This window comes from Cydia strobilella, chromosome 7 (assembly GCF_947568885.1).
Source record: "Cydia strobilella chromosome 7, ilCydStro3.1, whole genome shotgun sequence".
Taxonomy (NCBI): Eukaryota; Metazoa; Arthropoda; class Insecta; order Lepidoptera; family Tortricidae; genus Cydia; species Cydia strobilella.
The window spans coordinates 13004672-13128456 of record NC_086047.1 but is presented as its reverse complement, the minus strand read 5'-3'; the positions used below and the strand labels follow the sequence as shown (position 1 = coordinate 13128456).

General features: G+C 37.5%; 3 protein-coding genes across 5 annotated transcripts; 1 reads left to right on the top strand and 2 right to left on the bottom strand.

Moving 5' to 3' along the window:
- Nucleotides 1-2202: 2202 nt before the first annotated feature.
- Nucleotides 2203-6431, bottom strand: LOC134743245 (holocytochrome c-type synthase). Its single transcript, XM_063676653.1, has 5 exons — nucleotides 6308-6431; nucleotides 5985-6228; nucleotides 5563-5799; nucleotides 4296-4420; nucleotides 2203-3098 (listed from the first exon to the last, which is right to left on the bottom strand). The coding sequence occupies exons 2-5, from the start codon at nucleotides 6153-6155 to the stop codon at nucleotides 2858-2860; spliced, it is 774 nt and encodes a 257-aa protein (XP_063532723.1). The 5' UTR covers nucleotides 6156-6228; nucleotides 6308-6431; the 3' UTR covers nucleotides 2203-2857.
- Nucleotides 6432-6866: 435 nt separating this feature from the next.
- LOC134743246 (mitotic spindle assembly checkpoint protein MAD2A) lies at nucleotides 6867-9853 on the top strand. The gene is made up of 3 exons (XM_063676654.1): nucleotides 6867-7089; nucleotides 7225-7371; nucleotides 8459-9853. The coding sequence occupies exons 1-3, from the start codon at nucleotides 7020-7022 to the stop codon at nucleotides 8863-8865; spliced, it is 624 nt and encodes a 207-aa protein (XP_063532724.1). The 5' UTR covers nucleotides 6867-7019; the 3' UTR covers nucleotides 8866-9853.
- Nucleotides 9854-10483: 630 nt separating this feature from the next.
- On the bottom strand, nucleotides 10484-121780 carry LOC134743242 (protein vein). 3 transcript variants are annotated; one of them, XR_010127999.1, is made up of 6 exons: nucleotides 121292-121779; nucleotides 30009-30177; nucleotides 23977-24122; nucleotides 20122-20221; nucleotides 19704-19890; nucleotides 10484-12507 (listed from the first exon to the last, which is right to left on the bottom strand). XR_010127999.1 is itself a non-coding variant. In XM_063676650.1 (6 exons), the coding sequence occupies exons 1-6, from the start codon at nucleotides 121704-121706 to the stop codon at nucleotides 12482-12484; spliced, it is 915 nt and encodes a 304-aa protein (XP_063532720.1). In that variant the 5' UTR covers nucleotides 121707-121780; the 3' UTR covers nucleotides 10484-12481. The 3 variants fall into 3 exon arrangements, 2 of the variants coding, with proteins under 2 accessions (XP_063532720.1, XP_063532718.1); XM_063676650.1 differs by having other exon boundaries at nucleotides 19832-19890; nucleotides 121292-121780; XM_063676648.1 differs by lacking the exon at nucleotides 10484-12507 and having other exon boundaries at nucleotides 16521-19890.
- Between the last annotated feature and the right edge of the window lie 2005 nt (nucleotides 121781-123785).

Below are 123785 nucleotides of genomic sequence, written 5' to 3'. Positions count from 1 at the left end.
CTGGTGCTGGGGGGAAGAGGGGGGTTTGAAGGTTCCTTTTTTTCGGTTTTTCGATTGTATCTCGGAAACTATGCGTCTGAGCGACTTGGCCACTTATACAAAATGAAAAGAGATTTAATTTTATAAAAGTTTTTATTAAGTCAAGTTTTTCGATATCTTGTATAGTTCTTGAGATATCCGCTCTTGAAGGTTTAATTAGGGCTGTCATTTTTATCTTGATTATCTACATCAGTGAAGCTGCTAGGCCGGGTTTGGTATCGTTTTCGTATAAATCTGGGGTGCTCAATTCATTTACGGGTGTCAATGTTGATACCATAAATGAATTTAGCACCCCCGATTTATACGAAAACGATACCAAACCCGGCCTAGCAGCTTCAAATCAAGATAAAAATGAGAGCCCTAAATAAACCTTCAAGAGCGGATATCTCAAAAACTATACAAAATATCGAAAAAGTTGACTTAATAAAACTTGTAACAAATTAAATCTCTTTTCATATTGTATAAGTGACCAAGTCGCTCAGACGCATACTTTCCGATATATAATCGAAAAAACCGGAAAATGGAACCTTCAAACCCCCCTCTCCCCCCCAGCACCAGGGTTACGGCCGGGGACTTTTGATATGTTCACCTCCTAACTAGCCCAAAGTCCAACAAAGCTACGAAGTCAAAAATTGTGTTCCAAGCATTTCCCTCTATAACTTTTTTTGGGCATTCATTTCCTGGCCTATTTGACACTTCGGTGACGTGGCGTCTGGATGACTGCTTTTGTGTTTGACACGGCGTGGAAAAGGTTAAATTTTAGGACTTTGGCTCTTTTCAACTGTCTGCGGCTAAAAAATTTAGCTTTACGCGACGGTTGGTATTTTTTTTGTTTATGCAATTAAAGATGGAATTGTGACTTTCAACCAAAAAGTACCACATTGTCGCTTGCCGATAAGGTTGATTGAAGCTATATGGAAATAGCGCCTTATTGACAACCGACAATAAGTACCTTTTTGGACGAAAATGGCACAATTATTTGAGTAGGAACATAACTTACCAAAAACTGATTTGATCTTCTAGTCTAGCGCATATACAGTAAGGTATAAGATGAAGGGGAGGGGGCGAAGTGCGCCACCCCTAGGTATATATCTATATATGTATTAAAGGTAGGTGCACTTACACGGTAGGTGCACTTCGGCCCCCTTCACCTGCGTAGTGCGCCTGCTTGGCGTAGCTTGTAGGCGCACTTACACCGTTACACGGCAGGCTCACTTCGCCCCCTTCACCTTAAACATGACATAGCTAAAGGATCTACCTTGTACATATAACCAACGCTGTAACGTGATTTCATAAGAAAAACAACAAGAATAACCAATAAAAATGAAGAATGTGGGTTCAGAATTTTATTTCACAAGTTTCAAGTTTAACAACTTATGTTACTTATGCACTAAAATTTAAAGCGTTACAAGTAAATAACTAATAAATAAAGGACATTTCTACTGCTATCAGCTAAAGCAGCTTTGAATCTTAAGTACTAACCTATCATTTGTCTCAATTATCAGTTGCTTTGGAGTTTGTTGGTGGGAACAATCATACTTTTTCTTTAAATCTCCAATTATTTATTGCTAAAAACAGAAATCTGATGATATCGTGTCCTTGTGAAATGCCATTCAATAAATGTGACCAGAACTGTAGTACTCTTATCAGAAGACTTACAATCTGCTTACAATAAGTTTGATGCTGAATTTCAAAAGTAACCATGTTCATATATGTTTAAGTTTAAAATAATGTTTTTGTTGCCAGTTGTTCTAGAAATTATGGTCACTTTTATAAGACTATTTTATTGCAACTCGACATTTTGCGCGAGGTCTATTTAAGGGTGGTATTCCACCTAACCTGTCCAATTTCTCTGTCCAATGTCATTGCGTCTCACTCTCTCATTAAGAAAAATGTGAGACGCAATACACATTGGACAAAGAAATTGGACAGGTCAGGTTGAATTCCACCCTTAAATAGACCTCGCGCAAAATTTCGAGTTGCAATAAAATTGTCTTATAAAAGTGACAAAAATTTCCAGAACAACTGTCAACAAAAAGATAATTGATTATTTTAAACTTAGAGTAAATTCAATTACCCCAATGAGGGCGCCACTGGACGGACGAATCCCTCTTAAGGCATGTCAGCAAATTCGTAACTTTACAACTCTCATTGTATTGCATCGGGGTTAAAAAATATATAATAGTACAGATCAAATTTAACAATAAAATAAATAAAGAAAACAATTAATCACAAAGAGCTTTAGCAGTGACAACACTTGTCGACAGAAAGACTCCACAACTTTAATCAACTCTAATTTTAATCTAATTATTTTTGCAATCCTTACCTGTTATGATTACAGTGACATAAAGTATAATTTAACATGTTAGAACTCATGTCCGGCACAAAGGCAAGCACTATTTCTACCAATAAATTTATTTTTGAATAAATTTAATTATTCCATTGAACAGTTATTCAGTACTTTAGTTTACTTAAGGATTTGCCACACTGGATGCGTTCTGCGGTCAGGTCAAACCCGCATTATGTATGAACAACATTGACAGCACCTTTGAAGTTGAAGTTTGGCCTGACCGCTGCCCGCAGAACGCATCCAGTGTGGCAAATCCAAATTTAGTTGATCAAAATTAAGGACCTTATAACACACATTAAAGTTAGTTGTAATACTCTTAAATTTTGGCTTTCTAATTTATTAATTTATTATTCACAACGACGGGACTTAATCGCGTAAAATTAAGTTTTAAATTTACCTCCGACGTTTCGAGGACGGCGTTGTCCCCGTGGTTGTTGTGAATAATAATGAGTAAAAATCAGTGTCTTTCTAATTTGTTAGTTTTGTTGAAGAGTCTTTGTCACCAATGAGTTCATAACGATATCTCATGTACATAACTTTCATTCTGTCCCAAGCATTTTCAAAGGAGTCTAAGGCGGGCCTGACATCAAGGAGGGCGAACTGGTATTTTTTGTCGAGTTCTCCTCCGTCGTAATAGTCGATGACGTAGCGGACTTCCTTGCCGCACCGGTCTACGATCCAGTCGTGACGGTCAAATGGCAGTTCGTACCTGTAATTTGAGAAGCAAAATTATTTATTTTTGTCATCATATCAGCCGAAAGACGTCCACTGCTGGACATAGGCCTCCCCAGGAATCTCCACAACAACCGTTCTTGCGCCGCTCTCATCCATCGGCTCCCCGCGACTTTAACCAGATTGTTGGACTATCTTGTTTCTTGTTTTATTTTTGTATTGACATAATATTCTCAACATCTTAAGAGGAAAGGAAACGACCGCTTCTCCATACAAACAGTCCAGTCCTCATTTTCCTCTCTGGATATAAGAAATAATGTTATAAAAACATATTTACACAATATATGTGCCCTTGGTTTGATATTTTCGTTTATTTGTTTGTTATAAAAGTTAGGAGCGAAAAACAATTACCGTACAAATTTGTAAAATTTTAATAATTAAAATTCGAAAAAAATCAAACAAATGGGCATAGCTTTGGTATTTTCATTAATGTTAAAATCCAGAGAGGAAAATGGGGACTTGGTATGTTTGTATGGAAATGTGATGTGTAGGTAATGTAAACAACAATGTTTCAGAATAAGTTAAATGGCAATTTATGCCTTATAACATTAAGTCTGCCGTTTTGTACGATTATATAAACTTTTGTGCAATAAAGGTTAAATAAATAAATACATTTCCTGGACAATCCTTAATTTATTAATTTCATTGACATAGTTTACTGTACTTTGGAATGGACTATTTAATTAGGTGCTCATGTGTTTTGCAAATGACAAAAACTTGGAAGGAAAAACCTAGTATCACACTTAAACTGTCAGTTTTTGAGGAATATGCTGGTACAACTGCCTCATTTAGGTAGGAGCCTATGCCTCGTTTTTTTTAGCATTAGAAAAATGGTAAAAAATCTTGACGTCTTTTTATTTTATTTAAAAATAGGAACTGCTAATGAAATCAAAATAATGTGAATGATCACATATGCTAAGTATATAATTGTTACATAATATTTGCTGTGACTTATTTTTCAAAAGTGTTTATCAATAAACGCTAAAAAACGAGGTATAATAAGAGGTGGTAATATGATCAGCGCATGGCATTGCTTGTTCTGGGCAGAGAGTTCCAAACATATTATTTTAGTAATTTGTATTTTTGTCCTATTTCTTGACACCAACATTGATTACATAATTATAATAAAATAACATCCAGACAATTAATTAAAAATTAATGAATTGGTACCCACCCAAGCCATGAGCGAATTTGAGCCCTAGGACTGTACTGAGTGGCCTTTCCTCCAAAACTCTTTAGCCTTGGATGACCACACTCTTTAGCATGAAGTGCTTCCCATTTCAGCACTTCTAGCCAAGCCTGAAAATGAATAATTCTGATTTACAAACATACCAAATATACACGCATTTACATGCACCAAGGGTTGTGACACTACGCTACGTCTTACGTAGGCGAACACTCGCAAACGCGAAGCGAAGCGGCGCGGCGGGCCCAAGGCGTTCACATTCGCAACGAGATCGCCCACGTAGGACATTTCTACAGGTATCAAAGGCTTGATTCACCACGCTCCGCGCCGCGCTGCTCCTCGCACGCGTGTTGTTCGCCTACGTACTACGCTGCGTGACCATCACATATGCAATTTTTTTATACAAACATAAAAAGTAACTAATAATGTAAGTAGCAGTAGCAAGATATCAGGATCAAAGGTGGACAAATCTTGTAACAAAATGGCCAGGCCCAGCTGGAAAGAGAAGAGCGGGAAGGCAAAGAAAAAGATGGGCAGATGACATTGTACAGGCTGCGGGAAAAAAATGGATGGATGTTGCCACCGACAAAGAGAGGTGGAGACAGATGGAGGAGGCTTATACCCTTGGGGACCACTAATGTGGGATAAAGCTAAATAATAATAAAAAAAAATGTAAGTAGCATTTGAAGTTTTTATGATTTAACAGAAAATCAACCAAAATATATGTTTCAAAAGAAGTAGTAGGCTTGAGTCGGTCATGAACTAAGAACTGTTAAGAATGAAATCCCGTAAAGGACCAAAAGGAACTAAAACTTTTTGCACACTCTTAATCGGTCATTAGGTCCTTTAGTTCAGTGGGATTGGAGAGTGCTTGACTGAGTAAAACAGAAAACGGATGGTACGAACAGTTCACAATGTCGCTGGCACAAGTGTGAACAAGATGAAAGAACAATGTGACACCCCTAAAGCCCGAAAAGTCATATAGTATCATATTGTATCGTACACCTTGAATTATATTCAGATACCAAACATTGGAATAAAAACGTGTAAAACCGATTCCTATTCATTCCTGGCTCTCAACAAATCGAACTGAACCAAAGGAACTAAAAGACTGAACTAGTTCATTTGACCGAGAGTGGAGTGCTCTCTGTAGTGAACGAGCAGGCACAAGTCTAAGAAGCAGCCTCTCAATATTAATGCTAAAAATTTATTTGTAATCCTTTCAAAAATAATATTCAGAATATACATTAGGTACCTGTTCATTATTAGCATTATGAATTTTAATAATATCCTCCATGTCCTTTGGTTTTATGTCTTCATTCTTCCAACGCCATCCCTTACGTAACATAGCATTCCAGAACATCTGCTGGCTTGGGTACACCCAGAACTCTGTGGAACCATCAGGCATGGCTCGGGGAATAGATGACACTTGGCGTTGGACAGGCAAGGGGAAAGGCTGGTCAGGAGCTGGCTGTTGATTTGCTGGTGGCATCTGTGTTTGAAATCAATAGAATTGTAATGTACAAACAGCAACACTTAATTGTACATTGGTGGGCCTTTTGGTGGGTGATGGTAATCTGATGCAAAATCACAGTATGAATCATATAAAAATTGTCAGAGAAAACGTATTTAATATTTAAGTGCCACATAATATATATGAATATAGTAAGTTTTTACCATGTTATACGGGTTTATGTCATTGGTTGCATTCCCATGCTGCACTGGGCAGTCGGAAACTTTGGGCGCGCTTTCTTCTTTTTTGTGCATAGGACATTCTGGTGGCGGATTGGCGTTGTTTACTGGAGCCTTTAGGTTAACGCCGGTATCAGCAGATACTTGATTGCCCATAGTTTTAAAGTTAACTGAGCCAATCTTACGTAAGGTGACCTTAGGTTAGGCGTGAACGGAGTACATTATTTTCCTAAAAATAGACACATATATTATTAACACAGCAATAAGTACATGCGTATAAGAATATTATAAATTAAAAAAATATTAACCTTAAAACACGGGAATAATAAATTTGCTTTTTAATTTTGGGTTTTTTTGCTTGCAAAGAGCATATAATCAAAGAGCATATAATCACTACGTTTGACTGTTGAACTGGCGTGTGTTGCTAGAAATAAAACGTGATGTGCTAAGCCGCTCCTTGCTACGCGACGCGAAGCCGCGAGCGCGAGTGTGTAGTCGATTTAGCTGATTAGCGAACTAGACTCCACACTCGCGTTCACGGCTTCGCGCCGTGATTCGCGCACGGGTGTGAAGGGGCCTTTATGCTATGATCATACTATACTTTTTTTTATTCAAAAAGAATAAGAAGCTTAAACAGTAGTAAAGAGTAGAAATTAAAAAATGGCAACACTAAGTGTCGTCCCGTTTTTCTTAGATTGATTTGAAAGGGACGACACTACCACTGCTGCCACTTTTTAACCCTTTACCTACGGGGACTTTGAACACCCAGTGTATAGTAAATTGATTCCATTGGCCAGTAAGGAAGTCCCGTCTCTTAAAACGTAGTGGTTATATACTCTTTGGCGCTTACCATAGTTTGTGAAAACTTGACAGGCCTTTGACAGGTCTCAGTTGGCTTATTCAATGGCTTCAAAACTCCAACGGTCTTTCATGAATTAAATTTTTTGTATTGTGTTATTATCGTGTTATTATTTTGTTATTATTCTTTGTTTGACTGTCTTGATAAATTTTACAAATAACATGTCACAACAGCAGACTAAGAACAGCATAACACTTCGGGGTTCTGCGCAAATTATTTGCGAGTATTTAAGTAAGTACTATAGAATAGATTACATTTTATTTGTACAGTATTCATCAGTGTAATAGTTAACTATTATTATTTAAGATATTATCGTTAGTTTTACGCGTGTGCAAAGCTCGTTTTATAACAGTTATGTACTTTCAGAGTATGCTATCAACTCTGTTCTATTTCAAAGAGGACTGTATCCTCCGGAAACGTTTAAAGCGGAACAACAGTATGGAATCACGCTACTCATGTCAGATGATGCACAAATTAAGAGTTTTCTCACCAATCTTCTTACTCAAAGTGAAGGTAAGTCATTTAATATATTAATTACATATTATGGTCAATGAACCAAATCATGCACGGACTTAAGGTGTCAAGAACAAAACTTGTCAATCTATAGCCTCGTGCCACCCAATGTACATTACGATGTAAGTACACTCGGTTTCAATGGAATTTCAACTTTCATGAAAACAAAGTTGTAGTTTTTTATCTCATGAAATTTTGAACAAATGAAATTCAACTCATATTTAAAAATATTTAGATCACAACGGTTACACTCACAAGTATTTTTAGTCGCTGTTGGCGACATGTTTCGGACTCGTCGGGAGTCCTTCCTCAGGCTCGAGTGCCTGCGGCGGCTGTATTCTGTGCACTAAAAATACTAGTGAGTGTAACAATTAAAAATACTACTAGATTCAAACTTCCCTAGCCGTAATTTTGTCTGGTGGGCGGCACGAGGATAATAACTCCATGTCTTTACTGCCACATTAATAGGCAGTAGAAATGATAAGGAGATGATGCGTAGGTATTATGCAAAATTTATTTGGACCCATAACTTTACCATTTTTTTATATTCTAGATGATGTTCTATAAAAACTTGCCATTAACATTCAGTACTATTTAGTCGGCTGTCTCATCTTATTTACCAACCTTTCATAGGCCAGAATCAAAATCTGCGTTAGTTTGTATTGATCTCTAAATTAATTAGAATGTAATGCATTCAGCATAAACTACACAACATAAACTTGAACAAAAAAACTATTTCAAAACAAATGAAGAACCTGTACGCAGAAAAACACTACAAAATGACATGAAACTGCAGGGAAAGAAAAATGGAGAGAATTGGAGGAGGCCTCCACTCAAAGAGGGGTCCAAATTAAATTAAATTAGTAAATAACATACACAAACTTAACACTAACTATTAGCTATAAGAAAATTACTAACACAACACGCAAAAACTTTTAATGTAAAATTGGAAATTTGGAAATAAAGGCTTTTTTATTTATTTTATTTACATACAGCATTGATCCATCTTCAGGAATATGAAAGGTTAATGAGCATTTATTATAACTGTGCATTTATATTAACTAAATTTTATTTTCTAAATTTCCAGAGTGGATAATCAAGAAAAAGGTCAGCAAAATATCACTTGTAATACTAAATGTAGCTAATAAAGAGGTGCTTGAATGCTGGGACTTCAATGTGCAGTATGAAGATGGTGATGCTGCTCTATCCAAGGAAAAAAATGAAACTGTAAGCAGTAAAGATCTAAAAAAGATACAGCAAGAAATTAGAGATGTAATGTTGCAAGTAGCGGCCACTATTTCATACTTACCATTCTTAGACTGTAGATGTTCGTTTGATGTCCTAGTTCATGCTAAGACAGACTGTGATGTTCCTGAGAAATGGGCGGAGGCAGAGCCTGTGGCAATTCAGAACGCACAGAATGTTCAGTTCAAAGCATTTTCAACTGGACTCAATAAAGTAGAAACTGTAGTTAGCTATAAGTTAGTTGATTAGTGTAGTTCTTAGTTGGCAGCTTTCTTATTGTGTTGTTTATTTAATAGAATATGTTAATAGGTTCACCAGAGATAAACCCTGATGGAGGTTTTTGGGTATAATGATGAATGTTTTTTAGTATGTTATGCTCAAGGCCAGTATTTTTAGAATCCTTTATTTTTTAGTACAGTATTTACTTGGTAGTACCTATACATATATTTTATTATTGAATCTGCATAAAGTATATGTAATTATTATTTTACCACACACAATGCTCTTAGACACTTATGAGGGGGACGGCACAACTAGGCATTACTGAGTATACAATCATAATAACTAAAACTCTAGTAACATTATAGTCTCATCTTTTATTGCCGTTTGTAATATTCATACTAAATTCTTTTTTAGTTTTGCCATATTTGAGAAAAAATGGCATATAGCAATATACCAGTTATAACAGAGTACCTAAATATGAAGTTTACTTGACAGAGTTGACAGTGTGCACTAACTTTCTGGGCTTTATATACCTACCTTCATACCAACTACCTTAAACTTTAAACAGTCTTAGCCGTGAAAGGATCAAATGCCATCTTACAATTATAAATAACAATCTAACTAAACTAATTTGTATTTTGAGCAGATTTTAACAACATTCTGTGATATAATATAATGAGTTCAGTTGCCTGTAAGTCTTAATTGTTTTGATGCATGACAGCATTTTATTTAGTTTTTATTATTCATCATTAAGTTATATGCCTCAATAAGGATTATTTAGAAATAATACTATTTTAAACTAAACCCTAGCAGATTTTTGCTCACTGTGAAAACTATTAAAAGAACATTTAAAAATAAAAATGTGTATTTAACTTGCTTTAGTTGGTCCATTTTTGCTCTGTAAATGATTAGTAGTATTTAGTAGTTCTAAGATTACACTTTTTAGTTTAGGTAGTCCTTGTATTTTTTGATGAAACCATTTGACAACAATATTGAAATAAAATGCTGTCTACTATTCTTTTTTTACTTTTTAAACTTTTATCATGTAGACTGTGTAGCAAATTTTGCTTATATATGACTATTGCACCATAGAGTAGCAGGGTCAAAACTTTTTGACCCAAGGGCCACACGATACTGTACCTTAGTTAAATACGTGAGGGTCAAAACTTTTAATGGTATGGGCCAAACAATCGACGACGAAGACATCATTTCAGCCTCGGACTATTGGCGCTCTCAGTGTGTTCGAGCGCCAAACTACCTCGGCAGAGATGGGTGCCTTTCATCTCTTGGTTAACAATCTACTATTGCTCGAAATTGTATACATAGTGTCGTCCATTTGTAAGTTGTACTTTATTCCTTGCTTGTGCCTCTATATGTTGCAACGCAAATATGCTAGGTTTGGCTTATTATGTCAACACAAGCGATTTTAAGCTTACGAGTAGGTAAAGCTTATAATTTATAATATTTTAGAGGATACCTAAAGTAAATAATAGTGGAAGGGTAAAACTGATGCCAGCAACGCACAAGGTCGTGTGGTCCAGTCACTTATACCCTAATATTCATATTGCATCCCTCTCCTGGCTAACGCATCTCGTCATATAAGGGGATAAACACCCAAGAAGAGAAATAAATTAATCATCACCCGGATGTTTATAATTCATTTATTAAGTAACAAACTAAGCTCTTAAAAAATAGCAATTAAAAGTTACAATAAATAACATCTATTTAGCAAATAATACTGTACAAAATTGTTAATATAACTTAACATTTTATCGGGCAGTACACAGAAATACCAGGCGTCGACAATGCAAGCAGCGGAATTTTTAATAATTTTTCATTTATCGGCTTTTACTACAATTACTGCTATCGCACACTGCACCGTGTTGACAAACTATTTAAGTACTAGTCGACATATTAGCTAGGAAAATGGCATAGTTTTCAGCATCGTTGGTGAATGCTGAAACTATGCCCTCAAATATGTATCTCTTTGCTAGGTGCCATCTCAGACTATGTTTTAATTTTTATTAAGTTTTTAGTCACAGTCACGGACTAAAGGTTGTTAAGCCATTTGGAGTTTTCTTTCTATTCGACATCATAGCGAAAGTGTTGGACAACAAAATTAACCTTAAATGGCTCAACAATTTGATTGCCAGTTAAATATGTAGTTACTAGTTACATTTCAAAGTTGTTTTATACTTTGATCTCATAGGAAAACAATATTGCCGATTGTAATTTTATAAAGTACCTATAGGCGGAAATCGGAATAAACAAAACAAATATTATAATCTACTATCGGTTTTGGGACAAAGTAACTGCATACATATTGGCATTCGTTATCGCATTACTGTTAGAAGGTAGCGTCGGAGTAATAAATTGGACTCATTATTCAATGCTACCAGTGAAGTGGTATAGGTACCTTACAATATTCTTAGTGCTGGCCTGATGTGCCTGCCCCTGTCTCTAGCCCAGAGCACCTTTTGTATCAGCTGTAGAGATGCCACGAATATTCGGCAACTATTCGGCCACTGCCGAATATTCGGTATTCGGCCGAATGTTGCCCACTGTTCGGCCAAATACCGAATATCTGTTGGACCTACCTAAAAAGAAAAAATTACACAATAAAAATAACTAGACTAGTTATAGGTACCTACCTATTACATTAACAGTATTCATGGAAAGTTGTTAAAATGCGAAGACCCTTTTTTGAGCATTTGTTGATTACAAAATATTTTATTTTTATCATGGGTCTGATTTGATTGACATTCATTAATTCTGTTGAACAAAAAATGTATCTTAGCAAACGTTGTGCTTTGTTGGCGAACAGTTTTCATAATAATTGTGACTCTAAATGTTCGCTTGTCATGCCGAATATTCGGCGCTTAAGCCGAGAGGGGCCGAATATTCGGTATTTATCCAAACCACTATTCGGGACATCTCTAATCAGCTGTTCCAAAACTTTTTTTTCACGCCCATTTCCACGTTTGCAACATTTTTTACACGTGTACCTATTTCTCGCCAAATCTTACGATAAACCTTGTCTGAAGGTAGATGAGACTTGGGAGGGCTCTCGCGTCCCTCGTGGCAGTCGTTATCGCGGCCTCCATTTTAAAAACTTATGTATTGGACTGATTTAAAGCTGAACGTCTCGATTAGGCATTATCATCAATAACATCTGCATAATAAATGTATACACTAAACACTAAGCCGCATGGCTACTGCGATTTCTTTCGAAGCATCTTTAATAGATTCGCAATAAATAGTAGGAATGATTTACAATCGTCTCGATATCTAATCGGTTTCGTGTCGTGTCGGTTACTGATGCTAAGGTACATATACTATACTGGAGATATTTTGACCATGACCGATGATCTTAAAGTTTGATGTACAAAGGCAATATATCAGTAGCAATATTCCTTAAAAAGTTTGCAAATACACGTGATCGTATTTATAATTATTTATAACTGCTTTTAATATGTTTTCGTCTGTATTAATTACATACCTAGTAGATAACTCTACATAAAATTATTTTATTATGCTTAGTTATATTACATTATACAACGCATCGGGATTTTTTACTTTGCAACATTTATACGTTTCCAGTATAGTATTATATCAGTCGTAGTCTCAGTCGTCTCGTGGCCGTTCACCTCCACACAGGCTCGTTCATATCTATAAGGAAATAAAATAAAGGTTTTATTTTCTATTTATAGACACTAAAAATAATTTAGCAATCGTTAAAAGTTGACATGTGCCAGTTGCACCATCCGCACTTGACAGACTGATCAGCGTTTACTATGCGGCGGTTTACTATGAAATTTACCATACAAAAAAAATTAGCGAACTCTTTAACGATCACAAAAAGTTTGGTGCAACCGACCCTATCATAATCTACATTAGGGCCCGGCCCCATTAGTGCGTTGCGTTGCAATTTTACATATATTATACATTTTATATATATTTTTTATGATACGCAACGCACCAGTGGGGCACATCTCTAAAACGCTTCTGCGCGTTATGTCTCGACACTCGACGTAACTTGATATAGGTACTGTAATATACATGTAACAATAAAATAAAATAAAGTACTCTTCTAGAAACAACCAGTTTCAGGCTAGTCAAATCCAGTAGATACATTTGAGTGTCGGGCAATCAATTTTATTTGAAATTAATTTAAATTCAATCTTATTATCAGTACGCTGTATGATATGATAATGCAAGAGCTCTTCCTCTACGGCTCTTCTAACACAAGCGCGAGCAACTAAAGTTATATTATACTTAATGCATTTAAAAATACTGTCGTTCTGGTAGAAATAGTTCTACCATAATACTCGTTATGGTATATATTATCTTTGTTTAAAAAATGTATTTTGTTGCCTTGCTGGAGCAAATGTAGTTAAATTTAATTCTTTTTAACCTCGTTTTGTAAGTAAGAAGGGTAAGATCTACGTCACAAGAACATGCGCAAGAGCCTTAACAGTTGTACCTTGATATCTCACAACAAATAAAAAGTTTTTTATTGAGACGTTTGTCACGTTACTCCCTCCTCCACGTATATTGGAGGAGTGAGTAACGGAGCTGGGAGTGAGGAGGTAGAAAGGAAAGATAGATATAACAGGGGTAGGTTCTTTATTTAACGGCTATTGTCTAAATATGACACGCTACAGATGGTTTAAATTACAAAAAGAATAAAATAAAGTTTATAGTCGCGCTAATAGCACGTGCAAGGCAGGAGCACGCACACGGATAGGCGCGCTGATAGCACGCGCAAGGTGAGGCGCGCTGGTAGCACGCGCACAGTAAGGCGCGCAGATAGCACGCGCAAAGGTAAGGCGCGCAGATAGCACGCGCAAGGTGAGGCGCGCTGGTAGCACGCGCACAGTAAGGCGCGCAGATAGCACGCGCAAGAGTAAGGCACGCAGATAGCACGCGCAAAGGTAAGGCGCGCAGATAGCACGCGCAAAGGTGAGGCGTGCTGGCAGCACGCGCACAGTAAGGCGCGCTGGTAGCACGCGCACGGTAAGGCTCGCTGGGTAAGGCGCGCTGATAGCGCGCGCACGGTAAGGCGCGCTGGGTAAGGCGCGCTGATAAGCACGCTCTTCAAAGAGGCGAGGCGCAGTGACAACACGCGCCTGTTGAGGCGAGGCGCGCCGATAGCGGGCGAGGCGCGGTGACAGCACGCGCCTGTTGAGGCGAGGCGCGCCGTGCGCGTGCTACCAGCGCGCCTTACTGTGCGCGTGCTGCCAGCACGCCTCACCTTTGCGCGTGCTATCTGCGCGCCTTACCTTTGCGCGTGCTATCTGCGTGCCTTACTCTTGCGCGTGCTATCTGCGCGCCTTACTGTGCGCGTGCTACCAGCGCGCCTCACCTTGCGCGTGCTATCTGCGCGCCTTACCTTTGCGCGTGCTATCTGCGCGCCTTACTGTGCGCGTGCTACCAGCGCGCCTCACCTTGCGCGTGCTATCAGCGCGCCTATCCGTGTGCGTGCTCCTGCCTTGCACGTGCTATTAGCGCGACTATAAACTTTATTTTATTCTTTTTGTAATTTAAACCATCTGTAGCGTGTCATATTTAGACAATAGCCGTTAAATAAAGAACCTACCCCTGTTATATCTATCTTTCCTTTCTACCTCCTCACTCCCAGCTCCGTTACTCACTCCTCCAATATACGTGGAGGAGGGAGTAACGTGACAGTTTTGGCGCCCCACGTTGGGCGCCAAAACTGTCACGTTACTCCCTCCTCCACGTATATTGGAGGAGTGAGTAACGGAGCTAGGAGTGAGGAGGTAGAAAGGAAAAGATAGATATAACAGGGGTAGGTTCTTTATTTAACGGCTATTGTCTAAATATGACACGCTACAGATGGTTTAAATTACAAAAAGAATAAAATAAAGTTTATAGTCGCGCTAATAGCACGTGCAAGGCAGGAGCACGCACACGGATAGGCGCGCTGATAGCACGCGCAAGGTGAGGCGCGCTGGTAGCACGCGCACAGTAAGGCGCGCAGATAGCACGCGCAAAGGTAAGGCGCGCAGATAGCACGCGCAAGGTGAGGCGCGCTGGTAGCACGCGCACAGTAAGGCGCGCAGATAGCACGCGCAAGAGTAAGGCACGCAGATAGCACGCGCAAAGGTAAGGCGCGCAGATAGCACGCGCAAAGGTGAGGCGTGCTGGCAGCACGCGCACAGTAAGGCGCGCTGGTAGCACGCGCACGGTAAGGCTCGCTGGGTAAGGCGCGCTGATAGCGCGCGCACGGTAAGGCGCGCTGGGTAAGGCGCGCTGATAAGCACGCTCTTCAAAGAGGCGAGGCGCAGTGACAACACGCGCCTGTTGAGGCGAGGCGCGCCGATAGCGGGCGAGGCGCGGTGACAGCACGCGCCTGTTGAGGCGAGGCGCGCCGATAGCGCGCGCCTAGGAGACGAGGCGCTCCGCTAGAGCAACTGCAAAGCACCACCGGACTTGGGTGCGTGCAGAGAGCGCCAGACTTCGCCAGGAACACAGGTAACCTTTTAAGGAGCGCGATCGAGGGTTTCTTGATGGTGCGGGGCCTGGCTTGGCCCCGCACGGACCCTTACAACTGATGTTCCTTTGTTGGGAACTAGAAGCAAACTGAATTCAGATGTCCGCTGGGCCGCTTATATAGCTAGCAATAACATTTTCTAGAATTCTTCTTTACTTCGTTATTAATTTTGAAAATATTTGAAAATATTTGTTCACCAGTAACAATTTTTAGGTAAAATTTAGAACAAACTACTTGAAAACTATACGACCTAAACTTCATGCTAAAGAATTTAGAGTAAATTATTAGTTTGACGGATTATGTCAAAACAAAGAAACAAATATGTCAAGGAAAATTTATAGTGAATTTTAGGTCGATTAGCTTTGAAATCATTATAAAAACATGAAGTGATTAGAAAAACAGCAAGGTAAGTAACCGGACGGGTCAGGGCCGTATTAGGGTAGAAGGAGTTTAGGGAGAATTGGAAATGGTAGCCAGAAAGTAAAACATTTTAAATCAAAAGTTTCAGAGAGTAATTTGGAAGACGAGAATCAGACAGGAAGACAAGGCAAAAGCGTTAAGGAATTATAGCCGATTGGAGAATCCAGAGCATCAGCCCGTGGGAGTAAGGACTGGGAGTTAGGACCCAGGTATGAGATGCTACACGTTTTAGATGCAGCCCCAGTAATGCATGCTTCATTAGTACTACATTAAAGCTTTGATTAGTAATTAAACTTGAATAGGTACTAATACTAGATTAATATAATTTCAATAAATGTAACTTGTTCTTTTTTTGTTAAGTTAAAGGTATGCCTTTACCATAGAAAATTAAAACTACGGATACTTTAAATAGTTACAAGTTTTTCAAAACGAATATTATAAATAATATTGTCATCAATTCGGAACAACTAATAAAGAAAACAAGTTACATTTTCATAGCTTTACAAAAATGAGTGCGGAGTGTTATAATTAGTGCAAAATAAAATAAAGCTTAAATTTAGAATACATACCGTTTATTTTCGAATTGTGTTCTGAGTCTATCCAAGGAAAGAAATGTAACAAAATTATTTTTATCCACTGAGCACTTTTATTCACAATCTTTGTTTCGTCGTAAAACAAACTAGTACTCGCAAATAAAAATAAAATTAAGTAGGTAAAGGAAAACTTAAAAGAAAAACAAAATATCGATTCTCTGTTAATTCCAACACTCATTCTTTTATTGTGATTTTGGTTTGCTCATTACATAAACTTAACGGTATAACGCGTCTTAATATTTGTTGTGAGACAATACTTGGGTTAAAGGGGATGTGAAGTCACGAATAATATCTACACTACCTACCAAACACCGTGCTATTACTTTTTTTACGTGTCTTCACTTTACCCTCGATCTAATGCCCAAAAATCCTCAATCGCATAAAAATAAATAGTACCTTTTCTACTTTAATTAATTACATATAAATAATGAACTTAAAATTTAATAGAAGTACTTTATACAAAATGAAATATCAAACAATAACAAAACTATGTAAGTTCGGTCCCATATTATAGCGTTGAAATAAATCGTTGAGTAGAAAAAATCGCTATAACCTCAACCATTCTATTCGTCATATTAGCCACACTCATAAAATCATACATTATAATTAAATTAAGTTATATCTACCTAGCTAGTATTAAAACTGCGCTTTGACTAGGTGGATTATATAGGACCAATAAATTGTTACAGGAATAGTTTCAGATATAATTATTTTAGCTTTATGTTGGCTTATTTGCTATGCGACTTTTGACAACATCAAGGGTTAATTTTTCCTTTTGAGGTATGAAACCGAAACACGAATATAACAGACATATATGCTAAACTACCCTTTTAACTTACCCTTTAAAGTACAGTCATTGGCCCCTATTTTTGTAGGAAAAAGATTAAGCACTGATTTAAACTTTCACGATTTTTACTTATTATTATTCACAACGACGGGACTTAATGGCGTAATAGTATTTTATACAATCGTGATATAATAGAGAGCTTTTCAGTCGAGTACCGTGTTTAAGCAACGAAGCTTGCTGAGTTGCTTAAGTAAGGCACAAGATTGAAAAGCTTGATTATATCACTATTGTATAAAATACTTTTTCTACGAGACAAAAAAATAATACTTTCAACTAGTAGAATCATATAGGGGTAACCAAACCAAAAATATACAGCTAAGATACGCGAGCTGCCGTCGCCCGCGATACTTTCATACTCGTACGCCGGGGCCCGGCGCCCCCGGCGGGTTATTCCTCCTCGTAACTCATGAGACCCTGGTACCTGCTCCTTGATAAATTCAATTTTAAGACAGTTTTTTTTTCTCGATTTTGGCCACCGTAGCCTATGGAGACTAGCAAGCAACGCTAAGCGGTTTTCGTAGGGTATGGATGTTGCTATATGAAGGGTGTCACATGTGCGTTTCTGACTTATGAAGCAATTGTTTCGACTACAACATAAAATAAAATGTTTTTGTTGGCCAACCAATCACAAAGCAGATGCGACGCAGCAGCGTGTTTAAGTAGGCTAATTTGAATTGAATCGAGTCTCCTTAAACAAGAAATATTTTATCGAAATGTATGAAGTTCTATTTTCAAAATTTTTATAATTGACTAAACCGTATCGATTAAATTCTTATGCTTGAGTCGGAAGTGCAATAGATTATCCAACGTTGAAAAGAGTAAGGTTGTAGTGTTGCATATGAAGTTGTAATAAACATATTATAGTCGACGAGTAGAAAAAATAAGTTTTAAAACAACGTTCAAGTTAATAAACAAGACCAAGTGCGGGTAGTTCGAAAAACTCGCGCGCCTAGAAGATGTTGATGTCAACTTTAGCCAGTCTTCTCCGAGACCACGGGGACAACGCCGTCCTCGAAACGTCGGAGGTACATTTAAAACTTATACAACGCGATTAAGTCCCGTCGTTGTGAATAATAAAAAGATGCATGCCTATTGTGGCGTAATATGCACTCATGAATTTGTACCACACTGACATGACCAATATTGTATCTGTGTATATTAGCAAAATAAATAAATTGAAATTGAATTGAAATTAAGTTTGAACGGGATATGATAATTGGAGAGGGACCGACTGTAATTTTAAAATTCATTTAATAACGCTTATTAATAAGGAGCTGCCGTTGTCTTCTATGTAGGTATATATTTATGTATTTTTATGAACCAATAATATTTATGATACCGGGAACATTTAAAAGGATTAAATATTCGCATAGCAAATAAGTTAGTATTATTAACTGTTCATGAGTTTTATTCATGTAATAAACCCTTAACCTATTAGATATGTATGTACATAATTTGAAAGTCTCTGACAGTTACGGACTACCAAACCTTAATCGTAAATAATAAATTCCAAAAAATACAAATAGGAATAATAATACATGTAAAATATTTACAACTTCATGAATAAAGATTTTTTTTCCAGATTATCGGTTCCTTGTATGTATAGAAAACAAATAAAACCGAATACCTATATTCATTTCAAATAAATTTGCATAGCTTAATCAAAACATTAAATATCTGAGTAATGTGTTTGTAAAATCTTAAGTTAACAATCTCACTGGGCCAGCCATGTACCTACGTATTATATTTAAAAAATCTAGCTACTTGTAAACGACAAAAAACACAGCTAAATGCAAAAATTGGGCAATCATCGCCCTGTTGTTGGTACATCATGTTTTCTCCTCAATAATGTGAGAAACAAGAGTTTGCCGAGTAATTTCAGCAGGTAGAAGCTAAAAATAGATGTTTACGATAAAAATAGCCTCGCTAACAGCTGGCCCCATATACTTACACCAACGTATGTATTATTTTATATTTTTAGCTATTCGTTTTGATTTTGCTACTTTAAAAATTCACAAATGAATCACTTCAGTCATCATAATAAATCGCAAACAGACTCTGATAATCATCTGTTTTTTATTTCGAAATTTAGAAATTTATCTACAAAAAGTGGATTTTTGAAATTGAGTGACAAAATACCAGCGCCTATTCTATAAAAAAAACTTACTATAGTCAAGATAACTAATTTACAGTCCAACATTCGAATGCGGTGTATGTAACATCGCGAGCAAATATTATATAAAACCAGGTGGGTTATGCCACAAAATAAATAAGTACAAAAGGTCCGCTCATGCTACAACATGTTTATATTATAAGTTAACATTAACTGTACGCGAAAGCAGTCTCCAAAAATCTTAGTTTTGTTCTCACGCGCACACACACTTAACTCAACCGACCTCAAGCTTTTCAAACCATTTTCAGTAGAATCACAATCGCATGTAAGACCATGAAGCGGAAAGTTTTATACTTATGGATACTTTAAACTCACGGATTTTAGCTTTCCTATGTAAGCTAGCTAAATTCCGCAGGTCAAAGTCATTGCGGAGTTGTGTAGTAACAGCTAACAGTAGTAGGACGTGGAGAGGCCCAGTTTGCACGTATAGGAATGATACATACTACTGCTATTTGTTATATCCTTGTTTTCGCAGCGCTGGCCGTTAAAACCTTCAGGGCATCTGGAATGAGGAGAACATAATTCATTATCCAACTGTGTCGTCAGTTTCACTAGACTTATATCGACCGAGATACCTTTTGTAACTGCTTCGAAATATCGGGAGCGCGAAAACAATACAAAAGATCCATATCCCGGTCGATATAAGTCTAGTGAATTTGATAGTTACTTTAAAATTATAAAGATGTTAGCCGGATCCCTTTTAGTATCACAATGAAAATGCTTGTATACTCACTTGCAAGCTTGTTCTTGTACAAGCTGAAAGTATAGGCAAGTGCCTCCATTGAGGCAGTAGGAAGACGGGTCAGGCATTGGACATGGGGCTCCCAATGTCGCTGTTGACAGAATAAATTTTGGTTTGTAAAATAGGTTGATCCATGGTTTGCTAAAGTGTCATATTCAGCTTCAGTGAATACCACAGCACAGTACCTACAGTGTTTTTTTAATGTCGAAGTTACATGATTTGACTTGTAATAATTTTTAACGAAAAAAAACCGACTTTAATGGGGGATGCCGCTGAAAGTTCAGTTATTGTTGATGGTGCACTCTTAGATTCCAGACAATGAAATGAAAAAGACAGCATCTTTAGCCTTATTATGTAGAAAAGGAGGTAAAACGACCCACTTTTCTAGTAGCATTTCGTTTTTGTAAGGGTCGCAGTTCTAACCTAACCTAACCTACTTTTCTGATAACATTTCGTTCCTGTAAGGGTCACAGCTCTAACCTAACCTAACCTACTTTTCTGATAGCAGTTCTGTTCTGTGAGAATCGCAGTTCAAAATCCACCCACCCACCTAACCCACTTTTCTAGTAGCATTTCCGGGTCCGGATCCGAGTCCGGGTCCGTGTCCGGCTGTCCGGGTCCAAGTTTGGGTCAGAGCTCGGTCCGGGTCCGGGTCCGAGTTAAGGTCCATGTTCAGACCCGGGTCCGGGTCCGAGTCCGGGTCCAAGTTTAGGTCTGGGTCCATAAGGAAGAAAACAAATCGCCAAACGTGAACTATGTGTCATTGAAGAGTTCCATTCTGATCATCATCAGCAGTTCCACTTCATCAAATGTCACTTTTTTAAATGTAAATGCTGGATTTGTTGATGAAAATACAAAAATCACTATATGTATGCCTTTCACATTTGAGGAGTTCCCTCGGTTCCTCGTGGGTCTCATCATCAGAACTCGAACTTGACAAAAAAATGTCTTAAAAACTTAAGTTGCTTAACAAACATAAAGAGGACAAATCGCCAAACGTAAACTATGCGTCATTAAAGAGTTCCATTCTGATCATCATCAGCAGTTCCACTTCATAAAATGTCACTTTTTAAAATGGAAATGCTGGATTTGTTGCTAAAAATACTAAAATCACTATATGTAAACTATGCGTCATTAAAAAGTTCCATTCTGATCATCATCAGCAGTTCCACTTCATCAAATGTCACTTTTTAAAATGGAAATGCTGGATTTGTTGATAAAAATACTAAAATCACTATATGTATGCCTTTCACATTTGAGGAGTTCCCTCGATTCCTCATGGATCCCATCATCAGAACTCGAACTTGACAAAAATGTTTCTTGAAAACCTAACTTGCTTAACAAACATAACGAAGAGGACAAATCGCCAAACGTGAACTATGCGTCATTAAAGAGTTCTGTTCAGATCATCATCAGCAGTGCCACTTCATCAAATGTCACTTTTTAAATGTAAGTGCTTGATTTGTTGATGAAAATACTAAAATCACTATATGTATGCCTTTAATATTTTAGGAGTTCCCTCGATTCCTTATGGATCCCATCATCAGAACTGCTTTTTGACAAAAACGGGACCAATCTGTATGTATATACTTATAATCAATAAAAATAATTTTCAAAATCGGTCCAGAAATGACGGAGTTATGGAGTAACAAACATTAAATAAAAATAAAAAACAACCGAATTGAGAACCTCCTCCTTTGAAATCTTGAAGTCGGTTAATAAAACTAATAAACAAATAGAGTTGTTGTAATATCTACGACGATAATGACTTAATTCTATGACACAACTAAACTAAATCTCCATAAACATTGAAAATAGTTGAAGTCGATTTCCATTTTTGTTTATTCTCTCGAGTTAAAACAGAAGCTTTCCAAAAGTATAAGTTGGCTTCACTAACGAAAAAAAACGTACAATGTGGACAATTTCTATTGCGCCCCGATTGCTTGCCCTAAAAACTCGTGTTCAGCATTTGGCGCAAGGATTATGAAAACTAGGTGAATTCGATACATCGAACATCTGTTTCATGACTAATTGAAATACGAAGTATCTTTTATAACTTGAGGACTTTCAGAGTACTGGTGCGTTTCTATATCCAGTGCAAGCATCAACTCCAAAGTGGTAATATTTTTACGATATTCTCATTTCCATCGAAGCTCATTATTCAATAACTGATCATTCTATTGGCCTTCATAATAGCATTGTATTCATGTACACATTCGCGGAAAGCGAGCTCCGCGGTAGCACGGGGTAAACAATAACAATGTGGGGACCTAGATAGCTTCTCTTTAAAAGGTATAAACGGTATAATGATGCTTCCTTAAATAAACGCTACTGTGGCATCATTGAATAATACAAGTAATCGATGAGCGGCCAAAGGACTTATAAACGTTTCCTGTTCCATACGCTCTCTTGCCTTTTTGAGGTTAGCAGTGTAATGTTGCAGATAATTGTAGCTATAATTATAATAACATGTCGTAAACTAATTTGGTGTGTTGATGTGGTTTCGCGTAGGAGTTAGAATATCATGATATATGTATAGGTAATAGTACATTGTGCAACATGGGACGTAAGTTAAATATTGCAAACGAGAGTATAGTTAAATCGCGACGGCTTACACACAATGTTTTTCATCACACTTGCGATACAAAAATGAAGTATAAAGACAAAAACTGTTAATTATAATACTAGAAACTTCATAACTCCCTAGGGAAAACGCTTTTTCTATAGTTCCCGCTAAGCCTGCGTGCAATTCCACTCTTACTAAGCGAGTGTGATGAAAAGTAAGTATTTACCCTACTTTCTTTAAATAGTAACGTAAGCGGAGTGAAATCTGGACAGTTTTGAACATGTAAAAAGTAAACAAATAATTAAAGTAAAATTATATCTAACTGCCAATTTAAAGTCTATATATCTGAAAATTGTCCGGTAAGTTTCATAAGCATTGGATTCTTTCTCTTGAAATTGTGGTCAATCTAGAAGAACACCATCGCGAAACTGTATGTAGTTTCTCTAGTACTATTTCCCTATGGCCGAAAGCGAAGATAGTGGAACATAATGTGGAAGCGGGTTAGAGGTGAAGGTATGTTCATAATGTTTTTACATCCTTTTTCTATATTAAAAAAACTACCGCTAGAAAGTCTGGTTCAGGTAAACATTCCAGCATTAGCCAGTTTTCTGGGAGAGATCGATTGAAGAAAATGACAATTTTGTCCAGATTTCACTCCGCATACGTTATTTGTAATGAATACTTAATTACCTATTATTTCATTAGATTGTAAAAACATATGTTATAGTCTTATTGAGTAATAAATAAACAACACTTCGTCATAAACAAGACTTAAAAAACTCTGATAATAATAAATAACTTTCCTTAATTAATAACACTAAACACCTACCTATTTTTGACTTTGATTTAACCGCTTAATTAAAATTGAAAAAAAAAAAAATTTATATATTAAAAACTAAAGCAAATGATGCGACTGATCATTCAATGACAGTGTCATGTGTCCTCGACCACATCGTAATTTTTAAACAGTAGCTGGATGTACAAATGTGTAATAGATCGAGACAAATCTAATTAATCAATTACTGGTATCTTGTGGAATATGGAAAAGCTTCACTTGTAGTAAAGACGGTGTATTTCCATTTTTGGCACAGATTGAAACACGATTAAAATTAGTGCATTCATATTAATCATTCCCATCTGTCCCCGCCTCATGTATGGCGGCGGTCACGAGGGGCGGACAAATGGGAATACACCGTAAAGACGGGCATACAGACCGTTAACAGATGAAGGCTTAGTAATAGGGTCACACTTCGGGTAAGGAACCCAATAAAGCTACTCACTCGTGTCTGGCGTCGCCGTGACAGGCAGCATGACGCTGACGTTAGCCGCGGCCACGGCCGGCGGCCCCACGGCACCCTGAGCTCTGCACTCGTAGGTGGCCGTGTCCTCGCGCCGAGCGTGCCTTATTACTAGCACTGAGCGCCTCCTGAAATATACAGCACATTGTTAATACGCAAGACTATCTAACAGCAAGGCTAGCTCACCGACTCATCTGATAGAAGTCATCTAACGTTCGGAATTAAATAAAAAACGTTTTTTGTGACATGAGCCAATATGCGTAGCTTGTAAACGGCTGTACACTAACTCGTCGAATCTACACGCCCTAACTCTATAAGCCCTAACTTCACAAACTATTGTCAAATGAGCGTAAGGTATAAAATTTATTCACAGTTCATTACTTTTCCGTTATACAATATGTAGTTATTGAAGTAACGAAACGGCCAAGCCACATTTTGACTAAGGTGTAGTTTGAAACTCCGGGCGTGTAGAGTTAGAATCATCATCCGAGCATTTTGTTTATCTGTACGGCTATCATCAGTTTGGCACTGACATAAACGCCATCGAGAACGTAATTTACTTTCTATATGCATCTCGCTCGTACTAATATGCGAGTACGTACTGGTACCTCATCCAACCAAACCCTAGTTTTGAGGGTTCAAAAAACGACGTAGCGCATCGAGAAAAAGTACGTAGTGCCCTTGCGCTTTTCTAGGCTCATCTTCAGTAGTTCGTCAGATCAGTAGTTAAGAGCCCGGTGTCGATTTTGGAGCAAAAATGTAAAATTGATAGATTTAGTCGTTGAAATTGTACACATTTTGTGCCACCGACCTTCATGTCGTACGACCTAGGAAATAAGTATTTTTATGTTTTTATGTAATAGGTAGTTTACTAATGTAGTTTTATTAGTGTCTTGTAACTGACAATTTATGGATCTCAGCTATCTGAAAATATATATTTTTTTTTTGTTGCGTAATATCTAAATAACATGTATTGGTTTCTATTAGCACGTCTTCTCATCTTGCCTTTTAATAATGTGGTCGCGAGCGTGCGTCACCGGTAATATATGAAGAGAAGGGGCAGTTTTTAAAAAATCATAAAAAAACTATGGTGGTAAATTATACAAATTGATGTATAAGAATAGTTTCAGCAAATGTTGTAGATTGTTTAAATATCAAAATTCCTTTAAAATAAGTCGATTTTCAGAGGAATTGTCACTTGTTTTGAAGTAATTTCTGGAGAAAATTTAATTCGTTTAACTTCCATTTCCTCGAACTCTAAGTCATATAACAAAAATGTAATCTGATAAAGGTCAAGTACAGAATATGTGTACTACAAATTTACCATTTTTAGCAGTCCAAACTTTACGAAATTTACAAATAAGAGCGACAAAATCAGTGCTTTACGCGCGTTTACCTGAACGTCCATCAGAAAAAAAATCATTACTAATTTAATGAGTCTGTTTTCAAAAAAATTATCTGATAAAAGCATAGACATAGTATATACAAGTAGTTATAGACGCGCCACCGAGCGACCGGGGGTAAGAGAAAGGATATTCATATATAATTTGGGCAGCATAGGATTTTTTCTCTTTCACTCTTATAAATTTCGGTATTTCGCCATCGCCTCCTACCTGATGATGATGCCACCCGGTCGGTGATAAGGACAAAGCATGGCACTATTTTCTCTTTCTATCTCTCTATCAAAGAGTGTCAGGCCCTTGGATAAAAGGCAAGATAAGAAGACGTGCTAATAGAAAAGGTGTACAATTTCACCGACGAAATCTATAAATTTTACATTTTTGCGATTAAATCGACACCGGCCTCTTAAAAGTTCAGTCAGCTCATTGGTCAGCTTCCATACCTAAAAAACTGCGCATGCTACAACGTAAGCAAACACTCGAGTGTTATTACATACTTCGAGTCCGCGCACGAGATGACGAGACAGATTCATAGGCAGTAACAAAGTAACAACTAGGCGTCGGACTAAACAGTGTTAACTGCAGCTAAACGGGTCAGGCACTAATTTCGTAAACTTTACTGCTGGTCCGTTATACATGAGCTCAAAATTCAAGACATTTAGGTTTCGTAATTACTGTGTTTTAATTACCCACCGTTTATTTAAATATAAACAAAAAGGAACATATATAAAACTCCTTGCCAAAATTTCCCGCAGCAATTTTTGGGTTATTCCCACTTGTGGTCACCAAGTTGTTACCAGTTGCTGGACTTGGTGGTAACTACTGGGAAACACTAATCGACTTATTATAATTACTGATTAAAGCACTATATTTATACTGTTTTTATTAGTATTGAACGCTAACCAAATATTTGTGGTAACTACTGGGAAGAAGAAGTCCCACCTTTTACCAGTAGTTACCACCGAACCAATTAAGTTGGTAGTAACTAATGGGATTTTTTCCCAGTAGTTAAAGGTGGTAAAAGGTGGGAAAAAAATCCCAGTAGTTACCACTGGTAACAACTTTTTGGTAACTACTGGGAATAACCCCAATTTTACAAAGATCAGTAATCGAGCACTGAGCCGTACCCCTAGTGTACATTTCATTCGATAGCGTTTGCGTTAAGTCCCATTTTGTATGGGATTTTGAAGATTCAAAACGTTCCGCTTGGCGCGCTGTTCAAAGTCTCATACAAAATAAGACTTAACGCAAACGCGTACGTCCGTCACGCCATCGAATGTTTACACTAGGGGTTCTGATTTCTGATCTATAAAGACCATATGACAGCTTTGGACTTGCATACGACCATAGGTCACTGCTTAGTGCTTACTAACTGTTGGGTTGTTAGTTTGTTTGCAACATCTTGCATTAAAACTACGATCTTTGTAATAAATACTTTTTTTTTTTTTTATGAAATAGGAGGCAAACGAGCAGACGGATCACCTGATGGTAAGCGATTATCGCCGCCCATGGACACCCGCAACACCAGAGGGGTTGTAAGTGCGTTGCCGGCCTTTAAGATGGGAGTACGCTCTTTTCTTGAAGGTTTGAAGGTCATATCGGTCCGGAAATACCGCAGGCGACAGTTCATTCCACAGTTTAGCTGTGCGAGGCAGGAAGTTTCTAGAGAAACGCACAGTTGAGGACTGCCAACCATCTAAGTGGTAAGGATGGTAATGTTGTCGCGTAGGGCGATACTACTTTAGATGCAAAAGGACTAGGACTAGGGGTGGCTTTAGGATTGATGGAGGACGAATTACTTGATTACAGTGTATACTTAGTTATATTAATAATAATAAAAATACACACTACGATCGTTAGCGCAAACTGCACAAATACAAACACGATTAAACGACCCGTGAAATTGCTTCTCGTGTCACTAATAATTGCTTGTTATAACCATATCTTACCAGTATAACGAGTCACCTTTAATAATTCTATTCTTTAAACGTTAAGGGTTATTTTCGCGTAATTGTCCGATGGATGCACTTTAGGTCGTTGACAGCCTGCAGTTGTGATTAGCGAGATCTTTGCAGTCGCAATAAGCATGCCTGATGAGTGCTCCATATGATTGCAAGAGTCATTCACAACAACGTGTCTTTGTTTGTGATTGTTCGGGCGTTGTCGTAGATCAAGATCAACATTCTTGAAGTCTAACTAGTAGAATTTTAGGGATTTTACAAATCATTTATGAATACATTACTTACTTTGATTTTGATTACTTAAGCAAGTAACTTTAGTGAAAAGCGCCGTAAATGTGTCGTACATAAATGTTACTTATGTACCAACATTTACAATCTAATTCAACACGGAGTTATCTAGTGATATGAGGAAATTGAGGACATGACATCAGTATATCACATACGAGCTCCGATGCATATGTTCGCGTCTGCGTCTGGTCAGAGCATTTTCTGAAGTTCTCCCATTTGTACCAAATAAGGTTTTAGATGAAAATCTGCAATGTTTAAGACTAATATTGATTTAGCTTTATTGTATATTAACATTAAATACAAGAAATAGCAATTGACAAAAAGAAAAAAAAAAATTATTTAATTTTTTCGGTTAGGCATTTAACAGATGACAAGGGGCTATTATTATATTCGTTTTTATCACAAGAACACTTAGCGACTAGGTAAATATGATAATAGTTACGCAGGTCTAGGTCATTAAGGTACCTGTGGATAGATTGTAACTAAAAACTTCGTAGCTCAACGTTCTAAGCTGAACGTTGTTCAGTGATACTTGTGTTATTGTAATTTTTAGGGTTCCGTACCCAAAGGGTAAAAACGGGACCCTATTACTAAGACTTCATTGTCCGTCTGTTTGTTTGTCACCAGCCTGTATCTCATAATCCGTGATAGCTAGACAGTTGAAATTTTTACAGATGATGTATTTCTGTTACCGCTATATCAGCAAATACTAAAAAGTACGGAACCCTCGGTGGGCGAGTCCGACTCATACTTGTCCGGTTTTTTTTGTCTTAAAAAACCCTAGTAACAACCATCTAGGTTAGGTATACCATCATGGCGTAGGTAATTATTTACATGAAGGCCAGTGAATTGGCACCGTCCCTAATGATTCGGGTGAGCTGGTGATAACTTACAATTAGTTTGTCGCTTTGCACCAAAAGACGTTTGCGGTCAATTGAGTGAAAACAATTTAATTGCTGCACTCGTCTGGCGTGACAGATTGCCAGTCAGCTAAATGATGATACCTACAGCCTTATTTAAAAGTACCTATCGAACAATCTTGTTTTACAAAATGTACGATGCCCTTAAATTTTATAAGGTAGGTACCAATACTTATTTATATATCTTTCACTGGTTGCAGTTAACTTTGCTATTCTTGTTTGCTTTAAAATATTTGCATTACATATTTGTAAAATAGAATAGGTACCTTACTACCTACATATTTGGTGCAAAGTGTGATAAATTCGCTTAATATATTTGGCTTTATTTGGTGTCTTTTAAAGCGCTGGTGGCCTAGCGGTAAGAGCGACTTTCAATCCGGAGGTCGCGGGTTCAAACCCCGGCTCGTACCAATGAGTTTTTCGTAACTTATGTACGAAATATTAATTTAAATTTACCAGTCGCTTTTCGGTGAAGGAAAACATCGTGAGAAAACCGGACTAATCTTAACAAGGCCTAGTTGCCCCTCTAGGTTAGAAGGTCAGATGGCAGTCGCTTTCGTAAAAACTAGTGCCTAAGTCAATTCTTAGGATTAGTTGTCAAGCGGACCCCAGGCTCCCATGAGCCGTGGCAAAATGCCGGGATAACGCGATGAAGATGATGGTGTCTTTTAATGTGCATTACCTAAGCCTTTGACCGCCTGGTCGCTGACACGCGCGGCTACCGCCCAATATCAATCTTCCTGCATTGCAACAAGATTCACGACGACGTGCCGCACACGATAGGCGAGGCCTTCAATGGGTTAAGAAACCGACAGGCTATAGATCAAAAAACGTTTACAAATTTAGGCTATTTGTTTATTAACAAACGCCACTTTGTTTTTCCCAGTTGTACCGCGTTCGTCGCTGTCAGAGTGAAATCGGAGAGCTTTCATGGCCAATGCATAAGAGTTGATACTTTTTCTACTCCCATATTTGTCATATAAAGGGTCGTCACACATCTTTAAAACCCTACCTTATAGTTGTCAAGACAAGTCTTTAGTCTATTCCCAAAAAACGCATTTGTGCATAGATGCAGTATCTTTTTGGCACTTTTCGATATTTCGCGTAATGACCACTTAAAAAAATATTGTATGAAATACATTGTTGCCAACCTAGTTTTAAATGTCATCTTTGACAAATAAGTGAACCATACCATAGACATGTTTTTTTAATTTTATTTTTAATCCTTTAACAGAAGTGTCTCAGACTATACTATATATTTAAAATAGGTAGATACCGTAGGTAGAAGTCCACTAGATGACATGGAATATATTTATTAAATTTTCAATTTTATTTCAAAGTAAGTGCTTGGTCGTAGAAAAAGTATTGTATACAACGTTGTTTAACTGAGTCAAAAAATACTGACCTCTCTTAAGCAACGGTTGCATAAATAACTATTAACTTACCTAAAGTTCTGCACCCGGAATCTCCTGAGCGCGATATCGGCGACGGGCCGGCCGTCTTTATACCATGTGATGCGAGGCGGCGGGCGCGCGCTCGCCCTGCACTCCAGCCGGACACGGCTCCCGCGAGTCGTTCGCACCGATTGCATTGGTTCCACTCTTGCTGGACTACCTGCCGAATTAAAGTACATTGAGACGTTTGCGACTATTAGCTATGAGTGAAGGACGTGAAAGCATGTGATTACAGCTTAACCGCTTTCTTCATGTCATAAAAAATATTCGTTTAAAATTGAACTAATAGCTATATATGTATATAGTTGAATATTATACAACAAGATGGTCCGACGATCTGGTTAAGGTCGCGGGGAGCCGATGGATGAGAGCGGCGCAAGACCGGTCGTGGTGGAGATCCCTGGGGGAGGCCTATGTCCAGCAGTGGACGTCTTTCGGCTGATATGATGATGATATATGGCTGCATATGCGGTAAAGGGAATTGATGAGAAAACTTTCATCAATTTTAATGACATTTGATATAAACTGACATGGCTGTCGAAATTTTGGAAACCACTGGTTTTGGTTTTCTTGCTTTCCACCTACATAACGCACGTAGCACGCACGTACTTCCCTTCAAATATTACTCGTCTTTACAATTTCATATAAACTAAAACCATGTAGGACAACAAAAACGCTGAAATTAAATTCAGATCTAGTCTAAAAACTAAATTCCGGTACTTTAAATACCATACAAACTTTAAACCTCCCTAAAACCTGTTAAGGGTTGAATTTTGTAAAATCACATTTTGTTGTTTATTTTTTAACCTGTGCAAATCTTAACTTTCTATATACTTTCTATAATAGCTTTAGTAGTTACGGTTGTGTGTTTTTATGAGTGTGTCAGTCAAAGATCAAACTTATTACCAAAATAAGAGTATTTTCATGTGTCGTAAGCATTTAGGTCTGTGGCATAATTCGCTTGAAATAAGCTTATTACCAGAATCACGCGTTTCACCTCAAGCACTCAGTTCTCTCAAAAACTCGTCGCCTCCAAAATGTCCGTGTTAAATATAGACCGCTGTCATTAGGCCGATGGCCTTATTATTTCGTCTGACGAGTTACATATGTAACATCGGAAATAACCTGTATTATCTAAGGGAGTCGTAGCATGATGATTTGCCGCGGGTTTCAGAACACCCGTCCCTATCACAACAAGCCTGAACGAAAAGGAAGAAAAATCTTAAACTAGTAAAATAAAATCGTGCTATGGCGCCAAATGCCGTATGGATGAAAAAAAATTGGCTTGCTTTCAGGAAAAATGAATGCAGATCATTTACTATCTCTTTAGGATATGTTAGACTAATGTCTGGGAAATGGATTGGGTGTGGCTTTTTGAAATTCTTGTTTTGAGATTCTGGCCAAATTGAATACGATTAGGTACTATGAAAAAACTTGACTTTTAGGATGTTAGCAATGAGCAGATTGAGAGTTTGGTATATTGAATGCAATATTAGTTGTTTATGTGTAAATTATCTAATTAAAATACAGTTTTTGTGTTTAATTCATTATTAAGTACCTATCAAGGGAGTAATTTCATTAGGTAAATATGCACATACCCAAACAGTCTTTAAAAGTAGCTTAAGATGCTCAGATCTCAGGGAGATTGGGTTTAGCTATTGAACGTGAAAGATGCATTGGAAAACAAGCCCATTGTAATTTCAGTTTTTGTGACGACCGGCAACTAAAGAACGATTGTTTGTTTGATTCTTTCAAAAGCCGGAGAATTCTACGGATACGAGTGTTAAGTCGGCCAAGGCAAATAGTGAAAAATATATTTTGAACAGAATTGTGGTCACTCGGTTATAATAATCATATCGGTTATGATTCATAATGTGAGATTTATTAGGTTATTTTATAGAATCTTATCTAGAGATATGACAGATATAAGGTGTGTTAGGGTTATTCCGAAAGCTCTTTGGATGAGATAAGAGTAAAATAAGTCTTGAAAGTCACAAATTGTGATCTATTTCTTCATATAATTATAATAAATGCCGTTATTGTTTAATTGGATATTTAGTATTGGTCAACGTTTTATGAAAGTATCTAAGTACTTTTTATAAAACTATTTTACTTTCATGTCCTCTTGCCCTTTTTAAAATAGTCCCCATTAAATGTCATACACCAAACAGTAATTTGCTCGGCAATTTGAACACCATTATTGAAAATATTATTACACAATTTGTTTAGATTTTTTAATTATTATAGGAGTTAGGAGCGAAAAACAGCTTTCATACAAATATTTAAAAGCTCGGAAAAAATCAATTATCAATATATATATAATCAATAGCTATAATTAAAATACATCAAATTGTGTAGAAATATTTTCCATAATATCAATATCCAGGGAGGAAAATAAGGACTACGTTTGTATGGAAAATCGATTGTCCCCTATCCTCTTAAATGACTTGAATTGAACATAAGTTAATTCCTAAAATATTTTTACTCGTAACACGTTGGTAAAATCTGTCGGGAAATTTTGTTTTTACTGCTAGAACAGTATGTGTTATTTTATTATGCGGCGATTTAATTTAGCGACTTGTATTACTTCGGTTAGGTATCCAATCTGTAGTGAGAGTTTTTTTCAAACTGAAATAAGACATCGAGTCCTCTATCGTCATCGAAAAAGCTAAGTAAAGGAAATATTCTGTTAGTTTGAAACTTATTTTTACTTTTGGGGCATTCATTTCCGAAAATATTATATGTATTGATCAAAAATTATATTTTCTATTCGTTTTGAAAGACCTATATATAGCCAACGACATACATTAGGGTTAAAGCGAAGAAAAAAGCGGGTAAGGAAAGTACCCTAAATTTTTTTTCTACTTTTTATTTTATATGGCGAATCTATAAGGGTTCCTCGTTAGCTATGGAACTCTAAAAATTGAACATTATCATAAGAACCTACAGTTATTCAGTTCAGGTTCTTGACCCTTGGCATTTAAGCCACAATCTAGCGTCCCATCCAAGATTTTTAGGGTCCCGTAAGAAAAAAAACAGAACCCTTACAGGATCACTCGTGTGTCTCTCTGTCTGTCTGTCTGTCACAGCCTATTTTCTCCAAAACTACTGGACCAATTAAGTTGAAATTTGGTATACATATGTAAGTTTGTGACCCAAAGACGGACATGAAACGTAAACAAATGAATTTTAAACATAGGGGCGGCCCCCCGTATATGAGAAAATTAAAAAATAAAGTTTTTCAAACTATATCGTGTTACATATCAAATGAAAGAGCTCATTGTGAGAAACTCAAATATATATTTTTTATAATTTTAGGATAAACAGTTTAGAAGTTATTCAAGAAAATATACAAAAATGACCATTCCCCCCTTTATCTCCGAAACTACTGGGTCAAAATTTTTGAAAAAAATACACAAAATAGGTCTTTACCTATAGATCACAGGAAAACCTATTAGAGATGTGTAGTCAAGCGTGAGTCGGACTTAATTACTTAGTTTTTGATCCGACCCCTACAGGTTTTTTAATGACATTTCACTCACATTTCACATAAAAAATACATTGTTTAAATTGTGTAATGTTCGGAACCCTTGGAACGCGAGTCCGACTCGCACTTGGCCGGTCTTTTCCCATTCATAACGCCCCCACTTTATAAATGACGAACAAAATTTACGGAAAGCCTGGCCGGTAAGAAGTTTATGATGAGGCTCATTAGGATGCGACAATGGAGATGCCATCGACATCGTACTTACGAATATATAATATTTGCTAACGTTTTACGTCAATAGTTCTGTGTGGATTCCTACAGTTGTACGTTCATTCTTGCTAGCTAGACAGTCATCAATCAACGGATATTCAGAAAACCCCAATAAGGTCGTTATACTATGACGGGATAGTGCGTGGGCCCACGAATTGGCGAGAACTTCGTCTAGACGTTCATTCATCAAAATAAATAGATATTTTAATATATACCACAGGAAATAAATTTCAATGAATGTAAAAAAACTTTCTTTGCAAACTATGGAGTTGTGAGAAACAACTCGTGCTCGGATCTAGATTAGTAGTTGCTACTTAATTTTACGAAAACTACAAAAACTAACAATGTTTTTTCTCAACAATAACAATAACATTTGCTACTATTCTACGGGCTTATTTTATTTCGTGGACTGGCAGTAAAAAGTATTACATAATAAGGCAACTTTGTACCATCAACCACTTCTTGCGCTTCGCCATCAAATCGCTCTGTGTCACTCTATCACTCTTCCACATTAGTGTGACAGTGACAGTTGCGTTTTGATCGCTACGAAGCGTAGACGATTGGCATGTTGGCTACGCAACCTGGCCCCGTAGACAACAGAGTGATAGAGAGACACAAAGCGTTTCGTTGTCGTAGCGATAGCGATTGTCACTTTGGCTAGGCCGGCAGAAAGTAACAGCTCTGCAGGTTGTTACAGGTTTCATCAAGCACCTTGCTACTCTTGCTAGGTTCCATCAAATTGTTGTCAATTGCTGTTTAATTTTAAAAGTTGTGGGATAACTGAAGCCACTTGAAAAATTACCTGTCCTCGCCGTACTTCGCCATGCTAATCAATGTATTCGTCAGGCTATTATAAATAGTCGTCAGGTCGCATCCTCGACGGAAGCCGAATGGGAGCACCGCAGGTGAACTGCTGGCGACTCGCCAACTGACTCAGAACGACGACACGGGAACGACACGATTGGTTGAACGACATGTTCTTAAATGTAAATTTTTATGTTGCAGTTTTATGTATTCATTTACGTTTGTGAAGGCGATTCATACTAGGTTATACAATCTATACATGAAGACAAACAATATTGCCTAATAATATGTGACATTTTCAACCAAAAGGTACCACATTGTCGCTTGTCAATAAGGTTGATTTCAAATTGAAGCTGTATGGAAATAGCGCCTTATTGACAACCGACAATAAGTAACCTTTTGATTGAAAATGGCACATATCATTATCTACACACGACAGGGTTGAGTGGAGGAAACAAAAAAAAAACTTTATCTGACACTTCACATTTGTGTTGCTTAATTTAGTTTTGAACATGGATGTCTCGTATTTACAGGTATCCATCTTGCTTGCAAGGTTACAGGTAAGTATGCTTAACTTATCATTTTGTAAACTAAGGGCCACTTGCACCATTCACTAGCCCGGGGTTAACCGGTTAAACCTGGAGTTACCTTGGTTACCAGTACAATTTGACACTGGGTTAACGGTTTAACCGGTTAACCCCGGGTTAGTGGGATGGTGCAAGTGGCTTTAAGTCGTATAGTGTAATGTAATAAATAATACGTTTTAATTTCACCGCACGTCGTTAGCAGATTTGGCGTCGGTCTCGTTACCCGATCGCACTACTAAAAGTACTTAAGGTTATAATTTGCACCTGGCTCGCATGAGTGAGAATATTAATTAAGGATCTTTGAACCACTTACCTACTTGCTTTTATCTACACACATATCACAAACCCTCTCTTAAACCGCAAATAACGACCAGCACAAAGAAAATGTTTTGCTAGATCAAATTTTTTTTCCGTGAAAATGTGTTATTGCATATACTGAAACACCACCCACACACAGGCTAGACGTTAAAATATATCGTAAATTAATTATAACTACCATCAAGTCCGCCCACCGTACACCATACATTTCCAGTGAAGGCTTTTACACAAAGTTTTGCCACTATAAGAGAGGGCGCTAGGAGAGGAGTAGAGTTTGAGTGATCATAATCGTAAAAGTCGGTTAAAGGTGGAATAAACACTTAAGACACACTTGATTATGTTAAATTATTTTTTTTGATCGGTATTCATTTCATAAAAAAGAGACAATATGTTTTTGTCTAGGTGAAAAGATTGCTTAAATTAAACTATTATATGTAATGTATACTTTATTTGAACGTGATCTTAAAGTACATATTAATATATCAAGAGGAACTTAATTGCGGGTACAAACAGCAACACTGTTAACTGTCCATCGGTGGACCGTATGCCTTTTGTAATAAGGTAACTGTCAGTTAGCACTTGTGGGCGATGGTATGCAGAAGCTATTAAAATATTAAATATTAGTGCACTCCAAATAGTTATATTCATATCATCGGAAGATCAGCGCTGGAAGCCACCACCAACATGCTGAGATCCGGCCATTTCATGGCACTTTAATCTTATTCTATGTTTTCTTTTATATTATGTAATGTTTGTTTATGCTTACGAATAACATTTCATCTATTCTATTCTATTCATAGCAGGTGTGGGGTGTAGACATGTGAAGCGTAAGCTTTACTGTACATTTATTTACTAAACTTGGTTCCTTGTGAACTATTAATGTTATATGAAAACACCATATACTCAGGCTAAGCTAACTGCACCTTTGATAATTGACCAATCATTAAACTATTAAGCTTTTTGGAAGGCAAAAAAAGGCAAAAAAGGCCTATATTAATTACTTCTCGCTTGTGGGTATTTATTGAACAATATACACTTTAACAACAAACAACTCCGTTTCACTCGCAATGACTGTGAGAAACATGTCCATTTCAAATACTATTCGTATTCGTAAACTATACGTAAACCACCCTTACTATTATAATTAAAATGTTGTTATACCTATTGAAATGAGTTGTGGCGGGTAGTAAAATTTTTATGACTTACCTGCATACGACCACCAACGTTCTAAATGAAGACCTGAGTCAGGGTTGCCACAAGTATCGTTATTAAACACTTCCACTAATTGTTGTTCTTGTTATAACTTTACATATAATTGGTCAAACCAAATTGTCAGTAAATAAGAACAAAAAACCGGCCAAGTGCGCGTCGGAATCGCGCACGAAGGGTTCCGTACCATTACGCAAAAAACGGCGAAAAATTCACGTTTGTTGCATGGGAGGCCCACTTAAATATTTATTTAATTCTGTTTTTAGCATTTGTTATTATAGCGGCAACAGAAATACATCATGTGAAAATTTCAACTGTCTAGCTATCACGGCATGAGATACAGCTTGGTGACAGACGGACAGACAGACAGACAGACAACGAAGTCTTAGTATTTGGGTCCCGTTTTTACCCTTTGGGTACGGAACCCTAAAAAACTATACTTATCCTTTTCTTTTGGGTGCTAGTACTAGTGTAAGAAAAAGATAGTATGATTCTCTCTGTCTGTGTTTGATATGGGACAGTCCTTAGACAAACTATAGCAATAATCTCGTAAAAATATTACTTAATTGGTGTGGTAGTGGTAGGTATATAAAAGAGAAAAAAACGAACAAGTGCGAGTCGGACTCGCCCACAAATTCCGTACAAATTTAATTTTTAGTAATGTAAAAAAAACCCTGTCAGAGTCATTGAAATAACCCTGAAAAAATACACTAGCTGCATTTTACTATGGAAACCACCATCGATAACTTTTATTTATAGATTATTTATGAAAGCTTAAAAGCTTAATTATGACATAAACCATGGGAGGTAGAGCTTCCTGAGTTGGATTCAGTAGACATAAAGCAATGACTAGTAGTAACGATGGGGTAACTAACCTTAATATACTATTTTGATGTTATATCCTAATCTAAAAGTGCCATAAAGAATTGGCAGTCATAAGTAGAAGGTTGAAGTTTCAATTAGTGAATGCCTATTAAAAACAATCATTTAGCTTAGCGTGTCAATTATATGTGTCATGTGTCAATTCAATTTACACAGCGTAAGTGTGTACCGTCGCCATCAGATATATCGGAGCGGCCAAGGTATTCACAAATACCTGAACACGCCACTATTGTCAAGGCTTTAAAGTACATGTTCAGATATTTTTGAGCACCTTGGCCGCTCCGATATATCCCATGGCAACTGTACCTAATGTAATTGAAGGCCTTTTTAAAAAAAAATATGGGACCCTTTTTACCCTTCAGGTACACTAAAAATTAGCACCGAGCGGTAAAATGTCTTTAAAAACATTCGATTTTATCAAGCAACTACGCACCAACAGTTTAAATCTGTGTGCGATATTAAATTTAGGTTCGAATCTATCCTTGTTAATCTCTTAGGCTTAGGCTTTTGCGGTTATTATATCAGACTATTCTCGGTCTCGGTACAGCGCAGTGGAAAATCTCGTTTCCGCGACGATGTATCCAATGAAATTGCACCTGGCGCATTAAACCAAAATAAACGGTGGATTTAAAAATCCGTTTTTAATCCCGAATCGCTATAACGAGTACGATAAATAAGGTACTTCATCCGGGAAATTCGATGGGCACTTGGCACGGGACGTGCCGGAAAATTTATCAGTTCGGGAGCTTCTGGGTATTGTGAGTCACGCGTTTGTTGTTTCGGCGGTGCACGGTCACCTTTGGTCTAGTGGCCGAAGCTTTGGGCAAATGAGCAGTTGCAAGTCGGGAACATCGGGAAGAAGTTGTTTTCTGTCAAAATTTCAGTCTAAGTAGATACATTTTTAAATCGACTGTATTTTCTTGTATCGATTTCGACCGTATGTCTTTATCGTCAAGCTAGCTCGAGACATCGCATTGTGCCAAAAGTCTTGAAATGTTGTTGAATCACACAACGAGTTTCATGACATCACTAAAGTTGTAGTAACATAAAACGACTCCATAGGTATGTCTATGAAATAATTATTCACTTGATGGATAAATAGGTAGGCGTCTCAATAAACAAAACGACAAACCTATCCATACACTATTTATAATTGCAACCGACCCTATATAGGTTTTCCTTATCTAAACAATAAGCGTATAAAAAGGACGCCAAATAGAGCCTGCGCGAACGCCGGTGGTGGGTAAAAACAGCGTAGTACGCAAGCGGGGCGCGGGAGCGGGCTACTACGCTACAACGTCGCGGGCGCTACTGGACTCTACCCAGAGCGACGGTAAAATAAAATATTATACTTACTAAGGTGAACTTTTCACTCCAGCATCTCTACCCGAAAAGTTCACCTGCTATATTTTTATATAGCTCTACTAAACCATTGCAGTATACATATATTATAATAAAAGGGAGGTCCTTATTTAGTCGAAGTTAAATTTATTTATGGGACAACCGCTTAATGTAATCTCTGCCACTAAAAAATGTTTTTTTTTTTTTTCAAAAATTTAAAATACGTAACGTAAAACTTCTGACATGGATGAAAAGGCATAATAATTATTATTTAGGGGTCGCTACCGCACTGAAAATTGGAACCCATAGTGCAATATGTTTTTTTTTTCGATTTTTCTTTGTGGAACGACGAGGCAGTTTGTATTTATGTGCAATTTAATATACAATAACATCGCTCACGTGGTTTTATTTTCTATAGAACCAATTTTAATCTAGTACCAGGTTTTGGTCAGACTTCAAAAATAATCTTGTATCCGTGTTATTTTTTTTTAAAGGCAAACCTTGAGTTAAACGTGTAATAATTCAATATAAAAACTACAAACTTTCGTTAGCCCCCTCTAGCTTAGAAGAATCAATTGACACTCAAACGTGACGACGGATAAGTATGTATTTTGTAAGTCTCTGATGGTTACATTAGGTGTAACATTCGAGTCACTAAAATTGTGATTCTTATTGGCGACCAAAACAAACTTGAGTAGAAACCAGAACACACTGGACCTTTTTTTACCGCATTCGGGTTTCCTTCGGCTTGGCTCGGGTTTTTTCGCACGCCCGGTTTGGCGCGACTCCATAAACAGTTACCGAGGCAACCCCGGCGGAATTGTTTAAATGAACGCAGACGTATGCGCGTACGACGTGGGCTGGTGCGGTTTTTCTTTTAAACTAACACGGGACTTAATCGCGTAAAAACTTACATTTACGTGAAGCAATTGAAATCAGAAAACATCGAAATTTCAATCGAAATGAGGGACAGGGGATTTCGTCTTCGTGGAATCCAGTGATTAGCAATTATAAGGGGGAAAAACATCCCATCACATAATTCACAAACCATCGGATGTCGTGTGTTGTTAATAATCAAGATCAAGTGCGGGTAGTTCGCAAAACCCGCGCAGCAAGTTTTTTTTATCTATTTAATAAAAAGGTTTTATCACAGGGTTTTATCATCTTTGATGATGGCACCTCCATTGTTACAAATCAGAATCACAAATTTACTTACTTACTGCTTACTGCTAGCCTTTCTCCGCAGACGTCTTGTCTGGATGCCCTTGGCATAGGCCTCTCCCATATTCCTCCACGAGTCCCTGTCCAGAGCCTGTCTTCTCCAGAAGGCTCCAGCCACCTGTCTGAACTCGTCTTCCCATCTCATTTTTTGTCTTCCATTATTCCTTTTTTTTTTTTGTCCGTCTCTTGGGTACCATGTTGTGATGTCTTTTGACCATTTTTCTCTTTTGTCTCGGAGCATGTGGCCGGTCCACTTCCATTTTAGTTTTTTCATAGTGTGGTTTACGTCGATTATTTTTGTTCTCTTTTTAGCAGATTTTTTTGTAAGATTTCATTGGTGTAACATGTACATCTAACTTTTTGATATTGTTAAAAAATCAGCAGTTAATAAAAATTAATTGATTATTACTCAATAATTCGAACTTTCATATTTTTCTGTCAAAAATTTCGAACCATTTGACATTTCAAACTCGATATTTCATATTATTTAAAAGTCCTTGGAGTTTCGAATTAACGAGAGTCGACTGTACACCTAAATAAAGTTAGAAAGTAGTTTTACTGTATAAAACTAACTAAGTGCATAAATGGACATCAAACTTGACTTAATGTGTTTTCAATTTCATTTTTTGTGAAAACTGAAAACTGCCCTTACAGCGTGTGCATACACAAGGACCAAAACTTGTATTGCAAACAATGTCTAAGAGATTTTTTAATCGCTATTCGCTGTACTATGTAACTCTTTTATTTTAACGATAGTAGCAGAAAATACTTCCAAAATTATACATTATTAGTCTTTCGGAAGAAGTCTGCAATATTAGTTGGCTTCAAATCACATTGCTGAGACTGATCAATAACTTTTTTATCAGTTGTGCCTGAAATGCTTTTTCATCAGTGTCGTTTTGTAGATAGAAGCTTTGTAATGTGTCGAATTAGGCTCTTGCTTCCTTTACTGACACCTCTGCCAAAGATTTTGATGTATCATCCTCATCTTCATCGTTGCTTTTTTCATTTGTATCTGTAGCAGATAAAATATCGCCATTGGTTAGAGAACCCGAGACAGCAACATCTTCATCCACCTGACGATCTGATAACTTCGAATTGCCGAGTGTTTGATGCCATGAGTTCGAATTAACGTGTCGTTTTATTATGTAGCTATGATTTTTTTGTTTGAATTACTAAGTGCTTAAAAATTTTGGTATTGATTTTTTTCGAAATATTAAGAGATGTTCTAGGGAACTCGTGAAATATTAAGAGATGATCGTATCGGAAGTTGGCAGCCGCGTTCCCGAAACCCCGTCCAAAAGCGAGCGGTGGAACACCCCAGGGGTTTTAGTCCGTGTGAGTATAACCTTAATAAGAATAACCTACATGTAAATCTTGAAAAAACTAATTTTATGAACTTTAATTTGCAGACCAAAAATACACCTAATCTAGTTGTTACTTACCGAGACCAATAATTAATGAAACTGACTCGACAATTTTTTTAGGTTTAAGCTTAGATAGTAGTCTGACATGGAAAAATCAAATTTTATAATGTACAAAACTTAATCAATTTAGTTATGCATTGTATAATTTAAGGAAAGTAGTCAATCAATCGGCTGTATTGACAGTCTATCATGCACATGTAACGGCTACTTTAAGGTATGGGATAATGTTTTGGGGAAATGCCACTGATCGTGAATCGGTTTTTATGAGTCAAAAGAAATGTCTACGATCAGTATGCGGTAATACAACCATGGATTCATGTAAACCTCATTTTATAGAATTAAAAATACTGACAGTCCCTTGTTTATATGTGTATGAAATAGCAACGTATGTCAAATGTAATATGAATAAATTTACAAAATACAATAGCCTGCGTCATCAGGAAATAAATAATTATAAGTCATCCAGAACCGCCTTTGTGTCTAAAAGCATAATTGGTAGGTATGACGCCCCGAATATTTAATAACTTACCATTAAGCATCCTAAAACTAGAAAACATAAAATAATTTAAAACTGCATTGTATACCTTTTTAGCATCTAAGGCATATTATACTATTAAAGAATATCTCAATGATATACATTTGTAATAGAGTAGGTATAAGTAATTTGAGCATGCAATACACATGACATTTTAAATATTTGCATTTCTTTGTGACAAATTATGTATAGTATAGTAGATTTGATATCGCAAGTTAAAAATATTTGTAATCGTTTGAAAGATATAATATAATATGATGCATGGTCATTATAAGCAATGTATTAGGGATAGCTTTAAGCCATAGTAATTAAGTTAGATTTAAGTTATATTGCAGTGCCCTACAGGGTTTCATAGCTGAACCAATAAGATGTACCAACTTGTATACCTATGACAGCAATAAACACACTGATAACTGATTACTGAGTCGGACATACCAACTCGGCTTCTCCCGGGCCGGGTGGGATCCATAACGAATTTCCCCTGGGTCAAAAAAAAAGGGGAACTCGTGATAACTTCGAATTATAGAGAGGTTCGAATTATCGCTGGTTTAAATTAACGAAAGTCAACTGTACTAAAATTTTCATTAAAGAATGCATATTTTGTAAAAAAAAAGAAAATTTAAATTTTTATATTTTGTTCACATTTGGGTCAAAATTATTTTATTTTCGTTGTCTTGTTTTTTGTTCCCAAAAAATGTGGAGTGGAGGTTATTGTAGGGGGTGCAATTTAGTTTTGAATTTTTATCAAGAGAATTATAATCTACAGCTAGAAAGGCATGCAATACTCACTCAACTTTTTTTTTATTTGATAGAAGACAAAAAAAAGCGTGACAGAGTGGTCAGAAATAAAACAACAAAAAGAATTTTGACCTGGTTCTAGTTGACGGGGTTCTAGACAGCAGCTAGAGAGTTCTAATATAAGGACAGCAATACAGATGTCATTTGTAACAAAATCGAGGGGTACCCCAAAAATTCGGAAGAAAAAGTGGTTTTTTAAACCCCCCAAGGAAGTACGAAGGTATGTACTATTTTATCCTGTCTGTTCATTAAACATTATCTAAGTACATATGTAAGAGAACACTGCAAATAAAAACGAATCTGAGCAGAACTAAGACATTTGTAGTCTAAGTAACATAAAATTTTCACAATTTGAATTTTTTCATGCTTCCTTTTTTAGCTGCGGTCGTTTGGTACTTTAATTTATACATCTTTTATGATTTATGCATCTTATATGATATGTTTTTCAAACCCTCAACATGTGTAAACTTGCACCATCATCGGTCGAATTGCGTGTAGTCGGCAAAATCAATACCATCTTTTGTCCATCCTCAGATGGAGCGAGATGAGATAAGCGGCCGCATCCCATCGGAGGGAGACACTTTGTTTCTTACCCCCTCCTTTACCTTATTTTACCACTTATTTTTAAAGATTGCGTGCCTACTCTGGCAATGAACATATTATAACGATTTCTGATTTAGTTTCGGAAAAAAATACGAATATATTCACATTAATAAATTATTTAAAAGGAAACTTGTAAAATATCTTCACTTAAGGAAGACTTTTTTTTCGAAATTTCTAGTAACTTTTTCACGTTTGGGGAGCTAGGGGAATTGGGCGTCGTCTTAGAAAGTGACGTTGAAAACAAAAGGGTTAAATTCTGCACTAAAATGTCCAAATATATATCCATATTTAGAATGTTTTGCCAATTTGGTAACTGGTGACAAAAAAAAAAACTAACTTTTATGGTTATGTGACGAAAGTGAATGAGGGCTACCGCGTTTAATTTCGCCGCTAGGGGCGCTAGTGTAGATGGAGGTCTTTCAAAATGTCAAATGCATAGAAGTTTTGGGGGTTTCAAGCTTTTTTATCGGGAATTTTCACTTCCCTTTCCTTACTCATAATTGTGGTAAATCTTTGTCCATCTCATCCATCCATCAATAGATAAAACTCAATAATTGTTAGTGGTTTAAAAAAGTGCCAGCTAAAATATATGCAAAATTAAATATATTTATTAAATAGACGTATTGATTTTATAAAAATAAGCGTAGAAGAATTTGAGATCTGTTTTTCTGGACCTACATCTACAGTGGCGCCAACTGGTGAGCACAATAACGGTACCCCTCATTGCTATCTAATCACATATCACATAAATGATTCTCCGTAATCTCTGTTACTTCGTGGATGTGTATGTATCGATCGACACAAATACATCTAAGTATAGTTGCGATTGGTTATTCTTGTATTGTGATTTTATCCATATTGTAGTCACTTCCCCCTTAAAGCAAAATTAAGGAAAAACCTAAGTGACTAAAAATTTAAGTCGAATATATTATGGTTTTGCTAAGTCGGCGGCTTGAACTTTCTGCAGCTCCAGGCACTTGGAATACACTTAAATATTTATAGGGTATGCGTGGTAGCCAAATTTCGGTATAATTTTATATGCATTCTTGCAAATATCTACAACATAGCACTCGCTAACGGACAGAGGTCTAACTATGAAAATTTAACAAACACTTATCTGGTTGAACTGATGAATACATGGGTACTTTACTTTTAATACCTTTACAACTTAAAACATTTTTAATACACATACATGGGTAGGCAATTTTTATGTAATATTGAATAATAATTAAAAAAAACAATCTCTTTATGCTCGCAAATTATAAAATATTAATACAGCAACCAACTAACAAATATAATTATAAACACATTATGAAAAACAGCACGCGCATACCAGTCTTGCCTCTAATATCGAACGCTAAAATATATGTGTTATACTCACAATTGTAGAGGCAAGTTTGGTCTTTTTGTTTGCCCATGAGCTTACTGTTAATCTGTGTGCTGTGTCTAGACGGTCGCGTGACGCTCCCGGGCGATACCCGATTTAGGAAATATTTTAAGTTCGATGACTCTACATTAGAGGTCGTTAGTTGCTATGCAATTTTGCAGGATGGAGCCAATTTCACCGCTTTCTCTGAACCATCTAAATTCTAAATGCGTCTGACCAGGTGGACGTGCGAATATGGATTTTAGTGGTGTCTCTAGGGAATTGAGCAGGAATTCAGGAATGGGCTGGCGTTTAACGTAGTCGTATTTTCATTACGATTTCTTTACATATTTATTACGTATAGAGCATTAGTGTATATATATTCGTGGAAACTACGAGGGCCTGTGAAACAAATAAAGAATAAGTATGTGTATGGTTAAAGTAGTGAATGTATATAGTGATAGAAAAGACAAATATGTATACAATACTAGCCCAAATATGCCCTGCAATTTATTTTACCCGTTTCTAATTAAATTGACATAAAAAGGATATAAACTTTCTGTGTGCCAAATTATACAAATCCATTTAACCGTTCTAGTGTGATTGAGCGAAAACTTTTAAACATGTAAACATACTTTCATATTTATACTGTATAAATTATACATTAGGAAATACGTACGATACGTGTACGTACGTGAAGTAAAATATGTAAACAAGTAATTTTCCGAAAATCTGACATGTGATAACATGTTAGCACTGAAAGCGCGATAATTTTTTCAAATAAAATTGTAAAGCGTGTTCCAATTTCCGAGTTACTCATATCCAGACGAATACATAGTATATAAAATTATTCTTCGAAAAGCTTTCGTCTCTGTAAATAGGTGAACTATATGAGATACATATATGTTTTTTATAACGATGTTAATGAAGACAGTGACATTATGTGGGCTTTAAGATTTGTGGAAAATTTCACGTGTGAAGCATTTACTTCGGGTTTAATGTTTCGGGTAGGTACTCGTATATGAAATAATAACATTCAACGTAGCTAGTTTTCAGTGTTTGCTTTTGCTGAAAAATAATGGTTTCGATGTAATGCATTCAGTTATATAAAGAACGAAGTTCTTATTTGCCACTAAACTTCGCCACGAATTCCTCTACCTTAAATTTTTAACATTATACGTAAGTAGTTTTAACAGTAGGTAAGATAGAAAAGTTTTTATTATTGCAGAATTCCATTTCACTAATTTGCCATTAATGCTACAATTACACAAGTTCATTAATACAACTAAAAGAGCTGTAAACTATTTTATTCTACTTTTATTGAAATCCTATACTGACCTTTATGTCAGAAGACTCAGAAGTCAAAATTAGCCATCCTAAAAGTATCCGAGTATGGGTGGCATTAATCGGCAAACCAATAAAGGAAATAAAAACACGTAAAACAGATGTCATTATTAAAAATATACCTGGGAATGCCGATTCCGCATTTGAACAAATAAAATGAATAGAGAAATTCAAATAATGTCTTCGGCAAACACGAAATAAGTAGGCGGTTTAAAAATCAAAGAAACCGAAACATCTCTTCAACAAACATGCGCATTGTCACTATTACTCCTGTATCATCTATGTTTGCATTTCACAAAGCTAAAACTACCGTTTATTTATTTACTATATTGCTTTGGATTGGGCATATTATTTTGAAAGAGATGACGATATTTGAAAAACAGAAGTTGAAGAAGGATGAACGAATAGAACACTTGCGACCACAGCGCTCTGATGAAGAAACGAGTGGAATACAAAATGAGGTGCAGTGACAATGCTTGGGATTCCATAGCCGAGCAACTGGGTTAAAAGGTGAGCTTGTCTTTAGTGTCATTACCCGTGCAAATTTCTATTAGAGTCCACGTCGTAGCAATTTAAAGTCTGATGGCCTTTGACGTCTTGAAAATTTTAACTGCAATAATAATTGATCAACTATAGTAAAATCTAACAGATATACATAATAGTATAAGTTTGACAAGTATATCACGACATTTAATTTTGAACCGTACGTTTTTGTACGAATAAGTATTACTGCAATAAAAAAGAATGACACATAATTTTTAGTAATACATATATTATTTATCATCCATTTTTCTATAAAAAAGTATGATAGCGTCTACTTTTTTCTCTACGTAGGTATAACAAAATATTGATCTAAGATTATTCTGTCTAGGAAACTTTGTAATAGTGCCAAAAGAAATGACTCACTGACGCATATGAAAAAAAAAACTCGTATGTTAGCGTTACGTCGCCTGGCTTACAGATACAATAGTGGGAATAGTATATATACAGTTATAAACGAATGTTAAATTTATTTGTTTACAATGGGGATTGCAAGTCCGAATGGCATTGTTCATGCAGTCTCATGTCAATCGATTTTTTTTAAAGTTTATTAGTTTATTGCCCTAGAGATTGATCGTAGACAGGAACAGAATAGTTGGCTTGGTAGATGTGTACAAGAAGTGAGGATACATACATTGATCGTTGCAATGGAAGCTTACGATTGAAACTACGCATTATAAGAAGTACCTACCTATCTGTCTGATCGTGATTTTTTTTGACGAAATCGTTCGTATTAAGGCGGGATTCCACCAGTGTGCGGCACAAGCATATTCAGTACAAAAATGATTGTGCAGTACAGTGCCGCACACTGGTTGAATCCCGCTTTACATTAACACTTTTTGCGAGTGCTTGAAGAAAACGCGAGGCTGCGAATTAGCTCTATGCATGTTTTTTTTAATGTTTGTAATTATAATTTATATCGTTTGAACACCGAAAAAAAGAAAAATACTTTTGTAAACCTTCACATTATTTTATAAAAAAATATTTAAAATGTTGAAAAATTTTGAGCGGTTGAAACGGTCATAATTTTTGGCGTGATGACGTCACACGTTGGACGGTCCAACTGACGTTTGCTACTGTGACGTTTCGCGCGTTTCGCTCACTAGCTTTTCGCGGGCAAATTTTTGTACTTTTTAAGGTTTTATTTATTATTTTAAGGAATTAAATGATAATTTAATAACGGAAATACATTTGTAACATGATATAACGGTAACAAACATCCGAATAAAAAATATGATTATTCCAGGCATAAAGTCTAGCTAGACTAAGTTCACTGAAATCAATCGTTACAGCCATTTCTAAAAACACGCTTAAATTTAGATCTGCGAAGAAGTCAGCAAGCCATGAAAAAGTACTTCAAAATTGACTTGATTTATAGTATATAAATGCAAATATCTGTAGGGTCCCATATAAACGTCAATCGACTCTCTTTTTAATTCCAATGCTTCTAAAGCACTAACTTATAATTGCGTGTGAAATGGCAATACAGACACAGGTGGTGGCAATTAGGGTACATGGCATTTCCGCCTGACTCCAATTTAGGTGATCTGAAGCATCCTGAAAACGGATTGAGTTATTATTATGTTATCATTAGTAACTTGAATTAAATTTAAATTTAAGTACCTAATGACAGGACGTCGATTATTTAGACCAAAAGTTATTGAGCGTTATGCGATAAAGAGTGGCGGGCGTCAACCATTCCCGTCGGACAAGCTGAACTTAATTAACCCTACTGTGTCTTTATTAACGCCTCGCCAATTTAAAGTTGTTTAAATTTGGATATTGTAAACTGTAATAAATGTCATATATTAAAGAAAAAGTGACGAAGCCCTCCAGTGGTAAAGGCCGGATTCGAGCCGGCGTCTTTAGCAATCCGGGATAACGCCTTGAACCCCTAGGCCACCCCGCCACGGCGGAACCGGTCCCAATTTCTCGACTATATGCCATCTTACTAAGACTAGGCGTCTTTCACCAACTTTGGATATTGTTATTATTTAAATAGCATGAAGGTTACTTTAACCGCTTATGCTTTAATACTTATAATCGTTCTTAAAGTTCTCGAAGTTGGGCTTGGCATGACAAATAACAACAACTTTAAAGATTCATGGCGTCCAACGGGTTAAAAGTACATTATCGTAGGTACCTACTTTACATCCTAAACGACAATACTTAAAGTACGTATTATAGTATATTGTATCTTACTGTACATTTAGCTCAGATTAATATCGAACACTTTTCTTAATGGTGTCGACAAAAATAAACTTTGTCAAATGTACCGACGACACGTGAATTTTGCTTTTTGGAGGCCCTGCCACACGCATAGCGTGTGTCCTACGAACAACGAATTTATTTTAATTGGCCCCGTTATTTCTACTTTGTTGCAATCAGGATGATATCAACCAGACGATATAATTAATATTATTAACAAGCAAACACAGGCTTAGGGATGTGACCACCCCATCGCCCGCTGGTTTTATTATACCAGGGGCAGCTTGTGGCGAGCTGCTGCTAAATAACATGATTCCAATAACATTCTGATATCAGTGTACGTTCGAATTGGCCTGTTAGTGTTATTCACCGTACCTATATAATTATTTTCAAGACGAACAACGAACAACCGGGGATGGCGATATTTTTGCCAAAATCGTTTCTTCCAGATCGCGATTTTTACCAGTCGCAATTTTTACGATTTTATTATTTCTCAATAGCTTCCTTTCCCTAGTCACACTAGGTAAATAGGTACAGTCACCATCAGATATATCTGAGCGGTCAAGGCTCTCACAAATATCTGAACACGCCTCTATTGTCAAGGCGTTAGAGTGCGTGTTCAGATATTGTGAACACCTCGGGCGCTCCGATATATCTGATGGTGACTGTACTATATATTATAAAAATTATAAACTGAAATAGATATGGAGTGTTCAGTTTATTTACGTTATTCAATTTATGTATCTAAGTACTCAAAATTATTTTAAGTTGCCTCTAATAGAAACTACTATTATTTGTAAATTGTAGTAGGTATTAGTAGTGGAATTTAACCCAACACATTTGCGCTTATGAAGTAGCGGACAGAAACGTATAAAATAAATATTTCAATAAATTGGGGGTACCAATATTACAAATACCAATAAATGATTATTTCAATTTAAGCTTTGTGTATTTTATTTTCTTAGATACAGCGGTTTTTCTCTTCAAATATGTAATCCCTTTTTGCAACCTTTGCAAGTTCCCTGCTGTAAATTCTTTCAAATGCACTGTATAAGGATCTCTTATTTCGGCCTCACAGCGCGCGCGCATCTCCCACGGCCCTTAATCGATAACAATCGTTAATTACACCCGATTAAGAGCGATTATGGGACCCACAAGAAGCGACAGTCACCAAACTGTTTAATTAGAGCTCGATCGTCAAATTGGAATCCTTGATCGTCTTAGCTTAGCGACTTTTAGCACTTCATAAGAAAGTATTTCGTAAGTTTGACTGTCAGACAAAGTTAGCATTAATCATGTTACCTATTGTACTCCGAGTAGTAAAAAACTTTAATCTTAACATTTTGGTGCCATGAATTCTCGAGGGGCGAGGAGAGTATGAAAGCCAAAGGAAAGCTAAAGAATATAATAGTCCGTTTTTATGTGTAGCGTAAATAAACACTAGACTGTTGTGCAACAAACGGATAGAGAAACCGCGTATTTTTATATATATCCCATTCAACGTGTAACCCAGTTAAGAGGTATGGACAGGCGGCAAGTGGGTGGTGGCCTTGACACTACTGTTTCATTGTTGCAAACCCTTGATACCTACTCGTAATTAGTTTACTTTCGTAATTAACTTTTGTCTTATCCGTACTACTCTATAATTGTCAGCATTAGCGGTCTTTTTCCAACATGTTTCAATACGTCTGTTCCGAAACATAATGCGTTTCGTGTGTGACGCACTATAAAAAAAACCCTAAACTATGGGACTTTTTTATTAGGTATTGTGTAGTGTGTTAGAATTCACAGTCAGAAAACCCCGCAAAAAAATTAAAAGTTATAAATAAACAAACATTGATGAGTTATTAATAACTAAATATAATTAATAACTGGGAAAATCACTTCAAACTGGCCAGAAACAAGCCCGATGGTCGTCGATGTACATTCTATTTTCAAAGTTGGCAATTGGCAACACTATTAACCTATAAATTGGCGAGTAAATGTAAACAACAATGGCCGAATGACTAAGTTCACTGTCTCCGTAGGTGTGTTTGTTTTTTTACACATGCGTTAATTAATAACAATTCTTGGGCGAAATCGAAAATATAACCTGAGATCAGAGTTTGTGTAAGTTAAATCGGAATAATGTTAAGGGGCCTGACTTTATCTCCACTATCGCCATTTAGTGAACGTAGATAGAATAATAGCCTTTATTTGTTTCCTTAGTAATACCTAAACCATACGGATTTGCTTATGTTATTAAAAAACTCGAGGCCTGATAGACTTATTTATTAGTGACCTGTCCTGGATATGTAGGGAACTTATCCACTTTAGTCCAAAGGCAGGCAAATAGTGTCCGCGTCAATCAGTCGAGTCAAATCGCAATAAACAATCGAACTTTGCTAAGTAAATAAGCGCCACTTGCACTATTCCACTAACCCTGGGTTAACTGGTTAAACCGTTGACCCAGTGTCAAATGGTACTGGTAACCATGGTAACTCCAGGTTACCAGTGGTAAAGTGGTAGTTCGCCTAAATCGGGCAATTAGTAGCCCCTAAACGTCAAACACGGCCAAGTGCATAAAAACTAAATCCCAACTAATTTTATTCGAAATACTTTCACTAAATTTGGCAACAAAAATGCAATACAGCAGCCGAAACAAAACTTCGCTAACAATAAAATTGAGATACTGTTATTTAGATAAAAAGTTAGCCGTTAGTCCTTACGGGCGATTTTAAACGTTAATAGCAAGAATAAAAAGAAGCAGAGTAAAAGTAAAAAGTATGAGCGCTTTAAGTCGAAAACTGTTAAGGGCTGAAGAATTGGCGTGGTATTTGCCGTCCGGGTTTAGTATTGTGTGATCAGAATATATTTTGAGTTATGTAAATGATTTATCCATTTACAGCGGAGGTATACAATAGTTATTTGTTTTACTATTAGGGAGCAAAGTTGTTGTTTAACCGCTCGTGGTAAAATTGATACCCGAACAAGCGAAAGATTCCAAAATAGCGAGTGTGCTTCGAAAAGTGGAATCTTGAGCGTTGCGAGGGTTTCAAAGCACGAGGGTTAAACCAATTTTGCCACCAAGTGAAACAACAATTTTCACCACACCAACGCGAGGAAAACACTAACTGTAAAACATCAAACAAAATCCAACCAAATCAAATCCAAATGTACGTTATTAAATATTTATCATTCATAATCACCATGTAAAAATCAATTCTATCAGCCAACATAAGCTTTAACTCACAATTTGCATCTAATTACTTTGCCACTCTTGTGGATAAAATGCAAAACTTTCTCATTAGTTTTTGAACAATCAAGAGAGCCTTTACGAGCTACTATGGTGAAAATGTCATTAACAAGTAACAAGTGTATACGGATTAACGGATTACGGATTTTTAAAATGTAGTCTATGAATTTTGCTATCATTAAGTAGTTATGTATTTATATCAGGCGAAATATTGTTTTTGTTAATATGTAGCTACTGGTGAGAACCTGTAATTGGCTTTTTGTATGATATTTATAAAACCTATAGACGTGTTAACAGCTGTTGGATCTCCGAATAATAATAAATAAATAAATATTCACTGCGGCACAGAAACCGTGCTCAAGAATCTCTATAATGACCGTTAGTGCATTGCTTAAATAAACCTAACAGCTGCGACATGTATGTGAGCTTAATAAAACTTAGTCTACCTACCATAAATAAAATACATATATACTTAAATCTCACGACATCAATAAGGCCAAGTGCGAAAGTGCACAAAGTCCAAAAAGTAAAATTTTTCGCTCATTGTTTTTGCGGGCATTTTTGGAATCTGGGCATTTACATAAATGCCCGGGTCTTTGTGCCGCTAAGGCGCCGCGCTCCGCTTATGGGCATACGAGTGTACGGGAAAGTACTGTAGCCTCATACGAGAGGTGTAAAGCTTATTTCTTTATTTAGGTAGGATACAATAAACGTAGGGATGTTCTGTCAACAATATTGATGTTGTAGTTGATACAATGTGTGTACAATGATATATCATTGTGGACTATGCTACTACTAATGAACTTTTATTCCTATATTTACTGGATAGTTAGTTAAACTTATGATACTTAATGGATAGTTAGTTAAACCTACGAAAATCGATTTTACACCCCCCGTTTATTTTAATGGTACTCCGATTCCTTACAGCCAGAGTGTAAAAGACCTAGGTGTCTATCTAGACAGCACCCTGAGTTGGAAGACACAGGTAGCTGAAATTTGCCGAAAAGTCACTGGATGCCCTTAACAGACTTAAACACTTTACCCGTTAAAACAATAATTTTATTAGCACAGACATTAATCTTACCCATAATTGACTACGGTGATGTGTGTTATCCAGACTTAAATGAAGAGCTCTTGAACAAGTTAGATCGTTTACTAAATAACTGCATTCGTTTCATTTTCTGTCTTCGTAAATACGACCATGTCTCCTCTTTCCGTTCTAAACTCGGCTGGTTTCCTATACGTGTTCGTCGAAATATTCGCATGCTTTGCACCCTCTTTTCTGTTATTAATGATCCCCAATCTCCCGAATATCTCAAATCTTTCTTCAACTACTATGGTGTTTCTCGTGTCCGTCAACTTCGCTCTACTGGCAACCTTTCTTTGTCCATACCATCTCACCGAACAGGTTTCATGTCCTATTCTTTCTCTATTCAGGCAGCTCGCCTTTGGAATAGTCTCCCTGTTAAAATTAGACAGTGTCCGAATAGATTTGTATTTAAAAAATCCTTACGTGAGTACTTTGCTGGCAGAACGATGAATCCTTAGTGTTTCAGTTTTGCAAGTTTCATCTGATATCTTATGTATTTATATGTATGTATATTCTATGTATTTATATGAATATTATATATACCGATATATGTATGTATGTCTATGCCTATGCATTATTTAAGTATACTTGTACATATGTAATCACTATGTTGCACCGCCTACAAATTCTCTGCTTTGCTCGAAGGTTGACTGGTAGAGAATGCCTTATAGCATTAAGTCCGCCTTTTGTAAGATTGTATTTTCTTTTGTGCAATAAAGATTAAATAAAAAAATAAAAAAATACTTATATCTGTAGTGCATAAATGTTGTGGTTAGTCCAAACAAAAAAAACCTTCCTATTATAGTAGGATTTTTTTAAATTATAGTATTAAAAAGACGAAAATTCTTATGTAAAATCAATATTTTATATAATATTAACAATAATACTAAAAAAATGTTAATAACATATAACACAGCGTAGGTTAAGAGTGTAAACCTACTAAATCCATTATTGAAATTTATATATAACTTTATAACTTTTAACTTTGATGTCTATAAAAATTGGTACCTACATATATTCGAAAATGGATTTAGCAGGTTTACAGTTTACACTCTTAGCCAACGATAATGTTTAGGTTAATACATATACGTAGTTCTCAAAAACATCCAGTGCAATGAGGAAGATTCCAATCCTATAATCTATCTATCTAGACGCAGTTTTTTTTTTTTGAAAAAATTACACAGGCAGGTAAGTATAGTCCGATATTTATAAACCAGAGAGAGGTACTAAGACAATTGGTTTACTGTACATTGGTTTGTAAAAGGCTCGAGAGCAGTGCTGGGTCAGTTTTTTGCTAATCAAAAACTCTGTGAAATATTTACTCTGTTGGTACAAAAGTAACATTTTAACCACACGCTGGTATACAGCTTAATTGAGACAAATTGCATGAAAAAGCATATTCTGATGTATGTGGACATGTGTTCAATTAACGTCAGCTTTATATTTGTGTACGCAGTGTTGGCCGTAATTGTTAATTTTAATTAACCATTGATCAATTTTATTAACCATTAGTTCCGCCATTAACCAATTGCATTAAAGTTAATTCGGATTAAAGTTAATTCGGATTAAATTTTTGAGACGTTAATGGCCATTGAAGTTAATTCGGATTAACTTTAATTCGGATTAACTTCAATGGGCATGAAAGTCAAATAATTAATCCGAATTACTCTCAATTTGGATTAACGTCTAATAAAATTACATTCGTGATATTTTAAAATGAGAGAGCAAAATGACCCTGACTGAACCCTGGCAGTAGTAGCAGTACCTACCTACTACCTAGTAGAATTCTGGTTTGGTGCAACACAGACATACGCGGTTTTGGTCATTTAAATCGTCTTGATGAGCACTTCGGAGAGCCGTACCCATGATAGAGCTGATGCTGAACCCTGGCAGTACCTAATGGATCTAAGGTTTGGTGCAACATAGGCACAGGCTGTTTTAGTCATCCGACTCGTCTTGATGAGCACTTCGGAGAGCCATACCCATGATAGAGCTGATGCTGAACCCTGGCAGTACCTAATGGATCTAAGGTTTGGTGCAACATAGGCACAGGCTGTTTTAGTCATCCGACTCGTCTTGATGAGCACTTCGGAGAGCCATACCCATGATAGAGCTGATGCTGAACCCTGGCAGTACCTAATGGATCTAAGGTTTGGTGCAACATAGGCACACGCTGTTTTAGTCATCCGACTCGTCTTGATGAGCACTTATGAGAGCAGTACCCATAATGGAGCTGATGCTGAACCCTGGCAGTACCTAGCGGAACTAAGGTTTGGTGCAACGTAGGCACACGCTGTTTTAGTCATCCGACTCGTCTTGATGAGCACTTAGGAGAGCAGTACCCATGATAGAGCTGATGCTGAACCCTGGCAGTACCTAGTGGATCTAAGGTTTGGTGCATCATAGGGACACGCTGTTTTAGTCACCCGACTCGTCTTGATAAGCACTTAGGAGAGCGGTACCCATGATAGAGCTGATGCTGAACCCTGGCAGTACCTAGTGGATCTAAGGTTTGGTGCAATATAGGCACACGCTGTTTTAGTCACCCGACTCGTCTTGATGAGCACTTAGGAGAGCGGTACCCATGATAGAGCTGATGCTGAACCCTGGCAGTACCTAGTGGATCTAAGGTTTGGTGCAACATAGGCACACGCTGTTTTAGTCACCCGACTCGTCTTGATGAGCACTTAGGAGAGCAGTACCCATGATAGAGCTGATGCTGAACCCTGGCAGTACCTAGTGGATCTAAGGTTTGGTGCAACATAGGCACACGCTGTTTTAGTCACCCGACTCGTCTTGATGAGCACTTAGGAGAGCAGTACCCATGATAGAGCTGATGCTGAACCCTGGCAGTACCTAGTGGATCTAAGGTTTGGTGCAACATAGGCACACGCTGTTTTAGTCACCCGACTCGTCTTGATGAGCACTTAGGAGAGCAGTACCCATAATGGAGCTGATGCTGAACCCTGGCAGTACCTCGCGGAACTAAGGTTTGGTGCAACATAGGCACACGCTGTTTTAGTCATCCGATTCGTCTTGATGAGCACTTAGGAGAGCAGTACCCATGATAGAGCTGATGCTGAACCCTGGAACTACCTAGTGGATCTAAGGTTTGGTGCAACATAGGCACACGCTGTTTTAGTCACCTGACTCGTCTTGATGAGCACTTAGGAGAGCAGTACCCATAATGGAGCTGATGCTGAACCCTGGCAGTACCTAGCGGAACTAAGGTTTGGTGCAACATAGGCACACGCTGTTTTAGTCATCCGACTCGTCTTGATGAGCACTTAGGAGTGCAGTACCCATGATAGAGCTGATGCTGAACCCTGGCAGTACCTAATGGATCTAAGGTTTGGTGCAACATAGGCACACGCTGTTTTAGTCATCCGACTCGTCTTGATGAGCACTTAGGAGAGCAGTACCCATGATAGAGCTGATGCTGAACCCTGGCAGTACCTAATGGATCTAAGGTTTGGTGCAACATAGGCACACGCTGTTTTAGTCATCCGACTCGTCTTGATGAGCACTTATGAGAGCAGTACCCATAATGGAGCTGATGCTGAACCCTGGCAGTACCTAGCGGAACTAAGGTTTGGTGCAACGTAGGCACACGCTGTTTTAGTCATCCGACTCGTCTTGATGAGCACTTAGGAGAGCAGTACCCATGATAGAGCTGATGCTGAACCCTGGCAGTACCTAGTGGATCTAAGGTTTGGTGCAATATAGGCACACGCTGTTTTAGTCACCCGACTCGTCTTGATGAGCACTTAGGAGAGCAGTACTCATAATGTAGCTGATGCTGAACCCTGGCAGTACCTAGCGGAACTAAGGTTTGGTGCAACATAGGCACACGCTGTTTTAGTCATCCGACTCGTCTTGATGAGCACTTGGAAGAGCAGTACCCAAGATAGAGCTGATGCTGGACCCTGGCAGTACCTAATGGATCTAAGGTTTGGTGCAACATAGGCACAGGCTGTTTTAGTCATCCGACTCGTCTTGATGAGCACTTCGGAGAGCCATACCCATGATAGAGCTGATGCTGAACCCTGGCAGTACCTAATGGATCTAAGGTTTGGTGCAACATAGGCACACGCTGTTTTAGTCATCCGACTCGTCTTGATGAGCACTTATGAGAGCAGTACCCATAATGGAGCTGATGCTGAACCCTGGCAGTACCTAGCGGAACTAAGGTTTGGTGCAACGTAGGCACACGCTGTTTTAGTCATCCGACTCGTCTTGATGAGCACTTAGGAGAGCAGTACCCATGATAGAGCTGATGCTGAACCCTGGCAGTACCTAGTGGATCTAAGGTTTGGTGCATCATAGGGACACGCTGTTTTAGTCACCCGACTCGTCTTGATAAGCACTTAGGAGAGCGGTACCCATGATAGAGCTGATGCTGAACCCTGGCAGTACCTAGTGGATCTAGGGTTTGGTGCAACATAGGCACACGCTGTTTTAGTCACCCGACTCGTCTTGATGAGCACTTAGGAGAGCAGTACCCATAATGGAGCTGATGCTGAACCCTGGCAGTACATAGTGGATCTAAGGTTTGGTGCAACATAGGCACGCGCTGTTTAGGTCATCCGACTCGTCTTGATGAGCACTTAGAAGAGCAGTACCCATGATAGAGCTGATGCTGTACCCTGGCAGTACCTAGTGGGTCTAAGGTTTGGTGCAACATAGGCACACGCTGTTTTAGTCATCCGACTCGTCTTGATGAGCACTTAGGAGAGCAGTACCCATGATAGAGCTGATGCTGAACCCTGGCAGTACCTAATGGATCTAAGGTTTGGTGCAACATAGGCACACGCTGTTTTAGTCATCCGACTCGTCTTGATGAGCACTTAGGAGAGCAGTACCCATGATAGAGCTGATGCTGAACCCTGGCAGTACCTAATGGATCTAAGGTTTGGTGCGACATAGGCACACGCTGTTTTAGTCATCCGACTCGTCTTGATGAGCACTTATGAGAGCAGTACCCATAATGGAGCTGATGCTGAACCCTGGCAGTACCTAGCGGAACTAAGGTTTGGTGCAACGTAGGCACACGCTGTTTTAGTCATCCGACTCGTCTTGATGAGCACTTAGGAGAGCAGTACCCATGATAGAGCTGATGCTGAACCCTGGCAGTACCTAGTGGATCTAAGGTTTGGTGCATCATAGGGACACGCTGTTTTAGTCACCCGACTCGTCTTGATAAGCACTTAGGAGAGCGGTACCCATGATAGAGCTGATGCTGAACCCTGGCAGTACCTAGTGGATCTAGGGTTTGGTGCAACATAGGCACACGCTGTTTTAGTCATCCGACTCGTCTTGATGAGCACTTAGGAGAGCAGTACCCATGATAGAGCTGATGCTGAACCCTGGCAGTACCTAGTGGATCTAAGGTTTGGTACAACATAGGCACACGCTGTTTTAGTCACCCGACTCGTCTTGATGAGCACTTAGGAGAGCAGTACCCATAATGGAGCTGATGCTGAACCCTGACAGTACCTAGTGGAACTAAGGTTTGGTGCAACATAGGCACACGCTGTTTTAGTCATCCGACTCGTCTTGATGAGCACTTAGGAGAGCAGTACCCATGATAGAGCTGATGCTGAACCCTGGCAGTACCTAGTGGATCTAGGGTTTGGTGCAACATAGGCACACGCTGTTTTAGTCATCCGACTCGTCTTGATGAGCACTTAGGAGTGCAGTACCCATGATAGAGCTGATGCTGAACCCTGGCAGTACCTAGTGGATCCAGGGTTTGGTGCAACATAGGCACACGCTGTTTTAGTCATCCGACTCGTCTTGATGAGCACTTAGGAGAGCAGTACCCATGATAGAGCTGATGCTGAACCCTGGCAGTACCTAGTGGATCTAAGGTTTGGTACAACATAGGCACACGCTGTTTTAGTCACCCGACTCGTCTTGATGAGCACTTAGGAGAGCAGTACCCATAATGGAGCTGATGCTGAACCCTGGCAGTACCTAGTGGATCTAAGGTTTGGTGCAACATAGGCACACGCTGTTTTAGTCACCCGACTCGTCTTGATGAGCACTTAGGAGAGCAGTACCCATGATAGAGCTGATGCTGAACCCTGGCACTACCTAGTGGATCTAAGGTTTGGTGCAACATAGGCACTCGCTGTTTTAGTCATCCGACTCTTCTTGATGAGCACTTAGGAGAGCAGTACCCATGATAGAGCTGATGCTGAACCCTGGCAGTACCTAATGGATCTAAGGTTTGGTGCAACATAGGCACACGCTGTTTTAGTCATCCGACTCGTCTTGATGAGCACTTATGAGAGCAGTACCCATAATGGAGCTGATGCTGAACCCTGGCAGTACCTAGCGGAACTAAGGTTTGGTGCAACGTAGGCACACGCTGTTTTAGTCATCCGACTCGTCTTGATGAGCACTTAGGAGAGCAGTACCCATGATAGAGCTGATGCTGAACCCTGGCAGTACCTAGTGGATCTAAGGTTTGGTGCAATATAGGCACACGCTGTTTTAGTCACCCGACTCGTCTTGATAAGCACTTAGGAGAGCGGTACCCATGATAGAGCTGATGCTGAACCCTGGCAGTACCTAGTGGATCTAGGGTTTGGTGCAACATAGGCACACGCTGTTTTAGTCACCCGACTCGTCTTGATGAGCACTTAGGAGAGCAGTACCCATAATGGAGCTGATGCTGAACCCTGGCAGTACATAGTGGATCTAAGGTTTGGTGCAACATAGGCACGCGCTGTTTAGGTCATCCGACTCGTCTTGATGAGCACTTAGAAGAGCAGTACCCATGATAGAGCTGATGTTGAACCCTGGCAGTACCTAGTGGATCTAAGGTTTGGTGCAACATAGGCACACGCTGTTTTAGTCACCCGACTCGTCTTGATGAGCACTTACGAGAGCGGTACCCATGATAGAGCCTTACCACCTACCTTAGATCCACTAGGTATTGCCAGGGTTCAGCATCAGCTCTATCATGGGTACTGCTCTCCTAAGTGCTCATCAAGACGAGTCGGATGACCAAAACAGCGCGTGCCTATGTTGCACCAAACCTTAGTTCCACTATGTGCTGCCAGGGTTCAGCATCAGCTCCATTATGGGTACTGCTCTCCTAAGTGCTCATCAAGACGAGTCGGGTGACTAAAACAGCGTGTGCCTATGTTGCACCAAACCCTAGATCCACTAGGTACTGCCAGGGTTCAGCATCAGCTCTATCATGGGTACCGCTCTCCTAAGTGCTTATCAAGACGAGTCGGGTGACTAAAACAGCGTGTCCCTATGATGCACCAAACCTTAGATCCACTAGGTACTGCCAGGGTTCAGCATCAGCTCTATCATGGGTACTGCTCTTCTAAGTGCTCATCAAGACGAGTCGGATGACTAAAACAGCGTGTGCCTATGTTGCACTAATCCTTAGTTCCGCTAGGTACTGCCAGGGTTCAGCATCAGCTCTATTATGGGTACTGCTCTCCTAAGTGCTCATCAAGACGAGTCGGGTGACTAAAACAGCGTGTGCCTATGTTGCACCAAACCTTAGATCCACTAGGTAGTGCCAGGGTTCAGCATCAGCTCTATCATGGGTACTGCTCTCCTAAGTGCTCATCAAGACGAGTCGGATGACTAAAACAGCGTGTGCCTATGTTGCACCAAACCTTAGTTCCACTAGGTACTGCCAGGGTTCAGCATCAGCTCCATTATGGGTACTGCTCTCCTAAGTGCTCATCAAGACGAGTCGGGTGACTAAAACAGCGTGTGCCTATGTTGTACCAAACCTTAGATCCAACTAGGTACTGCCAGGGTTCAGCATCAGCTCTATCATGGGTACTGCTCTCCTAAGTGCTCATCAAGACGAGTCGGATGACTAAAACAGCGTGTGCCTATGTTGCACCAAACCCTGGATCCACTAGGTACTGCCAGGGTTCAGCATCAGCTCTATCATGGGTACTGCACTCCTAAGTGCTCATCAAGACGAGTCGGATGACTAAAACAGCGTGTGCCTATGTTGCACCAAACCCTAGATCCACTAGGTACTGCCAGGGTTCAGCATCAGCTCTATCATGGTTACTGCTCTTCTAAGTGCTCCTCAAGACGAGTCGGATGACCAAAACAGCGCGTGCCTATGTTGCACCAAACCTTACTTCCACTATGTACTGCCAGGGTTCAGCATCAGCTCTATCATGGGTACCGCTCTACTAAGTGCTCATCAAGACGAGTCAGATGACCAAAACAGCGCGTGCCTATGTTGCACCAAACCTTAGATCCACTAGGTACTGCCAGGGTTCAGCATCAGCTCTATCGTGGGTACCGCTCTCCTAAGTGCTCATCAAGACGAGTCAGATGACCAAAACAGCGCGTGCCTATGTTGCACCAAACCTTAGATCCACTAGGTACTGCCAGGGTGCAGCATCAGCTCTATCATGGGTACTGCTCTCCTAAGTGCTCATCAAGACGAGTCGGACGACCTAAACAGCGCGTGCCTATGTTGCACCAAAACTTAGATCCACTAGGTACTGCCAGGGTTCAGCATCAGCTCTATCATGGGTACCGCTCTACTAAGTGCTCATCAAGACGAGTCGGGTGACTAAAACAGCGTGTGCCTATGTTGCACCAAACCTTAGATCCACTAGGTACTGCCAGGGTTCAGCATCAGCTCTATCATGGGTACTGCTCTCCTAAGTGCTCATCAAGACGAGTCGGATGACTAAAACAGCGTGTGCCTATGTTGCACCAAACCTTAGACCCACTAGGTACTGCCAGGGTTCAGCATCAGCTCTATCATGGGTACTGCTCTTCTAAGTGCTCATCAAGACGAGTCGGATGACCTAAACAGCGCGTGCCTGTGTTGCACCAAACCTTAGATCCACTAGGTACTGCCAGGGTGCAGCATCAGCTCTATCATGGGTACCGCTCTCCTAAGTGCTCATCAAGACGAGTCAGATGACCGAAACAGCGCGTGCCTATGTTGCACCAAACCTTAGATCCACTAGGTACTGCCAGGGTTCAGCATCAGCTCTATCATGGGTACCGCTCTCCTAAGTGCTCATCAAGACGAGTCGGGTGACTAAAACAGCGTGTGCCTATGTTGCACCAAACCTTAGATCCACTAGGTACTGCCAGGGTTCAGCATCAGCTCTATCATGGGTACTGCTCTCCTAAGTGCTCATCAAGAAGAGTCGGATGACTAAAACAGCGTGTGCCTATGTTGCACCAAACCTTAGATCCACTAGGTAGTGCCAGGGTTCAGCATCAGCTCTATCATGGGTACTGCTCTCCTAAGTGCTCATCAAGACGAGTCGGGTGACTAAAACAGCGTGTGCCTATGTTGCACCAAACCTTAGATCCACTAGGTACTGCCAGGGTTCAGCATCAGCTCTATTATGGGTACCGCTCTCCTAAGTGCTCATCAAGACGAGTCGGGTGACTAAAACAGCGTGTGCCTATGTTGCACCAAACCTTAGATCCACTAGGTACTGCCAGGGTTCAGCATCAGCTCTATCATGGGTACTGCTCTCCTAAGTGCTCATCAAGACGAGTCGGGTGACTAAAACAGCGTGTGCCTATGTTGCACCAAACCTTAGATCCACTAGGTACTGCCAGGGTTCAGCATCAGCTCCATTATGGGTACTGCTCTCCTAAGTGCTCATCAAGACGAGTCGGGTGACTAAAACAGCGTGTGCCTATGTTGCACCAAACCTTAGATCCACTAGGTACTGCTAGGGTTCAGCATCAGCTCTATCATGGGTACCGCTCTCCTAAGTGCTCATCAAGACGAGTCGGGTGACTAAAACAGCGTGTGCCTATGTTGCACCAAACCTTAGATCCACTAGGTAGTGCCAGGGTTCAGCATCAGCTCTATCATGGGTACTGCTCTCCTAAGTGCTCATCAAGACGAGTCGGATGACTAAAACAGCGTGTGCCTATGTTGCACCAAACCTTAGTTCCGCTAGGTACTGCCAGGGTTCAGCATCACCTCCATTATGGGTACTGCTCTCCTAAGTGCTCATCAAGACGAGTCGGGTGACTAAAACAGCGTGTGCCTATGTTGCACCAAACCTTAGATCCATTAGGTACTGCCAGGGTTCAGCATCAGCTCTATCATGGGTATGGCTCTCCGAAGTGCTCATCAAGACGAGTCGGATGACTAAAACAGCGTGTGCCTATGTTGCACCAAACCTTAGATCCATTAGGTACTGCCAGGGTTCAGCATCAGCTCTATCGTGGGTACGGCTCTCCGAAGTGCTCATCAAGACGATTTAAATGACCAAAACCGCGTATGTCTGTGTTGCACCAAACCAGAATTCTACTAGGTAGTAGGTAGGTACTGCTACTACTGCCAGGGTTCAGTCAGGGTCATTTTGCTGTCTCATTTTAAAATATCACGAATGTAATTTTATTAGACGTTGATGCAATTGAGAGTAATTCTAATAAATTTTTTGAAACTTTAATGGCCATTGAAGTTAATCCGAATTAAAGTTAATCCGAATTAACTTCAATGGCCATTAACGTCTCAAAAATTTAATCCGAATTAACTTTAATCCGAATTAACTTTAATCCGAATTAAATGGCTAATGGTTAATGGCCATTAACCTTTTTAATTGTTAATTTTTAATGGTTAATGGCATTAGCGTTCGGCCAACACTGTGTGTACGCAGTCTCTTTTGCGGCTTCTTGAGTTTGAGTGATATTAGAATTGAAAAGGGGCAGACGTCCAGGTTTAGAAGAACAATTTAAATAAATAATAATAGTTAATATATATACTAAAGCGCTGGTGGCCTAGCGGTAAGAGCGTGTGACTTTCAATCCGGAGGTCGCGGGTTCAAACCCCGGCTCGTACCAATGAGTTTTTCGGAACTTATGTACGAAATATCATTTGATATTTACCAGTCGCTTTTCGGTGAAGGAAAACATCGTGAGGAAACCGGACTGATCCTAACAAGGCCTAGTTCCCCCTCTGGGTTGAAAGGTCAGATGGCAGTCGCTTTCGTAAAAACTAGTGCCTACGTCGATTCTTAGGATTAGTTGTCAAGCGGACCCCAGGCTCCCAGGAGCCGTGGTAAAATGCCGGGATAACGCGAGGAAGAAGAGTTAATATATATACCTAAAGTACTTATAAGATTTAAGATATCGATAGAACTTGGTCGAAAATTAATTTTTGTATCTTTAATAATATTTTACTTTGATATTTTAACCATATGCCTAATATTTATATATTAGGCACAATAGATCACTGCTTGGTCGACGTGACACTCACAGGCCCACAACACCCCAACAATAATAATATTTATAACATTCTGAACTACTACTATACTCGTAGTAAGTAAGTAAATACACTATTGCACCAAAGAAGAAAAATTCAATAACAAATTTACAATGTAAATAAAGGTAGTAACAGGCGGTAGTGTATTTTTACAAACTTCAATTCCATAACTTCTTATTGGATATTATCTCAATTTTAGCACTAAACCATAACAAAAGAGGCCATCAATCTAACTGTGGCGCCAACTGACCCTAACACCCTTAAAAAACGGCTACTAAAGAATGGACAACAAAAACTAAGCTATATCCAAAATACGTGTCGTCAAAACTTGCAAAATCCGACCTTAAAGTGATTAAAATAGGGTGTTTGTAGATACGCTATATTTGGTAATTGGATTCGGACTCTCTGGAATCGCCAAAGAGGCCGACTGTCAAAAACGCGGCGCCAAAAACAAGAGGACGAACAAAAGTGAACGTAGCAAACTTAATTATGCGAGTTTTACAGTTATTGCGTTTTGCCCGCGTGCGGTGTTATTAAGGTGTAGGAATTAATAAGAATTTGCATTAATTATGTGTTAATGGATAAATAGTATAAATATGTACCTATTTATTATTACAATGCATACCGTATCCTGTTAACTCGTTATTTACCTTTTAATGTTTGTTTAAACTGTCATCATTTTCATTAAAGGTCTAAACTTAAAATTAAACACGTAGAATTTTTTGACTTCATGATACATTACTAGCTGCCCCAAAGATATCGGAATTAACATATAAAAAAAATTGTCAGCAACATAACCACCTTATTATTTTGGGGCTTATCCCATTTCTATTGCGGGATACTAATATATATTTCTAATGACTACATTACTATATATCGTATAAAATCAGTGTATCGTATAATCACTACACCTTACAAAACAAAGTCCCCCGCCGCGTCTGTCTGTCTGTATGTTCGCGATAAACTCAATAACTACCGAACGGATTTTCACGCGGTTTTCACCAGTAGAGTGATTCTTGAGGAAGGTTTAAGTGGGTGAACCAACTTTTTCTCGTCACTCGTTGCCATGGTTACGTTCTCCTGGGTCACTCTTTAAAACCTGATTTTAGGGCATTAAAATTCACAAACACGCGTTGTTGTGGTAGTTACAATTATAAACCTTTCCATAAAGGGTCATCTACTAAGCGTGTCAGAAGAACATGGTGTACAATGTCTTCTAACAAACTATGCTACTATTGTCTCTTGGCTGACCGGTCAGAATAACAACAAGAAAAAGTTGATCCATCCAGGTGTAGGTATAATTTGTTTAGGTTTGCCCGTGCCAAGCCGGGGTGGGTCGCTTTGTCGCTAATACCTAAATAAAAACAATGCTTAACCAAATACGTTTTCATGAAATAAAACTATGAAAACGGATTATATCGCGTATATTGAATTTATAATACATCACCCGTTGACCACGAACGCTGTAAAGAGTTCGAAACGTCGGGATGTATTATAAATTCAATATACGCGATATAATCCGTTTTCATAGTTTTATTTCATGAGTAACTATCGCGGTAACCGAAGACAATATCAAATACGTTCTGTTTAATGTAAAAAAATAACAAATGAAACTAACATTTATGTTCTTGTTTTTAATCATTTTGTTATTAGTTAACATTTCTCTGAAATTTTGTCAAGAACGTAATATACAAGTTGTAAGTTCTAAAAAACTTACAATTCTGTATAAAATCAGAAAGAGGAAAAAACTTTATAATATCTCACGCACTTTTGCTGCGCATGTCGTATTGTCGCATAATAATTTTCACAGTTGGCAACAGCCCGGGAACGAATTATTTTGAAGTTATGTCCCTAGCTTCCGCGCGGTTACGTAAAAAGTCATAAATACTAACTTATTACTCATCGTTCCACAAATTCTAGACTATAGAACGGCTGGCGCAAAAATATTTAAGCTTTTTTATATGATTACATTGTGATAAGGTACCTATGTAATCTTATTAAAATCGTAAAATGGACCACGGTTAAAGTTAAATTCTACGTACTTGGATACTTATTATAGATAGCCGACATTAAAGCACATGTAGGTAATGGGCGTGAAGCGTGAACGTAAACGTAGGTATATTAATGATGAAAATTATTTGATTGTGAACATTGGATTTATAAGACTTTGAAACATTATTTTATTAAGTCAGTATTTCAGATATGTACTTACGTATATATTTATTCCCAAAATCAGTGTTTATCTATGATATGAAATTTTCGCTCATCCTTTGATTGGACTATTTTCGCAGTTTTTGAAAACTGAAAATTATTATGATTGTTTGTAAATTATCAAAAAATTAAACAAAGGGGCAATAATACTGGTAGATATAGATTATACGATAAAACGTCAAATTCAGTTGAATACGGGGTATTACCATGTATATGTGTAGTGTGAGTGATGTTAGCTTGAAATAGTATAAAATACTGTAAGGTAGGCAGATAGGTTTCAGTACGCTAGCTGCTATAAACTGTGGTGCATAAATCACAATGCGTATCAGAGATGAGACTGAGATATTTTAGGAGTAGACAGACGATGGGTAGCGGGGGAAGGCAAGGGGGGTTTTCAGCGCGGCCGGTCGTGCGATTGATATATGATACGATACACACACTTAGTCACTTTTCTATTATGTAGATGTAGATGGATGAGAGTTGGTGGTGGTTTTAGAAAGCTTTTCATTTATTCCTACTAATATTATATTATAAATGTTCATATTCATATTTATTTATTGCATCCATGGTACACAGGTGTTACATATATAATAGTTTCACATGGGCCCTGGTAGGGCAAGGCAATTATCTTAAATCTAAAGATTAATTTATATAATGCGAAAGTAACTGTCTGTCTGTTCACACTTAAACCGCTTAACCGATTCACATAGATGAAATTTGGCATGGAGATAGTTTGTAGCTCGGAGAAGGATAGGACATAGGATAGTTTATATATCAATCATCATCATAGGTATAAAGGTATTGTACCTTGCGACAAAAAAAACTTACCGAGATTTTCATAACACATATAAAAGTGCGCGATTTAAGTGAGGTTACTTTTATTGGTCTTGTGTGACCGAATTTTTGCATCATGCACGTCATAAAGAGTGCGCGCGGTAAGGAAATAATTTCCAAACTGTCAACGCTAAATGACAAGTTACAAGATATTGCGAATGCTTTAATGTTTTTTGGTCCTGTTATGTAATTCTCCTGGATACCTACTTCAGTCGTGCTAAAGTCACGCTTATAAGAAGGTAGTAACATATGATTAATGAATGAGCAGAAAGCCAAATCTGCAGTGAACTTTTAAATAAGTACTGGTGCGCATTTTAGCGCAGATTTAGTTGAAAGCAAAAAACATTCGAAAAGTAAAATCTACGCCTTGTCGACCTCTTTGTCTACTAGGCTTTTGTCTAAGTTCCTACTTAAGTTGTAGCTTTCTAGCTTTCCTTCACTTTACTCGAATCCAATACTACTCTCAGCCCATTTCGCCCATATATTAAGAGTATGTTTCTATTTAACCTCACTTCTGGCAGGACAAATGTTATATGGATAAATGTTTATCTTGTTGGGATTCAAGCTAAAATGATATGTTTGCTGGATAACATGATCATTGTTTATGTGTTAATTATAAAGCCGCAAATATCAAGAGCGTTACATCCATGCGCGTCTATATTGGTGGAGCGCGCACTAAATGAATAGGATAAAAGACGCACGCGCACCTGCCTCTGCACACGCCTCGGGGCGCCACGTGCGCCTTAACCTATACCCTATACCCTTGGTCGAGTACGCGAACGTACAAACATCTTGCACATTACAACCCGTTAACTGTCAATTTGGCCATTGGCATAGAAATGTTTGTTCTATTAAATTTTGTAATTAAGTACTATAGTTTTTTTCGTAAAGCCGTTTAACTCCTAATTTGATACTGCACATTTAAGCTCCGGTTAGTTTAGTTATGTTTTACTATAATGGTAAGCCTTATGCCAGGAATGGAATGGCTGAATGGAAATTCAGCAGTACTTATACCTATAAATAATTGTAAAGCATATTACCTATAAATGTCGATTCAGACTCTATTTCCTAAACATCAGATAATATAAAAATCACGTTCTTAATGCGATATATATGCGGTGTCATAAATGAAAATTAATTTTATACATCATAAGTGCAATCAGTAGAGAAGTACTTATGCAACGTCAATAAGTTTCATTCATAAACGTCTTATGCACACAACGAGCCGCGACGCCACGTTATATTTAGAAATACCTTCTTTTTTCTGTCGCGTGGTATTTCAGTTGCAAAATACCGTCTCACCATCACGAAAATAAAGGTGGGAATTAATAATATATTTGACGGGCGAAATGGGCTGAGAGTAGTATTGGATTCGAGTAAAGAGAAGGAAAGCTAGAAAGCTTCAACTTAAATAGGAACTTAGACAAAAGCCTAGTAGACAAAGAGGTCGACAAGGCGTAGATTTTACTTTTCGAATGTTTTTTGCTTTCAACTAAATCTGCGCTAAAATGCGCACCAGTACTTATTTAAAAGACGACCGGTCTGGCCTAGTGGGTAGCGACCCTGCCTGTGAAGCCGATGGTCCTGGGTTCAAATCCTGGTAAGGGCATTTATTTGTGTGATTAGCACAGATATTTGTTCCTGAGTCATGGGTGTTTTTCTATGTATTTAAGTATTTATATATTATATATATCATTGTCTGAGTACTCACAACACAAGCCTCCTTGGGCTTACCGTGGGACTTAGTCAATCTGTGTAAGAATGTCCTACAATACAAAGATCACTGCAGATTTGGCTTTCTGCTCATTCATTTATCATATGTTACTACCTTCTTATAAGCGTGACTGAAGCACGACTGAAGTAGGTATCCAGGAAAATTACATAACAGGACCAAAAAACATTAAAGCATTCGCAATATCTTGTAACTTGTCATTTAGCGTTGACAGTTTGGAAATTATTTCCTTACCGCGCGCACTCTTTATGACATGCATGATGCAAAAATTCGGTCACACAAGACCAATAAAATTTACTGCTTGTTTATTTCTGTGCTTGACATTATTTCTGTATATTTTCGTACACTGTAACTTGCTTCCTAACAAAAATTATTCAAAAAGTTCGTTACTAGCACACGACGAGTTAAATGTTAATAAATAATGACGATTGTGTACTTATTCTTTGGAATAGTGAAAGTTTATTTTGTCTTTTGCAACATTAAATAGCAATAAAATCTTACAGGGCCAATCCCCTACATTAAGTATAGAAGTGATATGAAAATCACAACCCATTTAAATGCACTAAGGCGTAATAAGTGATATTTATCAGCGGTTTGTAATGGGACACCCACTCGCCTCATATTTGTATGAAAGCATGTAATGTCTCAATTCAGAGCTTAGGGAAAAGAAAGAAGTTGCGTACGGTTAGCAGAAAAACTTACAAACGAATATTTTTTTGCGGAATGCAACCGAATATGTATTTACATTTATTGACTTACTTATTTATCTGTGTGGCACGGGTGATATCTTAGGCTACGTTTTTATTCGGTTTTGTTAATGCTGTCTTATTTTCAGACATTTCAGCACTCTTACTATAGACCGCGGGCCAGGAACAGTTTTCCATGACCAATCGCCTCCCGGGCGAAAATTCGTATAGTGGTTAACGGCTATGTATGATGAACCCTCGTGAACGTCAGCTGCCGCTCCGTTGGTGGGTTGAGGAATGGCAGCAAATAAAGTCTATAAAAAAATTAAGTCATCGCCTCCCGCTTGATACTTTGTCAGATGATAGTTTAGATGCTATTGTGAATAAACAAAATCGTCAGCTGATTGTATCGCTGTGGAAAGACCGTCAGCTGGTCACATGAACATGTAAAAAAGAAAATTCTTTTCAGTCATCGGCGTCATCGCCTCCCGTTTGATACTTTGTCAGATGATAGTTTAGATGCTATTGTTAATAAAACAAATCGTCAGCCGGTTGTATCGCGGTGGAAAGACCGTGTTACGCATTTCGGTGGCTTCCATTCCTCAACCCACCAACGGAGCGGCAGCTGACGTTCACGAGGGTTCATCATACATAGCCGTTAACCGCTATACGAGTTTTCGTCCGGGAGGCGATGACTGACGAAATTTGCGCCTGGCTCGCGGTCTAACTAGAGCTTATGAAAAAAAGTTAGATACTATGACCTAATTTCTAGTTTTGACTAATTTCGACTAAAAAGCACCCGGAGTGGTTGTGGCCTGTATCAAAATTGTGGGCAGGTGTTTAACCAATGTTCTTAACTCTTGAAAACTAAAAAATAAATTTAGGTACAACCTTAATGTACGTCTATTCATATGCGACCGCCTCCGAACTAAAAATGGGTATTTACGCGCTTTCTAGCAAATCAGTTGAAACTGTTGTGTAGTATTATAGGTTTTGGTTTCTTTTCACTAATGAAATTTATACTTTTAGTAGATTTATTTATTTATCTCGCTACAGAACCATGTAATTGAAAATGTCCTGAGTCGCTTTAGCTGCTGTCGGTACCCGCCGCGCCGTCTCGCCCGCCAGCTATTTTGGGCGCCGCCCAGGCCAGTTTATTGACTCTCGACTACACACCCGGATTTTACTACTTTTCCTAACAATACTCCTGCACTTCCTATAGCTGATTTTGAATAAAGGGACAGGCAAAAATTTGCAGTCCTGTACGAACAAAATCTCTGAAGCTAAATTCTAAAGTAAAAGAAATTCATATTAGCACTTCTGTGTTTATTTTTGCTTTCAGGCCTAGTCAAAGTAAGAAATGTTTACAGATACATGTGTCAGTGTCAACAGTAACGTTTTTGTTTGAAGAAACGTCACTTTTGACACTGATATATCTAATCTATATTGTTTCTAGACCTAACCTAACCTATTTGACGTATCTTAAAGTTCGAATCGGGCCGACGGCCGGAATTTAGTAATTAAGTCATAATTTATAATCCATTCAAATTCAATTTAAGTGTCCGCGTTTCTTAAAACTAACAACTAAAGTTTTAAAAAGCGCAGATTAAGCCGAAATGGGTTTGAAACTGGATAATATTAATTGTGGTAAAACTGGTCAACGGCAGTTTAGGCGGCTTTAGTTGAAGCAAGTAAGAATCTAGACTAAAGGGGCCTACTGATTACTAGCCCGCCGGACGATATCGGCCTGTCAGTTGTTCGGAACTGTCAAGTTTTTATTCTAACTGACAGGCTGATATCGTCCGGCGGACTGATAATCAGTGGGCCCCTTTAGGGGAAAGCAGACGACTCGCTTTATATTGAGTTTCCATACAAAGTACTATTCAAAGTTATAGGTAGATTGTAAAGCGTATTGTAAAGCGTATGATTTTTAATATTTAAGATAAGATAAGATAAAATTTATTTCATTGAAAAATATCCAAAAATACAAACAATCGTAATACGCTTAAATAGTTACTTATACTAACTATTTAGATAGTATACTATAAATGTACAATCATGGTTTAGAAAAGTAAACATAAAATTTAAGATCTTGTAAGCAAAAATTATAACTGGCTCTAACATATTTTACATCAATACCTAAAAACTAGGTATTTCGTGTTAGTAGGTCAATGTAGTGTAAGTTAGGTTCTTATTGAGCAAAAACAATAAAGATTATATTAGTACAAGAACGTAGGTAAATAACAGTGAATTAAAACGTTTCAACTTTGACAATACATAATAAATAACAAAATAGGTCGTTTATTTTAGAGGTAGGTAGGGTTTTAGGCGCCCTCATAGTCGATGATTCACAATCATCTGATGATTGATTCACATTGTTTTGTTTTATTGGGATATGGGTATCTGGGTAACCCTATGCTAAGACAGGATTATGAGACGAAGCCATATTTTTTTAAACAATAGGTAGACCCGCTAAAACTGTGAACACGGCAACCGCACTGTTCAGTTTTAATAGTTGGCGTTATTAACTATTCACCAACACTTTTCACTCAAGAGACTGGTTTTTAAATTTTCAACAAATATAAAGTTTCAGTTTTATATGAGTTTCACTTCTAAGGCGGTTAATAAAGTATTGGCGCTATGGACTTGTGCCTAAAACTAGTTAAAGTAATTCAAGCCTCAGTTATACATATAATGTAGTAGACTTGTGACGACCTTATCAATGTGAGGTCACAAATAAAAATATGTACCTAGTTATTTATTTTTCTTGGACGCTGAAGTGATACACTTATAAATAACGGGCTAATTCGAACAATGATCTAGATCAACTAGATATCCACTGGATATGAATCAGAAACGATAACGAGATATTTAAGAAAGTCATGTCAAATTTGACATTTCCGCGATTCCGAATGTCCTCTTGAACGATCTCTTTAAGATTTGCTTAATATATTACTTAGACATCCAATGGATATCTAATGGATATCCCAAATCGTCACAATAATTTTAGCGTGAAATGACAATTGGTTTCTCGAATCGAACTGCAAAAGATAACTAGTTGAGAACTAAACTATAACGTATCTATTAGATCTTAGATCTCGTATTCTTCCGTATCTAGTACTTATCACGTTGTTCGAATTGACCGGTAAGATAGTTGTCGATGTTATTATTTCAATAAAACATGTCAAATAATTAAGTATACAGATTACAGGTACCAGGTACATCATTAAAGCTAAATTCATTGACTGCTAGAAAGCATAAGCGAGTTATCTTTTTTTGTGAACACAGTTAAACATAGGTGTATAGTATATTTTATTTTCAGATATATATAATTAAATTGTTGTTACGGTGACCTTAGGTAATAGGTATGCACTCGTTCAAAGCAAATTTGCAGCATTTGATGATAAGTATAATAAATAATAATAAATTTGTATAAATGGTATCAGCCGATCAGGTTTGTTTTGGCCCATTGTCTTAAAGCAATACAAAAGTCACAAATGATGGCCAAAGTTTGGACCCGCACTTTACTGACGAAATGCTTCTAACAAAATGAGGATGAGGAGTGTTAGGGTCGGCAACGCGCATGTAACTCCTCTGGAGTTGCAGGCGTACATAGGCTATGGAGACTGCTTAACATCAGGCGGGCCGTATGCTTGTTTGCCACCGACGTAGTATAAAACAAATTGCAATACATTGCACAATCGCTATTGCTTAGAAGCCGTTTTGATGTATGGAAAACAAGGAAATTTTGATTTTGTCGGTGAAATACTGTGTTTATGTATATTGTTGCTATATAATGTTTTTTAAAGAGGCTACACGAGCCTCGGCTGGGCGGAGCTGGAGGCGGCCGCGCTGGACCGCGAAAAATGGAAATCCCTTCTGAGAGCCCTATGTGATATGTTCCTTCTGAGAGCCCTATATGATATGATGAGGGATAACAGGATACCATCATCGTCGTACAATCTTCTTCTTCTTCTTCTGCCTCGCCCTTTTCCCGTTACGCGGGGTCGGCTTTCCCAATAATGCGACGCCATTTATTTCTTTCTTGGGTGTCTTGTTCGTGGAGTCCCAACACCTTCATGTCCTTTCAAACATTCGTCATCCAAGTTGTTTGAGGGCTTCCCATCCCCCTCTTTTTTGTAGCGATGGAGAGGCACTTTCTAACCACGTGATCGTCTGGTCTTCTCATTACGTTACCGTACCATCTTAGTCTAGCCTCAGAAATTTTATGGGTTATGGGAGCCACCTTGAAACTCCCCCTTATATGCTCGTTGCGCACTTTGTCCCTAAGGTAGGGCTTGTGGGGTTACCCGCCCGACCAGCGCAGCATGCGCATCTCCGTTGTATGTAACTTCTGCTCGTGTGCCTTGGTTGTCGGCCAGACTTCACCTCCAAATAGTAAAGCTGGCCTCACAGCAGTTTTATAAATTTTTCCTTACTAGGCATTTTGGTATCACATAAGACTCCGGTTAGCGTACGCCACTTGTTCCATCCCGATGTCGTCCTGTTTATGATGTCCGCTTCAATTGTCCCGTTTTCAGAAATGACCGAGCCCCAGGTATTTGAAGGTTTTTACTTGCGGGAGGTTTATGTCATCATCGTCGTACAATGTTTTTTACAGTACATATGGTGCTACTTTTTCGCACTAGTGCGGGAATGAGCACTTTTCGTGCATATGTCGAAAGTTTAAAGGGCCATATGTACTGTAAAACGTTGTACGATACACATGCGAAAAGGTAATTCGCAACTCGTGTCGATTTTAAACACTCCCTGCGGTCGTGTTTTAATTTATCGCCACTCGTTTCGAATTTCCTCTTTTCTGCAATTGTATCGTAAATAACTATTTTTTTAAATAAACTGTAAGGAATCGAATGGTACCATAATCTATGTATTTAACCAGATAAAAAAATCAACATGTGTCATCATACGGAGCCCATATTCTGCAACAAATAATTAATCGGCTTTTGTTTGTTTGTTTATTCGATCAAACGAATGAATGCATTTTAGCAGCTTTCGGTCCAAATATAAGACCTTAATTATTACCCAGTGCGTAGTTTATTAACAATGTGCTATAACCGTACGTTATGCGGACATTAACATTGACAGATAGTTCCACATTAAAAAGAAAGTCGTCCGGTCAGACACTTTTTATGCAAACAGTACACCTTGCGTGCAAGGACGTCAATTGTAATGAAATAAAAAACCGGTTAAGTGCGAGTCAGACTCGCGCCCCTAGTAGCAAAGTGACGTCAGCGACGTCATAATGACGTCATTTATACGTCATAATGACGTAATGGATGTCACAATGACGTATAAATGCTACCTGGGCGCACCGAGGGTTCCGTACTTTTTAGTATTATAGCGGCAACAGAAATAAATACATCATCTGTGAAAATTTCAACTGTCTAGCTATCACGGTTCATGATATACAGCCTGGTGACAGACAGACGGACAGACGGCCAGACGGACAGACGGACAGCGGAGTCTTAGTAATAGGGTCCCGTTTTTACCCTTTGGGTACGGAACCCTAAAAATAATAATTACATTTGAATTCGGAATTGTTTGGAGGCCGGCGCGGCGCGTGCGGCAGATGCGCGCGCATCTGCGTCGCGAATAAATAGCCCCGTCAAATTAAGCCGAATCTGCCGAATATGGGCAATCAGGGAAAATAATTCATGTAGTTTTGTAAATTGGTACATTTTGTATCTCGTGGTGTATAACACAAAACAACAACATACTAAAAGTCCTCGGGGTGGGGGGTGTGCTGAGGGTACCTTTTTTCAGATTTTTGCTCATATCTCGAATATCTGTACGAATAGCATTAAGAGATAAAAAATAGACGATTTAATAAAACGTCGTTTTTTAGGGTTTCGTGTCCAAATTGTAAAAACGGGACCGTATTACTAAGACTGCGCTGTCTGTCTGCCTGTCTGTCCGTCTTTCACCAGGCTGTATCTCATGAACCGTGATAGCTAGACAGTTGAAATTTTCACAGATGATGTTATAACTGTTGCCGCTATAACAAAAAATACTAAAAACAGAAAAAAAATATTTAAGTGGGGCTACCATACAAGAAACGTGATTTTTTTGCCGTTTTTTGCGTAATGGTACGGAACTCTTCGTGCGTGAGTCTGACTCGCACTTGGCCGGTTTTTTTGTTGTTGTTCATCATAACTCAATTTTTTAGTTTAGGTTAAGCAAGTTTAGTCACCTGCTGATCAAAAATTTTATAAAAACCGGCCAAGAGCATATCGGGCCATGTTATACGGAGCTTCGCCTCCGGATCCGATATACCGGAACTTCCGTTTGGTTTTACACCTTCGCCTCCACCTCCGGTATTTTTAATTTCAAACCTCCGGCTCCGCCTCCGCCTTCGTTAAATTTTTACCGGAGTTATATCGGAGCTGGAAGAAATGCGTTGGCTGCGGTAGCGGCACGCGCCTACAAGTTTTGACTTGTCGCCCGGGATTTGTCTACTTTCCTATCCTGCACTCTCGATCGCTAGTGTTTTAGTTCCGACCTTTGCTTCCGTGGTGTTGCGTCATATTTATTCGTGCATTTAAATACGTCAATATGAAGCCTTTTAGGAGTTTAATATGGAACTATTGTATTAGCATAGGGACCGACTCTGCTAAGTGTAAATTGTGTGACAAAGTTTACTCTAGAAAAGGAGAAACAACCAGTTCTCTATAGGGCCAGGGTCGGCCCTCAGTTTTGTTAAATAAAGAATGTTAATTCAACTTAGTCATAAACATAATTTACGATTCGATTGCGGCGTGCAAGGTTTTTAACTAATTAATTGCATTTTTTTATTTTTTACATATATTGTCACATCGTTGTCACATGAAGTGAACACGGTTTGTTTTTATCTACGGGTGGGCGTGGCTCAGGTGCGCGGGCGCCACCTGTCTGCTAACAACCTTATCCTTATCAGCGCCAACATGGCGAACTTTAATTTATCTCTCCGTATATCGACGCTGCGAATGCAGGGCGAATACCTTGTATTTGAAATGAATTTGAACCGCAGTTTTAAATAAAATAGTCGGTTTGCTGTTGATGGAAAAGTTTGTATATAGGTAGGTACTAGGTAGTAGAAATTAGGCACTGTAAACTCCTTGAGAATTAGGATGTTGCTTCGGAAGGTCCATGCTACTCCGTACCTATAGGTACATAAATATAGTGTCATGTGATGCGAACGATATGATGTCTCTTGAAGGAGGGGATGACAAATAAATGTTTGTTAACCCTAAGTACGAGTATAACAAGCGTCAAATAAACGCCTATCGGGTCTGAGTGCGCTAATTAGTGCTAAGTACTTGTGTGAACTGGTTCAAACCGGCTCGCCGCCATTGTATACTGACTTTCCCACGCGTGGGTGAGACTAAATTTGCGAATTGAGATTATAAAACTAAGTTAAAAAGGAAGCATTCGTTTTCCGACGTAAACATCATATTTTTACTTATTCTAACAAAAAATAAGTTCGATTTTATAGGTTATACATAGAGCGGTGGAAGTATGTTTAAGTTCCGCGAACCTCTCACTTGCAGCCCGCGAGCCTCCCTGGCTATTTTGTATGTAATATTTGTTAATATTTATGATAAAGTCATAAATATTAACAAAGTGCGGCCCGCGTCAACTTCGTTAACTATGTGGCCCTTGGCTGCTTAAAGGTTGCCGACCGCTGGTCTAAACTAACGGATTGATACGTAGCTTCACGTTCCTAAAAATGTTGATTAAATCAAAATTTCAGTATTTCAGCGCGATGCCAATAGTAATTAGCTAAGGTAGGTCAGGGTCGCGTGTCGCTGCCAACTGAAACGTTTAATTTTTTAGTCTGCAACATTTAACAGCGACTAGTAAACTAAACGTGTCAAGTTTTAAATTAAATCCTTTGCAATGTCAATCTTATCACAACTAAGCTAAGTCTAATTTAGTATCACCTTAATAGTGATCCATTACCTTATGTTTATTGTACAACATTATGTTTTTGATAAAACTTTAGTTGTTTGTTGGGACGGGCAGATGAAACGAAATGCTTAAAAATATATGTTTTCAATCGCATTGAGGTTATTGGGGCTTGGCATTACCTAGACGGTAAATCCGCTTTTTAACTATTTTGTCATAGCTCACACCAATACGATCTATCAATATAAGTCTAATTATTATAGACGTTATACATAATTGTTAAACAAGGAATGCATGACACGCATTTCAGTCGAGGTCTTTTGATGGAAATGAGATCTTACAAATCGAATCTTACATTAGGAAAACAAATACGAAACACTTCACCAATTCAATTTAATTTTGATGAATCAAGTCATCTCTTTAGCTATCGTCGCAGAGTAGCTAACTTTGCGTCTAAGTAGGATTTTATGGTCAGTACTTATTATCCTCAATCTCTTAGTTGAACTATGATCTGTTGATTGGTAATCAAAACCCAAAACACATGTGAATCCCAGTCGGCCAAATACCTCTGGAAGCCACATCTGCGAACTGCTAGGCGTTAGGAAGCCGGACCTGTAACATATGTTACGTAATTAAGGTGTCATTTGCTGCCTAGTTAGCAATAACGATTGTAATCGTATATGTTTACCAGATTAGTCACTTTGACTCAAGCTTTACAAAAATCAAGCCGAATATCACTAAATCCCTCCAATTGTAAAACGGGACTTAATCGCATATTTAAGTTTTAAGATTTACCACCGACGTTTCGAGGACGGCGTTGTCCCCGTGGTCTCGGAGATGACTGGCTAAAGTTGACATCAATATCTTCTAGCCGCGCGAGTTTTTCGAACTACCCGCACTTGGTTTTGTTTAGCAACTTGAACGTTTTGCGCACTAGGGATGTTACTCTGTCGTCGAACGTCTGAGGTAAATCTTAAAACTTAAATACGCGATTAAGTCCCGTTTTACATTTTAATAACGTGTAGAAATCGTGAAAGTTTAAATCAGTGAAATACCACGTAATTTTTTCGGGCTGAAATAGTGTAAAAATTTGAGAGAATCAGATTAATTTAAAATTGAAAGTAAAACATGTTTCTAGACTAAAATATGCCAAAATCTGACACAATTCTTCTATATATCCATGCATAATATAATGCATGCATATTGTAATGTGATAATGATGTGTTACCTGAATAAATATTATTCTATTCTATTCTACTCATAAATGTAAAATTAATTAGTATTTATATATGTAACTATTAAAGATTCAGTCCCCATCGTCTTCAGTTATCTTAATAAAAATCGTAAGGGTAAAAAAATCCTCAAGAACCCCACACGCAATTAATGGACGCCCCTTGTTCCCTTTGGGTCCCTGGGTCCCTTTGTTTGACATAATTATTGAAAGTCATAATGTAATGATTGTCAGATTATCAATTAACTTTTCAGGATTTTCGTAAGGTTATACTATATATAGGCTGGGTTAGGTTTTTTTTATGGCAATCCTGAAAAGTTACGCGTTTCTGAGAAAAAACAAATTATGACTAACGAAAATGTGGACAAACAATACATTATGACTTAAAACTTTATGGGAAACAATAGAGACCCGTGGCTTATTTTATATTGCAACGATAAATCGAGAAGCAAGAGGTCAATCAATAATCATCAAAGACTGGATTGTAAATCAAGTCAGACTTTTACTTTTCCTAAATAAACATAGATAATGGCTGAAAAACAAATCACCGAAATATTCAGCAGCCAGTTCGACTGCGAATAAATCAGATTAGTATCGTAAACAAACTTGGTAGTCATTATATCTTTTAATACCTATCAAAAACGACTGATATCGACATGAAAGATCAATAAAAAATTATGTTGTTCAGAGCTTCAAACTCAATGGAATAAAGAGTAACCCCTAGTACCTACTTGAAAGAGTATTGTACCTATTTGTATTGTATTGTATTATGGTATTATTGACTCTGCACTCTGCTTTTTGTTATTTCTATCGTTTATACAACAAAGAAAAACAAAGTTATATTTTGGATAGGAAGATCAGCGCTTACACTTGGGTCGGCATTATGCTGAGGCGACCACATTTCGTGGTAAACACTGCAAATATGTTTTTTTTTTAATTTTCCTTGTAATGCTATTATGTAAGTTTATCACTAAATAAATGATTTTTGATTATGATTTATAGATAAAAGTTTAAACATTAAAGTTAAATTCACATACAAACAAATTGATTTGCACGTAGCTGCATAAGTACATTCCGATAGTAATTATTACCTACCTCGAGTTTACGTCAAGACAGATAGGGCTTACCAGACAGCCATAAAGCAGTATAGACAAAACAAACAATGATCGAATCATCGGATGAGTAGTTAAGTACGTACCTAATAATATTACCCAATTGGGGTGAAACAAAACAAATATCGTCCTCGGGTTGTTAAATCTTTAATCAGCCTCGGCGAGGCTGGGCATAAAACTCACTGCGAGGTCGCTGAACTTTGATGGGAAAAGTAAAACAGGGAAATTGCGGTTGAGCAGCTATTTCGGCGCAGGTCCATCTCAGATCTGGACAATGCTCGGAACACATTCTATTCTTTGAAAAAAAAATCTGCTTTAGGTAAACTTGTCCCGTTGTCACAGTGAATCCTTGGCAACTATAAGGGCCACTTGCACCATCCCACTAACCCGGGGTTAACCGGTTAAATCTGGAATTCCCATGGAGTACAATTTGACACTGGGTTAACGGTTTAATCGGTTAACCTCGGGTTAGCGGGATGGTGCAAGTGGCGCTAAATGGCATTAAAAAATAAGTCCCTGCAATAATTAGTTATTTACGATACAAGTGCGAAAAAGAGGAAATTCGAAACGAGTGGCGATAATTTAAAACAGGACCGAAGGGAGTGTTTTAAATCGACACGAGTTGCGAATTATCTATTCGCACGTGTATTGTGCTAATTTACGCACTAGTGCGGAAAAGTAGCACCATATGTACTGTAAAACATATTTCGCCGTCATATTATATATTCCGTTTGCGATTCACTTGTTACGACGTCATCAGTCTCGGGAACTGATAACAACTGTAAACAAGACTGAAGAATGCGCATCGAGTGTCACCATAGGTTTCAATGGCTAATCGTCTCACACCGACATTCAACGGTATGTACACTAAACTTGTACAGTACCTGCCAACAATATTTTACCATACCGGAAGGCCACGAAAAAAAAAACGTTTCAAGCGAATACTTACGCTGGACGCTGGCGATTCTAGCGTCATTCGAATGCGATTAAAGCGATTCCATAGTCTTAGGGTTATACTTCGTTTGTTTAGAACTTTGTCCTCGGCAGATGCAAATGAAATTTTTAATTTAAAAAAACGCATTTAATTGATTTCCAAGAACGAAGTGATCCCATAAGTGTTCCGTTTGTCAAAACAGTTTTGCACGTGCAAAAGTGCATTAGCTGCTGCATACCTACTTGTCGTTTGCAAAAAACGTGTAGCAGAGCTAATAGCTTAAATTGCTGACTGTACCGGTGTTTCAATATAGTAAAATGTGTGAGAAATTGTGCATTAAGCATGTGTCGTGATCCAAAACTAAGGTTCCTAAGTAATCGTTAGAACAACGTTCTTTACAAATTCAAAATAATGCATGTTTGTTGACTTTTCAAGTGCCAAAACGCTACCATAACGATTACCAAAATACTGTTACATAAGAATGTGTAATTTAAAAAAAAAACGACGAAAACTATCGACTTAGCTCTTCCCTTGGGGTGTCGTGTTACGGCACTTTTGTCTGCGCGCCTCGGTTTGTTGTGACTACTTTTTTTTACCGGAAGCGCTGACTAGACGCTGTTTACCCGACCGCTTTAATGATGCTTCTTTTAAGGACTCTGCGTGCTCTTTTCTTTAAATATTTATATAGTAGAGAAGCAATTTTCTTGTCTTTTCGTGGAGAAAACCTGTGTAGTGAAAAGGTTTGTGCGCCTTTCAGGGTCACAAATAATAGCGGAAATTAGGAGAAGGTAAAATTTCAACACGAATGTCAGGCGAAGGACTCGGGTCGGTTATAAATAATAACATAGTACTTATAATAAGCTTAATGCACTTGAGTCGAAGATTTACTGTCACACTGTTTTTAAATTACTCCTACCACTTCACGTTTTTTTACTATAATAATAATAATATATTCTTTATTGTGCACCACACATAATGAAAAAAGAATACAGATAAAGAACACATATTACATTAGGTAACAACAGGCGGTCTTATCGCTCAGAAGCGATCTCTTCCAGACACTATCGTACTTAGCTAAAAGATAACCTGTCTTAGAGTTGGTTTCGTGTTAAACTGGCTGTACTAAGAACTTGTTGTAATTGGTGCAAAATATAACGGTACAAGCTGGAATTACTTACGTAAAATAAAAAACCGGCCAAGTGCGAGTCTGACTCGCGCACAAAGGGTTCCGTATACCATTACGCAAAAAACGGCAAAAAAATCACGTTTGTTGTATGGGTGCCCCACTTAAATATTTATTTTATTCTGTTTTTAGTATTTGTTGTTATATCGGCAACAGAAATACATCATCTGTGAACATTTCAGCTATCACGGTTCATGAGAATCATGAGATACAGCCTGGTGACAGACGGACAGACGGACGGACGGACAGCGGAGTCTTAGTAATAGGGTCCCGTGTTTACCCTTTGGGTACGTAACCCTAAAAAGATCGCTAAGACAGCTGTAGACTATGTGAAAATCACTACTGAAGTCCCATGAAGAATTCATTTCTTACCTATCTATTTAGATCCGCGGAAACACATTTAAATTATAATCGTAAAGTTTGCGTTTTTTGCGACCTAGTATTTTCTCATAGCTTATTTTTTACCGATAAGTCTAATTCGTTCTTTGTTCACACAGGTCCGATCCCGGGTAATTGCAGTTGAAATCGATAGTTAACGCAGCGGACCGTGGATGCTTTTTGTGGCGCTCGGAGCAGTATTACTTACTTCAGTTAGAAGCATTTAGATATTATATTATATTACCGGTTAACTACCTGCACTTTGATCAATTTACATTTTTATTGTTGTATGCTGATATAACAACGGTAGACGAATACTCATTGAAGAATATATACTCTCGGAAAACATTTATTTACGTTTTTTGTTGTACATATGTTACTATACTATCATTATGAATAATGTTATTAAATTCATTTATAGCTTTCTACAGCCGAATATGTTTTAAAAACGACGAATATTTTGAGTATTTTAACAACTTGCGCACTGTACTCAGTTCTACTTATTTATGTATTCCTACTTGTTGAAAAACTGGACAAGTGCGAGTCGGACTCGCCCACCCGTACTTTTTAGTATTTGTTGTTATAGCGGCAACAGAAATACATCATCTGTGAAAATTTGAACTGACTAGCTATGAGTTCATGGGTTCATGAGATGCAGCCTGGTGACAGACGGACGGACAGACAGACGGAAAGACAGACGGACAGCGGAGTCTTAGTAATAGGGTCCCGTTTTTACCCTTTGGGTACGGAACCCTAAAAACTTTACATAAATACGTTAGCGTTTTTCGGATAAAAACGTTATTCCTCGGAAGGCCAACAAAACACTGCACACGTGTGCAAGCATAGTAAGTGTCCACTCTCTCAGAGCTATTCTTTGACAGGCGATCAACAATAGTTCGGTTACTCACTGCTCCGCCAATGACTTGTTACGCTTATAAATAGCGTACGGCCGTCGACGCATGTATCTGCACTTCGGTGCTATGGTATTTATAGATGGCGCTTGCTACTTGTACCACCGGCTGTTTCTTTGGGGCGAAAAACTGTCCATAACGCAAAGAACTCAAATGATTACCCAACACACTTTGTGGGTTTCCCTCTTTACATTTACTTATTTAACTACGTAAGTAACTACTTTTTAGGGTTCCTTACCCAAAGGGTAAAAACGGCACCCTATTACTAAGGCTCCACTGTCCGTCCGTCTGTCTGTCTGTGATAGCTAGAAAGTTGAAATTTTCACAGATGATGTAATTTCTGTTGCCGCTATAACAACAAATATAAAAAAGTACGGACCCTCGATGGGTGAGTCTGACTCTCACTTGTCCGGTTTTTATACTTAGTCAAGCCTAACTTCAATGTCTGATGTAGCTTTTGTTTAAAATACTTTTTCAAGTGGGAAAATTCACTGTCTCGGGTGAATCTCGACCTCGCGACTCTGAATCACTAGCCCACCGCTCTGCCAACTAGGCTACCGAGACTTCACCCAAGTATAGCGAATATTTCCACCATATGCGCCTTTTTGATACAGACTGTAAGTGTAGGTACTTCCAAAAACTTTGGCATAAAATATGATATAATGTTAATACCAGTAAGAAACTGATTCATTTTTATATACTTAGTATTAGGTGTTTGCTGCTGTCGTAGAAAATTATTGTGTCTTAAGAACCCTTATTGTGAAGGTACCTACAGGAAAGTACATGTTGCAAAAATACTGTCTTTCACCCGCTCGATCCATGTCAACTATTGACTCAAACTGGCAGGCGTGTTCTGATTTTAATAACAGGTTATGAATTAGATGTGGATTAGTTATGGATCTGATCTGTCAGTGTCAAAAGTGACGTTTTTGTCTGAAGGAATTGTTATTGTTATTAAAATCCGAATACGCCCGTACGTATCGTAAAACGTTAGAGTATATGCCACCCCGTTGACCTCAGGTATGTACGTGTTTAAGTGCGAGGTCCGGACTGAGCACAGCCTTCACCCAGTTCCTTCAAGCTTGGTAATGCAGCCATACATCAAACATCGAAATTACCCCACATTATCTCTTTATCGTTCAGTGTCGACTCCCGGCAAACGTGCTGAGGATGTATTTTATGATAGTACTCTCAGGCATTTTTTTAGCATACAACTATAACTACAAGTTACAAGATTGAAATGCTAACTTCTAATTCATTCCTTTATATATTCTAAATGCCTTTTATCATTTATAATTGTCATGTTATTTTGTCACGGTAATTTCTCCATAGTAGTAGTAGTAGTAGTAAATCACTTTATTGTACAAAACAAAAATTGTTTACATGAAATGCATATAAATTTAGGTACAAAGGCGAGCTTATCCCTATAGTTCTCATATTAGTCCTAATTTTCTCTGCATAATTATATATTAATAGAATTGACATTTTCCACACCTACATGCTTTATAGTTATTTACGATACAAGAGCGAAAAGTAGGAAATTGGCAACGAGTGGTGATAAATTAAACCATGACCGAAGGGAGTGTTTTTAATCGACGCGAGTTATTCGCACGTGTATCGTAGATATATAATTATATATAATTATGCGTGCGTTCTATTATTGTAAATATTTCTATAGAATTATTTAAAATAATAGAAAATATACATAACTCAAGAATAAATATTCGTAATAAAAAAACCGGCCAAGTGCGAGTCGGACTCGCGGTCCAAGGGTTCCGTACATTACTTACACAATTTTTAACATGTACCTATTTTTTATGTGAAACGTGAGATGTCTTTAAAAAACCGTAGGGGTCGGATCAAAAGCTAAGTAATTAGGTCCGACTCACGCTTGACTGCACATTTCTAATAGGTTTTCCTGTAATCTGTAGGTAAAGAGCTATTTTGTATATTTTTATCAAAATTTTAGACCCAGTAGTTTCGGAGATAAAGGGAGGGGGGATGATAATGTTTTGGCTATTTTCTTAAATAACTTCTAAACTATTTATATGAAAATTAAAAAAAAAATTGAGATTCTCATAACGAGCTCTTTAATTTGATATGTAACACGATATAGTTTTAAAAACTTTATTTTTTAATTTTCTCATTTACCCCTCAAAATCCTATAAGGGTTTTTCCTTTTGAGGTGCGGAACCCTAAAAACACAAATAAATACCCTTACCAGGATTCGAACCCGGGACCTCCAGCTTCGTAGGCAGGGTCACTACCGATTAGGCTACGGAGGCCGTTAAAACGTTAAATTAGTCCGAGCGGCAGTTCTCTTTTAAATATCTGTTTTTTTTTGTCAAGCAACTTCTTTTTATTCTAACATTTTAGGCGATTTTAGAGCTTCAAGAAAATGTATCATAATTATGAAAGCAAAGTCATTAACATCTAGGTAAAAAGCGGATGTTGCTGACTTTGCTTCTATATGACTCAAATACTCTCCTAGGTACATATTAACAAAACAGTAGTTAAGAGATGAGCGCTGACTGACACTAAAGTTTGCCTATGATGTTAAAGGTTGCGGGCCTAAAGCTACATTTTAGTTACCTATTTATATTAAATTGTTTGATAATTCATATTTCATTTCACCTTCTTAATATTGCTTTACAATTTTATTGTTAATAGTTTCAATAAGTACAATCTAAGTTTACGATCGAAGCAGAAAATAATATAATTATGCCCTTTTGTTCCACGTGGAAGTAAAATTAGATTAGTTAAAGGGTTTTAATATATTTTCCTCGGTTCAGATATAGCCCATAAGATGTAAGATAACCATTTATGATTTGAGACCACATTGGATATGGAACTGGGGTAATAATGCGCAATAATAGCTAGTAATAAGATCTATTAAAGAGACAGAACGATTGTTTATTTTGTTAGGAAATATAATCTCGACGAAAATTCTAAGTAAGCAAGTTTGCAAGTTTGTTTGTCCTGCTAAAACAATTTAATTTAGGAAGTTGATATTATATGTCTACGGCAAAATATTTGATTTACACATAAACGAATATTAATGAAGATAAATATAAATTCTTGTAACAACTTACTAGAGACAATTTCAGGCTTAATCGTAAAAATACGTAAGTAGGTAGGTGCTATGTATATACTGTGCTCTTTTGTTACTACATATTTTTATCATCATGATCATGGGCATCATGCAAATGGATGCGTAAAAGCTCCTTTTTAGGGTTCCGTACCCAAAGGGTAAAAACGGGACCCTATTACTAAGACTCCTCTGTCCGTCTGTCCGTCTGTCTGTCTGTCACCAGGCTGTATCTCATGAACCGTGATAGCTAGAAAGTTGAAATTTTCACAGATGATGTATTTCTGGTGCCGCTATAACAACAAATACTAAAAAGTACGGAACCCTCGGTGGGCGAGTCCGACTTGCACTTGTCCGGTTTTTTAAATAATTCATACCTAAAATACTGTAAATATCGTTCAACATCCTACTATAACCTCAATAAAACGAATTAAGTCATGCTTCGCTTCAAAATAATAGAACATAAAAAAAGTCGGTATTATTAATAGTATATATTTTGTTTAGTAACATTTTGTAAGGACATATAGACAAAGCGGCGATATACAAGGGCTGTGTAGTTACAAAGTATGCAATCTAGTTACATATTTATCAGGATCAGGACGTATATAGACGTGTCTCGTCTTAATATAGGTAGAGTGATGAATGCTGGCGACTTATGTCCACGTACGACTATTTTATTGATGTTTAAGCGAGTTTAATAAATGTGCCTATATGTGAGCTTATAAAATGGGTACTTTGGTAACATTGCTTTCGTTTATGGTGATACTCGTACTTTAAAATTCTTCAACTGGATTATCTCTGTTCATATTATCTTGAGGCAAAGTTTTCAGCAAGACTTTCAATCCTAGGTATATAGTTTTTAGCAATTTTGGAGTCTTTCGCTTGTATGAAATTAGATTACTCATTATGAGGATTTATTGTTAAAATAGTTTCTTCTAGGAAATCAATTTTTTTAATGGTTTAGTACCGCGAATGAATTTTGATTTCCCCAAAAAGATTTTATGTAGAAGATGAAACAAATACGTCGATTGTTAAGGGATACAGTCGAGTTCAAAAATATGTATGTATATTTACCTTATTGCAGTCGATTATGGTAAAGAAATATACATATTAATGGACTCGACTGTACATAGAACTTACCCATTAATATATCGGTAGTTCGTTTGTTATGTAATTAAATTCATCTCAATAACAGATCGAATTACTTACATTAATCTCATTTCATTTCAAGTAAATGTTTGAAGTAGTTTTGCGTACGACCCACTCACTGATATTAAAGCCATCGACCAATATAACTGTTTTCTACCAATAACAAGGGTATTTACCTAGACCTACACCTACCTCGTCTACTTTTATCTCGATTGTTTACGCAGTCGGGAGGCGCCGCGGCTCGCTTTCCAGGAAAATATCCGCGGTTCATTGTCATAAGTTACTAGTAGCGGCGCAACGATCTAGTAAAAGTACGTATATATTTTTTATATATGGGTGGTTAATGAGTTGGGTTTGTCTGCTGGTAAGCGAATGCTAGTACTTAATTCAAACAGCAACTATAAAACACAGTGTGAAATGGCATTGCCAATCCTCTAAATAATAGTAAATATGGTATTTAGTCAACAACAACTCTATGGATTTATTGAGTTGACAACTGAACGAACAAACAAATGCAGTTCGGTTATTATATGTCAAAACAGAAGCTTTTCTTCAAATATAATTAAGATGCAATGTGCTTTTTAGGGTTTCGTACCCAAAGGCTAAAAACGGGACCCTATTACTAAGACTTCGCTGTCTGTCTGTCCGTCTGTCACCAGGCTGTATATCATGAACTGTGATAGCTAGATAGTTGAAATTTTCACAGATAATGTATTTCTGTTGCCCCTATAACAACAAATACTAAAAACAGAATAAAATAAATATTTAAGGGGAGCCCCCCCATACAACAAACAAGATTTTATTGCCGTTTTTATAGATAATGGTACGGAACCCTTTGTGCGCGAGTCCGACTCGCACTTGGCCGGTTTTTTACATGAGGTTCGTTTACGTGTCTCTAGTTTGCAAATATTCAAATACTTGTGTACTCATTTGCTTTTTTGTAGGCTTCCTATATTGTAGCGGTGTAGCGTTCCATCGCGTTTTCTCATTCGACAAACCCTAAGGGTTAAAAGGGCTGTATCTTCGGTTGGCAAAATGGTTAAGGGCTAGGTATGCTCCTTAGTATAAATGCTCAATTATCAGAATTCATTAAGGTTATTAAGCCATTAAAAAAGTTCGTTAAGTTTCTAAATAAAATTAGATATATAAACTCATTGATTTCTTGAGTACCAATGCACTTGACTCTTACAATGTCAGTATCTATGTTTACATCATCAATAAACAACTGTGTAGATTTGATAATAAGCCAAATGTGCGTTGATTATTGGACATGATCAGGGGCGAGGTCAGCTAAATCAAGAGACGCTTCATGAGAGGTTTCTTGTCTTTTCTGGATACACTTTTCCATCGCCAGTTAGATCAAGAGGAAAGGGGACGGCCGTTTCTCCATACAAACGTAGTCCCCATTTTCCTCTCTGGAAATTTACATACCTAATGGAATAGTTATTTACGATACAAGTGCGGAAAAGAGGAAATTCGAAACGAGTGGCGATAAATTAAAACACGACCGCAGGGAGCGAGATTGAGATTACCTATTCGCACGTGTATCGTACAACGTTTTGCAGTACATATGGCACTTTAAATTTTCGACATATGCACGAAAAGTGCTCTTTTACGCACTAGTGCGAGAAAGTAGTACCATATTATGTACTGTAATAGTTATTTACGATACAAGTGCGGAAAAGAGGAAATTCGAAACGAGTGGCGATAAATTAAAACACGACCGCAGGGAGTGTTTTAAATCGACACGAGTTGCGAATTACCTATTCGCAAGTGTGTCGTACAACGTTTTACAGTACATATGGCCCTTTAAACTATCGACATATGCACGAAAAGTGCTCTTTACGCACTAGGGCGAGAAAGTTGCACCATATGTACTGTAAAATATTTTTACATAATTGGAAGTATATTAACCCTATGCCCTTAAGCTCTGCTCCTAACTTTGACTTTTTTCGTTTTTTTATTATGGTAAAAATTAGGAGCGAAAAACAGATTTCATACAAATTTTTAAATGCTCCTAACTCTTACAATAATAAAAAAAATCGAAAATGCAATTTCGCGTGGGTCCTCCACTTTGGTCTTAATGTATGTATATCAGCTAAAATAGTTATTTGTTATACAAGGGTGCAAAGTTGTATTTTACCCGCAAGTGAGGAATTGAAACACAAGCAAGCGAAAGGATTCTATAGTTGAACCACGAGCGAAGCTAGTGGTTCTAAAATAGAATCCTGAGCGTAGCGAGTGTTTTAACACACTCTTACAATAATAAAAAAATCGAAAATGCAATTTCGCGTGGGTCCTCCACTTTGGTCTTAATGTATGTATATCAGCTAAAATAGTTATTTGTTATACAAGGGTGCAAAGTTGTATTTTACCCGCAAGTGAGGAATTGAAACAAGAGCAAGCGAAAGGATTCTATAGTTGAACCACGAGCGAAGCTAGTGGTTCTAAAATAGAATCCTGAGCGTAGCGAGTGTTTTAACACACGAGAAGTAAAATACATTTGCACCCGTGTGTAACAAAAAACTTTTCCCCTCACTATAGCGAGGAAAGTGCAACATCCACAGGCGTTAGATCATCTTCATCAACTGGAATCACTCATTTTTTTACGATATTATAACAAAAAACTGGAAATTCTGTACTTTTACGTGAGGTTTTTAAGTAAAATTTTTGTTGACAATGTTGACATTTCTGACGTATGAAATGTCAATGATGCGTTTTGAAATTGCATCGACTTAACTTGTGCGTTCAGAATTATATTTAACATAATTATTAAAAAACAAACGATTATTATGGAATTTTAAGGTTTATAACTTAAAATCATTAAATAAAGCTAAATCTGGTATTTTTATTAAATTCTCAAACCATTTATTTAATGATAATTAATATCGAACGAACCATTATTATGAGCGTTTTACGTTTTGTTATCTGTCAAGCTACTTAAACACGCTCCATCCAAGGTCAAATTACTTTCCCCACTAGCGGATAAAATGCGTTTTTCCCCGCTTGTTTTAAAGGATAAAAGACGGCTTTCCGAGCTAGTGAGGGGAAAATGTTTTATTGCCTAAGAAAGAACTAAGGACCACACAATATACTTTGCTATTCGCGTTTTTCAGACCAATTGCCTTTAAAAGCTGGTAATTCAATTTTCATTCAATTCAATTAATAATAATAATTCAATAATAATAATTAATAATTCAATTTTTTCATTTGGCTGGTGGTTGGTTGGCAATTTTTGTTTTGTACAATAAAGTGATTTACTACTACTACTACTACTACTAATTTTTGAATTTGGTGAGTAAATGATGTTAATTATTTAGGTACTTATTTTGCTCATTTGTTATTTCTTTAATCGCTATACCTTGATCAAGAAGTGATGATAGTGAAGTCTTATTTAAAAACAAATTATTGTCTGTTGACAACCTCAGCTAGCTCGGCTAACTTACCTTAGTTATTGTTAATATTAAGTATTAGGTGTCTTGTTAATTAGTATTATATACTTATTCTAAATTATTGTAATGTATACTAAGTCTTTTTCTAGGTGTTACTGTTGACTTGATGTTTAAATTAATATAATAATGCAAGCTGTGATTGCCTGTAAGTGGGGGATCAATAAAAAATGTGCCCTTTTTGTAAGTTAATACTAGTATGTAAATTGTATCTTCTGTTGGTGATCCTAATAAACAAATAAATAAATAAATAAGAGCAAAATGCCCTAGCAAAATTAATTGACGTCGATGCATACATCGGTGGGTGCTATTGCTATAGTCAGCTGCAGAGACCCGACCTAATACATGCATACAACTTTGCAGGAAGGGGTTAACTATATCTGCAGTTGTTCTGTGAAAAACAAATAAGTTTGGGTCAGCCCCATTCGCGGGAAGCCAGTGCTGTCAAACGGGTTTAACTTGGCAGACATTCTGAATCAGATTAACCACTGTTGAAACGTACACAATGTCAAAGTTGTCAACTTTGCAACAGTAGGAAGCATCCAGCGCATTCCATCGGAGTACCCAACCCCCCCTACCCAATGACTCCTGTATGGAGACCTCTACCCTATGACCTACCGGACTAGAGCATACTTACGCTACGTCAATGTAATGGTCAAGAGCAGTGAATGATAAAGGGAAATTTTTGCCAAAAGTTGATACTATTTACCTGCATTAATTGATCGTGGGTGTAGCGTACGTTGAAGAACCTACCTATTTTATATCCAGGTCCCAGGCACGGCCATGGCCAGTTATATAAGTTACCACTTAACAAGCCTTAACTTTAACTACTTATATTAGTTTGCGGAGCGTTAAAACAACATCAATTAACGCCTCTCGTTTCCAGTCTGGCTCAGTTAGATCTAATTGATAATTGTCAATTGTTTACAAGGTCATCACACCCAACTGATTAAATAAATGTATGCATTACATATGTGCATATATGTTTATAACCCATAACTTGCATATTTGGTTGAACTGTAAATGTTAAGTTGGTTAATAAATAAATAATAATAATAAATAATAATGTTACGTAAATAAAATCTTACGCCACATTATACTAACTTATTAGGTTTGTTGATTGATATATGAAAAACGGGACCCGGGACGGGACGACGGGGGGACGGGGGAGACTTCACTGTCCGTCTGTCTGTCTGTCCGTCTGTCTGACACCAGGCTGTATCTCATGATGGTGATAGCTAGACAGTTGAAATTTTCACAGATGATGTATTTCTGTTGCCGCTATAACAAGAAATACTAAAAACAGAAAAAATAAATATTTAAGTGGGGCTCCCATATAACAAACGTGATTTTTTTGCCGCTTTTTTTATTTTACCCTTAAATAAAAAAATAAAAAAAAATAAAAAAAATAAAAATCATTTATTGCAGATGGTTAGCAAACATTACAATCTTATTACTAGTGTTAGTAGCGCATAAAAACTAAAACTAAAAACTAGACGGCGAGTGCATGCAGCCCCTGCCAACGGTTGAGCATGGGGCCATTTTCGCGCTCCATGAACACGCCCAGAATGCTGTTGGGGCTGCCGCGCAGGCGACGCATCAGTGAAGCGCACCTCTTGCGCATTATCGCCGCAAAGCTGTCAACTTGTGCCTCCGCAAACATACCAGAGGCACTACAAAATCGCGGCAACCCCATCAACACCCGGAACGCGTTATTATATTGGACGCGTAGGCCGTTGTATGCCCTCTGCGTATAGTTGGTCCACAGGCTGCATGTGTAGAATGACTGACAGTACGCTTTGAAAAGTGAAGTCTTTACTTGTACAGTACATTTCGCGAACCTGCGGGCCAACATGTTACATCGGACAGCCAACGACCTACGCTCTCGCTCAATATCCAAGTCGTCACTCTGGTCGTCAGTTACCCAGTGACCCAGGTACTTGAACTTAGTGACAAAGTTTAAAGGGACATCGTAGAGTGTCACTAGCGGTACAGTCGGGTAGCTTTTTCTACCAGCTTTAAAAATCATCACCTCGCTCTTTTTAACATTATACCTGAGTCTATGGGTCACAGCATAGGATTCACATATTTTAATCAGCCTCCTCATTGCGTCGATTGAAGGGCCGAGCAGCACCATGTCGTCAGCGTAACTGTAATTGTTGGCGGCGACTCCGTCAATGCGGCATCCGGCATAGGTACTGCTCAGCTCCTCTATGAGTTAGTTGACGTACAAATTAAACATTTTGGGAGAAGACAGCCCACCCTGTCTTACCCCACACATCAGATTATAGTGACTCGAGATCGTGTTACCCCATCTCACAGAATTATTTTGATGTAAATACCAATATTTAAACAGAGCTATCACTTCCCTAGGAACACTTGTCTCATTCCGTAACTTGGCCCATAACATATCATATGATACAAGGTCGAATGCCTTTGATAAATCCAGGAACACACCATACACCGGTGTATTCCTACTGGTGTAGTACTGGACGGTATTCTTGAGGGCCAGGATAGCACTCTCTGTGGACAGCCCCCGCCGAAAGCCAAATTGGGCGTTTAACTTGATGTGCTGATCTAACTGGGCATCAAGTAGGCCGTCCAGCACCTTGGCAATGGTGGTAGCCAACGATATCGGCCTATAGTTAGACAGGTCTGAGGCATCACCCGTTTTATTTTTTTAATGCATGTTTTATTTATTTTTGGAACCCATTTTTTTTTTGTTGGATCTGTGAGCTGTCCAATGCTTTGTATACATTTGGCAACAATATGCATTTAAGGGTTAAATCTTGACTTCATTTTATGAACCTACTGTACAAAAAGAGATAAGATCCTTGCTTTAGAGCAATTGTAAATGTTTTGGAAATTGGTTGCATACTTAAAAAAAAAATTAATTGTAAAGTGGCTGATTATGATTATGGTCTAGATTGCATTTTTAGTACCTAAATAAAAACAGTGTACGGGTAAAGGTTTTTCTCCAATATGCTCGGAAATGTTCACCTGTAGCAAAAATAGTACGGGAATCGAATTTAAACTGTTGTGAGTTGTGAGACATACTAACGATAAATAATTTCACGGTTTAGACTCACTTGTTTTAGTCACTAGCGCGACATGTTTCGGAGAGCCAATGTTGGCGCGAAGTTATCGTCCCATAGAAAATTTGAATTTCGCGCCTTTTTCTACTTACAAGATTTGCTTGTCCAACTATATTACTGTATAATTTTTATTTTTTTTAAATATGTATCCACTATAAAAAATGCTAACAGCCAACTATTATAGCCGTAGGCCGCGTCTACACGACCCGGTCACTCGGTCAGGTATCATTTCAATCTATAGGATAGTGAGATAGTAAGATAAACAACCTTACAAGTCTCGTTCTTACAAGACCGTCATGTATGATCACGATCACGAGTGCGAATACTGCTTAATAAAATCAAAGACTATACTTTTATATTTTTTTAAGGATCTCATGCGTGCACATCAAGGGCCTGACACTCTTTGATATAAAAATATAGTCTTATTGTGATTCCTATAAGAGGAAAGAGAAAATAGTGCCATGCTTTGTCCTTATCACCGACCGGGTGGCATCATAGGTAGGCGGCGATGGCGAAATACCGAAATTTTTAAGAGTGAAAGAGAAAAAAATCCTATGCTGCCCAAATTTTATATGAATATTCTTTCTCTTACCCCCGGTCGCTCGGTGGCGCATCTATAAACTTGTATATACTATGTCTATGGTGCACATACAGCTTATAATTGCACAATTATATTGAATTTTAGTAATAACCAACAGGGAGTGCATTTGCATACAAGAGACGACGGGAAGTTATTCAACATCTCTCTCCTCAGATCAGCAAAACATCGGGAGGACTTCTTCGTCGACAGTCTCTTGTTTGCTGACGATGCAGCTTTTGTGGCGAACTCTGCAGCTGAGTTGCAAAACATCATGGACAGGTTTTCCCGGGCATGCACTTTGTTCTCCATGTCGATCAATGCCAAAAAGACAGTCGTGTTAGTGCAGGGCAGTGCGTAAACACCCAGAATAATGGTGGATGGCATAGCTCTGGAAGTCGTCAATAAGTTTTGCTACCTTGGGTCGACCGTGTCAAACAATCTCTCGCTTGATGCAGAGATCGATATTCGTATTGGCAAAGCGGCGACCATGTTCGGGAGGCTACGTGCAAGGGTGTGGTGTAATGTAACAAACATCTCACAGTTAGAACCAAGATGATAGTATACCAGACTTGCGTTCTAAGAATACTCTTGTACGGAGCAGAAACCTGGACGACGTATGCAAAACAGGAGCGACGGCTCAACACTTTTCACATGCGATGTCTACGTAACATTTTAGGCATAACCTGGCAGGACAAAGTGACAAATCAAAGGGTTCTTGAAAAAGCGCAGCTGCCCAGTCTTGCCGCTCTTCTCAAACAGAGACGCTTGCGGTGGCTGGGGCATGTGCACCGGATGGAACCCTTTAGAATACCTCGACGTCTTGCTTGGTGCAGTTGCGTATGCTTAAAGGAACGTTGGAAGACCGATGCTGCGCTTTAAAGACTGTGTCAAGCGAGACATTCAGCATTCGAAATCGACCACCATGCCTGGGAAAGCTTAGCTGACGTCCGTGATGGATGGCGCAAGCGTGTTGTGGAGGGGAGAACGCTATGCGACCAAGCCTGGTTTAATGCGGTAGATAGCAGAAGGTGTCGCAGAAAGCAAACCGGGACTGGAACCTCAGGTGGCATAAGCTTTCTCTGCCAAAAATGTGGGAGGTCGTGCCACTCACGCATCGGCCTCCACAGTCTCCAAACCCGCTGTCTAAACAGCAATGCATAAATCGTCTGCAATAGACGCAAAGGCCTGTGATGATATTGAATGGGGCAATTGTTTTTGACGTTTTTGATGTGAACGTTCGATTTGAGCTTCATGCTTAGGTAAATAATGATTATTTTACCTTATTTCCTCGCATGTTTGGAGAAAAGCACTATATATATATGCCTCGGCAGGAATAGCAATTCGTGGATTCGTCTTCTTTGTCCGAACTCCGCTTCGCGTCGAATCGAAACTCATCCACGAATTGCCCTTTCCCGGCCTCTGCACTAATGTACTAGTAGGTACATTGGATATTATAAAGTAATCGTTGGTGCTTCGAGAGCAAAAATTGACCGCACATAATTTTTACAAGATATAATTTTGTATAAGTACCTAGTTAAATAGTTACTATTTTAACTCTGTAGATACTACGTAACTGTACTGTACGTTGTTTTTTGTTGGAAAGTTGTAAGTACCTACAACCTACATAATTCAAAAGATTATCACATAGGTACTTCCGATAAAACTCGTAATTGTTAATTTAGCCATTAACTCAAATTGTTTCATTTCACTCCAATGTTATTTTCAATCATAGCCTGTGCTACATGTCTGTACATTTTGTTAATTCTTAGGCTAAATTAATATATAGATATAATTTTATAATTCACGGGTAGAAATTGTAATAAAACAGAACATTTAATGGATATTTCCCCGAAAATGAAAAAGGTAAAATATGTATCAAAATAGGATCGTCATGTGGACGTAAGCGTAATACAAATCATAATAATAGGTATTTGTAATTGTTTGTTGAAACTGACATTAGGGTTAAATATTTAGTCTAGCACGTCTAGACGGCATGTCAGGAAGTTCAAATGAAAGTTTATTTATAATTTAATTGCGAGAAATGACTTGCGAATAGAACCATATTTCAATTAGAAACGGCGGACTTGCTATTCGTTTCAAGTGTAACGGTTTTCATAGTTGCACTTTTCCGGAGAAAATAACTTAAAACAGTCCATTTGTGCACTGGGAGGGAAATAATTATGCAGATTGAAAAACTATGTACAAATATACAATAAAGGACGAAACGGCCATTTGTAAGATATTATTACGTGATGATCGTTTTATTCACCTAATGGGCGGCGACATTCTCCCTCAAGGGAAAAGTTGGACCTAATCATCACGGTAGCTAATGCTATCACCACGTATTTATAAATCAGAAAAATATAACGTGTGTCTAAGAAGTAAAGAGACAACTTTCAAAGTCTTAAGGGGCCCACTGACTATCAGTCCGCCGGACGATATCGGCCTGTCAGTTGTTCGGAACTGTCAAATTTTTGTTCTAACTGACAGGCCGATATCGTCCGGCGGACTGATAATTAGTGGGCCCCTTTAGTGACAAATATTAACCGAGTTAAATCTATCTTTGATAAGACTCCTTTAACGTCCGTCAGAGTGGCAGCGGATAAATTAAAATTATCAAAGTCGTCTGTCACCAGAATGAAAAAAGAACGATCTAGGTTTAAAACCATATGTGCAACAAACTGCTTCTAGATATATGTGGAGGAACATGCCAAAAGAGGTAACCAATAAGTTTATAAAAGTTAGCTGAAAAAAATACTCAACGATTTATTGACGATTGAAACTATGTTCCGGCGAATCCCAATGATGCTTATGAAGGAAACATTTTCGTACAACTATTCATTAACTTCAATTCAGTCGTATAGATGTGACTTAGGACCAAAAAAATGTACCAAAAGCCAATTATTTTAGGAAATACTTTGTATGGCAAAAGGAGTGGCTGCAAAATCCTGAACAGCCGTAGTGGTCTAAGAAAAAAAATTTAAGAAAAAAAAAATCAGTTGTCGTAGGAGCAAATTCGGTATCAATCTAATAACTGAATTAACTTGGTGACTACTTTCAACCAAAATCATTACTTAAATTTCATATTTTGAAAATAAATTTGTCTCTTTACTTCCGGGACACCCCATTAGTTAGGCTCTAAGTATAGTAAGTCTTATTATACACGCTGTCTGATCCCATATGGGCTATATTTTTCTAGTTTTGGTAGGATAGGTACTCTAAAAAACCCTACAGCACGTTGTCACGATACTTGCGATTAATTTTGACTGGAGGACTTTTGCGACTGTGTAGAGCACGTTAGAGGGTAAATAGTTATTTAAACGCTCTTTGATCTTGAATCGATTTAATTAAACATTAATTTAACTATTCAGTCCTTAAATAAAAAGCGAGGCTTATTTTTTATTTGTTGCAGTTTATTATAATAATTGCTTAACGAAAGTTGTATACTTCTCTATTTCAGGTAAAAATCAGGAGGACAGACATAAAAATTTCATTGAGTGCCATATTGAAACTCTAATAAATTAGGTAAAGCAGGATATCAGTATATCAGTGCATTGCTGTGTACTTTTATGACATGCATTACATTATTTTTTTTATGGAAAAATGCCCTAAATGGTTCAATCAATATTAGCACCTTTTTCCAAACTTGTCTACTGCCGCGTGCCTTAATACAAAGGATTTAAGAGCCAACAGGAGCTCCGCGAATTCTCAATTTTGAGATTTCAAACTGATTATCTCCGTCGCGCTGACGGGGGCGGCGCCGGCATATCCCCGTGTGTGTGGTGCACGCACACAGACGCGCACGTCATTTGCGCTCACGGACCTTATGCCTGCAAGTCGCGTCGCGGTCGCGGCCCGCCATATAGGCATATCATAGGCTATAGCTAGTTCTTACAAACTTTTTCCGTTAGCTTAGCTCGCTACCACCACTGAGCGTTTACTTATTTCCTGTTATTGTGATTTAACTTCTTGATTTTAGGTAGCTGAATTCAATATCCTTCTACAACCTGCAATCCAAATAACATTTTGACTTTTACAGGAGAGTAAAAAAACAATCATTTCTTTTCTCGTTTCCGTGCGGAAAGTATCAACTTTCGACACGCTGTGCTATTAGTACCTACATTGTGCAACGAGGGGGGTAAGTGAGATTTTGTAAAGGAGGAGTTTACAATATTCTTACCCCCGGAGTTACACACAATGGTTTTCGTTACACTTGTGATGAAAAACTAAATTTTCAGGGAAATAATTATAAAATACGGTGACATTTCAAATATTCGTCCGCCATATTGTCATTTCTTGACAGGTTAGGCATCTAAGGCACAGACCTTCGGCATTCAGCCACGATAGAAAATTTTGTGTAAAAATATTTTAAACGGCTATTAAATTAATCCAATTAAATATTATAAACAAAAATACTAAATTATAATTGTCAGTATTTTAGAAGTAAAACTCCCTTACACACCCTTATACTTTAAACAAAGTATTTTACTTATAACTTACTTGGTTCGTACTTCGTATGAATTAGTGACATATCTAATTAAAAAAAGAAAGCTATAACTCCCGCGGGAACAATATAGGCCTTTTGTTTTCCCTTCAGTACACCTGCATGAAATAAGATCTTTTCGAGCAAGTGTGATGAAAAACAAATTTGTCGCTCTCCGGCTTCGTTGATTAGAAAAAAAGAAAGCCTCAGGTTAAATAAAATTATCATAACAAAGAAACATGTGACATGAGATATTTCTTACGTTGATGTAATTATACAGTTTTATTAATGGTCCGTTTTTTATTTATGAGTCAGATTTTGATTAAAATAGGTATGTTTGAAGAGCTCCTAATCCTGGTCGGAATGAATAAGAAACCCCAATTTGGGACAATAGTCTAGTCTACAAAACGTTCAAGGTGGTTAAAAATATAGTGTAAGCTGTTCGCATTAAAAAACCGCAAATCGATGTACAGGTTAGCCGTTTGGTACACGTATACTAGAGGTCAAAACAAAATTATCGACCCGCAGTTCCTAAAAAAAATCCCTTGGGAGGGGAGTGCTGAAACTTTTTTTTGTATAAAAAATCTTTTTTTTTGTATAAAAAAACATTATTTTTGTATAAAAAACTTTTTTTTAAACCTATCGTATTCTTCTCTTATCTATCATACGAAAGGGCTTTTTGAAGCGATTCTGAAAATATACCACATCATTCCATTTTAGCCATTTTTCTTAAATTGAAACATAAAGAATTTTCAAAACATACCAAATTTGGGCTCCTCCAGATACGATATGGCTGATTTTTTTTTTGTACAATATACCACAAATGTTACGTGATTTCCTCCTATCTAACCCAAAAAAAGGCATTTTAAAAATAATTTTATTTCGTTTTTTTTTAATACAAAGTGACACAGTTAGGTTTAAAGATCTTTATTTTCTCATAAGAATACATAATATTCACTTACACGAGAATTAATTGTTTTTTCACGCAAAATACATCTTATTATTTGTACCATGTAATTTTTAATATGTATATTTGTACAATAAAGAGTTTACTACTACTACTACTACTAATACATTTTATCGGTGAGCGCACACTTAACCTATAACAAATAACTTAATACTGTAGGTATTAACATATATGACTTAAACTAAAAGTATACAAATTAAACTAAATTAAACAAAAAACACTTTTTTTTGTTTTTTTTGTCGGGTATATCAATAACTTATAAAGAGAACAATTAGCAATGGAATGCGAGCGTAGTTGCTACGGCCCGGACCGGCCGTTCTACTTCAATACCTATTTTACGAGACTTATGGAACTGTACTGCAGATACGGTACATATTAATCATACAATGATACGTAATATCCATATATCCAACGGGAAATACCTCTTTAACCCTTTAACTTGACCCCAAACTTGGTATGTTTTGAAAATTCTATTTGTTTTAATTTACAAAAAAAATGGCTAAAATGTAATGATGTGGTAAATTTTAGAATCGCCTCAAAAAGCCCTTTCGTATGATACCACACACGATAGGTTTTTGAAAAAAAATATGTTTTTTTCCATACAAAAAAAAATGTTGTAGCACACCCCTCCTAAGGGATTTTTTAGGAACTGCGGGTCAAAAATTTTGTTTTGACCTCAGTATGCGTGTGCCAAACGGCTAACCTGTACATCCATTTGCGGTTTTTCTTTGAAATTGGGCTTGTACGGCTGCCACTAATAGAGATACTAACTCCTAAAAATACGTATGATACCTCATTAGATTCGGAATGATGTCTAGAAAAATGTATTCGAAGCATTCCCACATAAAAAAAGTTCAAAATCTATTAACAAAAAACGCAAACGTACCATTACGCAAAAAACAGCAAAAAAATCACGTTTGTTGTTTGGGAGCCCCACTTAAATATTTATTTTATTCTGTTTTTAGTATTTCTTGTTATAGCGGCAACAGAAATACATCATCTGTAAAAATTGCAACTGTCTAGCTATCACGGTTCATGAGATACAGCCTGGTGACAGACTGACAGATAGATTGACAGACAGTCAGACAGACAGACAGATATTATTTTAAAGGTATTAAATATTCTTTTAAAAATTAGAAAAAAATATGGTGCATTTAAAACATATCATGGAATATACTACGGTTATAAGTTGATAGTATGTAAAGTTATTTTTTCAACAAGTTAGGCAATTATTAAGTAACCACATTTTTCTCGAACTTTCGTCTTTGTTGTAAATAAAAAAAAAAGAAAATAATTGGCGTAAAAAGTATTTCGCCTCGTGGAGCCCTTTTCATATACATACTTAATAAGATCACGTCATAAACGATTTAATAAAAGTAATACTTTATTTAAAATAAATTTTAGAATAATAGTGAAAATTGTAAAATATAAAACAATATTTTAACCAAAGTATTACTAATTCTTTTTACAATCAAATGTATGAATACGTACTTAGAACTGATACTTTTCTAAATAACGAATAAATGGACTAAATTGTGTAATTAATTTTTAGTGCAAATCACCACAATTTGCTTCTAAAGAGCAAATCAGTGACCAAAAATTATATATGATTTTAATGTTTCGTTCATATATTCAGATTTGTGTATGAAAATGTGAAACTATTATTTCTAAAATAAATTATTTGTTCCTTAATTTACACAAAAATTATACCAAATTTGATCTCATAGCAACAGATATGTAGAAATAGAGGCAAATTGGACCGCAGAAGCCGACTTTTCCCCTCCCTTTTTCGCGGGTTGCCAGGACTTAATCTCGTAGCTAGTGCGTCAGCTCAGCTTTGTATGAACCAAGGAATAATAAATAGTGTTAAAGGATATCCCCTGAGGCCAAAGTGCATACTCACTTTACTTACTTCGCCTACTAAGAGGCAAATCGCGACTTTGAAAAGGTTTATCGATCTTATCACATCACTAGATTATCGACATTTAATGTCGACTATTGCCCATCACTTTTCTGTCTGTGTACGTATTTAGAAACTTGACCCCGCCCCTAAAATTAGTGCGATAAGAACAACTGCAGCTTAGGCGAAAAATCCTGCGTAAAAATCTCAAAAATCGAGGTTTTGTACTCGACTGTTTCCTCCTCCAAAACTTAACCAATCGTAACCAAATTTGGAAATCTAAATGATTATGAAATTGTCTGTGTCGGACTGTTTTGATTTTTTGGCTAATTGATATCAGTTTTGAATACCACGCCTCTCATTGCGGCATAGTCAGTGAGGCCATTTTTGGCCATGTGTGAAGGGCTCTAGCGCCTTAAAAAACAAAAATATCAAAAAAAGCAAAACACACCGACACAGATATTGAGAATATTAATCTGTGTTGAAAAAATCATTGTTCTAGCTTCAAAAACCACGGAGGAAACAGTCGAGTACGTTTGTATGGAGAAATGACCACTCCTGTTGGCTCTTAAATATTAAACTGTATTATAATCAGAATAATAATTACATTTTTCATTGATTTATTCAGTTGTGACAGGTTCTTACACGTTTTAGATTAATGTGTTAATGTCAAAGTACGGCCCTATAAGCTGAATCGATTGGCAGGTAGGTACTTTATGTTTGTAGTTTGTACCAAGATGCAAGCGGTAGAGAGTAACATAAACTATAAAATATGTGAAGATTTCTGGTAAAACTATAGTATCAAAATGCTTTAGCAAGGTGAAAAAGAAGTGATATGAAGGAAAGAGACGAACACGAATATTTCGGAAAATAGCGCAGCGTGGAGTGCGCAAGCTCAATTACCTATAAATGAGGAGATCTTCATCGGGGTGTCATCTGCTATGCTGTAATAAGCATTTAGTCAATTCCAATCGTCAAGAAACAGGTCTGAGAAGTGCCCAAATATTTTATGGATGATAGATTTTCTTTGTTTCTTGACACGTCTCTTGTATTTACATACCACACATATACACTCCACTACACTCCATAAATATTTAATAAACAAAAATAAAAATAAAAACTGATAAAAAAATAATATTTGAACGTCTTAACTTCTTTACTTATTTTGTACACATTTTTGAAGACTTGGCTATGGTAATAATGGAATTTCCAGTTATTTGACAGAGGTTATACTGTAGGTACAGTAAGTGTCCCAACTCGCCATATGTAGGTACTAGCTGTACAGAAAAGTGGATACTTACGTTAGGACACCGACTGTGCCAGATAATAGAACACGTCATCAATAATGTATGTACTTTACGAAATTGTGTCCAAGAAAGTGAGACTGTGTGATTACTGTTTTGGAACTTTATAGCTGCAGCGTTGACGCGGGCGATGTTGCTGCCTATTAAGTTGGTGAATTGCGTTGATGTCGTTACAATATCACTGTCAATCAATCAATCAATCAAATGTTTTATTCGTGATAAACTTAAAACTAAAATTACATACAAAAGTATAACTAAAGCTATAGGAACTTATTATTTCAGTAACTCTGCTTCGTTAAGCTCCTTGTGTAAGGTGTCGCTGTTTAAATAGCGCCTGCTAACGCGTTAAAGAATCATGGAATTTGCGTTTTCCCGTATCTTGTAACTTGATCCACGGGCAAGATGCACGGCCGAGGCCGGCCTTACGTATTAGGCATGCGTATGCGCGCAGCGTGCGCAATGAGCCCTACTCCACTAGATAATATCAGTAGTACTCGCGGCTTGCTTCTACTCGTACGAGTAGGCGAACGATTCTTGGATTTTCTTCAACTCCAGTTGGTACGAGTAGCTGAACTTGCTACAGGGTCGTTTGAAGTGGTAGAAGTGCTCGTTTGAGGTGGCGTGTGCTTGCTCTGCATGTGAATCGATGGAGTCGGCTAGTGCTCCTTATGCTTTTGGCTATCAAAATTATTATAAAAAGTATAAGTACTAGTTGAAAAGTTTTACTATTACATACAATACATATTAGAATTTGATAATTATTACAATCAATTAGTAGCGCTGTTTTAATTTTATTCTAATTTGAAATACTTTTGCTTTGTTGCTTGTATATTCAATCACTACAAATATTTACGAAATTTAACATTGTTTTAGTTTAAAGGTTTCTAAGAAGATTTTTTTATTTTCCATTCAACGCCGAATTTGGGTCAATGGGTTACATCATACTTATCAGCCGATATGATGATTACCTATTGATGTTCGGACTGACTACTTCACTAAATAAAGGGCTTGGTACTCGTTTTTTAATTTGTTTTGTTTAATAAAATAATGAATTACTCGTAATAGCAGTTTTAATATCGGTATATCACCCATTCGCGGCGTATTTTACTACCTTAGGTTAAACTAAGGTCGAGATAGTACGATGGTCCAGATAAAAACATTGTCATTGTAAATTGGTTTTAATGGTTAAACACTTGTTTTTTCTGTTTATCGCATGCATAACTGTAATTCCCGGCGTGTTGGCTTTTTCAACGTTGCCTTATCGGTTCCGTGGGAAATGACTACATTGTGCACGTAAACGGTTTGCTGAGACAACGACAATGCCAAGTTAATTTATACAATCCTATATGCCGTGGCAAAATGGTAAGGGTAACATTGTCACAAATAAGCTAAAGAAAAACTGTAGGTAGTGCTATCACTGACACATTCAATGATTTTTTTTTTCTATGTTTCATTTCATTTGCCTTGAACAATAAAAACATACCATAGATTTAAATATTGTGTCAATAAATTTTGTAATTATGGCTTATTTTAGTTTTAAATGCAATAAACATAACGCACAATATTTTTATACAAAAAATGCAACACTTAGTAAATTTATTTATTCTTTCCCTCATATGTTAACACATGACAAGTTCATAGTAACGTCGCGTTATCAGCATCATCCTAAATCTCAAGTCCACTATATTAAGGTCTAAGTTAACTAAACCTATCTGCACAGATAACTTGTCGAGATTACGTTTTGTTTTACCGTTACTGAAGTTTTAAGCATTTTAACATTAAGGTTGTTAATAGCTTGCCTACAGTGTATTATAAGCTGGTAGCGTTGTAACGGAGCCCCGACCGAGAGAGGTATTTGTGACGCAGGGTAAAAAGTGGCAGTGGCCATATTCGTGGTCTAACGATTATTACTTGGACCAATGCGGAGATGCGTCCGTAAACTCGATACGATTTGTTCGGCCTTAGGATAAATGGCGGCGTAACATAGAACATAGCTGATAATATATCAGAAATAATAATATCAACAAAAATTATTATCAATATTGTTATTGGTGCCCATGCTGAATGGCCTCCGGTGAAATCCGCAGCTTTCGGAGCCAATATTTAAACATCAACAATACCCAGTACTAAAATAAGGGATGAATATTACGTTTTGGGGATTTCTTTTTACCAGACATACCGGTCAATTCGAACAACGTGATAATACGAGATCTAATAGATACGTTATAGTTTAGTTCTCAACTAGTTATCTTTTGCAGTTCGATTCGAGAAACCAATTGTCATTTCATGCTACAATTATTGTGACGTTTTGGGATATCCATTAGATATCCATTGGATGTCTAAGTAATATCTTAAAGAGATCGTTCAAGAGGACATTCGGAATCGCGGAAATGTCAAATTTATCTCGTTACCGTTTCTGTTTCATATCTAATGGATATCTAGATCATTGTTTGAATTGGCTCGTACGTTTTGGGAATTTCTTTTTACCAGACAATTCCACAATGGAGTCGGAACTACCACCTCGTTTGATCCATGAAGTGAAGTTGCTATTTACTTGATAATTATTTTATGTTTTATCACAGGTATATATGTACCTATATGGAAATTTGTTCAGAAGGGACAATAAAATATTTAAGTAGGTACTAAAATTTCTAACACATTTTTTAAAGCATGTAACGTAGTTCATTAGCAATTGAAGGCATGTTTACAAAAACAACATAACTACACTAGACATGAATTTACAGGAAACGAAAAAAACTAAATGTCTTCTTATATATTAGTTATTGGACATAAACATTGTATAGGTGATTTTAGTAAGTGGCCAATAGTTCCGAAATATACGATTACATATTTCAAACACCAGTGTTTTTGGAAAAAAATTGAAAATTAAGTTCGTCACTTATGCTGTTTTTGCAAAATTTTGTTAGTTATGTTCTTTTTGTAAGAAAATAAAACAAGTTTCTATAGAAATTATGTTTTGTATTCTATCAGAGAGGTACAGATTTATCTTACTTAACTAGTGGATTTATTTATTTTATACAGATTTTGGACAATTGGGGTAATTTTTGGACACTATCTTTTGCTCTACGTATAGATCCTGCTTAGACGAATGCTATGATACCAAAAACTCAAATCCGCAAAAAATGTTAGTTATGTTGTTTTTGTAAACATGCCTTCAATTATTTTGTTATTGTTTATATTTAACATAGAAGTTTATTTATAAATTTAGATATTATGTAAGTTTCAGTATTATCTATTCTATATATAGGTATATATATAAACGTAAAAGTCCTGACTGACTGACTCACTTAAATCAACGCCCAGCCCAAACCGTTGAACCTAGAGAGCTGAATTTTTCACAACAGGTAGCTTTTATGACGTTAGTATCCACTAAGAAGGGCTTTTTCAAAATTCATCCAATAAGGTGGTGAAAAGGGGGTTGAAAGTTTGTATGGAGATCAAACATTTTATTAAGTGCGGGACTGAAATCTTTGTATCATCATCATCATCATCATGTCAGCCAAGGCTCGCCACTCCGACCGTATAATATTTATATAAATATATAAATATATTTATATTTATATTATATAAATATATAATCATATTTATATTTATATTTATAATAATTATATATATATATATATATAATTTAAGCATTTATTTTCACGTCACAATAAATAAAACAGTAAATAACATCCATGCATAGATCGTGATCGGCAACGCAGGCTTCGTCAAGTGGACACAAAAGCAAATCAGCAACAGGCTTCGTCATCGACTTACAAATGATGTAATCCGCAACAGGCTTTGTCTAGCTTAACCACTAAATTAAACTATTTAGGCTATGGTGCCACCCCGGACCGTAGCCGGCCCAAACGTCCCCATGACACTGGCAGCGTTGCCCCGTTGAATTGCCAAGGAGATCTGTTGGACCAGGTACGATCCGGAGCGAGGATCGCAACCCCTATCTCTCAGTCGCCGACCCAATTCCCACACAAACTCCTTAGCCTCCGCACCCCAAGGTCCTGCAGTCTCCACCGCAACTGGTATAAAATCATACATTGGTTCCAAGGCAGAGTACTTCGTATGCTTCTGTTTAGCCGCATACTCCGCAGCTGAACCAGCAGCACCGATGGTGTGACTCAGATGGGACGTGGCAAAGGTGCTAACACACGTTGCGTCCCATAAGAGGCACCGACCCTTCTGCCAAGGAACCAATGTAAGACCATCTGGCCTTTTGCCATCAGCCCGGCTCAATCCCGGAGGCTCCAGGACACAGGGAACATTGGCTGAGACTAAAGCCCTGCGAACTACCTCATTTATCGCATGGTGACGTGAAAAACGCCCAGCGCACCTCTGACAACTAAGGCCATGGTGACCGTCCTCCTGAACCATGGCTCCACATATACACCTATATATAATTACCGTTTATATATCTTTGTATAAAGGTATATTATTAGCATAGAAGAAAAGTAATTTCAGCTATTTTAAAAATTCACCCCTTAAAGGGTTTGAAAGTTTGTATAGGGTTCAAATTTTATTTTAAGCTAGGAATTAGAAACTTCGTAAAAAGGTATATCATTAAAAGAGAAGAAAACTGATTTTAGCGTTTTTGAAAATTCATCCCCCAAGGTGATAAAAAAGGGGCTGAAAGTTTGTATGGAGATCAACATTTCTTTGAGTGCGGGACTTGAATCTTTGTATAAAGGCATATTATAAGAATACAAGAAAAGTATTTCAGCGTTTTTAAAAATTCATCCCGTAAACTGGTTAAAAAGGGGTAGAAAATTTGTAGGGGTCTTAATTTTACTTCAAGCTAGGTACTTGAAACTTCGTAGAAAGGTATTTAAATAAAAGGCAAGAAAACTTATTTCAGCATTTTTGAAAATTCATCCCTCAAGGTGGTAAAAAGAGGTTGAAAGTTTGTATGGAGATCAAACCTTTTTTTGAGAACAGGACTTCAGTCTTTGTATAAAGGCATATTATTAGAATACAAGAAAAGTAATTTAAGCGTTTTTAAATATTCATCCCCTAAAAGGGTTAAAAAGGGGTTGAAAGTTTGAATCCATTACACATGCTTATTGAAACTTCTTAGAAAGGCATTCTATAATATTACAAAAAAAGTTATTTCAACGTTCTGAATAATTCTACCCCTAAGGGTGTTAAAAAGGGGATGTAAGTTTATATGTAGTACAAGTTTTCGTTTTAGCTAGGAACATGAAACTTGGTAAAAGGGCATTATATTAAAATAGACGAAAACTGATTGCACCGTGAAATAAAACTATGACCGAACCGAACCGAAGACAATATTATGATTGCACCGTGTTTGAAAAGTTTGTATTAATAACGTTTGCAGTGGGAACGAACATTTTTTTTAAATAGTAGACTTGAAGATGTTGATAGGGATTATATCGAGAACAATTTTTTCAGTTAGGGCTTGAAACTTCGTACTTTGTGAAAGACAAATTTCATGCGTTGTATATAATTATTAACAAATGATTAACCGTCCCTTACTGATATCTTTTGCTGCATAATGTTCTATGCTCATGTAAAATATATAACCACCAACATACACATCTACGCGTACGAAGTCGCGGGCAAAAGCTAGTGATTGTATATTAATGAAATATCTACAGTAAATATGTTCTTAGTTTTTTGGGTTCCGTAGTCAAATAGGAACCCTTATAGTTCCGCCATGTCCGTCTGTCTGTCTGTCCGTCTTGCTGTCCGTCCGCTTTGCCGTGTGATCGTTAGTGCTAGAAATTTAACATGGATATTTGTCAATATAGCCGATATAGTGGTAAAACAATCTCTAACAGACCTAGAAAAAAAATGGTATCTCACCTACACGTAAAGTGATTGTTTTTTTTCTCGCTTCAACTCTATGGTGTGGGGTATCGTTGGACAGGTCTTTTAAAAGAGCTTATTTTAAAACCAGCCAAGTGAGAGTCGGACTCGCGCACGAAGGGTTCTGTACCATTACGCAAAAAACGGTAAAAAATCACGTTTGTTGTATGGGAGCCCCACTTAAATATTTATTTTATTCTGTTTTTAGTACTTGTTGTTATAGCGGCAACAGAAATACATCATCTGTGAAAATTTTAACTGTCTAGCTATCACAGTTCATGAGATGCAGCCTGGTGACAGACAGATGGACAGACAGACGGACAGACAGACGAACAGATGGGCAGCGGAGTCTTAGTAATAGGGTCCCGTTTTTACCCTTTGGGTACGGAACCCTTAAAGTTCGATGAAAACTATAGTTAAGCCGTTTTTAGTTGTCGCAAAAAGTTTTCCTTTCTTAGTAAAAAGACGCATAAAGCGCTGCGAAGGTACACTCTATTTTACTTGTTATGTACATACATGTCACTTACTAATATCCTCCGTTCAAGGCAGCCTATTGTGACGGACGGTAGGTAACTACGTAACCCGACATTGAGCATGGCCTGACATGCTCTTGGCCGGTTTTTAAATATTTATTGTGATTTGTTTTTATTAGATTACCGACCGACGCTCAAAAACATTCACGTTTCAGCACTGCGATAACTAGATAGAGAGAGCCGTGGCGCTATTGCATACTATTAATGAAACTAGTAGTAAGTCATGCATAGGTAGCTAAATGTAAAATTTAACCAAAAACTCAATACAAAACGGCGTTTCATTTTTTTTCTTTATTATTATCCAAAAGGAAACGACTTGGTGAGTGATATGCGACACGTGATGGAAACTCACTCTCACAATGACATAAACACAAGCCCCTGTTACATTGCAAAATGAGCTTTGAGATGTACCGCGTGAGCTTGATTTCCAATTTGTCGTTTGCATGCAGTCGTACAGTCTGTGAATCCTAAAATAATATTTCAGTTCGAACCACTTCTGAGGTTGCGTAAGAGATATTATCAAAGTTACGGCGTAAGGCAAGCAGGCGCAATAGAATTTTATAATATTTTATAACACGGATAAATTAGGGGGTTGAGACAGGTGAGCTTCTATGAAATCCGATTAGCACTCCTCTGTAAGACTAGCTTAACTGGAAACTAAATTGCTATCGTTTTATTCACTCGAAGCAGTATTCCCTCTTTCTCGGCCCATAATTAATTGAAAAGAATAGGAAAGTATTTTTTGCACGCAAAATATTTATGTTACACAAACTGAATTTTTTTTTAAATAGACAAACTAGTCAGAATTAGGTATAGAAAAATATTGATATTTATTCAACAATTTCAATTTTGTTTTCTTTTGAGGTTCCGGTATCAGTAGGTTATTCAAAAGCTTTTTTGCACCACCTTATAATTTTTCTGACTTATTACCCTTTCCTTATAGCAACGGTCCTCACAACCAGGCACACAACACTAAACTGAGAGGAACTTGGTCCTTTTTAAGGTGAAGGATCTTTCTCAACGGCTATGCCAAATGTTCCATTAATGTGACATGATCGATATTTAACACTAAGAATACTAGATTAATCCAGTCACATATTATCACATGACTGAGTATTTCTATATTTGTATGGATAATCAGTAGGTACTGGCCTAGTATAGCCTTAATTTCCGATCAGTACCCAATCTTCCTATTACGGCGCGGCGCCAGCGATGTGTCCGTCTATCTGTCGCTACGTGAGCAGTATATTATATACTAAACTTATTTTTTTTTTTTTATGAAATAGGAGGCAAACGAGCAGACGGATCACCTGATGGTAAGCGATTATCGCCGCCCATGGACACCCGCAACACCAGAGGGGTTGTAAGTGCGTTGCCCGCCTTTAAGATGGGAGTACGCTCTTTTCTTAAGGTTTGAAGGTCATATCGGTCCGGAAATACCGCAGGCGACAGTTCATTCCACAGTTTAGCTGTGCGAGGCAGGAAGTTTCTAGAGAAACGCACAGTTGAGGACTGCCAACCATCTAAGTGGTAAGGATGGTAATGTTGTCGCGTATTTAAACCTGCAGTTATTTCATTAGGTTTGCTAACGTTTACTATATGCATATGAGTTGACGTTGTCATTAAGGCACCTCGGTTGTTCAGATTCCTTGCGTTTCTGGACTTTGTCAAAGTTAAAAAAAACTATTTTCAGTCCTCCGTCTTGGTCGATATTCTGTAAAGTTACACCCCAGGCCAAAAGTATGGAAACAAGCTTGTATTTCAATAGAAAAGTGTGATCTTTTAAGCGATGGATTTTATACTACTCATTGACAATTTGGTAAACATAATAATAGAACGTTTTAAAAGTAAATTACTCTGGCTGTGATAGTTGCCAATTCAACATTTTGTCATGTAATTAAAGGGTAGGTATAATTATGTAACTTTTTCCTACTTAATTTTTTTAGCTTTTTGACAACATTTTAGGATGTTTTGATATTAAGCGTGTATTTTTAATCTTTTGGGTTTGCCTAATGTAAGTCTTAGTTTACAAATATATACAACAAAGAAAGAAACATGAGATATTAAAGAAAACAACGTTGTTTCCATACTTTTGGCCTGGGGTGTACGTTAACGTAAAGATTTTTCCAATGAGACGTGGATATTAAAGTTTTATTGCAGTAAGTGTCATACTATTGGCATCTAATAATTATTAGGCTAGACGTGGCGTTTCTAAATATAGACAAAACAGGTTGTCCACCATATTTTGGCATACCTACTGTAGGTACTAGTTGAATAACTTTAAATCACAGATTCACAGCCTATAAAAACATTAGGCAGGTATTTAATTTTCATAATAATGTTATCCAAGTAGGATGTCGGGAATCGCTTGAAAAAGTTAATACACACCATTGCCACCGCTCGATTGCTCGACATGATTGCCCATTGCCCTCACCCTGACCAGTCTCGTTAATCAACGGTGACATTCAGTATTGGGGTCATCACCAGAGCTTTCTTTAACATAATTTTCGGCCGACATTTCACTGACCGCTCCCCTCAATTAATTCTAAATGTCATACGTATCGGACTTTTTGGACAAAAGCGTTTAAGGGATAAGACATCAGCGGTTTTTTTCCAGAGCCGAGAGAGATAAATATTACGCAATTTATACCTATAACTTTTGTACAATTAACGTATTGTCCCCGTAAGCCGAACAATTTTGTTATGCAAACAAGTACCTACAGAAGAGTAATGGAAAATCCAGTTTCATAAACCATTATTGCCATATATTTTATAATGGATATTTCATTTTCGTTTCTTTTTTTCTTGTCTTGCAATAGATTTATGTTCGATACGATGGAGACAATCAACTATGTCTGTCACGTTTCTACAAGTAGATTTGTTTTCACTTATATTTGTACTTACCTAGGTAGGTAAGTGAAACTGAAAACATAAGTGAAAAATATAATAGATTCACTCATCGAAACGTTGGTTAAGTAAGCTATAGTTTACTGCATTTTTACCCGCTTTCTTTCATCACAGAACACTGCCCTCGACATTTTGCGGCGAATCCATCTGGACGCGTTACGCAATGCGCCCGCGCTGTATCATTAACGTATTCATTAATATCGGGAGCCCTCAATCAACGTGGACGTTAACTCCACCTGTACGCGATCTAAGGCTGTATTTACACCTTTTTGTGAGGGTTCCCGAGTAGAGAAATAGTCTGGGTACCCGTGCGTGCCCTTGTTTATGTTTATGCGATAGTTCAGTTATCGTTGAGTTGATTTCAAACTAAATGATAAAACATTGAGAATCTGTGTTTATGTTTCAACGATTAAAGTTGTGTAACCTTAATTATAACTGAAAAATGGCTGGACCGATTTTAATGATTTCTGATTTGTTGGATTCGTCTCTGGCCCGATTAGCACAATAAGTATAAAAAAATCACGAAAAAAAAGTGAAGCAACGTATGACTGGCTGTAGGTACTTATTCGTAAACGTCATCATGGATATAGTTTTCTAGGTTCTCGGGTGCTGATTTCAAACTATAAGACCATTTTTGAATCCAAGATGGCGGACAGATACTTTTTAGTAAAAGTAGTCTTTGGTATCGTTTTCTAGGTTGTGAGGGTGTAGATTTCGAAAAGTATGGCATTCATTGCTTGGCCATATGAAGTTCGCCGGACCATCTTCTAAAATTTTCAGACAAATTACTGAAGTAGACAGTTTTTTTCATCAGGAATTTGTCTGCCAAAACATTCGCCGCCGATATTTTAATACAAAATGTATTAACATAATCTGAATCATGTAAACTAATCGGTAGTCACTTGCAGAGGTGTTTTGAAGAGCTAGGTAAATCAGCTAGACAGACGGATGCTGCAGACAACCCGTCTATTTGTAAATGACGGGAATACCTAGACGACATCATGTGACAGATTAAAGTTAAATATAAAATATTCGCTCGCTTGCGACGTTTTTATGAATACAAACTGAATTAGCAATGTATTTCCGGACGTCGAGTTTGTAGGAGTTATTTTTCGTCCGTAAACTTATATACGAATAAAAATAATGTTGTCTGCTACGCTGTCCTTATTATAAATGCTATTTTTACAAATCGCAGATTATTTGAACTAACTTTTATTTAAAAATCGATTTTCACAGACTTCTTTTCATAATCTTTTTATTTAAATATTTGCAGTTAAATACTTATACAAAAATATTTAACAGCAATGGAGCAATTCTGAAACTATTAACTTAAAAATATTGTTGGAGTGTTACTAACTTCTTAGTATTCCGTTCCGAAGGATGCCAAATATTACTTAGCTTCTACTGTCTACCTACATGAAATATATGAAATGATATTTCATCATTATCATTACAAGTAAATACTGTGACACTGCCCACTCTTGCGCAGGGAGTAACGCTCGGGTCGGATATACGCGTTAGTCGCAAGGCTACGGTTCGAATCCCGTCATTGTCATCGATCAATACCCGATATGGTGCCCATTACTGTATGGGGACTCTAATAGCAGGGATCACCGCGTATGTAAGTGAAACTCGATTATAAAGATAATAAATCATTATAACTATCTTTCTTATTGGAATTGATAAACGATGAGCCGGAAGAGCAAAGTTGAGATGTTATCAACTGAAGGTTCAGACGTCTCATTTCGCGAAGTTTACAATAATGCTGTTTTTTTTTATCTAGTCATAATTTTATTACAAAAATATACTAAGTAGGTACATATTTTTACATCTGGTCATATCGTGTAAAAGCCATGATAAGTAGATATCTACATATGCTAGTTGCTTCCGAACTTTATTTAACTTTAAACCGCTGTAAATGCGTATCATCCTTTATACTATTACAATAGTTAAATGCAAAAGATTTCTGAAATGATAAGGTACCTTATCATTTCGTATTCATTTTACGCTTGATGAAGACAGCATGTCATGTATGACTATAACGAGAATGGCAATTAATTATGTACAGTTTGACCTAATCATAATATATAATATATGCAGATAAATGGTAAAGTCATCATCATCATTTAATTGAATGAAGTTGTAATGGTCGAAAATAAAAAGTGATTCAATTAAGCCCGATTTAAATACTTGGGTGTTGTTGAAATTAAGGAAATTTAACGTAATAGATACTTATATAACGTACCTAATATACTTACCATAGTAAATACATGCATATTTTTGTTACCAATCGCAAAAACACTTAGCGTCTCAAAAGAACCCGACTTATGCGACAGTTTTTGCACTCTACTTACTTGTACGTGGGCAATACTGAAAGTTTCTGTAATGAGCTACGTAGAGATCACGCAATGAAATAAAAGATTTGTTGTTTGAAAATATAACTCTTTAACTCTTGTTTAAGTTACAATTTATTTGGGTGTGACGTACCATTTCTCGTGCAAGTGCACTTTGTACTGTTTTTACTAGGTTTTATAAATTTCCGCTTACATATTTATCTTACAGATGATAATCGAGAAGGACATCTTTCAATAGCGACTGAATTAAAATCGCAGTTGTGGGCTTAATAATAATAAGTTATAAAACTGAGTTAAAAACTAAACATATGAGTAACATCCTATAGGTAACCTATGTTGGACAAATCATTTTGATTTTGAGTCAAAAAGTAAATATACTTTTTTTGGATGACATGGGTTTAGTTGTAAAGCTTTGATTGAAAATAATAGACAAGATACTAAATTACAATTATAGTACACAATTGTGTTTTTTTCGTAGGTACGTACCTTTTTATAAGAATTTCCGCGAGGTAGTAAAAAAGCCGATTTTCATGATGTTTTTTTTATACTTCCAATATTATTTAAGTAAAGGTTACAAATAATTTTGAAACAATGTCAAGTGATGCATAAGAATAGTAAAAAAAATTCAATATAATTGATCTAAAGTTATAGTTTTCCCCTAATTTTAATTTTCCTATTGACTGCTATTTTATTGCACACAACTGTACGTACATTATTTTTATAATTTACATGAAATTACCATTGCCAGTTGCAAAACTGAAAACACGCGTTCCTCTCCCCTTTTTTAGGTTTTTTTTGCATATTTAGCGATTCCGCCGTCTATTCTCATTTGGATAAACCTGTAGAGTACCTAAGTACCTAGCTAATATCACCTTTTTCATAAGTGCATTTACACGTTTGTGCCTCCGTTGTTTTAATAAATAACTAAAATAAAACTCTAACCATATTACGTATGTTAATATTTAATAGGACAGTAAAGCCAGCGGAGCGTTGAAAGTATAATGGACGCCTGCCGGGGCGTAACGGCAGTTCAAAAATTAAAAGATCTTACTGTAATTGGATGAGTATTTAAACAATTAAAAATTTACTACGAAAGTAAATAATAATAATTTAAATCAATAATAACACCCAGCTGCAAAAGTGCATGAACACTTTATCAATGAATTACATTCATAATGTGTCCATGCACTTTTGCAGTTCGCTGTATCTTGTACCTACGCATTTGAATGCTGATAGTGATCCTGCGGCGCTCCTCTACAAGGCGAAGACGGCATTCGTTGGTGGAAGACGGTAGTCCTACCACTGGTTAGTCCATCATCGCTCCTGGATCCCCCGGGCCAGGTGGCATGGTTAAAAAAAAGTTCGCTGTACTTACCTATAGAGGTAGATAACTTGTTGCTTTAGTTGGTCTGTCATCTCGTAACTAAAGCTTCAGCCTATGTTTCGGGAACTTATGCCTAAGGCTGACGGGTAAGATATTTAATTTTTCGCATAGTGAAGACGCAAACAGTTATTGAAAACTTGTTGTCTAGTACCTTTTAAATAATGTAGAGGCACTCAGCGTGTTGGTTATCAAATTAAGCTGACAACAACAATACAACAAACGCTAATCAAACTATACCACATAATAAAATACGTGTAACGTGTATGGTCGATAAACAGCTATATATTTATTTATTTATTTATTTTAAACTTTATTGCACAAGAACAAGTACAAAAGGCGGACTTAATGCCTTAAGGCATACATGTATTATACGTATTAAGTAATAAAGCAAAATAAATCATTTATTGATAAATTGCACCTTGAATGAAGTATGGTGTCGGTCGTTCACCTTTCTGCAATAAAAAATATCTTTCTGGTAAACAAAACTAGAATACATATAAGTAATAAACTGAATTTATCTGTTACGGTAACAGAATTTACGGAAGTAGTAACTTGGGTATAGTGAACGTAATATATTTTGTGCCGATCTCTCAAACGACTTCGCGAATTGGTGCAAATTACATTTCGTCACCCTAATACCCCGGCCACATACTCGACGAGTGGCATGGGAAGTAGGGAGAGAAGTAGGCAGAAAAGACGCTTACTTATATTTAATTATTTAGCTTTGATTAATCATTGTAGACTAAGAACCTACCGAAGTGATCCATAGTGACACCGATGTGTCGTCTCCCTCTTGACATTTTTTCGTTTAAACATCCATAGTATCCATACTTATTCACGACTTAATGACATTATGAGTCAAGTACGATGGCGCCACCAACAGAAACCATAAGTTTATAGCATTGTAATCAAAATAGGCATCTGTGACAATTATGATGTAATCACCAATTGTTCGAAGAACCACAGGTATTATACGATTAGTATGGAGTGCGTGTTTTATTTTATCATAAACATAAATTACGGATAATGTGGATATATTTAGGTTGATTAATGACGTTTTTGCTAAACAGTATGTACAAGGTACTAGAATCATTTTGCGCTAAGTGAACAAGTGATGAATTCGTGGTCATATTATAAACTCTATCTAGATATAGTTACTAGGTTATTGGCGGAATAGATACGTTTTCTCTTATTTTTTGGTGTAAAACCCATCATCACACTAAAAACTTTTAAGAAGAATCCCAAAGAGCCGCATAGTCTAAGAATTCTGAGTGTTAATTTTTGGGTGACAGTTCTTCACCACAATTGTACCTCCAAAAAGTTTCACGCGATGGATGCGACTAACGAGCCGCAGTTTGCTGACCCCTGCCCTATCGGTATAAAGAAAGGATCCCATATTACACTTATTAGCGTAATTTTTTACACAATTTGCAAAAATAAAGTTATTTGTCTTAACAACAAATGAATTAATTCTGAAAACTTGATCATTAAAACAAATATCGATTAGTGAAATAATTTCTTTGAAACCCAGATATCATAAAAAAATTAAGAAGAAAACAAAAAAAGAGTAGACAGATGATATCCAGAGATATAAACAGACCGTGTAAACATACCTACAGGCGCCTGCTCGTGCCAGCCAGCATCTCGACCCGAGTACATCTCGAATAATATGGAGTACGGAGCACTCAAGATTGTCTTGAAAGCTATGATGATGTGTATAATTGAAGCTAATTTATCACAGGTACTTGAAAATTTAAATGTTAGAACAGGACAGGATATACTGGATCTCGAACGAAGGGAGAGCGCCAATAGTTCGAGGGTGAAATGGGTGCTATCATCTGCACTCGACTTTTCGTTTCGACTGAAGAAACTGAAGAAAGTAAATTGCTTACAATGCTTACTATCTATGAATTCTAATAAAACATATAAAATGAGATAAATAAAGCAACCAATGCTATAAACATGTAAGTAGTATGTTTTCTTATAAGTACCTTTTTTTGAGCACTGAAAGTATGAAATAAAATGATTGTCATTAGGGAATTAACTTGTACTATTTTGGCTACGGAACCTTAAACAAAACATAACATCGTATTCAGATTACGAGCTAGTTACCAAGCGTTGAAAATACTCGAATCGAAATCGTAAATATCATTGTTTAGGTTTTTCTCACATCAATCAGTGAATGTGATTATCTCAGAAAGATAGCAAAACACTGCTATTAGCAAAGCAATTAATAGTTTGTTATTCATTGGACTCAAAACTAACATCCCGAAAATTCTAGTTCCTTTACTTTTCTGTTGCCATGTCTTACAAAATAGGTTTGAATACCTACACGTACAATTTATAAATAGGTAAGCATAGATATACATATATTTTGATTAATGAAAGTGATCATTTTTTAAATGTTTTGACCGTTTTAGTTAATAATAAGCATTTGCACGGGCAAGGGCAGCATCCGCTCGGTGTATCCCTTACATTTCATTAAAGTGTCAAAAGGGTCTCTACGTGTTGGCATCGGCTCCGCGGCAAATATTTTGACACCGGGTGGCCAAACATTTCACCACAACTTGTGTGAAAATCCGAAGGAGCTGAAATCTGGATGACAATGTTAGTATTATGGTACTATGGCGTTGTAGTTGGAAGTCGAGTGGGTACTAGGAACTGTTGAACAATGTTGAATACCATATTGAGTTTAGGCTCATCACTCATCAGAATTGCCTCGATGAATTTATTTTGACTGTGTAAAGAAATCGTGTGTGTGTAGTAGTCGGAATTGATTATCTAAGACATACCTAAATATTTGGTAATATCAAAAACTACAAAAATGAAAATTTGGCATAATATATATTGTGGCTTCTGTCATCTTCCTAGTTTCTTTGTCAAATGAAGGAAGACAAAGCATCAGTAGTGAAGTTTGTCAGCTCAATGACACCGGGTGACCCGCACCTCAATGAAATGACGTCACGCTACGCCCTAGTTGCGTCCTGTCCGATCACGTCTAGTGAATTGTTTCTATTGTCTGATTGATGGTTCAGGGTCTTAAATTAAACCAAAATGTGTAGGTATTAATGATTGTAAATTCGGCCACTACATCTACAGAATAGGCACATATTTAAGGAAAGGAAGAGCATGTCGTCATAGTTTCGACAATTTTAATTAATTAATGATCATAAACTGAGTTGCACTCATTGCCCTCGATGCATGAAGTCGTTTCGTATATTTTTTTTATTGACTGCGCAAATAAAACTTCAGTTTGCGGACTTAAGACTGCAGAAGCGTTTGAAAATTGGAGATGATTTTGCCCAAGTATAGTAAAAAGAGCATCTCTCATTATCACCATTACAAACAAAAATTCGGTTTTTTATTCAAACGAACAGTCAAAGATTTTCAATATAAAAATAGTTTGCTAAAATTCCTTATTTAATGAATAACGTAAATCCAAACTATAAGTTTTAAATGAGTGTTATCTTTGAATATAGCGTGCTTTGTTTTCTTATCCAAGCGTGGTTAAGAAGGGTGCATAAATAAGGGCACAGCCTCGTAGACTAAAATGGGCTCGTAATGGCCACTTGTTTCACGATACACCTGCCATAGGACATGGTAAAGGGACCTATGCGTGGACCTTGCCGTCTATGGTTTTAAAGATTACATCTTACTATCTTAATGGTAAAATACTATATTCAAATGATGTGACAAGAGAAGATAAAATAGAATATGGATATATGTAAAAATATGGTTAATGTATATTCTCTATCGACATCTTCAATTTGTAGCTGGTGTAGGTACATAGAAGCCGCGATGAATTAGGATATGTGTCTCCAATATCTTCATGCTACAGATCAGCATCCATACAAATTACTTTACTATAGACTACCATATGCTACTTCAGTCAACCTCAGTACTTTTTGTACCGAGACTGAATGAAATGGCAAGACACGTTCGTACGTTTCCATGAAAATACGATGGAAAATAATTATGCACTACATCTGTACTTGGTTGAAGTGGTTAAGTAGAGCATTTTTAATCTGTAAAATTTATAAGTAAGATCTTGGCAAACATAACAGAAACACAACCTGCTAGTAATATATTAACGTAGTCCAAATAAGAGACTACGAATATATTCCAGACAGACTAAGATGATAACGTTTACTGGAAAATGTTTACTTGATTTGAATATATGCGTGTTTTGTGTCGAGAACTGAGTGTTTTACCCTACTTGTTTAAGATATTTAAAATAAACGTTAGGTTATTGTCTATCGCGGTACCTCTTTGATATAGCTGGAATAATTCAAAACATTACTCTATTTGGAACATATGTTCAGATGCTCTAGTGACGTGAGCGGTTTAAATCTTATTAAATATGTGTTCACATGGAGATCGGAAGTAGCGGAAAAAACTTATACTAAAAGAGCATACAGGGTGTCCAGTGATACGTGTATGTGCTATCAGGGGAACACCTGAATTAGTGTTGACAACGAAAGTTATTATAATTATACGTGTTCCTAAGCACTTACCGAGGTAGGAAATAAGACACCCTGTACGCACGTTTCCATCACCATGTGGGCGGCTTGCCATCGCCAGACACTATCTACACTAGCACTCACTGTATCCCGGCTTGTAGACTGCCCTGATCCTCCGCAGCAGTTTCCCAGTCCTCTTCAGCGGCGGGCCTAGCGCCACAGCCTGGTGTCCGTGTCTTTCGGCAAAGACTATGTAGTTTCTTCTATTTTTCAAAGGGACTTCGAACCGCCCCGTGCACTCGCGAGGGTCCTGAGGCGGGAGTTTCAGTCGTAAGATAGAATCCTCCCGTGGCCAGTGTCCTTGCTGCCTGAGCACGCGCTTGATCTGGATGGTCGCTGCGTCTTTGGACAAGGACTGAATGCGAGCCTCAAAGGCCGCGGGCGCACGGTAGGCCCGCCAGGCGACGTCGGCGCGCTCGCAGTAGAGGCGTCTTGGCGCGGCTAGGGCGCTAGCGGCGAGGCAGAGGAGGGCCCAGTACGCCGCGCGAGCGCAATTCATCGCGCCATCGCCGCAACTCGTCCACTGGACGCGTGTGTGCCTCTCGGCGGGCGGCTCGCGACTGCGGCTGAATCACTCGCTCCGCCTACACCGAAATAGTCTGAGATACGGTTCGCACGCGACGCACACTTATCGGAGATATGCCTCGTAATTAGTAGGTAAAGTGTCGATAGCGATTGACGCCTCAGGGGAGGTGCTTATAGATTATCACCAGTTTACAATATGGACCATAATTTTCAATTATGCTACTGTTTGTAGGTATGAATAATACTCTGTTGTGTCTGATGTATCGTGTATGTATATGATCTACAGTTGAAGAAAAAAGACTTAAAATCTCTATAGATATCACGAAAAGTCAAACGTATAAGGTAATTTTTTCCGTGCAGGTTTATTCTGCCTAAATAATAAAATAAAAATGATGTTTTTCTACATTACAAATATGCTATATGTACTTCCTATAAAACACAAAAATTAACCACATTTGACTTTGCGTAAATCAAACACTGCCAGTAAGCCTCAAAGCATCGAAGCCTCCGTAGGAAAAGTTTTCTTCTAACGGCCCGTAGCGCCTCTACGGCTGTAGCGCGTAGCTTTGACCTTGGCTACTCGTGACCTTACTACAAAGTACGTCACATTACTCGTACTCACGTTGTATGTACGGCCACTATCTCGACCTGGCATTTCTATATGTAGGTAATAGTTAGGTAGGTAATGCATAAACATTTTGTACTTACTAAGAACTTTCAGAAGGTTTAAATTCATAATTTATCTAAGTTAAACTTTAGATTAAATTCCAAATAGGTAAGAAAATATTCTAAGGCCAATATTAATCCGGCCAAAATTTCTCACAGGACCTAACGGTGACCGATTTGTCTCACATCCGGCGTAGTAAACGGCCAGGTAGCCGGTTCATTCAAGAACGAACGAACTGAATGACCGGTGTTTTTTACACCTACAAAAACACCGGAATAAGGGTTTGAGAACGCACGTGCGTTTCTTTCTTTGTCGGTGTGTCGCGTAATGGTAAGGTTTGGGCAGGTCGGAGAACATAGTTTGTATGTAGAAATTTGGTACGAACCTACCACATATTTTGTATGTCTTATATAAATCTTTTTAGGGTTCCGTACCCAAACGTTAAAAACGGGACCCTATTAATAAGACTCCTCTGTCCGTCTGTCCGTCTGTCTGTCACCAGGCTGTATCTCATGAACCGTGATAGCTAGACAGTTGAAATTTTCACGGATGATGTATTTCTGTTGGCGCTATAACAACAAATACTAAAAAGTACGGAACCCTCGGTGGGCCAGTCCGAGTCGCAATTGTCCGGTTTTTATTATTATTATTATAGGTTGTTAAACTAGGTATAGGTATGACGTAATTATATATAGTTTTGGCTATGCGCTAAATGTTAGTTAAAAAATGATTAAAATGCACACTAGGACAAAAATATGAACTTCTATCCTCACACATCCGATCGTGCACATAGCTAATAGATCATACTTAGTCTACATGTATCACTACATGCATACCCATTGGGGCAATTCCCGAAAGAACAGTCGACCAGGAACTATATCATATGTACATCAGTCAGTGATATGACCAAAACCATATCAGCGGGGCTCAGATGGACGGCTGTCTATCATTTGTCACCATACCTGTCACGCTCTAACAAGTACGTAAGCGCGAAAGTGACGCACGATATGACAAGTGACAAAAACGCGATCATGATACCGGTGCAGGCGACTTTTTCGGTGACTCTAATCTTTATTCGTACCGGTGGTTTATTCTCAAAAACGAAATCAGTTACAATTCCCCACAACATGATATCATATGTTATCTTAATTACAACATTCAAATCAAGAATGTAAGTTACGAGATATTTCGCTTTTTGATCATACGTTTACTTTGAATTTGTTTCGTGTCACGATTTAAGCGATAAATAATGGCGAAATGGACGTTTGAGAAAATTTTGGCAGAGCTTTTCGTACAATACTATACAATCATGAATCTTCGTATAAATAATTATATTTGGAGGTATTATAAAATCGGTTTTCTTTTACTATAAATACGAGCTATAAG

What these genes read in the sequence shown, in the direction of transcription:
- LOC134743245 (XM_063676653.1), bottom strand. Translation starts at nt 6,155, where the DNA reads ATGGGCAATCAAGTATCTGCTGATACCGGCGTTAACCTAAAGGCTCCA. An exon ending in ATAATGCTAATAATGAACAG is followed by an intron (nt 4,421 to 5,562) that starts GTACCTAATGTA and finishes ATTCATTTTCAG; the next exon opens with GCTTGGCTAGAAGTGCTGAA. An exon ending in CAAATTCGCTCATGGCTTGG is followed by an intron (nt 3,099 to 4,295) that starts GTGGGTACCAAT and finishes CTCAAATTACAG; the next exon opens with GTACGAACTGCCATTTGACC.
- LOC134743246 (XM_063676654.1), top strand. Translation starts at nt 7,020, where the DNA reads ATGTCACAACAGCAGACTAAGAACAGCATAACACTTCGGGGTTCTGCG. An exon ending in AATTATTTGCGAGTATTTAA is followed by an intron (nt 7,090 to 7,224) that starts GTAAGTACTATA and finishes ATGTACTTTCAG; the next exon opens with AGTATGCTATCAACTCTGTT. An exon ending in TCTTCTTACTCAAAGTGAAG is followed by an intron (nt 7,372 to 8,458) that starts GTAAGTCATTTA and finishes CTAAATTTCCAG; the next exon opens with AGTGGATAATCAAGAAAAAG.
- LOC134743242 (XM_063676648.1), bottom strand. Translation starts at nt 121,706, where the DNA reads ATGAATTGCGCTCGCGCGGCGTACTGGGCCCTCCTCTGCCTCGCCGCT. An exon ending in AGTCTACAAGCCGGGATACA is followed by an intron (nt 30,178 to 121,291) that starts GTGAGTGCTAGT and finishes TTAATTCGGCAG; the next exon opens with GTAGTCCAGCAAGAGTGGAA. An exon ending in TTCCGGGTGCAGAACTTTAG is followed by an intron (nt 24,123 to 30,008) that starts GTAAGTTAATAG and finishes TGTATATTTCAG; the next exon opens with GAGGCGCTCAGTGCTAGTAA.